The 144,179-nt window shown below is 39.3% G+C and overlaps 2 protein-coding genes across 3 annotated transcripts; one reads left to right on the forward strand and one right to left on the reverse strand.

Annotated features, from left to right (window-relative positions):
* Nucleotides 1–4,783: 4,783 nt before the first annotated feature.
* Vwde (von Willebrand factor D and EGF domains) lies at nucleotides 4,784–67,649 on the reverse strand. 2 transcript variants are annotated; one of them, XM_060373841.1, is made up of 30 exons: nucleotides 67,434–67,649; nucleotides 62,741–62,925; nucleotides 58,579–58,810; nucleotides 53,900–53,965; nucleotides 51,520–51,764; nucleotides 50,426–50,515; nucleotides 48,469–48,613; nucleotides 43,572–43,786; nucleotides 43,084–43,157; nucleotides 41,476–41,749; nucleotides 37,931–38,139; nucleotides 36,836–37,785; nucleotides 35,065–35,201; nucleotides 30,154–30,309; nucleotides 29,820–29,924; nucleotides 28,435–28,549; nucleotides 26,177–26,427; nucleotides 24,905–25,124; nucleotides 21,673–21,810; nucleotides 18,370–18,933; nucleotides 16,512–16,607; nucleotides 16,333–16,428; nucleotides 15,238–15,333; nucleotides 14,044–14,139; nucleotides 12,799–12,894; nucleotides 11,215–11,310; nucleotides 11,030–11,125; nucleotides 9,458–9,553; nucleotides 6,655–6,758; nucleotides 4,784–5,411 (listed from the first exon to the last, which is right to left on the reverse strand). In XM_060373841.1, the coding sequence occupies exons 1-30, from the start codon at nucleotides 67,501–67,503 to the stop codon at nucleotides 5,397–5,399; spliced, it is 5,328 nt and encodes a 1,775-aa protein (XP_060229824.1). In that variant the 5' UTR covers nucleotides 67,504–67,649; the 3' UTR covers nucleotides 4,784–5,396. The 2 variants fall into 2 exon arrangements, with proteins under 2 accessions (XP_060229824.1, XP_060229825.1); XM_060373842.1 differs by lacking the exon at nucleotides 21,673–21,810.
* A 36,739-nt stretch (nucleotides 67,650–104,388) lies between these two features.
* On the forward strand, nucleotides 104,389–105,300 carry LOC110542359 (taste receptor type 2 member 3-like). The gene has a single exon (XM_021628954.1). The coding sequence runs from the start codon at nucleotides 104,389–104,391 to the stop codon at nucleotides 105,298–105,300; it is 912 nt and encodes a 303-aa protein (XP_021484629.1).
* Nucleotides 105,301–144,179: the final 38,879 nt, after the last annotated feature.

Below are 144,179 nucleotides of genomic sequence, written 5' to 3' on the forward strand. Positions count from 1 at the left end.
ATAATTAATTATTTTTCCATTTGATGGTTATTTAAAATCTTTGAATACTTGCTTGTCAATTTTCGTTTTGTATGTATTTATTATTATTTATACTTTTATTTTTTTGTTTTATTTTATATTAAAATGGGCACAACAAATGCTGTTGGCAATAAGATTATCATTATTATAAGAATAATAATTCAGAGAGTATTTAAACAAGCATATGCAAATGTGGATAAAGAGAGTTATATCCCAATGACATTTTAAAAATTTGTGGTAGTGGAGATTGAAGCTGTGGCCTCACAGTTGATTAAAGTTTTTATTTATTCTGTAAGTGGTGATTGTCCTCCTTCACAGCATTGAACCCAAAATGGATGTGAGCATTCTATCTAAATTGGTCTGAAATAAAATATTACAAATCTTGAATTTAAATTTTTAGTTGTTAGTTCAAGTACTGGTAAATATTAGCCAAAGGTTTTATAATGTTACAACAATTTCAACTCAAATTGACAGCTGAATAATGACGTAAAATAGATCTTATAAATAATCCAGCACAGAAATTGTAATATGCAGCTCAAGTGTACACATAATAAAGAATTTACTTGGTTTCCTTTTCAAAGTAATGAGTGGCAATCATTTTAATTAATCGCAATGTGGCTTTTAAGAAGAACTTGGGGCCTAATTAGCTAGAAGTGTACATGTATATTTTCAGCATGAGTGTTCTGTGGGAAGCTACAAACTGGTTATTCATTTTTGCTTCGAGCGTGTTTGTCGTGTTAGCAGTCCCTGAGGGAGGAAACAGAACATCTTCCTAGCACGTCCTCTCCCTGCTGCTTAGTAATACAGACTTCAGAGCTGTGTCTGCAGTCTCAGGTCAGCAAAGCATTTCCACAATGGAGTGGAAATCCAATGCTTTATTCTCTTGGAAAGCAGTGATGACATGGAAAACATTTAGAAGCAACTACAAGACTGGTTCAGTTAAGTAGGACCAAAAGTTGTTGAAGGATTGCTTGGCTTCCCCTTCCGTTCAGCTCTACCCGTGGAAGCTTCTGTAACTATATTGAGCATCAGCATCTAACTGTGATCTGTCTTCTGTCTTCTCGGGTCCTGCATTCTTCTTGATACAACCTTACGGCCTTAGAAAACTCCACTCTCAGTGACCAGAGCCAAGCACATAGCTGATGGACATCCTCAAACGAGCAGCTTAGGCTTTGTGTTTGGATAGTGCAAACTCCCATCTCTTGCAGTGATTTTGTTGTTTACAGTGAGGAGGTGGAAGTGAAACCATTTCAAAATGGTTTTTGAAAATGGTTTTGGCCTATGAGTCAAATTTTTCTCAGTAGGCTCTGAGCACCCTCTTACTTGTCTCCTAACTTCAGCCCCTCACCCTGGAAACCCTGAGCACACTGTTTACTACCATAATAAACTGCTCATTAGGGCAAACTCACCTATAATAGCCATTTCATCTGGAATATGAATATGGGGATCAATATAGGGAGATGAGTCTCAAATGAGATCCAAAAAACAATAATAATAATTGGCTTATCTCAATAAAGGGTTTAAAGATTCCTCCTCTCGAATCCTATAGTCGTCAGAAAATTCCAGTCACCAGAGGATCAGCAGGACCTCTGACAAGGCACAGGGCAATCAGACAATGGAGCAGGGTGTGTGTTAGCCCCTCCACTAACTAAATCAACACAGAGCCAGCCGTATAGATGAATCCACAGTTCTTATTCCCCAGGGACCCAACCTTGGTACATGGAATATGAGGTAACCCGAGAAACTGCTTTTAGCAGTCATCAGAGCTGATGTCTGGGAAAGAACCTGAGGTTGAATAACATGGAGGCAAGCCAGTGAAGGAAAAGCAGGAGCTTGAGTTGCGCCCCCACAAGAACAAAGCAAACGAGACAGCTACAACAGCGTTGGACCACACGAGGCAAGAGATAGCTCACTGATGCTTTGGGGAGGATAATTCAACTTGATACCTATAGTAACTTAAGTTGGAGACTAGCGGCTGGAGATTTGATTCATGAAGGCCTTTCCTGGGAGGCATTAGGCCGTGGTTTGATCTCTAGCACTGATTTAAAAATGGCTATACTTATATTATTCCTTAAACTCATACTGTCTCAAATCAGACTTCCCAGATAGTCACATGCACAGTTTAGCCTTGGGAACTGCACTTACTTTTGACAAAAATGAAGTGACTAAAGCTAGGTACATGTCTTTCATACCAGCACGCAGGAAGCTGAGGCAGGAGGCTCACCTTGAGTTCAAGGCCAGCTTATAGGCTACATTTCAAAGACATTGTCTCAAAAGTAAATGAGTAAACCACAGTGCAGAGAAGGGGCACATCCAGACAAATACTCTGCCTTATGGAGGTTCTTTTCAGGACGTCATGTATGTGGATTGATTATATTCGTATTTCCCAACGGCACAGGAAAATATACTCTCGATACCTGGAACACTCTCTGTTTTAATTGATCGACATTTCCAAGTTCACAGACTAAAGGGAGAAATGCACTCGGTCTAGCCGAATCATACTCAAGACAATGTATAGCTCTGATGAGTTAAATGTATCATTGCATCTTTACATGGATGCAATATCCCTTCCAAGCACAGTGGGCACGGGGTCCTGCCAAGGCAAGTGCCTACAATTACCAGGCAATCACCAATTGTAATGGAGATGTCTAGGCTGATAAATTACGTTCTTATTAAAAAATGTCGTGTTTGCATTAAATGCTTCCTATGCTTTTATCAAAGCGGTTGCCTTGCTCCTAAGGCATGTAATATGAACTGAGGCTCTACCGCCATCTGCAGGTCAAATCTGCTAACTTCACTTCTCTGGGCTACAACAGAGGTTCAATCTGTTTGAAGAACGACAGACATGACTCTCTCCTGCTGGAATGTCACATGGTTTCCTCTTCTTTCTTTCTATCCTCTTGAAATATGCTCGGTAGGTGTTTAAAGAGTATTGCGCGGGGGGGTGGGGGGGCTAGCTTAAGCTGTGACGCCCTTCCCACAAAAACAGCACAACACAATACTGAAACCTACCCCAGTCTTGTAGCCGAACCCTTTCTATTTAGCAGAGAGTTGCAGCGACTGCGGTGTGCAACGCTTTAAAAGGCCACGGAAGATGGAAGAATTGAGTTTCAGTGTGGTCTAATGTACTCCTCTTTATATGAAACATGGCCATAATGCATACTTTTGTTTATTGGTGGTGCTGGGGATTAGAACCACAGCCAGCTGAATATTAAGTATGTCCACCCCCTCCGAGCCCCAAGCACATGACGGCAAATGGGCTTAAGGCCCACTAAAGCCCACAGGTCTAGCTTGCAGTTCTACTTTGCTAATTGCAACATACAGAGACTGGCGGCTCTGTATGCACTCACCTCTCCAGTTTGCCTCTTTACCAGCCCTCCTTAGCTTTTGCCATCTAGCCACGAAGAATTGACTTACAATTTGTGCTCACAAATTTTATCTTGTTTAACTCACACGTTACTGACTTGGTGGTTTTTTTGTCTTGTTTTGTTTTGTTTTTAAAGAGCACATGCTTAAACTTGCCAACAAACTGCACTTGCCAAATTTAGTAATCGCTGAAAAGTATAAACCGAATGTCAACATCTACCTGTCTCTGATGCCCCAGCCTGTTTAACTGATATACTTTAGTAGTGATATTATTAATAACGAGAGTAAGATCCGTATGTCAAGCTCTCTTTTTCTTTCTGAGTGCTGAGGACTGAACCCACAGCTTGATGAATGACAGACCAGTGCTTTCCACTGAGCTATGTACTCTAGCACCGCGTTTCACCTTTGTTCACACACTGTAAGTATTTACAATAACCTCATCTTGACTTTAAACTGACCCAGTGAAATGCATTATTTTGCAAATGAACGGATTTGAGAGTGTTGGAAGGTGAAGTCTTCTGCACAAGTCCACATGCTCGGGAGGGGGTGGAGCCAGGATTTGAGCCTGAACCGCAATGGTGGTGTGCCTGTCACAGGCCTCGGCTGCTTGTGGCTCTCCTGTTCTCAGCTCTGTACCTGTACCGTGCTCATAGTGCTACCTCTCCAGGTGTGAAAACGTGTTCTGCATCTACCCCCGTGTACTCTCCCGAACTCCCAGCATTCCTCCCACCACAGCCCCGTACAACTTTATTATTATGGTTGTTGTTGTTTTAAATAGCCCAGTCTAGTTAGGATTGCCCATGTGAGCTTGTGTCTGGAAGCATACGCTGGAGCATGAGAAGTCTACCAGTGTTCACACCCTTAGAAAGGAGTGGTTCCCTAGCAACTATCTACTGTCAATAGCTAGTCAAGGGCGGGGCCGGGGAGCCAGTTTTGGCTGAGTTGTTCTTGTGGAGCTCTGTACAGTAACTCCAGTGGCTGTGAATTTACGACTGTGATACCAATATCATGTCCAGAAGTCAGCATTTCAAAACAGTCCTCCCATCTACAGCTTCTGTGTTCTTTCTACAGCCTCTTCCTTGGTATTCCCCGAACCAAGCTATTGTTCCCCCCAACGCTGATACCTAAACCTAGGTGCTGCAACAGTTCAAAGACTCACAGCAGCTTTGTGATGCATGCTGCATAGTAACCCACTGTGTCTGAGAATTGGTGCTAGACTTTGAAGATTCTCAAGGACTGCAGCAGCAACAATGAAGCTTCTAGAGCAGTGATTTTTCAACCTTCCTAATGCTGCAACCCTTTAATTCAGCTCCTCATGTTGTGGTGACCCCCAATCATAAAATTATTTTATTGCTACTTCGTGATTGTAATTTAATGACTGACAACTTTAATAGTTCATAATTTTTAATAAATTGTAATGTAAATATCGAATATGCAGGATATCGGATATGCAACTCTGGCGAAAGCATCATTCAACCACTAAAAGGGTTGTGACCCACAGGTTGAGGATCAGTGTTCTAGGATGTACTGGTTTGGCGCTTTAGGCTGAAACACTCAGGATCAAGCTCTCAGGCCTACAGCAGCTGCTTTCCCAGCCTCTAGCTCTTCATCTTCACGTCCAATCCTTATAAAAGCCCTGACAATATCTAATTGTGCACTAAGCATTGTGTGTCTGCAAGACATCAAGTGCCGTGTCATTTTGACTGACCTCTGATACAGACATAGTCACAGCTGGAACTGAGAAAGCCACAAGTTTGTAAATATGGTGTTAGCAGAAACATCAACTTAATATGTAAATATCAAACCACACTTCAAAGTAAAATTCAAATTACTTGGAGTTCTTGCTTTGCTTTTCTCTAATACTGACAGCTTAGATCATTCCATATTTTACTAGTTTCTTTGGTCTTTATAATATTTTAAAGCAATGTTCAAATAAACTTCCAAAGTTATCTTCAACTCTTTCTGAATGAAGTCTCATTTCTAATGATAGAGGCTTGTAAATAGTACGCTTCTCAATGATGTTTCACCTGCGATAGAAAGAGAAAGTCAAGTTCCAATAAGCAGTAGAAACCTATGTACCACCTATGCAATGGATAACTGTGCTTTCTCAGTTTCACACCATGACTATCATGTCCCTGCTATTTTCAGGATGGGGCCATGCCTTCCCAGGGTGAAAAACTGTGTCAGGAGAAAAACATACAGAAAGTGTGTTTTTGCCCACCAGAGACTGATCCTGTTTCAAGCTTCAAGAAGAAAAAATTCTAACGTTTTAAGTGTCATAATGTTTCAGTGTATTTAGCTCTTCATAACCTCTGGGATATTTATTTTGACACAGTGTCTTAATCACCATCCAGCTAAAGATGAACTTGAACCCCAGGTCCTCCTACCCACACATCTCCAGTGTTGACCCCTCAGGCCTTTTGAAGGACTAAGTAGTATGTGATGGCTTTTACATTAAAACTCACAGAAGAAGACATTCTCTGCAGGGCCTGCTGCATGTAAACGGATATGTGTACTTGTGTGTCATCATCACACATCTCCAGTATGCATAGAAATAGGAACCGAACAACATCTGGCTAGTCTGGAATTTGAGTAGCAACTGAGCAGGTATAGAGCAAATTATTTGTTTTTATACAGATGCTTTGAAATAAGCGCATTACAGCAGCTGCTTTATAGGTCACTGAGAAGCCTTGTCTCATACAACAAGAAACCCCGCTCTTCCCTTGGTTCTTTGGTTTCTGAAATACAAAGAGTCCCTAATTCCAGTGATAGGCATATTTATTTTTACTAGAAATGGATTTTAATAGGCTTCAGATAAAGAAAGAATTTTTTTTTTTCAGGGAAAATTACGAGAGCAGACTTGATTTTTATGGCACATGGCCATTAAAAATATAAAGGGCTTGACTTTAACCACTGAGGTAGTGACTCATTATTTTAAAGTGGTGGGGATTTTGAGAGATGTGAGGCTAGCATCTGACCAGCTACTCAAATTCCAGACTAGCATAAATTGTGTCCTTTGTCCTACTGTGGAGAGCTGCCCTCTGCTGTCTTGGAATCCTGCATCCCACTGCACAGTGCGGCTTATACCTTGAACTTCGTTAGGTTCACGTAAGACATTTGTATGAGTGTGAAATGACATTAGGTTTTGGTTTTGGAGACAGATGTTGCATTCATGATGCTCTATTTTGGAAATAAAATATTAAGAACAGTCAGTTACCGACTAGAAGACACACATAGAAGCCCATACCAATTATCTGTGCTTTCAGGTACCTGTATCCTCTTTTCACATTTGACTCCAGAGTATCCAGCGCGGCAAGAACAGACACCAGGAGACACGCATCTTCCTCCATAAAGGCACTTCTGAGCACAGATAGCTACAACATGCAAATTATTATAGTCATCACATCTTGGGACAGGATCCCGTAACTTCCTGCTTTCGAACAGAATCCTGTAACTCCCTGCATTCCACTGGTCTGAACGTATTTTGTGATTGAAGCCTTTACTGTGAGTCTCAGTGGCCATTACTTCACATGATACATACATGGATTGAAACATCACACAGAGATAGGTACAGTTTCTGTGCCCCTCAAAAATAAATGAAGCAAATTATAACTGACCGCAGGAAAGAAGTGCAAATGTTACCAAATGTGTGGCTTAATTATTTTGTTAGTTACATTTGAATAGAAAATAAATGGGTTATATTAAGAATCTCACAGTGATCTGTCTACCGGAAGAGCTAATCCATGTGCTCTCTTGACTCCAGAAGCCATACTCCCAACTCAAGTACTTTATTGGATCAAACTAAAATTGTATTAGTTATGTTTTTAAGTTATTTGAATTTTAACTTTTTTTTTTTTTTTTGTTGTTGTTGTTGTTCATACTAAATCTAGAGCCCCAACAAGACCCATTGTTTATTTAGGTCATGGCCCTCAACAAAAGTACTACTTCTTTTTTTTTTTTTACACTTTCTTTTTTTTCTTTATTAATTACACCTTATTTACTTTGTATCCCCCCTACTTGGTTCTCTCCCTCCTCCCGTCCCAATCCCTCCTTTCCTCCACCCTCTGCATGTATGCCCTTCCCCAAGTCCAGTGATAGGGGAGGACTTCTTTTCCTTCCTTCTGATCCTAGTCAATTAGGTCTCATCAGGAGTGGCTGTGTTGTCTTCTTCTGTGGCTTGGTAATGCTGCTTCTCCCTCAGCAGGAGGTAATTAAAGAGCAGGCCAATCAGTTCAAGAAACAATTTGGTACTGGCATATATATAAAGCAATTTGTATCCTACTTTGGAGAGTAGCTAGAAACTCTCTGACTTCTTTCCTTCCTTTCTGCTTTTTTTCTGGAGACAGAATCTCACTCCGAGCCTTTGTTAGCTATGTACTTCCTATATAGCTTAAATTGCTCAAACTCATTGCAACTTTTTAAGTGCTTAGATTACAGATGTGCACCACCAGGCCCAGCTTAGTCAGCTACTTTTCAAACATGATTTCACTGTCCACACTAGAAATATCTTTATGGAAATCTATCCCAAGGTAATTCTAAAAATATCTATATGTATTCAATACCTATCTGTGCATTATCATCTATAAAAATGCTTGTAATAAAAAAATCATTTGTAAGTAACAAAAGTTGTTACCATAAGGGGAAAGGTCATTGCATGAAATATAATGGCAGTATAGAATTTAATATAATACTTAAAATAATGTTTTAAGGGTAAGCAAAAGGTTTTTAAATAATACTGGGTAAAAATAAGCATAATACAAAATTTATATATGTAGTTATCTTTCAAGGGAGTTACACTGTTACAGTATGCACTTTTGAAAGTTTATGTAATTCAAGAGTTGACAAGCTGTTTTCAGGAAGGCTGCTGATGCGGTTGGGTGGGAATGTCACACCCAAGGGTTTCACACTAAGAAAGTTCCATTACCTGGTTATCAAATATTTGAATGGGCATTACCACATTTTCCCAGAAGATGGCAGTAACATTTATGTTCAGTTAGCATTGTCAACACACTAGACAGTTTCCGGACCATTGGAAAGAAAGCATCTTTGAGGAGGAGGGTTTGTTTTTCGATTCACACAAAAGTCCCGCAGTGTGCAGAAACCGAATTCCGAGCTTTGAGGGGCTTAGAGAATACCAGTGTACAGCTACGGGAGCAACTTCCACATTCGTGGAGGTTCATGAAGAGCAGAGAGGGGACAGGAGAGGGCAGTGGAAGTGCATACGATCAGAAGATGTGATACGAGTGTTTAAAAAGGTCATAACTGAAACCCATTATTTGTATGATTGATATGATATTTTAAAACTTTAAAAGGAAATAAGAAAAATGAGAAGCTATGAAATAAACCCATTTTCTTCAAATGGTACAAAATAGGGTGTGGGGCATTCAGGGGATGGGGAAGACAATGAGGGAAAGAGGATCATTAAGACACACTGTTGGGAAATGCCATAATGATTTTTAATACCCTGCATGTTAATTTTAAAAATAAGTGTTTTTTAAATGCAAAAAATAGGCCACCATTTATTTTTACTTCTAAATTTTTAGTTATATTTCTTTTAATTTTGTATGTGTGACAGGCAGCTTTAAATGTTGATTTGACCTGGGAAGAAAGTCGAAAGGAAGGTTTGCCTAGATCAGAGTGGCCTGTGGACCTTTCTATGGGGCATTATCTGAATTATGTCTTCACTGATGTGGTTATCTCTTAACCAGCCTGACCTAGGGCCCTAGAGTGCACAGGAGTGAAGAAAGCTCTCCAGACACTGCAGTATAGACATCTCTCTTCTCTTCACTCTGGGTGTGATGTGACCTGGTACTGTGACTTGCCTGCAGAGATACAATGTAACCTGTAATTGTAAGACAAAATAAATCATTTCTTTTTAAAGCTGCTACAATAAAATTAGAATCCTATGTTTGTGGTAGTGTAGAGATCTCACCAGGCTTGGTGAGAAGCACCTTTACCACAGAGGGATCAGAAATCTAAAATCTTGCCTCTGCTGTGGCTTTCCTCATAAGCTACAGATTAATTATTCCAATAGGTTCAAACTCAGAACGTGAAGTAGAGAAAGGCTCCTTACGGTTCTCACACTGCAGCCCTTCCCAGGTGGAAGGGCAATGGCACATGCTGGGAGCTATGCATTCACCACCATTTTTGCATTTCTGAAGGCAGATTGCTGCAGAAACAAAGGCAAACAAGTTACAAATTTAAACTACTATTCAAATTTTAACATAAACCACAAAAATCCCCAATTTTTTTTTAAAGAATAATTTACAAGTCAAGAATTAAAAGATTTTTTCCTCAGCCAGGAGTGATAGAACACACCTGTAATCCCACCACTTTGGGGTCAAAAACAGTAGGATCAGTAGTTCAAGACCGGCCTCAGCTACATAGGAAGTTCAAGGCCAGCCTAAATGATATGAGAACCTTTTTCACAAGTAAAATAAAGTAAAAATGAAAGAAACTAAAAAAAAAAAAAAACAAAAAAAAAAACATTTTAGCAAGACTTTTTGTAATATTCTACAGCCTTGAAAAAGTCTCTCCAACATGTCTGCCTAAACAAGAGCTGAACAGGACAAGAACAGACAAGCAGAACGGGGGAAAGACCAAAGGTCTTAACTCTACTGGAGGCAACTAAGAGCAGGACATAGCCTCTTCCAGAGAAGAACACACCAAATAGTTTCCGGTACCAAATGTCAGCCTGAAAATGTGCATAAAATAAACATGATACAGACTGAGTAGGTTATATTTAAAAATATGTCTGTCTGTCTATCTGCACACACACACACACACACCACGCACATACACTCACACACACATTCATGTAAGGATAATCAATGAAAAGAGAGGCCATAAGTGTGAAAGAGAGCAAGGAGGAACATATGGGAGGTTTTGGAGGGAGGGATAGGAAAAAAGAGATGATGCAATTATATTTTAGTCTCAAAAACGGGGGAAAAAAAGAGGAAAAATGTGATTTTGCTGATCTTCAGAGCTCCATGGTGCATTCTACTTCTTCCCAATTGTTGGAGTTTTACATTGATTTCCATTTTAAACAATATTCCATAATTGCTGTTAATTTAAAGCAATTATTTTAGTTTATTTGGAAACAAAGTCTCCTTATTTGGGCCTGGCTGGCCTGGAACTCACTGTGTAGACTAAGTTGGCCTTGAATTCACAGAAATCTGCCTACCTTGGTGCCCAAATTCTGGGATTAAAGGCATGGCCCACACAGGCAGATTAAATAACAAGTTTCTACAAAGAATAAAGGGGACATTTGAGTGAAAGGAGTCATTACCATCTCTGTGGCTAATCTGCTGGAATGGGTAGAATCTCACCCTGGAAAGATCTGACCTGCTGAACTCTGGTGGGGTCAAGAAATCAGTGTGTTTTTTTCAAACTTTCCTCTCAAGCCAACTTCAGATTATAAGTCCAGATCTTTGTTTTACACTAGCCTATGTGGTTGAAAAACTTGAAAAAACTCTACACTGTCTTCAGTAGTTTCACTATTTCAAAATGAAGTCTTCCGGAGAAGGACTCAATGAACAAACATAAAAGCCAACAAGTGAAAACAAAAAGACTCTGCCTTAAATTCTGCGGCACGCCCTCATGACGGTAGGCGTCCACTGTCTGAGAGTCACCTTGCTTGACTTACGTGTGTTGCACTGTTTCCCACTCCAGCCAGAAGCACAGGAGCAAATATTCGGTCCCACGCATTTTCCGCCATTCATGCACAAAGGCTCACAGACGCCTTAAATGCAGGAAATAAAAAAGAAGAAAAGGTGGGTCAAACAAGATTCAGTTTACCTGTCGTATGCAAATATTTTAGTAGTATCTTACTTGTTTGGCATCTCTTTCCAGTGTACCCTCCACGACAGGCGCACACGTTATTTCTCCTGCAGAGGCCACCGTTCTTACAGGGAGGGTGACAGACAGCTAAAAGAACACATGGCAGCAATGTGTGAGCTACATATTCAATTATTATATACGCCACATTGCCTCATGGGCTTCTTATCTATGGGACCATAAGGACGAGGAATGCGCTATGAAAATAAAAGATCACAATTGCAAGCCATCGCAACTGTCCTTTCTAAATAATGAAATGCAGGGCTCAGCCATCGGCCACTAGCAGGGTAACATCACTGAAATGACTTAGCACTGGAATCTCCGTTATTACCCTGCATGCATTGTGAAACTGAACTTACATTTCATCTGCGGACAGCAAATTGTGAAATGATCTGGATAGAACCAAGAAAGTAAATCAAAGCTTTGAGCTCAAAGTTAGAATATATTTCCTCCTATGCAAACGAGAATGACCTTTACCGTCCATTACATTAACTTATAAAATTATCAGGAAACCCTTTAACATAACTTTAATCTAGTCGAGTTGTGATGCAACTTTATATGACTGGTTCCTGTTTTGTTTGCTTGTTTGTTTTTTGTTGTTTTTAATGGGACTTCCGTGTTTGTGAATGAATGTGTGTCTCTCTGCATTTATAATTTCCTTGTGCTTTTGCTTTAGCTCTTTTCCTTCTGTTTCCTTGTTTGTTTTGTCCTGCTCAGGTTTGCTTTTATTTTATTCTAATATAATTATTAGATCTCTGTTTTTTAATGAAAGAGAGAAATGAAGGGTGTAGATTTAGGTGGGAAGGAAGGTGGGGAGAATCATGAATGAGTTAGGGGAGGGAAACTGTCACCAGAATATATTGTATGAAAAACAAACTTTCAATAAAAACTAAATCAAATTATATTACATAAACATGTTAGTTTTAGAAACTTAATTATGAAGATTTTTTTCAAACACTCTAAAACTATATTTGATATAAATATAAGAATAAAGATACAGGAAATATTTTGTGCATTTAATTTACTGGCACTAGTTCTTAGTTCCTCTCAACATGACCATGCTCAGGATCTGAGTAAAAGAAACCTTCATAGTAATTACATGGAGAGGGTATTAGAATATAGCGCAGAAGACTGTTCCCTATGTCTCTGCATCATCTTGTACAGAGGTGTACATAGGTGTTCACAAACTTTTAATGAATCTGAAGTCAGGAGAGGTCACAGCAAAACATTAGACCTTAGACAAAACGTGTCAAAAAATTATTGGACTGAAAGCATTGGAAACACAACCATTCATTCATTTATTCTGAACTTCCCTAGAAGGACATGCATTGCTTTACTTGGCTTGACAAAACTTCACAGACAGTGCCCAGGTTATTAACCCAACGTATGCTCAATAGTGGGCAAATTTGTGTGAGCTCCTTTCATGGCCACAATAACAGAAAACAGAGAGGGGACATAGCCTCTTTCCATCTGACAGTTGACATATGTTTCTGCAAAGCCCACTTTCTCAAATTGTATTTCTAGTATTCTGCTTACCTTTTTTTTTTTTTTTTTTGCTTATGCAGAAGGAATGCTTACCATTCTGGCACTGTGTACCAAAGAAACCATCAGGGCAGAGGCAAGTGTTTGGCTTATAACAGGAACCACCATTGAGACAAACGGGATCACATAGAGCTAATGAACAACAGGAGAAGAAGAGATCACAAAGCGCTGTTACGTTAAAACTGACCATGGCAGAGCTGGACAGAAGGAACCACTATGGTATAGTTTAACTGCAGTCAAAATAGCCTATGTTTTAGACTTTATCAGGTGAGAGGAAGCAATCATAATTGTTTAAAGTATGTTTATTTGGTATATTAATAATGTTAATAATTAAAGCTAAGTCTATAGATTTAAGTGTGACTGAAATTTAGAATGTTTTTGGAAATGATTGTAGGCTAAGTCAACTCAACAGCACTGGCAAAGGAATATGGCCATGCAAACACCTTTATCCCTTTGCAAGTAAAACAGCCTCAGTTCACAAAAGTCTTTCCATGCTCCAATGGCTGATGCTTCTATTCTCAGCTTAGATTTTATCCTGTCTCCAAGCTGTACTGCAGATACAGTTTTCTTCCAAATTCCACTTGCTGGAATTATTAATGTCTTCACTTATAATATGTGGTTTACTTATATTTCTTCTCAGAAATCAACTTGCTTCACAGTAGTATTTTCTTTTTAAATTGCAACTCTTTTCTCTTTCACTAATGATATGAGATTTGAAATAAGGGCAAGAATCAACTTGATCTTTGTTTCTCTTTGCAACAGTGTCTCCAAATAGCTAGCACATTATAAATGGTAGGTTAGATTTTTTGTTGTTGTTGTTGAGAAAAGTCATTAGATGACAGTAAATTAGATTAAACAAACCAGCTTCAAACATTCCTGCTAAAAAAGTACACATGATACTGATAACTAAATGGATTGATATGATACCTGTGCAGAATTGAACAAAGGTTTTACAAAGTAGGATGTCTACATCCTAGTTAGAAAAGGAGAAAGAAACTTAAATAGAGAAGTTGTAACAAATTCAGGTGTTCTGTGTCCATATCAGGTAAGTGAATGATGGGAACACAAAGTTCTGATTAGGTAACATAAGATGTAAGACAGCGTAAGGTTCAAGATAACAGAAGAAAGTAAAGACAAAAGGTAGGAATTTAAAAACTGTATTCTAACAAAACCACCTCATATCTTTCCTGTCAGCTCAGTTTTTTTCTTAGGTGTGACTCTTTGGGGCATCTGAAGTTTCTTTTTGTGGATACCTTTATTGTACACAGTTCTGATCTTTACCTGCACTACAGGTGGGTCCATACCAGCCGGACTTGCACTGGCAAATATCTGGTGCAACACATTCGCCTCCATTTTCACAGTGCCTGTTACAGACCACTAGGATCACAGAACAAAGACGACAGGAAGACAGATTTAACTCATGACTTTCGTATACTTCTAGTATTAAATTTGATCACAGAGAAAGACCAGGATGATTCATCCTCTGGCTTAGATGTACTCCAGATCTTTTTTTTTCTTTTTTAAAAATAATTTTTATATTAATTACAGGTTATTTACTTTGTATCCCAGCTGTAGCCACCTTCCTCATTCCCTCCCAATCCCTCCCTCCCTCCCTCATCTCCTCCCTGCCCCTCTCTAAGTCCACTGATAGGGGAGGACCTCCTCCCCTTCCATCTGACCCTAGTTTATCAGGTCTCATCAGGACTGGCTGCAGTGTCCTCCTCTGTGGCAAAGCAAGATGGCTCCTCCCTCAGGCATGGGGGTGGGGAGGGGAGGTCAAAGAGCCAGCCACTGAGTTCATGTCAGAAACAGTTCCTGTTCCCCTTACTGGGGAACCCACTTGGATGCTGAGCTGCCATGGGCTACGTCTGAGCAGGGGTTCTAGGTTATATCCATGCACCGTCCTTGGTTGGAGAATAAGTGTCAGAAAAGACCACTGTGTCCAGATATATTTGGTCCTTGTGGCACTCCCGTCCTCTCCAGGTCTTACTAACTCCCCCTTCTTTCATATGATTCCCTGCTATCTTATGCTCAGTTATTATCTTGCCGACAGAGATGGAGAAAGTAGAAAATTATTAGCACTGAACAAGAATTAGTTATTTGGGGAAATTGTTAGTAACTGGGAAACATAATCAGAGATAGATTAAATAAAAATGAACTTATAAGGAAATGAATAAGTCTGATTTTCACATATTTATGAGATGTTACAATTCAGGAGAAAACTTCTTTCTTTCTTTCTTTTTTGAGACAGAGTTTCACTACATATAGTTCACACTACTCCTGAACTTGTGACTCTCCTCTCTCAGCCTCCCAATACTCAGATTACAGCCACACCTACCTAAACCTCTTTACCTCAATTCTGGTTTCCTTAGGGCACCAATATTATGTAGGAATGGATTTGTTTACTTAGCATGAAAGCCATCAGCTCACCAAGGAGATGTTTATTATAACAGACTGCAAGAGAGCTTTACTTACGTGTCTCACACCTTGGTCCTATAAAGCCATAAGCACAAGTACAGAGATTGCCAGGCAAGCATGTGCCCCCATGTTGGCAAGGAGGGCTGCAGTGATCTGCAGACACAGATATTATTAAGTCAGGTTTCAACAATCAGTATGCATGCAGGTATAGCGGCAATAAAGCCACACTGTAGGAACAATTTAGGGGAAACTTCCTTTTTACTGTTTTCCCTACTCTTCTGTGATCCGCTACATGAATTCACAGCACCAAAGCACTCAGCAAACAGTGCCATATTTTGGTTTATACATGAAAGCTACAAAACACAATGTAGGTGTGTGAAAGGCTTATAAAAATGTTTTGGTTAACTGGATGAAAGATGGAGACAGAGTTTCTCTGTGTAGCCTTGGCTGTCTTGGACTCACTTTGTAGAGCAGGCTCATCAAGAACTCAAAGAGATCTGCCTGCTTCTGCCTCCCTGAATGCCGGGATTACAGACAAGCACTACTGTGCCCGGCTGCAGATGTACTTTTGAGATCACCTTTTACATTTTTTTTCAACCTCATACCCTTGAGCTTTGCATTTAACACAAAAGTAATTTAAATAATTATCTTCTCCCAAATACCTATATCTTAAAAAAACAAAGAATTTCAAAAACAGTTACTGTTTGGGGCTATGATTTCTGAAGTTTGAGTGTTTAAAATTCCAAAGTTAGGGGCAGGAGAGATGGCCGGAGAGACGGTCAAGAGCCGCTGGCTGCTTTCCGGATAACCAGGACCCAGATCTTGCAGTATATCCTCAGCAGCTTACAATCCTCTGTAAATCTAGTAGAAGGACTATGACACTCTATTCTGGCCTCCACAGGCATTATAAGCATGTGGTGCCCAAACATACATCCAGGAAAAATACCTATACAGCTAATTTCTTTTTAAATTAAAAACAAAATCCCTCTAAGAAAAATTATTATGAATATTTTTAAAACTGTGAGCTTTTACCCCAGCACTGATGAGCACTCAGTCGCACCAACACGGCAAGACAATTATGTCTTACAAATATTTTCAAGGCAATAACACTGTCTTTAGTTCCATATTTGAGATGAGAATTGGAATTTTCACCTTCATCACAGGTTGCTCCACCATGCCCCAGAGGACATTCACAGATGTTAGGCTTAATGCATTTTCCGTGTTTTTTGCAAACAGGTTGGCAGATGGCTACATAAAAATAAAGCCCATGGCTTAGAAATATTGATTATCAAATGAAATTTATTATATAAACTAATGAATCATGTACCTACCAGTTTGGCAGTTGGAACCAGTGTAACCAGGTTTACATTTGCATATGTTTGGGGCAACACATTCCCTATTTCTTCCACATGAGTGTCTACAAAATGCTGCAAAAATCAAGGAAGAGAGCCTTAATTGTAGCTACATTATATATAAACATGTATATATGTATATATATATAATGTATGCACACACACACATATATACACATGTATTGCAGATCTAAAGTTTTCTTTTTGTTTGTTTGGGTTTTAGTGGTAGTGGTGGTGGTGGTAGCCTTTTTTGAGACAGTGTTTCTCTGTGTAGCCATGGCTGTCCTGGAACTTGCTCTGTAGACAATGCTGGCCTCAAACCTACAGAGATCCACCTGAGTCCCAAGTGCTGGGATTAAAGACGTATGCCACTGCCCAACCAAAACTTACGTATTTATTTATTTATCTCTCTATTTATTTATTTGCTTATTAAATTTTACGTATTTCATTTTGTGAGTGCTTGGCTACACGCAGTGCCCACAGAGGCCAGCAGAAAACGCTGAATCTCCTGGAACTGGAATTAGAGATATCTGTGAGTCATCATGTTGGCAGCTGAGCCATCTCTCCACCCCCTTTTCTGAAGTTTCCTGGTGTGAACATTTTAATGAACTACAGCTACTGCATTTACTCATAATTCTTTTCTTTGTACTGGTTTCCTGATTAGAGTGATGGAGAAAAATAATTACTAGACAAAGAAAGAAGTACATTTTGTGTCAGTTATTCCAATAGCCCTAGCTCACAGAGGAGGGAGCGACCAGCCATGCACTCACGTTGTGGTGTGTGACAGCACTTCAGATGCTAGACAGAGAAGTGCTGGTGATCAGACGGTGATGTTCCAAATCCCCAAAAGCAAGGTTCTGGGGAGTCAAAAACTAAAGGGATTAAATTCTCTTGAGCATCTTGAGCCACTCGACATATTCCACTGAGCATCTAATAATTCTCATGTATCCATAATACATGAGTAGCTTTGCTTTTTTGGTTAACCATAAGACATGAAGGTGCTGAGACTTTGTATTCTTGCAGAACAGGAGAGTTTTTACCTTTCTTTCTCTGTCTCTCTCTCTTTCTTTCTTTCTCTCCCTTTCTTTCTTTCTTTCTTTCTTTCTTTCTTTCTTTCTCTCTCTCTCTCTCTCTCTCTTTCTTTCTTTCTTCTTTTAAAGTTTCTCTTTCTCAGCAAAGCAATAACAGAACAATGATAAAACACCTAGGAAACAGTTTCTTCATTTTCAGAGCCAATATTTGTGTTTGTATTAACCAAAAACAGTGGCTATGCAGGGCAAATAGGTAAACAATCCTTGTAAAATTGAAATGACAGAAAAAAAATGTTGGAATGTCAAGTGTGTTGGAGGAACTACAGAAAATCTGAGCTCATGAAAATAAGCAGGTATGCCAGAATTAGAAGTTTGAAGTGTTAAAAAACAACTGTGCACTGAGAAGAACCTCGGACCCAAAACTGTTCAGGTTTGTGTTTACAGGTGTCTCTTTAGCTGCTTGATAACATAACAGATAACCAGACCCACTGAGACCTGCTCTCTCATCTGTACAAATGGAAAACAGCATTCAATATGTGAGGTTGTTATAGATAAATGATGGTTAAACAGAACGTTGCTATAAAACTTAGACTAGAGCAGGTAAAACTGCATTATTAGCACATATTCCGTAATGATACTTTGTAACACTAACAGAATTTTAGAAAGCCATTTCGAAAACCCACTTTTCCCAAAATGTATTAAACTAGACAGAAAGACTAGAAATGATCAGAGGAGGATAGCTTCTTAGTTACTTAAACTTAAGCCAGTTAGTTTTCATTATATGGGTTGAAAAAATTTCACAATACCTCTGCATTTGATACCATCTCCATAATACCCAAAGGGGCAACGTCCACACTTGAAGTGACCACCTGTGGTTGGCACACAGGAAACACCCAGGAAACAAGACGAATCGGTGCAATTTGATCTTTTCGCTGATCCAAGCTTTTCTGGCGATATAGTGATTGCTGTAGTAGCCAATGATATAAGCTCACGCCCAGTAAAATGTTGGAACTGTTTGCTGGTATGAGCATTATTCCCTCCTGTCTTTGTCTGAAGAGCGCTCTGGACAGCTTCTCTTACGTGACCGAAAGAACCGTTACGACTGATCTTTAAGAAACTACCATTGTGCGCAGGAATTTCTAGCTCGTCAACAGTAAAATTTGTACTGAGAACATGATCCACATACTTATAAACTGGACCTTGGTGAGAAACACCTTTCTTTGTATTATCCATTTGAGCTGTAACTGACTTTATTGACAAGGGAGAGGTGCCTCTTGAGGTTAAGAACTCATTGGAAGTTGTTGCCGGACTCTGAGTAAAACTTGGACTCGTTAGTAAATGCTTCTTTGATGATGGTTGAAAACTCAAATCTAAACAACAAAAAGATAAAACACAAACACTCATCAGAATGCTTATCAATGTTATACTCCACCCGTATTTTGATGCTAAGTTATTTATTCCTTTATGTGGGGTTTCTAACAAGTACAACTAAGACTCAGAAAGTAATAAAAAAGCATCATAGTGTTCAAGGACTGTGCAACCTATACAGAAAGTAAGCTAGTTTGAAAGCTATGGAATATTCACTAATACGCTTCCCCAAATTCCCCTTTGCTCATTTTTCTATAACATATACCCGAGGATTCAGGAGATCAGCATGAAAAATAATATATTTCAAGTTGCCTCATATAACTCTTAGGTTATCTTTCTAAAAGTGAAAATAACTGAGGTACAACTTGCTAGTCTTAAGGAAAACAGTTAGGAGGTACTCTGTATTAGACTTGAACCAAAAGTGTGACTTGTTGGGGACATGTTGATGTATTGGCCTAACATGGTTCTTATGTTTTTGGCAGTTTTGCAGTTCTCTTCTTCAACAACACTTTTATCAGACCTCATGACAACCATAGTTTTGTAGTAGAGTCATTTTAAAGCTCTGTTTCAACTGTAAATCAGTACATGGGACATATCAGAGTTAAACTACTGCAAGCCAAACCTCATGAGTTATAATTTAGAAGTGATGAGTCCACTTTGCCTTAATTCTTTGTAAATTAGGTCGATGACACAGTTAAGATGTTCGTTTTCCCACAAATCCTCAGATAGAGAATGAATTGGGTACCTGAAAATTCATCTGTAAAGTGGTGAATTCTAAACTTGGCAGTGTTTGGAGAGACTGCCTTTGTAAAAGGAATTCTGGTTACATGAGGTGAGAAAAGTGGATCTCTGATCTAAGCCCAGGAGGAGGTACCAGGAAACACACACAGAAGAAAGACCTAGTGAAGACACTGCTGTCTAACAGCAAAGAAGACAGTTTCCCTGAAGCCAGCCAAACTACACTCTTGCTCTTGAACTTCCCCAGTCCAGAAGAAAATGTATTTCCAGTGACTGAGTCATTCCATCCTTTGGATTCTGTTGTGGCCTTCTAAGTGGACTATAGATCTTATTCGTGCAATCAAGTTAATTTGGTCCACCAGCGTTTTCTTGCAAAATATTTTTCACACAATTGATTCAGATTTGATTCTTTCCCCTACCAGTTATCAATAATCTCAACAAAGATCACTGTGCATTATGTCATTGTACGTTCTTCAACGTGTTTGCCTATATAAAAATAAATAGCTACTGACAACTGGGAGTTATTTTATGGAAACAAGACTCTTCATTAACAAACACAAAAGGCATACAATCTTCAGAACATTTTATTTAGTCACTCATGGGCAATATGATTTTGTTCAAATTTACTTTCTTCATAAATTTAATTGAGAAACTCAGTGGCCCTCTTCTTTTGGAAAAAAATAAAGGCTATAAGTCATAGAGAGTAAAGTATGTTAGAAACCACAACTAAGATCAAATGCTGAGAGCTGAAGGGCAGTCTCCTTATGCTAGCATAAATGCTAATACTCACCAACAAGACTCAGTGAAGACTGCTTCGCCTATTGGGCTAACTAGCTTTATGTTAACTTGACACAAGCTAGGATCAAGTTGGAGAGGAGAGAACCTCAGTTGAGAAAAAGCTTCCATAAGATCAGGCTATAGGCTAGCCTGTAAAACATTTAAAAAAAATAGTGAATAATGCAAGGGGGCACAGCCCTTCGTAGGTGGTGCCATCCCTGGGCTGGTGGCCCTGGGTTCTATAAGAACGCAGGTTGTGTAAGCCATGAGGAGCAAGCCAGTAAGCAGAACCCCTCCATAACTCTGTGTCAGCTTCTGCACCAAGGTTCCTGCCCTGTTTGGGTTCCTACCCTGAGTTCCTTCTATGATTAACAGGGATGTGGAAGTATAAACCAAATAAACCCTTTCCTCTCTAAGTTTCTATGGTCATGGAGTTTTATCACAGTAAACTAAGACACCTGTTTTTCTGTAATATAAGCCTGACGATTGTAGAGATTGTCAAAGAAAAGAACATATTTTGTGGGGTTTTGTCAAAGAACATATTTTTGTGGTGCTTCATACAACCCTTACCTTTCTACAAAATAAAAATTCCCTGGAGATAATTATTTTAGTCTCATGGAAAACAAATGGGAAGATGGACAGGTTTTCTCACTTGCCTCGACATATAGGCCCACCATGATATAAAGATTGGGTGGTCAATATCCCATCAAAAGAGGGTCGTTATCCACTTACTTGGAATACATATATAGTTCTCTAATGCTATCTCACTTTTAAAATATTGATGGCCCTCAGTCTCTCGTGTGCCCCTTTCTCTAAAATCTCTTTCTCCTTGGATAATAACCATAAGAGTTCATCTCTAACTTAGCCCTTTATCTTGACCTTCAAATAGTCTTCTCATTCTTTCTCTCTCCATGCCTCTATTACGGTCTTCCATTATCCTTCCTGGCATGTGTAGTATCCTGATGCCCTGTGTGGTACTCTTGTGTGCCACTCAGGTACCTCTATAAAAATATGCAGAAGTATTCAAAAATATACATTTTTAGCACCATGGGGCTACTAATCACATTTCTTGCTACCCCATGCTAATCTATTAAGTGGGAGGGCACATGTGATACACTGCTGTATGCTATGCATCTAAATCTACATGTAAGACATGAGTAAAAGAAAATGCAGTTGAGTGACTTGAATTAGAAACATGCAGCACAAAACACAGCAGTAGATTTTACCATGACATGTTTTTCCATCACCATGAAATCCTTTTGGACATGGAGCACAATGATAGGAGCCAAACATATTGAGGCACTCCACACCTGGGAAACAAGGCCATGACTCACACTCATCAACATCTCTCTCACAGTTCTTGCCTATAGAAAACATAGAACAATAGTTCAAATTATTTAATTTGAAATGCATTAAATGCCTAAAATCCCATTGTTTGGTTCCTTATACTCTTGTTTTATACTGTTGAATATTTAGAATGAACTTAGTACATAGACCAGGTTGGCCTGGAACTAGCTGTGTAGCTCGGGTTAAACTAAAATGTGTGATACTCCTGCCTCCAAGTTCTGGGATTGCAAGCATATTCTTCTGCTCTTTATTTAACAATACAAACTTCAAGTAAGGAAATATAATTACTATTTATTTTAAAACTACTATAAAATGAAATATAAAATCATTTAGACTTCTTTTAATAGTAAGCTCAAGTCTTCACACACATAAATTTGCTTTGTTCTATATATGAATAATCTCATCACTATGGAGGGTGAGGTAGGAGGACCTTGAGTTGGTCAGCATAAGTAACATAACCAGATCTGTCTCAAGAAACAGTCTATTAATATTTGAGGTAAGAATTACAGTATAGCTGGAGAGATGGCTCAGAGGTTAGAAGCACTGGCTGTTCTTCCAGAGGTCCTGAGTTCAATTCCCAGCAACCACATGGTGGCTCACAACCACCAGGTAATGGAATATGGTGCCCTTTTCTGGCATGCGGGCTCACATGCAGGGAGAACACTGTACACAGAGTAAATAAATAAATATCTAAAAAAAATTTAAAAAAAAGAAAAAAAAAGAATTACAGTATATAATATAATTATATATAACACAGTTATAAAATTTGTCACTTGCTTACACTAAGGATGACTTGTTCAGTCAAATCACTGAACCCTGAACTTTTTTATCTTACTTGTTAAGAAGTCAAGTTTTTCCTCAATAAGATATTTTGAGATAAGGGAGTGCCCTTTCATATGCTTAACATCTTGTTTGAATGAATAAATTCATATTATGAATAGAAAATAGCCCTTGTTATACACATGTCTTTGAGTCAAGTATATGGTCTGTAACACAACACAAATGAGATATCTGCATTCACATGTCTGAATGATAATTTTAAAATAATAAAAGAAAAATAATTTTTCTAATTTGTTCCTCTATGTTAAAACTGATTTATTTCAGAAAAGTCAACTCAATGACTGTATATTAACCTAATAATTATATCTATATAATGAAGAATTATTCATATAAGATTTTCAAATATTTGATAAATTAAAGGCTTGTTATCGTATGTTTATTTCTGGAATCAGACATTCTAGGACAAGTAACATTGAATGAGTGAATAAATATGCTAGCATGTCATTTGTTTACAACTCTGACTTAAACTATATTTCTAAGCTAGTAAATTATTAGTAAAGCATTTATTTATGATAATATTTTTATTCTCCTGAAATATTTTTATTATTCTACAATATATTTTTTTAAAAATGTTTTTCTCTTTTTTTTAAACAAAATAAAATATAAAAAGATAACACACACATACACACACACACACAAAACATCACATGAAAATTGGACCAACAGAAGCAAATGAGCCTCAAGAGAAGGCACGGGAATCTTAGACCCACTCATTCACGCATTCAGGAGTCCCATAAAAATACGTCACTAGAAGCTGTAATATATACACAGAGGAGCTTGTGCAGACCTGTGTGGCCCTGTGCTTGCTGCTTCAGCCTTTGTAAGTTCATGCAAGCTTTGCTTAGCTGATTTAGAGGGCCTTGGTCTCCGATCTCTTCTATCCTCTCTGGCTTCCACACTTTCTGCCTCCTCTTTCATGGGGTTCCCTGATTTATAATTCAACATCAACACACTGAAATGTATTTTTAGTTACCAAATAAATGTGGAAATGCCTATAAACATGAAGTTGAGTTTTCTTGATTGCTGTCAGAATTATAAAATGGAGAAAATTGCAAGAATATATGAAAGTAAAATTGCAAAAGTATCTTAAAGTAATTCACAATTAAAAATATTCAGAGTATCGGTCTCAGAAAAGACCTTTGTGCTCAGATATTTTGGTTCTGTTGCTCTCCTTGTGGAGCTCCTGTCCTCTCCAGGTCCCACTATCTTTCCCTTCTTTCATAAGATTCCCTGCACTCTGCCCAAAGTTTGGTTAAGAGTCCCAGCACCACATGGCACGCCTGGGTTGGCTACCCAGAGGCTATTTAAGCTGTGGGCTGGCTTTCCCCAGGGTCCGAGGATTGTTCAAGGTTCCTGAATAAACTGCATTGAAAAAAAAATTAACTAAATATCTGGACTCATTGCCAGTCATTGTTATTGCTACTAATCCCTTCTATTAATCAAAACATTTATTAAATTTATTGAATATAAACTTTATTTGTTTATCCTTTTTTAGTCAAAAAAAAAAAAAAAAAAAAAAGAGTCCCAGCATCTGCTTTGATACACAGCTGGGTAGAGTCTTTCAGAGGTCCTCTGTGGTAGGCTCCTGTGTTGTTTTCTGTTCTCTTCTTCCAATGTCCATCCCGTTTGTCTTTCTGAGTGAGGATTGATCATCTTATCCAGGAACCTCCTTCTTGCTTAGCTTCTTTAGGTGTACAGATTTTAGTATGTTTATCCTATTCATGGATATAACCTAATACCCTTGCTCAGATGTAGCCCACGGCAGGTCAGTATCCAAGTAGATTCCCTGGTAAGGGGAACAGGGATTATCTCTGACATGAACTCAGTGGCTGGCTCTTTGATCACCTCCCCTGGAGAGGGGAACAGCCTTGCCAGACCACAGAGGAGGACAATGCATCCAGTCCTGATAAGACCTGATAAGCTAGGGTCAGATGGAAGAGGAGGAGGACCTCCCTTATCAGTGGACTTTGAGAGGGGAATGGGAGGAGAAAAAGGAGGGGGGATTGGGAGGGAATGAGGAAGAAGCTACAGCTGGGATACAAAGTGAATAAACTGTAATTAATATGAAAAATAAAAATGTAAATAAAAATACTAAAACAAAATCAGAGGATATAAGCACTGTTTATGTCTGTGATTTTTTTTGCCAGACTTTTAAAATATGCATTAAAATCTTAACAACATAGATTTGCATGGTTCCACAAAAGAATATTCCAATGAGATTTTTTTTTTTCTAATTCATTCACATTTAGTTCATAAGGAACCCAAACTGACCTGTGAACTCGGGAGGACAGTCACAGGAGTAACTCTGTAATCCTCTAATGCACTTGCCAAGGCCACAAGGGTTTGACTGGCACCCACTGGCATCAGCTTCACAAAGACTGCCATGGAAACCAGGCAAGCAGAGGCACAGGTATGCTCCACTTCCAGGAGGAAATTTTCTATCAGACACACATGATCCACCGTTCAAGCAGTCACAAGACTTCACAGTCACCTACAAAAGAAAAAAAAATGATAAATGCTTTATTTGGATAAAATTATGCTTAATTATTGCTGCATGAAATCATGACAGGCATGAAGGCTTATGTACCTGTCTAATCAAATTATGTATCTTTGCAAAATGCTTGTTTAAAAAATTGTGTCCACTTTCATGAGCAAGGCTAAATTATAGGTACTAGGGGGAATACTTCTAAAAATGTTTTAAGTATTAAAAATATTTTTATTTTTTAATTTTTAAAATAGGGTTTATTTAGCTCAAAGTGGCCTTGGACATATATTCCTCCTTTGTCATCTTCCCAAGGACATGTATTTTTTAGATAACACCATACCCTTGGATAGAATCATCAGTTTTATAATACAAACAGGACACTAGGAAACAAAATCAGTCAGCCACCTCTCTTATCTTCAACTTGAGAGCAAACAAGAGCATCAATTACCAGGCTAATATGACTAAACTCAATCACCTTTCATCACATGTAAAAGTGTGTGAAAATGTGAATACTAAACTTCAAGCACACGTGCATGTCACAAGCAGTTTATAATAATTCAAGCCTCATGAGTAACATACTATGTATAGCAATAAAGGAAAATTGCCAGTTGGTTCTTTTATGTCTTCTTTCTGTATTTGTGGCTCCTAATTCAGCATTCAAGACTCTTTCTTTTTTTTCCTTTTATTTTATTTTATTAATTGTACTTTATTCACTTTGTATCCCCCCATAAGCCCCCTTTCTCTCCTCCCGAGACTCTTTCATTGGAAGAAAAAAGGTACTGTTATCTCTCTTATTTTAATCAGGGAGTGGGAGGGAGTGAGATCCTCACCCGCGTCTGTCAAGTACAGATTTTACTGTCAGCTATCAATTTAGACCCATGCTTCCAGACTTAAGGGTGTCTCTAAGACACTACGGCATGACGAGCAACAGTCAAACATGGAACATTTAATGACTTCATTGCTGTTTGATATTAAGACTATGCCTTCTGCTAGGATTTAAAATAAAGTGGTTGTCTTTGTAAAAGATCCAGCGATATTTTGGTAATTATAACTATGACCTCCATTGTGACTGTAGTTTCAGCCTCACAGTCATCCTTAAGACGGAGAGTGAATTTCTGAGGAGTCTGTGACTCTGTTTTCCATGTCAGAAGTCCTTCAGAAGAAACACCTGCTCCAGCAGGACCAGAATCCAGTGTAAAATGTATCTCAGAGTCTTCCGGATCCCAGGCTGTGAGCTGGTATTCAAAGTCTTCCCCATAAAATGCCTGTAACTTGTCTTGCAGAATTTGGATCACAGGAGGCTGATTATCTGTAACAGAGAAAGCATTTCACCTTGTACTTGTGTAAAAATGGAAAGAAGCATGAAAAGAGTGATTCTGGTAGTTTCTACAGGGTCAAGTGTCTAGTAAGGACTTAATTCTGCTATAAGTTCCATTAGCTGTTTTTTTGTTTTGTTTTGTTTTGTTTTGTTGTGGTTTTTGTTTTGTTTTGGTTTTTGTGTGTTTTTTTGTTTGTTTGGGTTTTTTGGTGTTTTTGTTTGTTTTGTTTCCTACACCTGTATTCCATTCTTTGTAAATGTAAAAGTAACTGTAAGGGTCAGGGCCAGTTTTGCCAGGCAAGTCTGTAAGTCCTTTGGATACTGCATAAACCATGCAGGTAACTTTGCACTCTTCAGGTGGAAGGCACTTCTCTGTTGCCTAAAACTTTTTGTTGACCATATCACTGCTTGAGGATCCTGGGAAGTCCTGGACTTTCTCACTCATCTGTGTGCCCTCTCTCTTTCATTCTCACTTTCTTTCTGTACACCTCCCTTTACTTCCTGTGATTGCACCACTCATCCAAATGCTAAGCCTTCTTCACTCCACCTACTTCCCCAGTCAGACCAATCTCCTGTTCTCTGAGCTCCTTCCAGTGGCCAAGCTCACACATGCCCTAGCGCAGCTGCATCAAGCATAGGGACTGATCTTTATATAAACATTCTAAAATATACGTTATACTGTCTTATGTTTTAACATGTGCACTCCCTTTGCCTGCTAGCTAAACAACTTTCTTATGACATCTGGGTTACAAGCATACACATAAGACGCTGATGCCCAGAGACCCCAGATTCAGCTCCTAATTTGTCCCTGAACATGTCTGAAAGAAGCTTCACTAATGACTTTATTGCCTTCCTCCTCCTCCTCGAGGCTTATTTTATATCATTGAACACGATGGCTTATTCGCAATCAGTCATACTATAGCCATTAAAAGAAAGACTCCAACTCAGAAGGTCATATTCATTTTCTTGATCACTTTCACCACGTTCTCTCAAATATTTATTGGCTTTGGCTAATATTCTGTAAATCTTGTTGCTAAGCAGTGAATATGACAAATTATCTAACAAAGCAATGGAATTTACATATACATTGACATGTGAATATAGTCTTATTACTTACAGATAAAGTTATATAGGCTCTGAAAATTATGTCTTGTTACATATTACTCGTTAATCTGTATAGCTAACCTGATCATCACATAAGGAAAGAACTCAGATACACATATGAAATTATGTAGTGCTTGAGAAAGTTAAGAAGTAATGTCATGTGTCCACAATTTGTGGTACCATTTGCATGGAACAGTGGATCTTGCATTTATCTGTATACAAGATTATATTCATAGAATCATAGAAAAAGACGTATTGAAAAGCACTTATAGAGTATTGAGTCTAAATATCTTTAACAAATGATAAATTCATGTCTGTTGAAATTGAAATAGCTAAATTCCTTACCATAAAACTGAACAAAATAAAAAAAAAATACCAGCTTAAAAAAAAGCGGAACAAAATAAAGTTAGACATAGAAAACAGGGTATACCTGATTTGAGAATTCCCATTTCTTTCTTTCATGAACAATTCAAATATTATTTCATTAGTAAATACTAAAATATATACCTTATAACCTATTACAGTAAGATGACATAAATTATAAATAGTCACATATCACTTAACATGAGAATAAGTTGTAAGAAATGCATCACTAACCAGTTTTATCATTCTATCATTATGAAGTGTTTGGTCACAAATTACGATAGCTATGAAATCACTTGATGATATAAACACATGTTAAGCTTATTATTAGCCAAAATGTTGTTAATTGCTGTTCAGGATAATGTATAAAAACATAGTCTTTTGTTTTCTTGAAAAAGATTATGAAGTAATGAGAAATACTAAATTAAATATATTGTTCATCTATTTGAAGTACATTAATATTAGTTATGCCTAAAAATAACCTTAAAACTTTTTAATAAGAAATAGGAAAAATAAGAAAGAATGACTTACTGTCTAAAACTGACCATGTCGAATTTGAAACTTGGGGTTTACAAATCAAACAAGAACTGATAGGATTTTTATCCCCTTCAGTGTAGCAGAGACCATCAATCACGCAAACATTATCCTATTGGAATTTGAGAAAATAAAATATCAAAAAGACATCCTTTGCTTAATATACAGAAACTAGAACCAGAAAGACATATCTCATATATTTGGATTTGGAGATAGTTTCATACACTCATGAGTACATCTTTAAAAACAAACTATTCATTGTATGTAAAAAGTGATAGAACTCATTAACTTGGAAGAATGAGAAAATGTAGGGAAGCCATGAAATACGATAGCATAGCTTATGAGAAACAGGGAATATGGCCACCATGTTTGTCTGCCAGCTCATCTTGGAAGTGTTTTACCAAGAAAAATGCTATTTTCCTGTACTAGTGTTATGTTCTTTGGTTTTGAAGAGTCGAATGATATTAGGAATATGGTGTCTATGAAGTTATCTGTTCTAAAGGAAGCCCTTTAGATAACCAAACAAAAAATAAAACCAGAAAACAATTAAAAATGATAAAAGCATTAGATTCATATTATAAACTCTTTTTTTTTCTTTCTTCTTCTTCTTCTTTTTTTTTTTTTTTTGTAAATACATGAGGTTCTTTTTATTGTAAATTACAAGCTGCAGCTTGGGCCCACACACACCCACCGCTGAAGCGATGGAGCCTAGCACCCCGTGCCCAGGTTAGTTGGGTGATTTAAAGATTCTGGTCTATCCCAGCATGCCCAAGGCAGGGGCGATTCCTGCCTGTCAAGCATTTATTTGTCAAAATGCTACATTTTGAATCGATTAGCTATAGGAAGGTTCCCAGACCATAAATGACCTGGTGGTGTCCCTCCCTAGGGGGATGGTCCATATAAACTCTTTTCAAATATAAGCCATTTGCTACAAAAGAACAAGTTAACCACAAAGACAAATCTTACTGAACAAAATTATGTATGTAGGAGCACATGAGTGAATGACTTAATATGAAATTTCTTCTCTGAATATTTAGGAGGAGTGCAGTGAAGAGGGGCAGGGTCTCATTTAGCCCAGGCTGTCCTCTAGGATAAACTGCTGATCCTCCTACCTCTATCTTCCAAGTGCTAGAATTACAAATGTTTGATACTTTAACATAGGTCTTCCTTCAAAGTTTCATAGATTGCATGTAAGATGTTAAAAGAAGAAACATTTTCCTTATTATACAACAAGAGTTAAAGGAAGTTCATTTATTTTAATTAGACTAAAAGGAATGTGAATTTTTCATATCATTGTGACATAAGGTTAGGGAGGGTACAGTTATATGGCAAAGACATGTGAATATTTGTATTACATGCTATGAAGAAGGAAAGATATATACCTTCACAGTGCATGAGTCATCTCCATAGGAACCACAAACTTGACAAGTGCCATTATATATGATCATTATCTTGGGATTACTGAATGCATAACCATCATTAGATACCTGTGTAATATAGTTCTAGAATAAGATTATTTCTTCTAAATGTTGCCTCATCAACTCCTTATGAAATTTCATTTATGAGTAAGACAACTTTTAAAAAATTTATTTATTTATTACAATTTATTCACTTTGTATCCCTGCTGTAGCACCCTCCCTAGTCTCTTCCTAGTCCCACCCACTCTCCTCCTTCTCCCCCTATGCCCTTTCCCTAGTGATGTCTCTCATTGGTTACCTTTAGTTGCAACTTTGTCAAGGGTTTCTCCGCCCTCAGATCCATGGCATCAGAATGCTGGCCATCTGTGAGCAGCCGACAGCCAACCACTCTGCTATTTTGAAACACTGTCTCTGTGTAGACACTTGCTCCAAGTACCCACTCATTGCCATTATACTGAATGTGTAATGAAAAGTTAAAAAAAAAGTAAGTTTTATTCAGCATAGTAGAAAAGTTTAACAGTAATTTGGTAATTAAAAAAATAAGAGCAACCTTTCTCTCAAAGCGTGCATTACTGAGAGGTTCAATTAAAAAAAGTTGCCAAGGTGGGCCATGTATAATGATTCACCACAATGGATTTCAGAGCAAGAGGGAAAGCAAGGGAGTGCGTAGTTGAGACATGGTAAATGGATGTTTTTATGTCGAAATTCCCACAGTCATCTCCCTAGAACACTGTTCCACTATGTTGGTGCCCACAAGGCTTTGACCCTTTACTGCTCCAAAGGAATAACTAAGATGGGTAAGTGTTTCAACTATTTGAAAAATTTTACCCCTAGGTCATAGGCTTTGGGGCCAGAATACCCATAATAGTATGAAACTATGGAGTGGTGGCTACGTTTTGTTTTTTTTTTTTAAATAAAGTTAATATAACAATGAAGCCTGAAATAAGTTAAAGACTTTTTCCACAGAGAAATACTATGTTCAGTAAAAATGTTTCATTTGTTTAAGCAAGTTTATGTTATTTGAGTAGAGTTCTAGCCTGTTTGTCATACTTAATGCCAGTGAAATGAAATGTCATGCTTAAGCTACACCTTGGGTGTGATTTTATAGTGTTGTAAAATGTCTTGGTATACAAAGAGCAAAAGGCAGAATGATTTTCTGAGTACTGATAACTCTATTGAAATCTAGAAGGCCATATTTTGCTGGCAACATCTGAATTCATATTTATAAAAATGCATATTGATTGCACAATGGTTTTCATACATGTAGCCTTGGTATTACAAGTTAACAGTGACCCAGCATTATAGGTCAGCAGAAAAGGGCAAAGAGAGAAATCACTCCAGTTTGTGTGGAATGAAGCCTACTTAGTGTGGAAGACTGGGTGATTGACAGCATGCAGTTGAGGAGCTATCTATAGTCATGGAGGAGCGGTCTATTATAGCGAATCTGACAGTGGGTTTCTCTATTGGAAGAATGACAAGAATGTCTCAAGGTTGTCCTGATAGCTGTGCTTAAAACATGCAAGTTCTCTTGTTTTCCTGTGTGAATATAGTTTGCAGCCAACAATTAGTCTTTAAGATATGGGTTCTACCCTTCCATGAAAAGGTTAAACCAAAGTGATGAATATGATACTTTATATTCAGTGTTTTGTGAGGGCTTATTACGGGTATATTCTTCTTAATTTAACTATTTTAATTTTTGAGAATCTCATACATGTGCACTGTATTTAAACCATATCTATCCATTCCCAATTGGTCAGAACTATACACACATTCACCGTAGCTACTGATACTCTGATGAGGGAATACATAACAGAAAAAACATAGAATGTACAATTTTGCTGTGAGCACTGAGATTGAAATCAGGTATAACACAAAAGAATTCCTGAGTCTAATCTAGTCGAGAAAGGCTTCAGAGGACGAGCTCATATTTTTCTTACTCGAGGATAAATGGTGCTTCTGTTAGGATACCCGAAACTGAAACAGGAAGAGGGGAATCCAACATGGCTGAAGAGACCAGTATTTGAAAAGCAAGGAAGCACAAAACATCATGGTCTGTAGTAGAGAATGAAGATGAGAGGGATGTTTAAGCTGCCCACAGAAGGAGACAAAAGCTAGGTCAGAAAGAGACCTCTGTTTACAGGATTACTGCTTGGACTTAATACTATGGAGCAGGAGCTGAAAAGCTGGACTTGGTGTTTAGAGAAAATAGTAAAAGAAATGATGTGGTAGGTAGATTCCTAGATTAATATTTGTTTAAAATTATTACTGTAACAGTAGAAAGGAGCTGTAAGCTGTGATATTCTGTTCTTTACATAACATTGGAGATGTGTATATCTGTGCTTTTGTACAAAAGAAACATAGTGAGAATTAACTAGAAAATGACACGTATGTATGGAGAGAATACTATAAAAATATCAGGGCAATAGAAAGGATAATAAAAATGTGGACAATATAGAAGAGAAAAGGTGAACAATTCTCTATAAATACCTTTCAACAGATCAAAATTCTAGAATTATGATGATATTCAGATACTGTCTAAATAATTTCAGTTCAGCTCAACTAGACTGCGTAAGAAACTCAAAAAGAAATATCAGCATTTAAACTAATTGTACTACAATGAAATGTATAAATGCTATGAACAGGAAGTCAAAGAAAGTAGTGTGCATCCTAATGGGAACATCATTTGCTGTTATATTATATGGTTTTATAAGTTTTCTTTTCCAAGGCAGAGAATAAAATATCTGAAAACATATGTATGCACAAAGAATGACAAAATAGACATGAATCGGGAATGATGAGAACTGTTTTTCATTTGTGAATGAAAGAGAAACAAATAAAAAAAGGAGACTAGAGTGAACCTTGTGCCATTTCATTATCAGAGACATTGCTGTCCGCTCTTGAAGATGGTAGATTAGATAGAGGCTAAGTAAATAGATAAAGATGGTGAATGTAGATGAGAGATACATAGATAGATACATAGATGATAGAGAGATGTATAGATGATAGAGATATAGGTCTTAAAAGCAGTAACTAGCCTGTAATAAATAATGAAACCAGGAGAAGACATTAGCTTAGTGGAAACTTGGTACCATCAACCCAAGTGAAGCCTAACGCTTTTGGCAAATCCTAAAAGACTAGTATTGGATGATTTTAAAATTGTGTCAAATTTTTCTTGATAAAAGTGAATTTAGAAAGCTTTTAAAAGCCACTGTGGACAGATTTTATGTTTAGATTTTAAGATTAGGCATAGCTAAGTCTTTTTTTTCCCAATGCCAAGTTGACAGCCTTATAAATGTATACGTGCAAGTAAATGGATGTTTATTTGATTCTTCATATGTAATAATAACAATTTAAAGATAAGAGACCATGTGCATCGAGAATTTTGATTGCTTTAAGAACACAGAAATGTTATGTGAATATGTTTTCGTTTTAATCCCAGGTGTGGGATACGGGTCTACTTCACATTGTCCACAGCAGCAGACCATGATTTGTCTCATGCTCTGGCAGGGGTTTGATCTTGCCAGCTGAAGATAATTTATGCTTGAAATTCTAGCGACTTTTCAGAGCATATATAAACGCCAGAGCCCTCAGGGAGACAACAGCTGCTGCTGCCCAGCTGCCCATGCTGCTCCTGCTGCTGTTGCTGGTTGCTGACTGGAGATATCCTTATGACGAGGATCAAATTTGCCTTCAGGAACTTGACACCTCCAAATCAGTAAAACGTCATCTAACAATATTGATGTCCCCTTCCCCTCTAGCCTTCTCTCTCTCCTGTCTACTCTCGGGAGGTTGGAAGAGTTGGGGTAGTGTAGGGAAATAGGAAAAAAGAACCCAATAAAGTGGCCAAAAGTCTGGCTAATGGCATGAATTTGAGAAAGAGAGGGTCACATAGGAGAGATTAGACAGAGAAGATGGAGCTAAAGCAGTGTAACTATGTTAATTTTTTTTTAATTAGAAGAGATTGATTCAACTTCAATATAATATAAATATTTGCTACTCAGGCCAATTTTGAATTTGGCAACTCAGTTTCTTTCTTTTCCTCCTACAATTAAGTATAATATTTAGGGAATTCCACAGTTCCCTGTCAGATGTTTGCAAATCACAACACACGAAGTAAGCACTTTCTTGGAAGTCCTTTCCAAGAAAATGCAAATTTGTAAAATTCTCTTTTGTTCAATTACGCACTGATGTCATAATCTCATATGATCAAGCCTGCCACATATCTCCTCTCCACTGATACTGAAATCCTATGCACACCACGATGCGATGAGGATATTTGTGCATAATTACACACAGAAAATATATGCAAAAATTATTTCCTTCAGCAAATTTTTATCACATCCACCCTTCACTTCAGCTTAGAGATAAAGAATGCAAAAATATGATTGACTATTTTAAGTTTTCAACTTGTCCATATGAACATCTAAATTTTAAAACATGTCCTTACCTTAAGTGAAAATTTTACTTAAAGAAAAGGAACATCATACGTTTCACAAAATAACATAAAATTACACGTGCTCACATTCAAACGGAATGACTTCCTGCTTTTGTAATCTTGAGAAACAAATAAACGATGGGGCAGGGGCTGGGTATTTTAAAGTCTGAAAGCCATAGAGAGGGAGGTGTGAACAGTGATCGCAACTGTCCACACTTCAGCTAAGTAAGGGCAAATGTTCAGGGATCTCCATCACCTACACTCCACGCCAGACATCTTGGCTGAAATCCATCGCCACTCATTGTGGTTTGCAGCTCAAGAAAGGCGGGTGCTTCTGCCTAGCAAGCTTGATATCTTTTAGTTTTTATTAATCATGACTGAAAATCAGGACCCAACGTCTTAAAAAAAAAAAAAAAGGTGTAAAATGCTTAGTAATGTTCAATGGGTAGTTTTTCTAGAGGAACAGCTTGGCCGTTTTTCTGTAACTCTCGGTGGGCTGAACCCCCTAAAATCGTGTTGTTGCCTGATAGACAGACATAACCTAAAGAAGTCTGACATTTGCATGCCTTTAATTCCAGAGGCAGAGTCAGGTGGATCTCTGAGTTCAAGGCTAACCTGGACTACAGAGTGGGTTCCAGGACATCCACGGCGACATAGGGAAACCGCGTCTCAAAAACAAACAACAACAAAAACAAAAAACAAAGCAACAACAGAAGCGGTCATAAACCCAGTCATCGTAAACGCTGCACCCGGAGCCTGCACTTCTCATTTTACCTCCAGTTTAGTAACTTCACACTTGATGGATGGCGAATCTTTGAAGCCCTGACCAAAAACTCTCACTGTGTCACAATTCTGCTTCTGGATATCACAGAATCCAGCGTTTTCAAGCTCTGTAATTTCAGGAGCTACGTCTTTAGGAAAAAACAAAAACAAAAAACATGCATTGTGAATTACAGAAAAAAAAACACTGTATAATTATTTTGAAGGTCTAAATTAAAAGCATAGTTCAAATAACATTTCAAACTATACACAAACCTTGTTTATAGTAATTAACCAGTCAAACATCTCATAATCTTGTTTTCAAAATGAGGTATTGTTGGGGAGGAAGGGATTGGGACGGGAGGAGGGATGGAACTAGAGGGGAGATAAAAAGTAAATAAAGTGTAATTAAAAATAAAATAAAAATTAAAAAAAGAGATATTGTTAACTGTCAAAAGAAACGCATTGTCATAACAGATAACACTTAAACATATATTTCACTGATATTTCAGTAATATTTGTTATCATTTAAGGGCAGATGTTAATAAGTCACTACTATCCTAAAATGCATCTTGGTTTTGCCACATCAGTTTGTGCCAAATAGATGGACAGCAGGTAAAATATGCTTCGGTAATAAAATAGCTTAGTTAGCAGTGCAATATTCATGCTTCAAAACTCATTTTAGTGTCATACAAATTTGTCAAAGTATATAAGCACTTCTATTCCAGTATTGTCCATATTTTTGTTGTTCCATGAACATAACAATGAGTTTATTAATTATTGACAGGCAATATCTCTGTTAGAACTCATAATTAACTGACTTTCATATGGCCCTTTTTCTGGCTGTGGTCTTAGTGATCACATCTTACCGGAATTGGTAAGATCTGCTTGTTAAAATGGACGTGAAACAGCAGCCGTTTGTTTTAGGTAAAGCCAAAGTGAACTTATCAGCTAGACTTATGGACAAATCATAAGCTTATGTCCTCAGGCTTCTCAAAATCTTCATGAAAAAAAATTTTATTAGTTTATTCTCTTACATTTGTAACAAGTGTCTATTTACTGATGTATTTGCATTACATGGGGCATAGGAATAAACCAAATGAAGCCTCCATATAGCTTAAATTTTATCATGGAAGGACAAAGATTGTTTACAAAGTGAAAAAACATAAGTGTATTAATATATGTTTTCAGTACAGAAAATTTATATTACCTATTGGAGATTTAAAATGTTTTCAGTATAGAAAAAATTATATTAACTATTGTAGGTTAAAAAAATATGGGGCTGAATATATAAATTAAAAATAAATTTTAAAAAGAATATATAAATTAATAAAAAAATCTAGGGTTGTGTGAGAAAAACTACTAAGAATTTTCTAAGTTAATGCTGAGATATAAGAGCTCCCAAAACTGGCTTAAGGAAAAAAAAATATTTTAAGCAGATTAGTATACTTAGTCAAGCAACGTAAAATAGTGCTGAAAATAGATTAAATATGTAGTCTAGGCAAATGGTTATTGTGTGCAGACAGAAGCACCGATGGTGTGCAAAGGCAGTGTGGCTGGGTAGGCCTGGCATTTTCAAGGAACACCAACAGAGATGAAAGCGGCTGGACAGAGCAACAGCTTCCAGAAAGAGGCCACAAACAGTAGGGTGCCAGACAGGCAGTTACCGGGATGTCAGCTTTGACTTTGAATAAGGTGAGACATTTGGGGAAAATCATTAAAACATTAACTAATATGTTTTCACTGTAGACTTAATAAACACTAAGGACTCAGGGCATTTGCATACCGTTTGAATCACTGCAGTCATAGGAGCGGTAGCCCGGGAAACACGCGCAGCCCCACTCCACACACCGCCCGTGTCCGCTGCACGAATTGGGGCATCTTAACACTTGGAGAATGCCTCCTATTGACTTCCTGTAGTCTTCACTGTAGTGTTTTCCTTCTTCTAAAACCCGCCTCTCACATTCATTTTCTAACAGGGCCACGCCTGCTTCTGCCCAGCTCACGTCGTCCTTCAACAGAATATCCTTCACGCACATGTCCGTAACGTGGTTTAGCATCCTACCAAGAAACGGGAGACAGAGCCTTCCGATGCTGGAGTTGGCGAGAGTCTGCTCGCAGAGGGCCCGGCTGCTGAGCTCAGTGAGGCCCGATGCTGTGGGCCATGAGGGGACGAACTCCTGCTGGCTGACCTCAGTGTGGTCCTCAGGGAAAAAATAAGAAAGCTCTCCCAGGTTGGCTTGTCCAAGACTCTGGAAAGAAAGCTTGGGAGGAAAATCCTTTAAGTTTTGTCGTTTCCATCTGTTTTGTAGATTCCTCCTCATTTCCTGGCCCTGTGTGTGCCTCTCGCTGCTCAAACGGTTTGGTGGATTTTGTGTCTCATTCCCAGGACGCTGTAAATTTAACTCCAGTTTTGTTAGGTTTGTGTGGGCATTTTCTTGTAGTAAGAAATTCAAATTATTTCCTTCCTCGGCTACATGAGTGCTTACTTTTCCAAGAAGAGCTTCTGAACTGATGTATTCAGAGGTGATGTCTAGGTCTGGTATCAAGGAAGAAGATTGGATGTGCTTTATGTCTTTGCAGCTGGAAGCCATCTCTAAGTGAGATCTGCTGTCCAGATGGTTAGCGAGCCCGTGCTGCAGGGCGGTACCCAACCAGCAGCCACAGTAAGATGGTTTCGCCGGAAGCTGCGGGGAAGCTGGGATTTTGTCAAACATGCTTCTCCCTGGTAAAAGCCTTCCAGATGAAAAACAGGATAGTAATTTGAACAAGAACATTTTCCCGACTAATATATTATGAGAGGATAAAATATGGAGTAGCCACTGCTTAAGCTTCATAGTAACAACAACAACAAAAAAATGAAGAATAACGTAATTCTCACCTCCATTCATTGATAAAAGTAATATAACTGTTGACGTTGTGATCAATTTTGTTCCCGTTCTTGTCATGGAAATCGTTTTCTGGGTTTTCATCGAAGGTGCCACAAAGCCCCAACGTGCTTCCGTAGTCTAAACTGGGAGCTCTGAGCGTTATACTCATACCCCACTCACTGAAGTCAGCCCGGATGAACGCTCCAGAGGAAAACCAAATCTGAAAGCAGACAAACCCACATTGAGATAAACGACACTGACTTAATTAAGAAAAGAGTGACATTTAAGATATATAAGAAAGGTCCTTTTCTATACATATGTTATGGGTTTAGGAATAGCCACTCACTGACCACTTAGATACCAGACTGAACTTCAACAGATGCTTACTGAACACTAAACAGGAACTGACTTGCCAGTGCCATAATATGAACTCAGGAGCCAGACTATGACATCTGTCTGCTCCTAAATCAGGTTTTTTATACAAATCCTACAGGTAAAAGTTAGGTAAGGATACTGTAGCCAGGTGTAGGAAATAAACCGCAACTAAGTAACAACCAGGTAATATAAACACAACCAGGTATCCCGGTGTGGGAAGCAACACTACCTCATTTTGGCTAGTTAGACAAAGTGTTTCTAACTGACCTTTAATTTGATTGGTTTCACAGCTGGGGAACTTCACAGAACACCGAGGTAACAAAGTATACAATGTTTGAGTAATGAAACCATAGAGACAGACTTGGAGGCAAAATGGCTTATCACAAGAGCCATAGTTTTGCTAAGAAATAAAGGAGGTCTCAACAGAGGGACTATAGAATTTAACCAGGTTACAGCAATACAAAGAATAAAACACTTTTTTTTTTTACAGGAAAACTTTCATTTACTATTATATTTAAAAGAAATCCATTTTTACATTATGCTGATTTGAAACTTGGTCACAATTTCAATTCTTTTTTTTGCAATTTTTAATTAATTATTATTATTATTTATTACAATTTATTCACTTTGTATCCCAGCTGTGGTCGCTTTCCTCATCTCCTCCCAATCCCATACTCCCTCCCTCTTCTCTCTCTGTGCCCCTCCCCTAGTCCACTGATAGGGGAGGCCCTCCTCCCCTTCCATCTCACCCTAGCCTGTCAGGTCTCATCAGGACTGGCTGCATTGTCCTCCTCTTTATTTGTCTCTTTGTGTGCCTGGCTATTTTGCCAGCATATATACCTGTGCACCGTGTGTGTGTCTGGTCTTTTTTTTTAATTTAATTTCATTTAATTTTTTAATTATTAGTTACATTTTATTAACCCTGTATCCCAGCTGTATCCTGCTCCCTTATTCTCTCCCAATCCCACCCTCCCTCCCTCATCTCCTCCCTGCCCCTTTCCAAGTCCACTGATTGGGGAGGACCTGAGGCCAAGAATACGGTATCAGATCTTCTGAGAATGGAGCTAGAGACAGTTGTAACCTATCATGTGGGTGTTAGGAATTGAATCTGGGTCCTCTGGGAGATAAGTCAATGCTCTTAGCTGTGGAGCCATGAAAAATCGCTGCAGACCCCATCATTTCAACTACTTATCTAAACAAATAGTGTGTGACTTCTTTAATGATTAAAATGTGTTATCTTATACGATTGATGCAGTTAAAACCAGTAAGGGCAGTGTTAACAAAGCCACATTTCTGATAGTAGCAATGTCATACGGTTTTGCACTACACAAATGAACATAATTTGAGAGTACAAGCCCTTGCAGCTAATCAGTATTTTTTTATCGCTCATAGGCGAATAGAATCAATAGCCAAGTTATATAGATCTCCTGGAAAAGTGGCAAACAGAGCGAGCAGGGACTCAGTGATCCTAATAGCTTGTATCATCTACAATGAGCAACTGCTCCTGGTCCCACTGCTATCCCGAGGCCAAGCCTCTGGAAATGTAAGTGATAAGAAAAGCACTAATATAATATAAGTGAAAAGAAAACATCACCAGTGTTTGCTTTTTAGCTTAAACCCAATCCTTCTAGTCTCCTTATTAAAAATACTGCATACTCACAACGAGAGTTTCTTTTCAAGTGTAAAATACCTTACATTCCTACTCATAAGGCAGTTAAAACATCGTCCAAAGTTTGCATTTCACGAGCATTTTTGCCTAGTGGTCAACGAATGCACACCTGCCTATTTTTTGACCCTAATGTCTTCTACTACGTGTCACATTTTATTTAGCTTTTCTTAAACTCTCCTAGGGTGAGCTATAACTTTCCCCCTCACAGGCAGAGATGCAAGGAGCATCACTGGTGTAGCTCACATCCTTAATTATTTCATTAGAACAAATTCCCAGATAAAACTTTTGATGAAGTGACATTAAAGAGTCCCTCAGAAAGACTATTTTTTTTCCATTACCATTATTTCCACTGGCCAGATTATATGAAGAGTAGTGCTATTTATTCATTTGATTACTGATGAGGCATTTCAATATTTTGTTGATTACTTGTACATTTAGACTCATTTTCCAGTGTTATTTCTTCGTGAATTGTCTATTTATTTTTATATTTTTATTTATTACTGACAGAGCCTGTTATGGAACCAGGCTTTTCTTGAGCTCGTCATTCCCTGCCTAGGCTTCAAAGTGTCGGGACAGCAGGTAGGTGTCACAACACCTTTTTGCCTTTTGATGTTATTCATGTCTACGATTGTCTGCTGGTCATATATGTAGAAGAGATGTATGTATACATATATACATATAACCAGATACACAAATGTTTTATATATTTACTGTGTTATACATGTATAAAACATTTTTTCTAATTCCTGACTCAAATTTTGGCTTTGGATGACAGAATTCGAATAAAAAATGCTTTGTTTGTAAATTACAGTTCAGCAAATGTTATAAAAGCACAATTCATTGAAAATTATTATTTAAATTTGAATATATTTACCAAGAATTTACCTTTTTAAAGATGAGAATGTGTGAATATGACATTAAGATATGAATATTTTGCTCATTGACGTGAAATAGTATCTTTGAAAAGGTTAAAGATAAAAATATTTATAAAATGAAATTTGGGGCCTTTTGTCTGAATTTTTAAAAATTTCTTTCTCTTATCTACTGGCTTCTTACTGAAGTAATAACAGAACATATTTATTTAAAAAACTGCTTAGATAGTCCTGAATATAAATTTTCAGTGTCATTTTACGTAATATACATTTATTAGACATTCCCAAATAGTTTTATGAATAATCCACAAAAAAGTTTAATATTAAAATATTTTAAAAGAACAATTTAGATATGTCAAGGATATGTTTCATTTTGAAAAAACAGATTAAAATACAAGCTTTCTTCCAATACCCGAGTGAATATAGAGCTATTTTCTTTCATTTTTTTTTACATTCTCATACACATATGTATAGGATGTATTTTGATCATATTCATCCATTACCTTACAAAGCTATTTTCTTTGGCAAGCTAATATCAAAACATAGTACTGCCTAATTTGTAAGGTTGAATAGAAGTCCATCCAAAATTATAAAAAGGAAAACTATTTCTAATATTAAATTTATACCCCTGTTCACATACCGTGACTTTTCTTCCCAAATAAGCTTCAGTTATTCTGATATTGTTTGATGATGGATCTTGGCTTTTTACATATAACTGCGGTGGGGATTCATGTAATTGGCCACTGCACATGTCAAAGGTAACGATGTCCCCTTCTTCTTTTGCAACAAAGCCACAGTTACATGACACTGGATAGTGAAGGCTCCCACAGTCCCGCTGACGTATGTGGATCTCAAAATCCCGCGACATACTTTTATAAAGCACAAATGTTCCAGTGTGGAAGTTATCATATGCCCTAGTGTGAACAAAGGTCAGCTATATTAAGAATCAGGATAACATGTTATTACACTATAACTGTAATATTAAAAAGTTCTTAAATGTATGTATAAGCAGACGATGTGTTTTGATCTGAGAATAAGAAATTTGTATTTTCAGCACCTTTAATGGTGTGAAGATTGATCTCTGTCTGCGAATGACTCAAAGTGATCACGAATAACTCTTTCCCACAACTCTCTCTGAATCCTAGGCTTAATTCTTCACTGAGAACATGCTTGCTAAATAAGAATACGCGTGGCTATCTTCCTTACCAGAAAGAATTTGTCCAACATGACCACTATTTAATGGCTTTCAATAACCAATCTCCTGTAATAAAATCATAAACTCTACTTCATCCCCTCTATTCTTCCTGTCTTAATTATCTTCCCGGCACGTGTTTGTCTCTAACACTGTTTTATTACACTACTGTTGCTGTTAACTGTGCTACTGTCTCTCTTCTCCTATCCAGAGTTCAGCACAGGACAGGGAGAGTCCCTGTCTTTACTCACTGCCTTACCCTCAGCACACAGAAAAAGGCTTGTCACCTGGTATTTTACAACTAATATCACTGAAATAACACAGATTAAGCATATCACCACCATGTTTTCTTGAGGACTCCTCACCTGGATGTCTAAATCTCCAAATCCGGCCATAAAAGATTTCTGCATAAGTGGTCAGTCCTGACAGCATTTCAATACTCATCAAAGCATGCTGAGTGTGATTTATAAGGGAGGGTTCTACAACTACTCACTCACGAATAGTCTTCCCGACAACTATCATATTGTTTAAAACACCTGTCACGTATCGTAAAGTTAGATTTTACTAGACATCTTCTTAAGGATGTCTTACCATCACGAGGCTCCCAGGAGAGCTTACATCTTCCTACGAGGATATTAAAAGCAGTGTCATTTTGTTCCTTTTTTTCAGTACTTTGAACATTTTACTTAAATTTCAGAAACAATCATAAAGGCTTTTATGGTAGAGAAATAAATTTTCAAAAATAAACATTTTATCCATCAATTAAATGTAATTAGTGTTAAACTAAATTTAATGAATTAGTTTAGTCATTTCACATAAATCTCAAAGGTATCTTCACTTGTAATAATTAAAAAATTTAGGCTCACTGGTTTTATGAATTATTTACAAAAGGCTGGAATTAAGGCAAAAATATCCTTCACAAATACACTAGTATCTGGAAATAAAGCAGTAAAAGTACAAATCATTAATAAAGACAAAGAAATGATAAAAAAAGTGTGACAATTAAAACAAAACAATGGCAAAAGCCACCGAAAAAAGAAAAGCTCAGGACATTACCTGCCATCAAAGGTGATTATGTGTGGGTCAGTGAATGAATAGCAGTAAGCAGATGGGACGTCCTTGACTTTGATCTGCAAAGGAAAGAAATATTTGAACATTAACACGGTTGTTGGCTAGCGATAGGTAATAAGTTATTTAGAAATTGGAGTCAATAGCAATGGATTCTTATTTTTATAGTCACTTAAAATAAAATTATTTTAAAAATAAAAAAAAATTAAGTAATTTTAAAGGTTAATTATTTATATAATTCATTTATATAACTGAATATGTGCCAAGTGTGGCCAGCAATGACAGGCAGGTGTTAGCTGGCCCACGTGGCTCCAGGAACCAATCTTGGGTCCTCTAGAAGTCAAGAGAGTAAACGTAGCCTTTTGGCCACCTCTTAAGCATCATTAAAGAAATTTCAAATTAAAAAAATAATTGTGGCACAAATATATCTTTTGAATTCTTCAGGAGTAAAGATGATTTTTTTTTGATAGGTCAACCTGGACGCTGTCGGGAGTGTATCTGTCCCACAGGTAAACATCGTTAACTATTGGGTCCACAAGGACGTGTGTGACTCTCTCTCCATCCCGGGAAGGGTCTGTCACAGCAGCGTAGTACACTATAGCGTGGCTGCATATGCCATTGGCACAAGAATCCTGGTGAAGGTCCACGTGGCAGGAAGACAATGCCAAATTTAAGCCTAGGTGCTCCTTATCTATTTAGAGGGAAAAAAAAAAAAAACACATTTTAAGTTTTTGCACGTACGTGCAAATCAAATGTAGTTACATGATCACTATGAAACATTAGACTGTCATATTATTCTTAAAATGTTTTTCTTTAAAAATTACTGTAATTTTTGTCTAAGTTAAAATAAAGCTACTGAATCTACTTGATCTTTATAGATTGATATTAACTTTATATATGTATGAACATATATAAATACATACTCGCTGATATTTGCAATAAAGTTAGAAACACATATGCATCTAGATATAATTCAAAAGCAATAAATAACACAGGTGGGATAAAGCTGTGAACATTTTAGTGCCATGATTTCATCAACATATTATACACACACACACACACACACACACACATATATGCTATGAAATATTAACATAAACATTTAGTAAGAAAATGACGTGGTTCTCTTGAAGGTGATCATGGCTAATAATCTTATTTCTCTTCATAAGTGTCTGAATATATTCAGAACCTCAACTTGACCTTCTGCTTATGTAACAAAGAAAAAGGGAAAGAAGTTTGAGAGGAAACAGTAACAGAAAATGAAAATAGATGGATAGCCTTGATTTTTGACAAAGAAGTCAAAACCATACAATGGAAAAGAGACAGCATCTTTAACAAAGGGTGCTGGTCTAACTGGATGTCTACATGCAGAAAAATGCAAATATTTAGCACCCTGCAAAAAACTGAAGTCCAAGTGGATCAAAGACCTCACCATAAAACCAGACACACTAAATCTGTTAGAAGAAAAAGTAGGGAAGAGCCTTGAACTCATTGGCAAAGGAGACAACTTCCTGAACAGAACACCAACAGCACAGGCTCTAAGATCAACAATCAATAAATGGGACCTCATGAAACTGAAAAGCAAAGTACACTTTCGTCAGAACAAAAGACAGCCTACACACTGGGAAAGGATTTTCACCAACCTTATATCAGACAGAGGGCTAATATCCAGAAGATATAAAGAACTCAAGAAGTTAAAAAGCAACAAATCAAGTAATCAAATAAAAAGTGGGGTACAGGGGCTGGAGAGGTGGCTCAGAGGTTAAGAGCACTGACTGCTCTTCCAGAGGTCTGGAGTTCGATTCCCAGCAACCACATGGTGGCTCACAACCATCTATAGTGCCCTCTTCTGGTGCGCAGGTGTTCATGCAGACAGAACATTGTATAGACTATAAATAAATAAATCTTAAAAAGTGGGGTACAGAGCTAAACAGAATTCTCTCTAGAGGAATATAGAATAGCAGAGAAACACTTAAAGAAATGCTCAACGTCCTTAGTCATCAGGGAGATGCAAATCAAAACCACCCTGAGATTTCACCTTACACCCATCAGAATGGCTGAGATCAAAAACTCAAGCGACAATAAATGCTGGAGAGGATGTGGAGAAAAGGGACCCTCCTCCATTGCTGGTGGGAATGTAAACTTGTACAACCACTTTGGAAATCAATCTGGCACTTTCTCAGACAATTAGGAATAGTGCTTCCTCAAGATCCAGCTCTACCATTCCTAGGTATATATCCAAAAGATGCTCAATTACACAACAAGGACATTTATTCAACCATGTTTGTATCAGCTTTATTCGTAATGGCCTGAACCTGGAAACAACTCAGATGTCCCTCAGTGGAGAAATGGATACAGAAATTGTGGTACATTTACACAATGGAATACTACTCAGCAATTAAAAAAAAGGAATTCATGAAATTTGCGGCAAATGGTGGGATCTAGAAAAGATCACCCTAACTGAGGCATCCCAGAAGCAGAAAGACACACACAGTATATACTCACTTATAAGTAGATACTAGACCTAAAAGATAGGATAAACATATTAAAATCTGTATACCTAAAGAAGTTAAGCAAGAAGAAAGACCCTGGGATGATCAATCCTCACTTAGAAAAAAAAAATTGGAAGTAGGAGAAAACAAGAAGCAGGATAGGAGCCTATCATAGAGGGCTTCTGAAACACTCTACCCAGCAGTGTATCAAAGCAGATGCTGAGACTCATAATCAAACTTTGGGCAGAGTGCAGGTAATCATATGACAGAAGGGGGAGATAGAAAGACCTACAGAGGACAAGATCTCCACAAGGAGAGCAAAAGAACCAAAATATCTGGGCCCAGGGGTCTTTTCTGAGACTGATAATCCAACCAAGGACCATTCATGGATATAACCCAGAACCAATGCTCAAATGTAGCCATGGCAGCTCAGTCTCAAAGTGGGTTCCCTAGTAAGGGGAACAAGGACTGTCTCTGACATGAACTCAGTGGCTGGCTCTCTGATCACCTCTCCCTTGGAGTAGGGAGGCACATCCTTGCCAGGCCCCAGAGAACAACAATGCAGCCAGTCCTGATGAATCCTGATAAGCTAGTGTCATATGGAAGGGGAGGTCTTCCTTCCATCTATTAGTGAACTTGGAAAGGGGCATGGTAGGAGATGAGGGAGAGAAAGTGGGATTGGGAGGGAATGAAGGAGGGGGCTACAGCTGGGATACAGAGTGAATAAACTGTAATTAATATAAAAATAAAAAATTTAATTAAAAAAAGAAATTACAGTGGTCACCTTTTAGGTTCAAGATCCTAGGGAAAATTTTTTTCTCCTTTTAAATTTTCTTTCTTTTTCTTTTTTGAAAACAAGTTTTTCTCTGGAACTAGTTAGGACAGACTGTTGTTGAATTCAGAGATTGCCTGTCTGTGCCTCATCAGTTCTGGGATTAAAGGCATGATCCACCACCACTCACCTTATGTTTTCCTAGAAACACATTTTTCTCATACATATAAAACAGAATGGAAACATCCAAATTCATTAGCCAGCTCCCTGAGGGGAATGTGAGTATGTGTGGCTTAGGTCCAGTCTATGGTTTCATTTCCCAAGTTTACAATGCGAGGCCCAAGGTTGTTCTCATGGAGCCTGTGCAAAAGCTGCACAGCCTCTGTAGGAACACATCAACAACATGGACTCTGTCCATGTGGACACTGGGTAGCAGAGAAGGAAAGAGCACCGAGAAAGAAAAGAGAAATTTATCTCTAAAAATAGAGAAACTGTTAATTGACAAAGCAAAGAAACACACAAAATTCTAAGTTACAATAGCATAGTTAGGTTGCATTTATGTCATTATAGCAGTACTTGCCTTAATTAAAGAAATTGAGAGAGTGCAAATATATTTAAAAATATACTTCTAATCAAGATAATTTTTTGCTTAACACAAATTTGGACAGTATCAGTAATTATGTGTCTGTGCTTCCCAGAAGTAGATTGAACTGGTATTGTTTGGTTCTTTTTTCTTTGTATTTATTTATTTATCTATCTATTTATCTATTTATTTATTTCAATTTATTCACTTTGTATCTGCACTGTATCCCCCTCCCTCACCTCCTCTTAGTTCCACTCACCTTCCCTCTTCTACCCTTATTCCCTTTCCTTAGTCCCCTGATAAGGGAGGACCTCCTCCCCTTCTATCTGACCCTAGCCTATCAGGTCTCATCAGGACTGGCTGCATCATCTTCCTCTGGGGGCTTGCAAGGCTGCAGCCCCCAGGAGGAGGCAATCAAAGAGCTAGACACTGAGTTCATGTCAGATACTGTCCCAGTACCCCTTACCAGGGTACCCACTTGGAAACTGAGCAGCCAATGGGCTTCTTCTGAGCAGGGGCTCTAAGTCCCCTCTATTGTATCACAGGGTCTGAACTGTAATAAAAATTCACTATGTCACAAGCCTTCAGAAATCTAAGTGCCGAATTAGGCATCTCCTAAACATGTAACTGATAAGTACCTTAGCATGACATCTTTGAGCTCCTTTTTTTTGCCTTTTGATTTGCTTTTCTATGCATCTGGCAGGAAACTAATCTGGGCCTGTTAATCTTTTCACCTCTCTGATTCAGTTAGATTATAAAGCCATCAGCATCTAGGTACCCCGTGTTTGAGGATCTACTTAAAATGCCATATGAAGAATATATGATATGTAAGCAGGACTATAATCAGCCTTTACAGATTTTGTTTTAATCAGAAAATCTCTTGCTTTGGTCAGAGGTGTAATTGGGAAGGAACTCAACCAGCCCAGCCACAGCTATACATGGTTTGCTCTCTTGTCTGCTCTGTCTTGCTCTAGGGAGCAATTTCCTTCTCTATATTGCCTTGGTAGTAATTTATAAATGGCCGTGCATCATGATACCCATGGGATTAGTCCTTCACATGGAAGAACATTAAGACAAATGTCCCACATGGAGCTTACACTGGGGAGAGAAGTGTGAAGAATGCACTATGAGACACGTGTTCCAGAAGCTTCAACCCTGAGCCCATCGCGCCTCCCTCAGTGAAAGCGATTTGGAAAACTAAAGAGCTGCTTGTCCCTCATCTCTAAAAACAAGGCAAAGAGAATAAAAAGTCAGGAAGAAGTAGTGGAGGGTAAAGGAAAGATGACACATCACAAAAAAAAGAGAAGATAGTTCACTAGCCTGCTTGAGCCCTGGAGTGATGGTGATGGGGTTGGTGCAAGAAGCCCTTTCGACCTTATATCAGATCATTAATACCACAGAGCCATTAGCTGATGTAAGCATGAAACATTTTATTTCCGAGTACAGCTTAGGGACTTACTATAAAAGAGAACCAGGATCAGTTATTCTCTGAAATGTAATAAACCAAAATGAATCTAGTGTGTTACCTTGCTCGACAGTTCTCAGTTTTAGTGAGATTTTGCATCCTTGATCAAGCTCACTAAATTCAGAGCAAACAATAGGGACTGTACTCTCTATCCTCAGCTGGTGTTCCTTTCCATCTTCTAGTATAGTGCTTAGTTCAGGTTTTAACTGGTATGAGAAAACACAGCAAGTTAAGTTCAGACAGAAGGTATTATAAGGGTTAATTTTGAAAATGTTTTTCTCAACAGATTCTCTTTTGCTCAGTGAGCCATTAGTAACACAAGCGTTCAGTTTTATTTAACTAAACTAGGCCAATTAACATCAAACTGGTAAAAACAAATATAAGCCACTTCTGGTGGCATCCAGAGAGTTCCAGTACCAGGTCCCCTCTGAGTTTAGGCTCAATTGTTTCCTCAGCATTGGTCGGACAGGCATGTGACCAAGCTGGCTCCATTAATTCTGGAGGATGGAGGAAGAGAGATGATTGTGATTTCTTCTCATTTGTTTGCTAATGATTATTGATACAACCAAAGAAGAACCTGATTATTTTCAAAGACTTATTGTCACCATTGAAATGTATAGACTACTTACCACATAAATTAAAATTTTGTCATCACATTCATTATTCCACTCCTCAGCTTGCTTCTGACCTTTTCCTTCTAAGTTAGACTTCCTGAGATCTATTGATATACAGCATGAGTCCATTCCAGTCCACCAGACAGTCATACATGGAAGCAGGGATCTTCTGTTATTCCCATAGCCTCAAGTCTTAGCTGTCTCTCCAAAGAATTGCTTCTTAGTGCTATTTCTCTGTTAGTCTAATTGGAAACAGTGGCTGACCCCTGACATTGGTTAGCTGTGCACCTACCAATGCAAATGAAAAGGTTACTGCTCTTCCAGAGTCAGAGCTCTGCTTGCTCTCCCACTGCTATCTCTTCTGACAATGTAATTCCATCTCCTCTACTGGAGCTCTGCCCACATCTACACGGACCTTACCTAGACAAAGGTTTTCATCATATCCCTAAGTCCTACCCTCACATCTGTTTATTTTTCTCTGTTATCTTTGAACGAGAAATGGATCCAGTGGAATCTCCAATTCCATGAGTGAGCTCCCTGCTCTCCAGTTTCTACCTCTTGATGCTGCCCAGTGTCTTCCACTGACATGATTCCCTGACACTTCTTCTTACCTGGTGGAATAACTCGCCATGCTCTAGATCCAGTGAGACCAGCAGTAACCAAAAAAGATGTTGTTTGGTTAGCACAGTCATGGCAATCCGTAAAGCCAGAAGCGTGAGTCATTTCTGCTCAAGTCACAGGTGCCAGCCCTCCACCTGACACTTGTCATCAAGCATTTACAGCAGCCAAGTAGTGGCACTCTGATAATACATAATCAACTATCTAGCAGAATGACTTACAAAAACAGAGCCTTTGGCTTATCCTAGTTTGAGCTATCGCTTTGGTCCCTCCTCCCACAGGTTCATGAATCATGATACTTCACTTTATCAGGGCAGACAATTTTACATTCAGTGAGAGTTGTACTTTGAATTTTTTTTGTCTTTCCTGAGAGCCACAATATTCTGCAACACACTTTCTCAAGATGCTAGGTGGTAGCAGCCATCTACAGCTTCCAGTGAGCCATGGGTAACAAAGAGTCAACATCCAGCCCACCACAGTGTGCTTATGGCTAAGTTATGGCCTGCAACTTGGTGGCAGCAAATGCATTTTTGGCTTGCCCCCCCCTTTTTAAATTTGCGATGAGCTTACTGAGATGCGGTGTCATCAAAAGTCAAGGAGCACCCTGAATCAGCTCATTCCCACGTGTCTTCAGGCTTCCTTGCACATGAGGGTCATTCAGTTTATTCTTCAAAACTGCAGATTATGTAGCTTAAGCTTTCTGATTCAGCCTACCATGAGGCCCAGGACCCATCATGGGCAAATCACAGTAAATAAGCTTTCCAGTTCATACTCACTGCGACACACCTTAATTCCTGCAAAAAATCCCTGGCTTTCGACAGCTATACTTTGCACATCAGGTTTCTCCAAGAAAAAGACGGAGGCACTGCAGAATATCTATGAATACAGTTAAGAAATAATCATTTAGTAGTGACATTATAAAAAACATGCAAATCATTATCTTTAGATCTTTAAGGCAATTGTAAATAAACGATAAAGTTAAGAGCCAGTGGTGAGAGAGATGGTCAGCACTTATGAGCACTTGCTCTTGTAGAGGACTCAGGTTCTATTCTCAGCACCAACACAATGTTTCATAGCTTTACATAACTCCAGAGTCAGGGATCAAATATCCTTTCTGAACTCCCTGGACATCAAACACATATATGCACATATACCCATACACACACTTGCAGGTAAAACACTCACACATAAGATAAAACAAAGAAAACTAAATTTGAAAATAATAAATTACCAAACATTTCACACACTTACCTATATTTTTAAGAAAAATTCAATAAATATTAATTATTTGAACCTCAATGTAAAGTATAGTGTGCTTTTTCTTTAATATATATTTATTTAAAAGTAGAAAGACAATGCAGCCAGTCCTGATAAGACCTGATAGGCTAGGGTCAGATAGAAATGGAGGAGGTCCTCCTCTATAAGTGGACTTGGGGAGGGATATGGGAGGAGAAGAGGGATAGAGGGTAGAAGTGGGAGGAATATGGGAGGGGACTACAGGTGGGATACAAAGTGAATAAATTGTAATTAATAAAAAATAAATCAATAAAAATGAAAGCATTAAAAGAAAGAAAAATTAAAACATTGCTTTCCAGTATATAATAATTTAATCTTAAAACCTGAAAGAAAAATACAGTCTTAAAGACTCAATGAAAATCAGCAGATTGTGAAAAGGAAATCTCTAAACATAGTCACCAAAAATACATTACTAATATTTCTAGCTGTTGTTAAAATTAGCACAATTACCAAGTAGAAAAAAATTAAGCCAATATTGCTTTATATTCTGAGGACAAAAGCAGCTTTCAGTGTTTGGCTTGAAATCCATTTTTGGAAACCAATATAGTCATGGAAAGAAAATATAATATATATTTTTTACATACCCTGTCTCCAAGTCTGAGATTTATGCCATCAAATTCTAAAAGCGAGAATGCCTGAACAGTGCTTTCTTGTCTCAGCTCTTCTTTGATTTCTTGGGAAGAAAGCCTAGACCAGGCTATGAGAAAGCCTACAGAGTTGTTCACAGGGGAAACATCAAAAGCACACCTACAAACTACCTGAGAACCGACCAGCTCTGCGGTGACCTTTGGCCTGCCTGGAGGTGGGGGAGGCAGCATGGAGAGCTGGCCTGGAGGGAGAGAGCACAAAGGGTCAGTCAGGTATCTTGAAGAAAGAAAATAATCTCACGGAAAAAGGACCCAACGACTATCAGTCTGGGACCTACTTTAAGGGAAAATTGATATCCCTACTTTGGGGAAAAATGATTATTCTTTTTCTAACAGACAACAAAGAGAAAAACTCCTGTTTAAACTATGATGAATATTGATTGGCGTCAGAGTAACGGCTCAGCCTTACATTAATCATGGGGAACCTCCGCAAAGCCTGGACTGTGAAAAGAAAAGTGATTCACATTCCTCAGGCAATCATTGTTTCTAAAATACAGAACAAACAAGAATTTAGGAACTAGACTTTTTAATATCTTGTCTTTAACTATTTACCGCAGCATCAAATCAAGTAAATATTCTATAATTTGCTTTTCACTCAACTCCTGACTTTGGGTTAAAAGAGTTGTTAATTGTGCAGTGATTATTTTGTCAGTGAACCACTACAGTGAAGAGCTGGACAATTGCCTTGTTCTTTTCTGTTTTTTTTTTTTTTTTTTTTTGAGGCTAAAGATATGCCTGAAGTTCCTTCTAGGTCCTGTCTAAAGAGTTCAAGGTTTGTTTGTTTTTAATTCTAGGCATTTGTAAAGTTAAATCTAAAAGTCTATAATGATTGTTTTGTTTTGTTTTAAAAATAGAAAAATATCTGACTAATAAAATTAACAAGATGCTTTACTATAGTCTGAAATATACATCTTTCTATCACATACATTATTCTTCGGTGACAATCACAAAGGTAACTTTCTAGATCTGTCATACAGACACTGGAAAACTCTTAGAAATCTTGTCTTGAGGCCTTTTTTATAAAGAAACTTACTTTCAGATTATTTAAAGCATTATTTTGCTAGACAGCATATCCCCAAAACTAATGGCAAATGAGTTGTTTTGAAAGAAACATACTAACAACAAACATGGTGGAGTCTAGGAAGGGTCTTCTTACTTAGCTCATGCTAGCCTCAAGCTCTTGATCCTCCTGCCTCAGTCTCCCAAGTGCTGAGATGAAAGTGTGCCCAGCTACAAATATTTTAGTAATCCTTAAGCCAAGTGACCATAGTCATAGTGAGCTTTTCGCTTAGGTTACTTCGAATTGTGTGCAGTTTTATATAGTCTAAATTCTACGTAATTATACAAATGTTTTAAATAATCACAGTGTGCTGAAGTAAGGGAACAAAGAAGTAAACACATTTTTCTGTTGCTTCCTGTGGTGCTGGTTTTGAACCCAGGGTTTGATACAAGACAGACAAGCTGGGCCCCACTCAGTGTACCCCACTACCAACTGAAATGAGTTATTCATTCAAGAAGAAAAATGGCTTTTTTTCTTTGATACAGATCCCTAGTTAAGAAAATCCATGCCTAGTGTGCATAATAGATCAATAATCATATTATGTGCTTACTGCTACAACGATTAAGGAATATTGCTTTTTCTTTTATATTACAGTCTAAAAATTAGGGAAATAATAACCATTTAAATAACAGGCTCTAATGAAGTTGAGACTTTAAGACAGCATAATGTTTTTATAACAGATAGAAAGGGAAAGAGGCCTGCAAAATCGATGTGCAGATGGAAGAGTGCAGAGAAGTAGCTCAGAAATATTAGTTATAGTAACCAGACGAAAATGAATCCTCCTGCTTTTAGAGAATCCTAGTTGTCTACAGACACAATGAAATGGCTTAATTTTTGTTTGTTTGTTTTGAGAGAGGGTCATCCCATGAGGCTAAAAACTTACAAAAATCCTCCAACTGTGATCACAGATAGTTTTAAAAGATTTTTTTAATATTATAAAAACTGTTACAACGATTGTGCTTTACACATTCTTGAACAGTGCTAGAAGGCAAAGTTTTGGGAGTAAAACAATAAGTACAAATGCATATACATTTTTATAAAAATTAAGTTCAATCACCAAATTTTCTTGTGCATGATTCTGCCAATATTTACAGTTTTTTTTAACTCTGTGCTTCTACCAGCCTCAGGGATATGTTCTACACACAAAAAAGTTATTGATATTTTGATCAGACTGGTGATGTTTGCATAACCAGAGAACAAGGATATTCACAGACATCACTATCATATATGTCACGGAAAAAATAATGTCATACACACCTCCACAGCCACCTCCAGTTTCCGTTTCTCCAGGGCCACAGGTGTGAAACTTCACATCAGAAATAGCTGCAAAAGGTTAACATTTATGTTTTTACTTAAATGACTCTGAATATGCATATCTAAAAACAGGTCTTGAGGAATCACATTTTAACATGAACTTGGGATTTCTTAGCTGTTCTTACAGGGGTTTTTCATAAGAAGTTTCCCTCTTTGAGGATAAGATCAAACGTCGATGATGGATGATCAGGGACTGTATTTTGAAGTACTTGTAAGCTTTCATACCTCCTCTGGGGTATGAACTAGCAGGACACACTAATAATTTCAAGCGTTTGGGCTGCAGGGGTCCTTATTTCTTGTAGAAATGCAAAGCGGTGCAGCCACTTGGAAGGGCAATTTGGCATTTTTACATGACGCTAAATGCACACACACACACAATCATTCTGCCTCTTTCCTTCTGGTGTTTACCCAGAGAACTTTCAGACAGACTTCTTTAAGAAAGATGAACACAGACATTTAGAAGAGTTTTATTCATAATTGTCCATTTTGCAGGGATTTTGTGCAGACAATAACTTTGGTTTATTGCCTAGAAGATTTGTGTGTGTGTGTGTGTGTGTGAGAGAGAGAGAGAGAGAGAGAGAGAGAGAGAGAGAGAGAGAGAGAGAGAGAGAGAGAGACCTGGTGATAATATTTTCATTCTCAAGATGGGGTTTCCCTTATTAGCCCAGGCTGGCTGGGAAGTTACCATGTAACCCAAAACGACCTCAACTTCATAAATTTCTCGTCACCTCAGCTCCCACATGCTGGGAAGATCATTGAGTATTTTCATCCTAAAGCTTCCAAAATACTCTTCTTTTGTGTTTGCTCTTTTGAGCAGCACTGCCTTCACGGGAGGTTGGCTCTAGTCTCTCGGGACTAGACTTTCCTTTTCATATATCTACAAGATTTTGTATAAAATTGTAATCATTTCAACTTAGTATGTTCAGAAAGTTCCCACTCAAATTAGTATAGTTCCTGGGTCCTCCTTCTAAAATGGTATTGAACTAGAAATATACCTTCTTGAATTGGAATAGAGCCACTGCTTTTAAGTAACTTGACAAGTCAATCTAGGATGTCAAAGTATTAACAGAATTGTTCATAATTATAACATTGTTCTTGTTATATTATCTGTAGATTTTTTCTGGAGTTCTTTCCCTTTATTTTTATTTCCCTTTTTTCCCCTTTATTGAAAATAGATTTTTTCTTTTTATTTATTTATTTTCTTTAATAAATTTTATTTATTTATTTTTTTCTTATCAGTTACATTTTATTAACTTTGTATCCCAGCCTTGTCCCACTCCCTCATTCCCTCCCAATCCCACCCTCCCTCCCTCATCTCCACCATGCCCCTTTCCAAGTCCACTGATGGGGGGACCTCCTCCCCATTCATCTGATCCTGTTTTATCAGGTATCTTCAGGACTGGTTGCAAAGCCCTCCTCTGTGGCCTAACAGGACTGTTCCTCCCTTGGGGGGTGAGGAGACCAAAGAGCCAGTCATTGAGTTCCTGTTAGAAATAGTCCTTGTTACCCTCACTATGGGAAACCAATTGGTTACTGAGCGACTACGGGCTACATCTGAGCGGAGGTTCTAGGTTATATCCATACATGGTCCTTGGTTGAATGTCAGTCTCAGAAAAGACCCTGTGCCCAGATATATTTGGTCCTTGTGGAGCTCCTATCCTTTCCCCATCATACTAACTCCCCTTCTTTCATATGATTCCCTGTACTCTGCCGAAGGTTTGGTCATGAGTCTTTGTATCTGCTTTGAAAACACTGCTAGTTAGAGACTTTCAGATGCGCTCAGAAGACTCCTGTCATACATTCAATGCACATCCCATCTGTCTTTCTAAACAAGGATTGATCATCTTACCCCATGTCCGCTCTCTTGATTATCTTTTTTAGGTGTATAGATTTCATTATGTTTATCATATCTTATAGGTCTATATAAGTGAGTATATACTGTGTTTGTCTTTCTTCTTCTGGGATATTTCACTCAGAAGGATCTTTTCTAGATCCCACCATTCGCCTGCAAATTTTATGATTTCCTCCTTTTTGATTGCTGAGTAGTATTTCATTGTGTAAAAATACCACAATTTCTGTACCCATTCCTTCGTTGATGGACATCTGGGTTGTTTCCAGGTTCTGGCCATTACAATATATTATATTAAATTATTTATATAATTATATTATATATCATATCCTATTATATTATATTATATTATATTATATTATATTATATTATATTATATTATATATATTATAGCTTTCAGTTGAGTATTTTTATGAGACTCCTGGCTGTGAGAATAAGTGGATCCCTGACTCTGGTTCTTGCTCTTGGGACCCCTTTTTTTTCTGTTGAGTTGCTGTGCCTAACTTCTATATGATTGCTTTTGCGTCATCTTCCTATTATATTTTATTTTGTGATGTTTGATTGTTATCTCTTAGAAGACTGTCCTTTTCTAGTGAGAGACAGAAAGGGAGTGGAACTGGAGGGGAGGGAATTGTGATAGGACTAGGAGAAGTAAAGAGAAAGGAAACTATAAGCAGAATCCAAAGAGGGTTTCTCTATGGTCTCCTGATTGTGAACTACATGCTTCCCTTGCTTGCAGCATTCCCTCCTACAGCAACTTTTAATCTTTCCATTAAGATGATTAATTGCAATTAGTAAATGCATGACTACCCTGTGGCATGACGGAAGACTTTAAATTTATCCTCTAAACTATACTAAGCACATGCTTTATCGGTTAGGAGATAAATATTACTCCAACAACATAAACAGGTGGTGTAATTTATGCATATTTTTGTCTGAAAATTGCATCTAAGCTCAATACTCTCTTTGCTTTGTCACTAGTACAAGTCATTTCATTCCCTTTGATGTAAGCCAATCATGCTTCTCTATGGAACTAATGCAACAGAAACTGTTCTACAGAAACCTTTCTCCAATCTGTGCATACAGTCCACAGATTGCATTAGCCATCTACTGAAAAATCTCCTAAGACTTTATAACATGGTTTTGATCTGACCTAAGTTCTTAAACCAACGGAACATCCCACAGTTCCATCACTTCTGGTTCTCATCTTCTGTGACATCTCTTTACTTTGTTCCTATCACATTTTTTCATGACTGACTAATTTTTCTCATTCAAATGTCAGTTTGGACTCATCAGCTGTTCAGAGAGCATTTCCAGAGCTAATTATCCAGAGCAAAAGGATGCTGTCTTTAAACAGTCTGTGTCTGTTGTACTGCTTGGCTTTCTTTAATTAAAAAGGCATTTGATTAAAAAATAATTTGGTTTGGTTTTGTTATAAACATTTTAGTTTAAAATAATTTTAGATTCACACACATAAAGAAACTTAATACAAAACATCCCCATATAAAAAACTCTGAACATCTTCTGCAAACGTTAGCACATTATAAGGCAAGAATGTATTGGTCAAAATTGGGAAGCTGATCTTGGGACTACATTAGACAAAAACAAACAAACAAACAAACAAACAAAAAACAAAACACAGTTTCCCCTGTGATGGCTTCTTCTGTTCCAATATTCATTCCAGGAAATCACTGTGCATCACTCAGAATGTTTTCCTTCAGTCTATGACAGCTCTCATTCTTTTCTGAAATTTCCTTGCCCTTGTCACTTCTGAGACATATTACGCTCATGTGTTCTCTGGAATATTTCTTAGTCTGCATTTATACCAGTTCTTTATGATTGAGCTGAGAAACTGGCCTCTGTGGAAGAGTAACACATCTAGAGTCCTTACTGCAAGTTCACAGACAATGTGGGTACCCTCCGGCTCTGTCCTCAGGGATGCTTGCACTGATCAAATCTAGCATGTACCAGTCTTCTTTCCTGTGGAAACATTGTTCTTTTCTTTTTTCTTTTCTATACACTATCATTTGAAAGATCGTTGTGAAGTCCAGACCACCATCGAAATAAAGGAAATTATCTAGGTGGTACAGAATCTACAAATTATTGTTTTGCTTGTTTCTTCTGGTTTTATAGTTTTTTTTAAGCACTGTAGATTAAAGCTATGTAGCTGCTAGGCAATCACTCCAACATACAAGTACACGACAAACAGAATGGCAAACTCCTCTTTAGGGAAACATTGCTTGTGGAATGCACAGACATTTATTCTCATCTTTGTGAGCTATATCTGGCTTATTTTTATGAACTGTTTGAGGTATTCCACTAGAGGAGAGGTCATACTTATCTTGATTCTGACAATAACCAACACTAGAGCCTAACATAACTCTTTGCTCTGTATAAACACTCAACAAACTGCTAATGAAAAATAAAATACTGCAGAAGTCCAAATGTTCACACATTTGCTTGCTATCCGTCATATCATAATTAGAAAAGGGAAGGATAAAAAGAACCCTAGTTTCTTAAGCAGCTCAGGCATTATGTGCACTTAAGTCTGCTTTGATACTTTTGTAAGAACAAGGATTTTTTTTTTAGCACTTCAAGAGATTAGCAAGTATCCTAAACAAATTGGTCAGTTTAACCCAGAAAGTCAGCTTCAATTTAGCAATAATGACAGAGGAAGTCTCCTACTGACATCAGCCCAGTACAATCTATTCAGAATACAAACGCACATACATTTCTACAATTAGCCATTCAAAGCATTACTATGCTTTCTTACCTTCAGCACAGTAGCCCATACATCCCTGTGTGGGTTGTAGGAAGTACACAAAGAAATCGCCACAGTTTCTTACAGACACGGGGATTTGAAAGAGGCAGCAGTCTTTTTTAGTGCTAAACAAAAACTGCCAAGTGGCACAAGCTGTCAGTTTCTTGATCTCCCCAGGAAGAGGCAGTGTTTCTGAGCCATTCAGAGACAGCCAGATGGGAACCTGGGTTCCACAGCGGTTCATCTTTTATTGCAGAGAAAGTAAGAGTTGAAAACCCAATTAATTTCATACAAATAAAAACTTTACATTTTTCTTTAAATGATCTTCAAAACAGTGAATTATCAATTAGTTTATGGATGATCAATTATCAATTAGGGCTGGAGGTGTGCCTTGGCGGTTAAGTGCCCTTGCTGTTCTCCCAGAAGACCTGGATTTGAATCCCTACATTCTTATAGTGGTTCATAACCATTTCTACACTCCAGGTCCAGGGGGATCCGACACCCTCTTTGATGTCTATGGGAACCAGGCATGCATGTGGCATAAATACACACGTGAAGGCAAAACACTCCTACACACAAATAAATAATATTAAAAAACAACTTATATATATATATATGCATGAGAAACTAAATTTAAAAACACCAAGTTAATACACTATTAATTAATACTAACATAACCCATTCAATGGAAATATCATAATTTTACATACGTGTTGTAAATGAGAAATTCAACTTCAGATAGTTTACTAAAATAGTGACACATTATTAAAAAAAGTCATTAAACTGAAAGTGTATCAATACATAGCACAATTGTCAACTGATCTTGGGAAGTTTTGCACAATTGCTGGAGATAATGTATATTTAATATTCATTCAGAGACAAAACAAAATAAAAGCCAAGTGAAAAGAAAGGTGCTATTTATAATCTGATATAGAAAAATTATTTAGCAACTTAGAAAAATGGAGTTAAAACATGGTTTCAAGCCTACTATCAACATTCTTTTAAGATAGAAAAATGTAATTCAATGACAAATTAAGCTACAAGAAAGACAAAACTTTGAGAAGAGCCAAAGGACTTTGGACCTGACTTTGGACAAGGTGACCACCATCTTCCTCTAATATTTTAAGTAGACAGTGGTACATGCTTAAAGAGCTCAGCTAAAGTGTAAATGAAAACACAGTATCTAAGCGGGAATAACCAATAATCACTAACCTGGTTTCTGTCATTAATTTTACTGTCTTCATATTTTAAAACAAAGGAAAATCATAAAGGAAAGGTTGATAGATACCATTAATTGATAACCATAAAATATAAAACAAATAATTAAATGAAAAATAACTTGTAAGTAGTATTTTTTAGTATGCTACTATTAATTGCTATATTATTGCATTTGTTTTATTTTATTTAGGTCATTTTATTTAATTACAAACTCTAAGATCACTAATTCATAATTCTCAAATGAAATAAATACAAATGTCTAATGAACATGTGAGAATGTACAATATCAAGAAATGTATTTTAATCTATTGCAATGGGAAGTAAAAATTATCACTATGTTTTAAATAGTTTATATATTCTAATACTTTAAAAGATATGTCTATTAATTTCTTATAAAATTTTTATTTGCCATACTAAAATTATAATGATTACACATATTATTTCCAAAAAAATCACATGATATATTTATAATATAGGAAAACGCTAATGATGTACTTACCATGTTGCAAAAATTAAATAAAAAAGAAATGGAACATTAATGTGATAGCTAAAATTGAGGTGGATTATGAAAAATCACTGCTATGTTTCCTCTTTTCTTTGTTCTTTTTTATGATTCATGTATATTATTTAAATTAAACAAATAGAAACAAATATTTCAACAGGCTTGTATCATCCTATAGAGAAAAGAAATACCGCTTTCTTTTAACTTTTGAGAAAGGAAACACCTGTGTCTAAATAACTTTCAAAAGATGAGTGACAGTAAGATAAAAAGGGCTCTGATAAGGCACAGTTTTATATGGTAGATTCTCACCATATAATTAGTAGTTAGTAGTTCTGTGTCTTCTAGGTAAAAAAAAACAGAATAGCACAATACACAAGGTGCGATGCCAGTTCATTAGTGATGATTATCAACTTGGATTATTTCTTGAATATTACAATTTTGGTACAAAGGTTCGGATTTCAAACAAACAAACAAACAAACAAACAAACAAAAACGTTCCTGGTTACTCCTCAAGGCTTGCTATGTGGCAAACGACTCATGCTGTGGCAACATTGTATGTTATTCTGCCTCCAATGGTAATGACTTTGGTTACAGGATTCAAACTCTGTCTGCATCCACGTTTTTATAAGGAGCTTCATTTGCTAACACAAAGTCTCACTGTGAAATCAAGTGAGGCTATATACCCACAATAGCGACAGTACAAGAAACATATTTGCTGCAAAATAAACATCATCATTCAAATACTTTGTTACCATTTTGATACCACAAACACAGAGTCTGAAGGAATGAAAGTTTACAATATGTAAACTTAGTCTTATTCCTTAGATTATGTGGACAAGATTATAGTGGCAATAACAGGGACAGAATGAATCACCACCTTGTCACACTAACATAGGTAGAGGAGATGTCTATATCATGCCAGTATGAGTAGCTGAGTTACTGGTGGCTTTTCATTTGAAAGTTTTGGTTCAGATAACTAGAGTTCTCAGTCCAATTCACAGTAGCCGAGGAATACTCAAGAAATAGTGTTTTGCATTTATTTCTCTTATGCTTATGCTTTGAGGCAATTTGGAAGAAAAGGCTCATCTCAGAGCTCCTTGTGTGAACAAAGCCATTAGTGGTAACTGGGTAGGCAAGGCTCTGCCGGGATAAAGAGCATCACCAACTGTGTGGAAGAAGTGAGCGCAGGGAAAGGTTTACTTGCAGAAAACCATAGGGTGGGATTTTAAGCATAGCTCTTAAACATGGTTAAAGATGTAGCTTGCCTAGGCTGTGTAATACCCTGGCTTCAACCTCTAGGACAGTAAAAGGAAAAGGAAAAGCAGAAGAATTAAATGGGGGGCATACCTGAAAGACTCATGCTTGTCTGTTTACAAGTATGTATGCATACATGCAGTATACATGTATACATGTTGCATACAGAGTGGGTTTGAAGACTAGAACTCCACATCCTGAGACCATAGGCCTCCAGATTATTGATTTATAGCAGTAATACTGTCTGTAAGGTGGAACCAAGAAATACTTGCTTGCTGGGGAGATAGCTAAGTTAATAAGGTGCTTGACGTACAAACATGGAGTTTAGCCTCGGTGTAGACATAAAATATCCAGGCATGTCACATGCCTATGGATCCTGGCACTGGGGAGAGAGAGACAGAATATTTCGCCGGGGCTTTCTGAACTAGGCATTCTAGCCTCATTGTGTGGGAAGGATCCTGATTCTGTTTCAAAAACCAAGTATAAAAAAATTGAAGAAGATACCCAATATTAACTTCTGGCATGAATGACGCACACACACACACACACACACACACACACTCGCACACACATATCACATATATTGCATTAGAAAAAAGCTTTGAGCCAACAAGCATGGTAGCACATACCTCATAATCCAAGCACTTGGGAGGCAGAGGTAGTAGGATCTTTGTGAGTTCAAGGCCAGCCTTACCTACAAAGCCAGTTCAGGACAGCCAGGGCTCTGTTACACAGAGAAACCTCATCTCAGGAAAAGCTTGGAAATTTCACTGACAGTCTGAGTTTTCTTCAGTTATGAAATACAAGGTAATGGATTATAGGTTTTGAGCTATCACAGTTAAGAAAGGAAATGTCAGAGGAGTATTGAAGGAAAAAAATTCAAAAGCATTCCTTAGTGGCAGTTTTCCTGTGGTTATATGCCTGGACCTATGTTTAAAATTTGGTCTGCTAATGGGGTAACCAGGAGACTTATGCATAAGAATATGTGTGTCTTGCATATTTTGATGGAGAATGCTTTCTATTCCACTGTGTTCCAAAGCTGTGGAAATTATCTAAGATTGTGGTTCAAACATTTGTGAACAAAATGGGGCATAACATTATTATCATAGCGATTAGCGTTAAAGTAGGTATTATAGATACATTTCAAATTAAGTTAATCTACTAAACATGAAGATAACACGTCAGTAAGAGAAAAAGTACCTCAACACATTTGGTTGGCATCTCTGCAGGTCTGTCAAAGATGAGAAATCGGTACCATCCAGGGGTGAGAGAATGGTCACAGATCAGGTCTTGAGCAGCTGATTGCTGGCGGTATACTGAGTCAAAGTGCACGCTTCTGTAGGGACTCTGAAGAAGATGGTGGCCCCCAGGAGAGCACTCCTGAGCTAGACAGAGAGGTGAGGTTTCTTATGCCACGTGCTTTGTTCATTAGCCTAGTTAAGTCTATGCTGAACAATTGATTTTCCCTCCTAAAGAAATCTGTACTCACTATTGCACACACACACACACACACACACACACACACACACACACACACAAAGGCCATCAAAATATCAGGGACTCCGAAGCAAGTCAAAGATGACTTATCTTTCACTTTCTAGAGATGCAATAAGCAACTCGGATCTTAAGATACGAAAGCGCTGAAGTTTTTCTTCTCATTTGGCTTGAGCCAAGAGAGCCACGGAGATGAGTGCTCTTGAGTTAAAGTGTATTTATTGTGACTACACGTCACCAGTCTTGAAAGGGTTGGCTCCTCTTGGGTCTAGTCCTCCTGACTGAAACATCATTAGTGGGCTTCCTTGAGCAGATTTTCTCTAAGGTAGGCACTAAAATCCCATCTCTGCCAGACAGCAAGATGCAATATGCTCGTTGAACTTTTTAAATGTCACTCTTATTTTTGTAACTGTGCGGTGCCTTCACCCTAAGTTTCCTGTGTTTACTGCAAGATTTTAGAGTCAACAGGAGGGCTTGTTCCTCCATAGATGTATGTTTTCTAGGAAGAACTTCACTTTATAATTCCAGTAACTTTGATGATTCCAAACTGCAAGCATCAGACAAATATCTTACTAAATATGCATACCACCATTTCATTTAACTTTGAAAAGAATTCTAATGTCCTTCAATGCAAGAGCACTGCACATGGTTCAGAATTGAAGATGTTATGTTAAAGGGTATTAGTAATGGAATTTACATAAATTGCTAAAATATTTTCTGTGATCTATTCTCTCCAATCTAACTTTCATTAGGGAAGAGTCCGTAAATTAGTTTTCTTCCTCAGGTGTACATGGGGTATGCATGTTAGCATGTGACACAGGCATGCTTATAGAATATTTACAACACAGGTCTTCACACTGGCATAGCAAGTGTTCTAACCACTGACCAATTTCAGCAGCCCGTAAGTCTGTTTTAATTCTATGTATTATTTCTCCATTTCAGCAGCCCGTAAGTCTGTTTTAATTCTATGTATTATTTCTCCTTCGCCTTTATAGTCCTCACATTTCTTCTTAATATGCTGCTTTAAAAAAAAAAATCCTAATCCAAAGCATCATAAGAAGTAATTGTAGGGGACATTACTGTCTGACAGCATCAATATTAGAGGAGCATATAATATTTAAATGAGAATTTTACTTCACTTATTTTTTATTTTATTGAGAAAAATTCTTAGTAGAGAAAAGTAATATAGTTTATATTTTTATGTTACTTCATAGTTTCTTTCCTAAAAATATGCTTGTCACTTACAGAATGTTAAGAGCAGAAAGTTTAAAAAATATTAGTAAGAAAGAAAGCACTCTTCTAAAAGTTGTTTTTGTTTATTCTTCTCTCATATATTAGTTACATCCCCTCTCTCCACCTCTCCCAGTCTCTCCCTTCTACCTCTCCTCAGTCCCACTCTCATCCAGTCCTCCTCCTTTCCCTTCAGAAGAGGGCAGGCCCCTCAGGAGGATCATCAAATAATAGCATAGAAAGCTGCAATAAGACTAGGCCCCTCCCTTTATATGAAGGCCGGATGAGGCAACCCAGTAGGAGGAAAAGAGTCCTCAAATTAGGCAAAAGATGAGCCTCAACTCTAAAATATAATGTAGAGTTAAATAAAGCACTGTGATGATGTTTAGGCTGATGGTGATCGAAGGACAAGCTTATCTTTGTCAAGTTCTGAATGAATAGCTCTGCAATCCTTTATAGTCATCACTGTCATGATTTGACAAGCTTTCTAGGAAAACCTCAGCATGTTGGAAATCCCCCCAAACAAAAATTCATATAAATTTATACAGCTGTTTGTTCATCTACTTTCTGGTATGATTTAGGTCAACCAAGTAGCATATAATAAGATTTAGAATACTTGGATATCAAATACTGTGAGAGAATGTGTCATGTTATAAATGACAGATAAAGTGTTAGAATATGCAAATGGGCTTTCACCGTTACTCATAATACATTGCTCTTTGGTTTCCTGTAATAGGCAAGATCATAATTCTCTAGAGCTGAGAATTAGTTGAGAAATATGCTAAGACACTAATTAAAAAGAAATCCAACTTCATTGAAAATGAAAGATTTAAACTCAGCATGGTGGTAACTTCAGCATGCTGAAGAAGAGGAGGAATAAATGTTTCAGGCAAGCCTGGGATATATAGTAAAACTGGTTTCTCAAAAACAAAACAAAAAACCCCAAAATTTTGTACTGCAAAGGATATGGGGTAAAAATAAAGATAATCCACTGAACAAAATGATAGAAATAATTGCATATTATCTAGGTGGTAAAATTTAAGTCTAGCATAAGCAAACAACTCATATAAATAAACAACGACAACAATAACAACAACAACAACAAAACCCAAGATCTAAGTAGGGCTTTTTCCAAAGACTATATGGACATGTCAATATACAAATGAATAAGACATGCTTAAAACCATTAATCTTCAGGGAAATGCAAATCAAGCCACAGTGAAATATGCCAGCTGACATCCACTAGGCTGGCTAAAATAAAAATGTCAGGTAACTCCAAATGTTAGCAGGTATGTGAATAAATTGAAACCTCCATGTGCTATAGGACTATAAAACAGAGCAGCCACTCTGGAAAGACACTAGCTATTCTGCAAATGGTTAATCATAGCCAACTTCTGACTCAGTAAATCTCTTCCCGGGTGAAAATACAAATGTGTTCATACGAACCCTGATACAGAAATGCTTGTGGTAACATTATTTATAAAAGCAGAAAGACCGAAGCAAACAAATCCACCCGACAGAAAAATGCATGCACAAAATGTGCTGTCCCCTTACAGGAGAATACTTATCAACCTTACAAGTAAACGAGGTTGTGATCCATACTGTATCATGGTAGAGCTTCAAAACATTACATTATATGAAAAGTTATTCCTTTAATATGATCTCGTTTACATAAAATACAAATACCTAAAACAAAAAGCAGAATAGTAATTTCCTATAGGCGAGGAGACAGGGGGATGGGAAAATTAGCTTTAACATCAACAGGCACAAATTTTTGGTTTGGACTGTAAACTTGACTATGAAATGGCTGTATATATATATATATATATATATGATAGATAGATAGATAGATACTAAAATGATAGTACACTTCAGGTGAGTGCTGTGGGTGGTCTACATTCCATCCGAATAGTTTTCAATGTGATTTACAGTAAACTTAGAAGCATCTTTCTAAATATTTGAATATATTAATAATTACGTTTAGAAGCATTTTCTAAAAACATAACAGCAGCATATTCAGTACTTACTGTGCATGAGTTTTGAAAGTTCTTAACGACATTCCTTACTTTCAAGGAATAAGTTTTAATGTTCTACAGCAGTGTGCTAACTAGAGTTGACTGAAATGTATTCTGTACTGTGTAAAGAACGAGAAAGAGAAGAACTCAGAGATTCTCAGTAACCTTGATAGAAAACGGGTTTAAGGAGACAGCTCTGCTCTGTAGACACTGGATACCTAGATCCAATCCCACTCTCCTGTGCCTACGAATATACGCAGCTACCATGTTAGTTTAAGAAAAGCTTTTTTTCTGAATACCTGGTATATCTAAACAAACCCAAGTCACAGAAGAATAACAGTTAAGGAAATGCATTTCTAGAAATAGACTGAGCGTTGATGATCTTAAAAAAAAAAAAAAATCCACGTGGGAAATGCTTGCTTCTCTCTCGAACCCTGCTTTTTCAGGCCAAACTTACGTTGATAAAACTGTTCAAAACTGACAGGACGGTACAAAGACAATTACATCTTCAACCTTTAGTAATGATTCATGTGGCTTTTTTCAAGCTACAGACGGCTGAACCTGTCAGTTACTTCTCAAAAGAGAGGTAATTTACAAGACTAAGCCACCTTCTGTTTAATATTCCCATCGGTTGGAGTACAAAGACGCCCAGAAAGGCTTTGGTTGTGACTTTGGTAGTCTGTGTCATTAACGTCACTCTGTTGTACATTTCTCTGCCGTGTTTTGAAGAAGCGGGAGAGGGTGTTTGTCCCAGCAAGTTCGCTTTCGCAGCAGAAAACTGACTGTACCAAATGCTGGGGAAGCTATAATACAGGAAACTAGCCCAGTGGTGTACTTGGAGAAGCAGCTTTCAGAGTTTGTTCGCAGAGGTGGCCTGGGAGGGGAGACCATTAGTGTCTAACTAATTCGGGTCCTCTTGCCTGTCCTGGTGCTCGGCAGATTCGGCTAAGGCTTCTGCAGCAAATTAAAGGAGTTTTAGGATCAGGAGATCTGCAGCGAACAAAAGAGATCAAAAGAGGACCAAGAGGTTCCAAGAAGAGGAGGTTCCCACAGCCGGGGCACAAAGTTAATTCCAGGTCGGGGTCAAGCCGCTTGGCAAAACCTCACTCCTGGCTCCAGGCAGCGCCTCTATGCTGCGCTCACCAGCCACCTACCTTGCTGGCCTTCTCCCAGGACCAGGAGCATTAACCCGGTCACCAGCCGCACCCAGGCTCCGCCCCGCATCACTAGGGCGGCGCGTGCCTCCCAGCACTGTCTCACAGATGGTGGGAACCTGGCCCCGGCCCTCCAGCGCTCCCTGCACTTCCTCAAAGTCTGTTCCTGCTCAGCCTTCAGCGGAGCTGCGGGTACTCTGTCTGCAGCAAGCCAGTCCTTCGAAGAAAGACTTCTAGTTCCTAGGGCCAGGACCAGACTCCTCCCAACCCTAGCTACCCACGTCTCTGAAAGCCACGCCCAAATTGTCCCTTGGGACGGGCACACCCAGTAGGTCTTGATATCCTCACCTAGGCTGTCACCTGCATTAGCATAGCCTGCCAGGAGCTCTGGGGTATACCTCTAGCATATGCGGTTTTGTTGTCATAAGAAATATTTAAAAAACTGCTCCAACACATGCTCTCCAAGACTACACTGTTCTTCTGGGGTTTGGAAGGGATTTTTTTGTTGTTCTTTGACTGCAGGAAAGAACGCACAATCCTTAGCTCAGGCTAAGTTCTCGAAGGACTGAAATCAAATTCTTACCATTGCATGGAAAGGAGTTTGCTACCTGAACCAGCTCCTTTGCCAGGTTAGACGCGTCCTTTATCTTCCAGATGTGTCTGCTGCTTTGCTTTGCTCCTTCCGGTGAGCCCGTTACTCAGAAGATGCCCTTTTCATCTTGGGACTCTCGGATGAGTCGTGGGGGCAGAGAGGGAAGAGTAAGGAGGTGACAGCTTGGTGCTACCTCTTTGTGAGCGGAGGGACTGAGGGTACTTGTACGTGAATCCTAAAGTTGACTCAATTGTCTAGTGCTGACCCAGGATTCTTCAGCAGATGACCACAAGAAAGTCCTGGTTGCTGGTGAACCTGAGAGTGGTTTACTAAATAATCCAATTAAAAATGGGATACAAATCTAAACAGATAATTACTGACAGAGAAATCCCAATTGGCTGAGAAAACCTGAAAAAAAAATGTTCAACATCCTAGTCATTAGGGAAATGCAAATCAAAATGGTTTTGAGATTCCATCTTACACCTGTCAGACTGGCTAAGATCAAAACCACAAGTGCCAGCTCATGCTGGTGAGGATGTGGAGCAAGGGAAACACAAACACTAATACACTTCTGGTGGGAGTACAAATTTATACAGCACTTAGGAAGTCAATATGGCTGCCTCTCAGATAATTGGAAATCAAATCTACCTCAAGACCCAGCTAGTAAGGGGGAGCAGGGACTATTTCTGACATGAACTCAATGGCTGGCTCTTTGACCCACTCACCCCCAACCCGAGGGAGGAGCAGCCTTGCCAGGCCACAGAGGAGGGCTTTGCAGCCAGGCCTGAAGATACCTGATAAGCTAGGGTCAGATGAAAGGGGAGGAGGTCCTCCCCATCAGTGGACTTGGAAAGAGGTAGGGAGAAGATGAGGGAAGGAGGGTGGGATTGGGAGGGAATGAGGGAGTGGGCTACAGCTGGGATACAAAGTCAATAAACTGTAACTAATATTAAAAAATAAAAAATTAATTAGAAAAAAAGACCCAGCTATACTGTTTCTGGATATATGCCCAAAGGACACCCCATCTTGTGACAAGGACACTTGCTCAAATATGTTAATATCAGCTTTTTTCATAATAGTCAAAAATTGGAAATGACCTAGATGTCCCTTACCCAAAAAATGAATGAATAAAATGTGGTACATTTATACAATGGAGCATTACTCAGCGGTTAAATAAAATGACATCATGAAATTTGCAGGCAAATGGAACTAGAAAAAAAAATCTGAGTGAAGTAAAACCCAGACCCAGAAAGGTAAACATGGTATGTACTCACTTATAAGTAGTTATTAGCTTTGAAAAAAAAAAGAAAGAAAAATCCACAGTCCACAGACCCAGAGTGGCTAAGTAACAAGGAGTACTTAAGGGGAGAACACCGGGATCTCACGGGGAAGGAGAAAAAGAATAGATTTCGTGGGTGGGCTGTGGGTGCCTAGGGTTAGGGACTGGAGGGATCAGGTGTTGTGGGGGGACAAGAAACAACTGGATTTGGGGGGCACTCAGAGGCGATGTGGAAACCTAGTCCAATAGAAACTCCATGGAATCTACGAGAGTAATCCAAGCAGAGACTCCTAACGGGGGACATGGAGCCTGAACCAGCGGTCTAAGGGAGGAAAGACTGCTGTCAGGATGTCATACATGAGAGAAGAAATAAAGGAAAGAAAAAGAAAGTATAAACCTGTCTCAAAATTGAAAGCATTGACCCATTTGGGAAGTAAGCTCTCTTTGGCACTTGTTTGTAGTTTCTTCTTCTATGCCAAAAGGGCACCCAATATTACAAAGTAGACAATAAAATAAAAACGAGCTTCTTAATTAGGCTATTATGTTTTGCCTGGTAATTAATAGCTAAATATAGGTAGAAAAAACACAGCTTTCTTAATTTATTAATAATTTCTTGATTTTTGTTGTTTCTATTTATAAACAAAGTTGAAAAAGAAAAATAAACAGCAATCATCTTTTTTTTTTTTTTCTTTTTAACCTCAGGGATAATAGTATAAATACAATGAGGATCAACCTTAGCCAGCCTTTTGTGAATTGAATTAGCAATATCTGTAAAATCAATTTTGATACTTTGTTGGAGAAAAATACCACTTACATGATTTCCAGCAAACATACAGTTTAGAGTACAATAGGTCTTTATTTTCCTCTCACTGTAGAATTTACGACTGTCAGTCTGTGAGTTTACAATAAGCTTGTTCCTAAGCCCAATTACCCTCCAGTTAAATGTGTTAACACGCAAAACAATAAACATTACTTAGGGATGTTTCTCATCCCTCTGTGAAAATTCATCTTGGAACTTCAAGCGTGTGTATAAGGGTATACTGAAAGAAACCAAAGGGCTTTAAAATGTTTTATCATGTGTAATGTATTAATGACACAATATAAAATTTGATTTCTTGTAGTTTTATTGTTGAAAAGAGGAAAGAATAATGTAAGTGTGATGCCCTCATCAATGCTCACGCAACCTGTAAAATGTATTAACCATCCTGAGGGATAAAGAGAAAGAGGCAGATTGGCATGATGACTGTGGGAGAAGGTGTGATACCCACTTCTTGTTTGTGTAACATCGAACATCATGCTCACGCCCACTCAAGTTGGTCTTTTTCAGTACAACAGGAATGAAAATAATACTACAAAGAGTTTAAGGATCAAAATATGTGTTTGTGGGTGGGTGTGGCAGTGGGAGGAAGGGCTGCACCTGGGTCAGAGTAGCTATTATGAATAAACATAATAATGTACTGTTACTAAAACAATGGATAAACCCGTGTAATTATGTCTTCCTTTATCTCTACTTACACAAAAATACATAGTTTCACATTATTACTCTATTATACTATACTGCATCATTAGGAAAACAGTGAAGAAAATCACGTGTTTATATAATAAGAATTCCATGTTGTACTAAGTAAGGGCAATCTTACTCTTTCCCAAAGTCATGTTAGCCACAGTACTGACAACGAAGATGAAAGGTTCTCTTGCCCAAACATGAAAATGTGATAGGGCGGCTTGTGTGGTTCATTGCAGCTGAACAGAAGGGCACTCAAAAGGAGACATGAATTCACATTTACTCTAGGAGTTGTCAAACAGTTAAGGCTGTGGAGAGAAGGAAGAGCGCGCTGAGTGCTCAGAGAGAATGCACACTGAGGAAGGGTCTGCAGGAGCTATAAAGGGCACATCCCATTCCCTCACCAAGGTCAGAAAGGTGCTTAGTCAGAGAAAGAGGAAAACCAAGATAAACAGGGCAACACAGACAGGGAACGCTCTCATGGTCCCTGGTAGTGAGCCTCTCTGTTCCCTAATATCCCCATATACTGCCCTTGAACGTGGTTGCAAGTTTGAACATTTTGTTTCTGTTGCTATCAATTACCTCTAAAAATGTTGTCTGAAGTCAGGAGGAAACATAAATGATACAATCATTAAACACTTTGTTGGTCTTACCCATTTTGCTAGTGGAAGAATGGGAAAATACTATCATGTTTCTAATTAAATAGTAATTTATAGAGGGGCAGATAGACCACAGGCTACAAAGAAAAAAGCCCCCAAATATTTCAGAGATAAGAAAAGTCTAGGTCCTCTTTTGGTCTTCCTTGCTTAGGAAAATGGCAGTACTTACACTGTTCTTAACTGTTCTTCTCGACAAACTAAGAATGACTCAGTTGCCAGATCTTCCACACTGTGTTCAGACATTGACAGGTTTTGGCAAGAAACTCCAAGATAGCTATTGCTTTGTTGACCCACTAGTCCAGGACACCACACAAGCCATCCACGGGCATTATCTAGCCTTGGGCCAATTATGCCATTTTTAAGATTTAAAGTAAACTCATTATTAATCAATATCCTAGATTTTTTCCCCCCAGGGAGTAAGGTCCACATATAGGGAGCAGGGGCCTTCATGTCTGCATCTGTGGTGAGAATAAGTCTAACATCAGGATATTTTATAAAAGATATTTTACTTTGTGAGTGTGTATGTGCAAAGGACAGAAAGAGAGAGAGAGAGAGAGAAAGAGTGAGAGAGAGAGAGAAGAGAGAGAGAATATGCAGACAGACAGACAGAGGACCACATCTATGTGTGCCAGGTCTCTCAGACCTAACATTATTGGCATTTCTGCTAAGCCTGGCTTGTTAGTGCATATGGGGATCCGAACTCAGGTCCTCATGTTTATTCAACAAGCTCTCTTAACTGCTGAACAATTTCATAGTCCCTATAAAGATCTTAGAAACCCTAGACCGCTTGCTCAGATGTAGCCCATGGCAGCCCAGTCTCCAAGTGGGTTAATGGGAACAAGGACTGTCTCTGACATGAACTCAGTGGCCTGCTCTTTGATCACCTCCCCTGAGGGGGGGAGCAGCCTTACCAGGCCACAGAGGAAGACAATGCAGCCAGTCCTGATGAGACCTGATAAGCTAGGGTCATAGGGAAGAGGTGGGGGACCTCCCCTATCAGTGGACTTGGAGAGGGGAATGGGAGGAGAGGAAGAAGGGGGTATTGGAAGGGAATGAAGGAGGGACTACAGCTGGGGTACAAAGTGAATAAACTGTAATAATCAAAAAATAAATTAAAAAATCTAAAAAATAAATAAAAAAGAAAAAAGATGACAGACACTCAAAAAGAAAGAAAGAGCAGGTGGATAGCGTTCACTTAGGGTGGAGTGATGCTGACTATAGTTTTGTTTCTTTAAATTAAGTATGAACTATTGGAGGTACCCTGCTGTTTGAGGTTGCACTTCTTGCCTAGACCAGGTGGCCATTATGAGTTCCACACTAATGGCTTCACTCCCTCCCCTCGGCAGGATCCCCTGCCCTCTGCCTGACTTCATCTGGAGAATGTCTTTAGTTAGATTCCCTAGCCACACTTGATCTATGGCCCCTGACACAGCTCCCTGCCAGCTCTCCCTTCCTGCACTTATCTCTCTGTTATCCAAGCACTGACGTTCTACTCTTATGATTGGAGTATTCTGTATAATGCAAATCAAGCATCCTTGAAGTGGCTAGTTTCAGCCAATTATGTTCACTTATTCTTGGAGCTCCCTACCCACTCCCCTAGGGAGTTAATTCTTTGTTCTCTGGAAGTAAAGTTGAACTAGCCATCAGCTGTTTCTGGGGTGTGTGATCCCTGTGGCCAGCCATTCCATCATCTCCATCCCCTCCTGACTCTATGGGCTACTGTGAGGCAGCCCCCAGGCAGAAGGAGAACTGCAATGAACTCATCTAAATACCACTAAATGACTTGAATTATTTTGCTTTTCAAAATAAGACCAATAATTCTTATATTATTAAATTTTAATTTTTTATATTAATTACAGTTTATTTATTTTGTATCCCAGCTATAGCCCCCTTCCTCATTCCCTCCCAACCCCACCCTTTCTCCCTCATCTCCTCCCGTGCCCCTCTCTAAGTCCACTGATGGGGTTGTCCTCCTCCCTTTCTATCTGACCCTAGCCTATCAGGTCTCATCAGGAGTAGCTGCATTGTCCTCCTCTGTTGACTGGCAAGACTGCTTCCCCCTCTGGGGCCGGGAGGTGATCAAAGAGACAGCCACTGAGTTCATGTCAGAGACAGTCGCTGTTCCCCTTACTAAGATACCCACTTGGATATTGAGCTGCCATGGGCTACATCTGTGCATGGGATCTAGGTTATATCCATGAATGGTCCTTGGTTGGAGTATCAGTCTCAGAAAAGACCCCTGTGCCCAGATATTTTGGTTCTGTTGTTCTCCTTATCTCATTCTTGTCCTCTCCAGGTCTTACTATTTCCCCTTTCTTTCATATGATTACCTGCACTCTGCCCAAAGTTTGAGTCTCAGCATCTGCTTTGATACACTGCTGGGTAGAGTCTTTCAGAAGCCCTCTGTGGTAGGCTCTTGTCCTCTTTCCTATTTTATCCTTCTTCCAATGTCCATCCTGTTTGTCTTTCTGAGTGCGGATTGATCATCTTACACAGGGGCCTCCTTGCTTAGCTTCTTTAGGTGTACAGATTTTAGTATGTTTATCCTACATTATATGTCTAATATCCACTTATAAGTGAGTATACACTGTGTGTGTCTTTCTGTTTCTGGGATACCTTACTCAGGATGATCTTTTCTAGATCCCATTTGCCTGCAAATTTCATGATTTCCTTGTTTTTAATTGATGAGTAGTATTCCACTGTGCAAATGTACCACAATTTCTGTATCCATTTCTCCGTTGAGGGACATCTGGGTTGTTTCCAGATTCTGGCTATTACAAATAAAGCTGCTATGAACATGGTTGAGCAAATGTCTTTGTCACATACTTGAACATATTTTAGATATATGCCTAGGAGTGGTATAGCTGGATCTTAAGAATGCACTATCCCTAATTAAGACCAATAAGTCTTAGTGTTTCAAATATTGTTGGGTTCCAGCTGATTCACAAATTACAGATTTAGTGACTTCAATGAGACAAAGTTTTAATACAATTATTTCATTGTATTCTTTTACATTTTAAAAATGGAAATATGAAATCAATTGCTTTGTACTTGACATTATTGACTTTCATTCTTTATGAACTAATTCTTCCCCCCAACTTTAATGATGCATAATCAGCAAATTAAAATATTTAGTTAATAAATATAGTATAATGGTTTTTTATTATATTTATTTATTTAGGGGAGGTATGCATGTGGTATGGCACAGGTATGAATGCCAAATGACAATTTTCATGGAAAAATTTTCTCTTTTTTCTGGAGTCTCTAACTCAGGTGGTCCAGCAAAGCTGTCTGCTGCCATCTTCCTGGCCCAACATAATGTTTGTTTTAATAAACATAAGCCCTACGAAGCCACTGCATTATTATCATGGCTAATATACCTATAATTTTCCATAGTTGACTTCTTTCTTATAAGAGAATGCTGAAGATGTACTCATAGCAAGTTCTAATTAAATGGTAACTTGTAATTAACAGACATTAGACCTTCTGAACTCTCCCATCCCACCTACCTGAGGCTTTATGGCCTTTGACCAACATCTTCTGGTTTACCCAGAGCCTGGTTGATAGCCACCATTCTGCTTCCTGATTGTATTCGTTAGACTCGTTTTCAGATTTTTCTAGGGAAGTAGGATCGTGAAGTCTCCTTTCTGTGTTTGACTTAAATGATGCCATCTAACTTCATTGACATAAATGGCATTGTTTCCTTCGTTTATAGCTGTATAATACATACAGATACAATATTTTTTATCTATTCATCCCTCAGTAGACACTTGGATTAATTCCCTGCATTAGCTTTTGTGAAGATAGTGCCAATTACCGTGGGAGCACAGACTTCTCCTTTAGCTTTTGATTTTAGTTTGTTTTGATACACCCTGCACTGGAGCTGCTGGGTTATATGATGCTTCTGTAATAAATTTTTATTTTTAGAAACTTCTATAATGTTTTTTACAATGGCTGTATCAGTATTGTAAAAGAGTTCCATTTTTTTCCATATCCATGCCAAAATGTGTCAACTCTTTGTCTTTTTGATGACAGCCATCCTAATGGGTGTGAGATGATAGCTAGTTCATTGTGATTTAGATTTGCATGAATTGGAATTTTTCTATATGCTTTCATACATATATTTCCATGCCCTATTTTAAGACTATATATATATATATATATATATTTAATATTATCAAACTTAAATAACTAATTCTTTTAAGTGTTACTATTTTCTTCTGTGATTACCTTGGATTCTAAGAATGGCAGGACTGATCAACTAACATCATTATTACAAGTGTTTTGAAACTACATAAAAGCAATGGTACACCTCACAGAACAAATTATCCCATGATGGAAGCAATATCCCCAAAGAATTAGAACTACACTGCTCTTCACCAAGAATGAAGACTAACACCTTTAGAGAACTTGTGGAGACAGAGCTGAAGTAATGATGATTCAGACCACTGGTCTGACCAAAACTATCTGCTCTTAACTTTTTCTTTTTCTATGAAACTCTCCTTTGTTTTCTTTTTCTGTGAAATCTTTTAAGTTCCTGCCAGTCCCTTCAAAACAGAGTTGAGGCTAGTAGACATTGATACCACTGATTAAGGCCCTTCTCAATACACCTACTACAACTCATTTCTTTGACTGGTATATTTAGACTTCCAGAGCTCAGGCCCTTATCCTCAGAGTCCGGAGACAGCCCCACTATTCAGAATGCCGAGGAAAATGATTATGGCTTCAAGAACAGATTAGGCCTTGGAGAGAAACCTTGTTCATAAAAAAGGAAACGAGAAAAGGAAGATCAGAAAAGGAAAAAAAATCTATTTTAAAATCAATTTACATCTAAATTCCATTTGGAGACTCAAGGGGAAGTAAAAACAACAACAACAACAAACTGTGAGCCTTGTCCATCTGGAAGAGCTCTATCTCCTGTACTCTTTGGCTTTCTTGTCCTGCAGTTACCCCAAGAGCCCATGGGCAGCAGCTTCTTTTGGGTCACACCTCAGCTTCACTCCTTAAATCTCCGATCATCGTCCCGACTCCCCGCTAAAGAAGAGTTAGGATTACAAAGGTCGTGTAGGACAATCTTCCACAGTAATTTAATCCCTTTTACAAAGTTCTTTTGCATGTTAAATAACTCACGTGTGAAATAACATGCAAATTTCTGGATTAAGATCTTGACCTATGGGGTGGGTACGTGTAGGAGTCATTATCCCTTCTCCTACAGCTCTGATTTCAAACATACTAATGTGTGACTAAAAGCTAGTCCCAGAAGAAACATAATTTCTACATTGTTAAAAAAAATCGATAGCAATTAGCATTGTCTTCTCACCAACTGGATCAGAAAAGTGTCCTATGTCATTGCTGTGAATTCTTCTGCTACCAGTTTTGAACACTTGAATGTAGGAAAACAACTTAATAAATTCTAGAAGACTGATTCAAAAGTGCAATTTCAGCATATTAATAAATTAAAGCTAATTTTAGAATGGTTAATGCAGAATTTAAATGTGCTTCAACAATATGATTTTAAAACAATAGTGCTGCTGCTCTTTTAAATGAATTTGAAAGTGTGGGTAGCTTTCTCTTTCAGCAAGTACCCATACACACAAAATAACACTGGAACACTTCAAACACACACTACAAAGTACCTTTGAGATCACAGTGTCTGGCTAGTAACGGTGATGGCTCTGTTAGAATGTATTTAAATTCTTTCAGAAGCCGTAAATGAAATGCTCTGGCAGGTGGTGATGCTATGTGATGCTTCTGGTTTTGTTTATGTGATTTCTCCAAATCACAAAGCATTTAAGCCCCAAGATTATAACTTGTAACATAATGCATGGGATTCATATGGAAGTAGGTTAGGTTTACAAAACAGTCTAAAACATGTTAGTAAATTTGGGTTTTGTTCTGCTACTCTTTTTTTTTTTGTTCAAGTTACTCTCCTGCCTCTACATGCACATACACAGTTGTGCATACATATAGATAAATAATTTTTCTTTAAAAGCAGTGGCCAGTAGTGGTGGTGCACGCCTTTAATCCCAGCACTCAGGAGGCAGAGGCAGGTTCTCTGAATTCCAGGCCAGCCAGAGCTACATAGTGACAAAAACAAAAAACAAACAAACAAAAGCTTAAAAGATCAGTGACTTCCTTAAAAAAAAAAAAAAAGCCTAGAGTAGGACAATCTATTATATGCAAAATACAGTTGAGAAGCCACAAGACTATATGAGAAAATTTTCATAAAATCATCAGCAAGATTGGGAAAAATTTTATGGTGATTTTATTAGAAGGAGAAAATAATTTTAACACACACAAAAGTTACAGTAATTAAGATTGTGACAAGTAGAATAATTTGAATAGCTAACCTATCAGTTGTCAATAGGAATGGAAAATAATAATTAAAGACAAACCAAAAGAAGATTAAGTTATATCTATAAAATGGTCATTTTTAAAAATTTCAAAATGACAAATATCAATATTATTTTCAGAAGCATATACTTGTACAGTATTTCAAAAGTCACTTGATCACATTTTTCAATATTTGGACAGCATGGCTTCTTTGACCAAACAATTCATTGCAAGCAATTTTATTTTTGCCCCCATTTGCAAAGCCTCACCATGATACAGGTATAGAGTATTCACTGTAGCTAAAAATGGAAATTCCAAACTGGCTGTGGCATCATATTTCTTATTCCATCTAATAGGACATATCCTGATTATAGAATACTCTGCATCCCATGATGGCAGGAGGGACATTGGGATCAACTGTAAAATGCCTGACTCATGCTACTGAGTTACAAATTTAAGTGCAGATAATATTTAGTCTGTGCACCTTGATCAATGTCTTTATAGGCTGATGTATTTTCTGTCAAAGGGAAGTGCAGACATTACTTTTGGTACATGTACCTGGACAAGGGATCAGGAGCCAGTCCAAACTTTTTTTTCCCACTACATAAAGTCTAAAGAAATGGAGACTTTTGTGCCTGACTGATTTTTGTGCCTGACTTTACTTATTAACTTTAATTTTTATACAATTTATTCATTATATATCCCAGTGGAAGCCCCCTCCCTCAACTCCCCCCTGTCCCATGCCCCATTCCCTACCCCTAGTCCAATGAAAGGCAGAGTTCTCCACCATTGCCATCTTCCCATAAACCTTAAACCTTGTTAAGTCTCATCAGGACTGCCTGGTCCTCTTCTTCTGTGGCCTGGCAAGGCCGCATCACCAGGGGTGAGTGTTCAAAGAGCAGTCAACCGGATTCATGATAGAGGCAGCCCCTGCTCCCCTCACTTGGAGATCCACATGGAGACTGAGCTGCCAATTGGTCACATCTGGGTAGGGGTCTAGGTGTAGCTATTCTTAACTCTCAGTACTTCAGTATGACATATACTAGGTACAGTATACACAAACTCATTTAAGAATATCTTGACTGAAATCTAGTTCACATATAATAAAGTTCAACTGTTTTATTTATTTTTTTAGAATTTTATAGCTCTGTATACATGTACACAGTATATACATAGGTCCACTTAATTTTAACACATAGCTTCATGCATATTAACATACTTACAGTTCTATCCAATCACCAACATCTAATATGAAGACATTTCTGTCACTCTAAAGTAATGGTTCTAAGCCTTCCTAATGCTGCGACCCTTTAATTCAATTTCTCATGTGGAGACTCCAGGCATAGAATCATTTTCATTGCTGCTTTATAGCTGTAACTTTATTAAGTTATGAATCATAATGTAAATATCTGATATAAAGCATATCATACATGCGACTCCTGTGAAAGGGACATTTGACCCTCAAAAGGATCATGACCCCACAATTTGAGAACCACTGGTCTAAAGAGAAATACCATGCCAATTCAAAATAAGTCTCAGCTTCAGCCTCCATGCCTGATAACCGGGACTTAGTGCCCTTCCAAGGTACCTGTGTTAAAAGCTTGATTACCAAACCTACAGTACTAGTGGGAGATTATCAAGTTTATTGAGTAGGTGGGACCATTGGAAAGAGGTTGGATTACAGGAAGGGTGTCCTTTCAAAGACTCTGGGACTCTGCTCCTTTACTCATTCTCTATCCCTTTGCTTCTGGGCTGCTATGAAGAGAACAGGCCATCTGCTAGCTGCGTGCATCATATTGATTGAGTCACCATCAGCCCAATAAGAGTGAGTGACCATAGACTGAAACCCCTAAAGCCAGGATGCAAATTAAGCCTTTCTTCTTTTAAATACCACTCTCGTTTTCATAGTGGTAGGCAGCCGTATATAGTGATATAGCCGTATATAGCTGCCTACCACTATATATGTGGAAAGTAACCTGTCAGTTAACATTTAAATGTTATATAAAAGTATATATAGTATATTATAATATTTTTAAATATTTATACTAGCACATTGATAGACAATAACATTTTCATTTTCCAGATAGCTTAGGTAGCATACATAATGTCAATTAAACCAGATGTGATGTAACAAGGTAGTAAAAACTCATGGAAGCATGTCCTAGGAAGAGACACTTACCAAGATTTTAAAAGTTCAGGGATGTTTACGGGAGGTGATGCATTAGCTAAATTATAAGGAATGTGGTAGAAAAAGACAGACACAGAGAGAGAGAGAGACCTTGGGAAGTCTAAATATTCTGACAATTTCTTGAGATTTAGTGTTCCTCATCTTGTGCAGCAATTTCTTCCTCATTAAAACTCTCTCTCCAGGAGGGATGTGTAGGCTCACTAGACCCCAGAGGTAAACGAACACATCATGTCTGGAATAATTGAAATTTCCAAGATCCTCTAAGTCCCTTCCCTACCTAAGTAGAAACAGCTAGGGGAGGACATACTCCGACTAGCCACGCTGCAGAGAAGAGAGGTATTCACCAACCAGTGAGCTGTCTGCAAACTGTGCAAAGCTATCTCTCTCTTTCTTTCTCTTTCTCTCTCTCTCAGTGTGTGTGTGTGTGTGTGTGTGTGTGTGTGTGTGTTTGTTTATACTGCATCTTCCTGGGGGGAAAATCTCTCATGCAATAAATATACATCAAATTGATAAGGACACATTTATAAGACAGTGAAAAATAACCATCAATAATAAAAACAAGTTCTGTATGCTGTGTTTGGTAAGACCTCACATGTATTGTTTGGCCCTAATCCCCTAAGCAGTCGTATTAGGCAAATGCTGGTATTAACTCTATCTTAAAAAGAAAGGCAATTTCAGCTTAATTGCCCAGAGTTGCCTACATAAGAAGGGGCAGACAGTCACTGCATGTTAAAAGCCTGTCAATCTGCGAGCAGTGTGACACCTCTACCTGTTAAGGGGTCTGCACCCAAACCTGACAACTTGAGTTGAATTCCAAGAGTCCACCTGGTGGAAGGAGAGAACCAGGACCAGCAAGCTGTGCTCTGATTCTCATAAACAAGCCACGGTGTTAACACGTGCACACACACAGGCACTCATGTAAAAGTGTAATGATAAGAATGTGAAAGCGAATCAGCCCACTTCCAAGACTGTCTCAAGTCGAGTCAGTGTTTTTCTTTTCTTTTTATTTATCATGTATTTATTTATTTTATAAAAAATTGAATTTTTATAATATATTTTCTAATTATATTTTTCTCTCGCCGGACTCTACCCATTTTCACCCCATAGCCCCTCCCATATAGATCCACTTCCAGAAATCTGGTTCTTCTTAGAAAACAAACTGGTATCCAAGGGATAATAATAAAAAAAATATATTAAGATAAAACAAAATCAAATTCAATAGAAAAGGACAAAACAAAAAACAGAAGGAAATGGAAAAAAATGCACAAGAAACATATATAGATGCAGAGACACAGGTTTACAGCCATAGGAATCACGTAACAACACAAATCCTAAGACAACATTGTAAAACAAAGCTTTTCGATCCTCCATGTCATCCTTTACTTGTCTTCTGTGTAATGAATTTCCATATCTAATTTTCAAGCTGAAATTTGCTTCGGAACTACCCCTAAATATCAACCATGCTTCACAGAGGGCAGCCAATCAGAAAGACACTGTTTTGCTTTCATACTGCTGTGATACTTAATTTGAAAGGGGAAGAGACAATGTTGTAAAATAAGCAAAGAGAGGAATATAATTTACTTCAAAAGGCTGCCAAAAATTGTCATGTTGAGGAAATAAGCAGCCTTTGTAATGGCCATGTTTAATGCATCCTTAATCATAGACTGCAGGCAGATGGAGCCTTCGAAAGGAAGATTCTTCACGTACAACAGCCAAAACAAAAAGCAATACCTCTAGTCCTCAGGAATCTGGGTTTCCTGCCTTTTATTTCTTAGACTTACAACTTAAGTCTATTCAGAGGCAGTTATGACAAAAGACATATACCGGTAAACAACTGTAATAGAGGAATTTTAGAGATAACAGTGATATGATAGGAGTGAAATAAAGACTGCAGGAACCACTATGTTCAAGTTTCTTTTTTTTTTCAAGTATATTGTTCACTCCATACTAGCTGGGTATGACACAGCTTCTAAAAGGACTTGGAAGAAGCATCTCTTTTCACAGGGTTCTCTTGAAATCCCTTTAACAGATCAACACAGACATAATTTTCCTAACAATCTCTAAAAACACTAGAGTAACAAGCAGACTGCAAACAGCTAACCCTCATAACAGAATTAAGAACGTCTATGAAACTGAAAATAAACATTTGTGTTAGGAATAGGCATACTTTGTTGAGTGTAAAGCTAAAACAGAGACAACATGTATGTGGCATTAAGATAGTGGAAATCCTGCATTAGTCGGTGTGGAGAAAGGGATTTAAGAGAGGAACTGTGAGCAAATGATTTTATTGCAAGGTTTGGACCCAGACATTTCAGAGCACAAACGTGTGGGCAGAAAAGGGAGGAAGCTGAGGAAGGGTCCGTCCTCCCAGGGCCACTAACTGCTCTCAATGGCTGCGACGTTTCTGAACGGAGCCGAAGGTAGCCCATATCCCATTAAAATGCTCCTGGACACAGAAAACGAAGGAGGGAACATTGCCATGAAGTGCTGCTACTAGAAACCTGCCTCACACTTTCCTCCTGGAAAGCAGCAGAAAGGCGGCAGAAACCTGCATTTGCATTGCTTGTGTTTTTAAAGCTCCACACGGAGTGTTTTCATACCCAGGAAGCTGCTTAGCATGGACTGTGGAAACATTGTTTGATTTTTTTTTACCTATGTATTAGATTAAGTGAAGGTGTTGAGAGGTCTAATAATTCTAAGGCCCCCGAGAGACCCCCAAAAGGCCCCAATCTGTTTGGCTAATCTGACTCCATGATAGGCTTCATTTTCAACTTTGCCTAACTATGCCTGAGTTTCAGTTTTTGGAAACACGCAGCTTGCAGGCAGCCAATCAGCTTAAAGGTTGACACACGGGCTTGAGCTAAGCATAATGAGTCAGCAAATCTGAGGGAAAGCCCTTAGCAACTCTGGAAAGTTCCTACATGTTTAGCCAATCCTGACCTCCCTCGCCACCTCCCAGAGTTACTACTAACCAATAAAATGAAAGGTTACCTCACTCCTGGAAATCTCCCAAACTGCCTTTAAAATGAGTGCTCACTATGCGGTCCCGTTGTAAGAAATGCTGTTTTGATACCCTGCTGGGCGGAGTCTTTCAGAGGCCCAAGCTGTGGTAGGTTCCTGTCCTGTTCCCTGTTTTCTCCCTCTTCCAATGTCCATCCTGTTTGCCTTTCTGAATGAAGAGTGAGCATCTTACTCAGGGTCCTCCTTCTTGATTAGCTTTCTTAGTACAGATTTTAGCATGATTGTCCTATTTTATATGCCTAATATACACTTATAAGTGAGTATATACCATGTGTGTCTTTCTGCTTTTGGGATACTCAGGATGATCTTTTCTAGATCCAAACATTTGCCTGCAAATTTCATTAGTTTTTAATTGCTGAGTAGTATTCCATTGTGTAAATGTGCCACAATTTCTGTATCCATTCCTCAACTGAGGGACATCTGGGTTGTTTCCAGCTTCTGGCTATTACAAATAAAGCTGCTTTGAACATGGTTGAGTAAATGTCCTTTTTGTATATTTGAGTATCTTTTGGGTGTATGCCTAGTAGTGGTATGGCTGGATCTTGAGGAAGCACTATTCCTAATTGTCTGAGAAAGCTCCAGATTGATTTCCAAAGTGGTTGTACAAGTTTACATTCCCACCAGCAATGGAGGAGGGTTCTTCTCCAGCATGTGTTGTCACTTGAGTTTTTTATTTTAGCCATTCTGATGGGTGTAAGGTGAAATCTCAGGGTCATTTTGATTTGCAGTTTCCTGATGACTAAGGACACTGAGCATTTCTTAAGTGTTTCTCTGCCACTTGATGTGCCTCTATTGAGAATTCTCTCTTTAGCTCTATACCCAATTTTTTAATCGGATTGCTTGATTTGTTGCTGTTTAACTTCTTGAGTTCTTTATCTATTCTGGATGTTAGCCCTCTGTCAGAGGGTTCCCTAGTAATAGGAACAGGAACTGTCCCTGACATGAACTCAGTGGCTGGTTCTTTGATCACTTTCACCTGAGGGCAGCCTTATCAGTCCCCAGAGGGAGACAATACAGCCAGTCATGATGAAGCCTGATAGACGAGGGTCAGATGAAAGGGGAAGGGGACCTCCCCTATCATTGGACTGAAAGAGGGGCATAGGAGAAAAAGAGGGAAGGAGGGTGGGATTGGGAGGAGATGGGGGAAGGAGCTACAGCTGGTATACAAAGTGAATGAACTGCAATTAATAAAAAATTAAAAATAAAAAAAGAAATGGTAGTGCCGGCATGCTAGTAAATTTTGTCAGAACAAATGCTTCTTGCCTTTGCATACTGCTCAAGTCTGGGGTCTTTCTTCAGAGATTCTTGGGCCCTAACAGTATATACTCAAGGAGGTGGAAATGAATCTGATGACAACAAACTGTGCCCAAGATGAAGTTAAGAAGTCAGTTAATTCTATGAGGACAATATTAAACACATAATGGCCCAGCTGTGCACACTCTTGTTTGGACTGACTTTCTGTTCCTTCCCAATCATCATTCCCCGGAGCTATGTCCTGTGAAACAGCATGTTGTAATTGATCACATTTGATTTTCAGCTCTGTTAAATCCTTCCTCTACTCGTTCTCCATTCCTTTTCTCCTGATGATCATTCTCCATTAGAATATCATTCTATGTCATAGTTGTGAGAAAATCATTCAGTAGATCAAGTTGGAAATGTCAATATAGTAATTTTCTTTCAATTTTTTTTTCTCAAAATACTGTTAAGTCACAAGTCTGCTGAGTACAAGGTTGAACAACCCTTATTAGTGTTTCACAAGTGACCTCAGGTTGACCTGGCGGAGATGTGCTGCAGGTGACGTGCTGTCTCTGTCTGTGGTCCTGAAACCTCTCTGGTTTCATCTACAGGATTTTCATATTTCTCACTTTTCTAAATTCATCGTCTTCTTCTTCACTTTCTTCAGTGTCCATCACCACCTTTCATTTCTACACGATGCAATATCTCACTTTTTCCTGATGATCCGGTATTTTAACCAATACACAATGCCTCTCTTTGATCTGCTTCATTTTTATTGCTATCTTTAAAAGTGTTTTATTTGATATCTTTATTGTCACTCCTGATCGTTCTTGTTCACTATTTGCATGGAAGTGTTCTTACAAAGTTTTAGTTCGAGCACATCTGTGACACTGGTTATAAACAAGAATCTGTTTTAGATTTCAGAGAATTATGCAAATTTTCAAGTTTATGCTGTCAATATCTCTTCTTCCTCAGAATATTGAATTTCTTATATTAAAAGTAGTTACTGGTTAGACACTTAGTTCTGCTATTTTTGTATTCACTTTCTGTATATTGTTGATTTCTCCATTACTGCTTACTTTTGTATTGAACTGATTTTTTATTCTTTTTAAATTTTTTTATTTATTACAATCTATTCACTTTGTATCCCAGCTGTAGTCCCCACCCAATCCTGCCCTCTCTCCCTTTGAACTAATTTTTGTAGTGTTTTGAGTCTTCTATATTTCTTTATTATTTTCTGAGTGAATGCTTTAGAGGTTAGAATTAACCAACTTATAAAAATATCATTTTAAATAATATCAGCTAGTTTCAGCAGTACTTAGAACTCTATTACCCCCTCTCCCTTATATGTCCTCATCCTACATCCATGGTTCTGTTTTATTTTAAGGCCCTGAGAGTTTAAATGGCTTTATTTGTGAAACGGGTTTAGACCTATCCACCAGAGCTTAGCAGGCTAATTATTTGGGACATAATTGAAAACAATGACTATTTCTTTTGAAAAACACACCAGGAGCCATTAGTTGACCCCAGTGCTCCTCCTCTATCCATGATTGACTGCTGATAGGCCTGGTCTTGAACATACACTTTGCAGTCAGGTGATGATTTCGTTGGCTATACCATGTCCAGAAGACACTTCATACTCTTCCCCCCAATACACACACATCTTCAGCTTTAAATTCATTCCAACCCTACGTCTGCAATGCTCTTTGATCCTTAGAGGAAGTGGTATAAATGTTTAGTTCTGAGCTCTCAGGAGCCACTTATTCCCAGCACTTTGAGCAGGCATGCATCTTAGAGTCAATGCTATCCATCACACAGGAGGCTTCTCGTATTAAGACTGATGCCAACATCTGTCTATCAGTATGAATCTGCGTATTTAGAAATCAGCAAGGCACCATGAAAACTTAGGTAAACAGCAATAATAAGTTAGTCTATAAGGCCTAAGATCTCTATGGCCACGGGTCTTTGACTGGGTTCACATTACCACATAAGAATCCTTTTACCACATAAGAATCCTTTTTATGGAGCAAGCAGTTGCTTATCACCACAACAGCCATGTCAGTTTTGTAGCAGGGGCAAGGCTTGCATAGTAGATTGATGTTGTTGATTTTAGAGTTCACAGCTATGTAAGAGCACTCGTGTCATGTCCTGTCTTCCCCTGAAGCTTCTGGAGCACCATCCAGCACTAGGGAAGCTAGTCAGCAGGGGGGGGGAAGCTTCCAGCTCAGCTCCAGCTCCAAAGCTCTACAACTTGAAACCAAGGTATATGATGTCTTCAGCAATGGGGTCTTATTAGTTTGTCCCAGTGGAGAATCAAGAGGAGTAGCCCCAAGAGTCACCACGAACAACTCATAAACAGGTATGAACGGTTGACACCTGGAATGGGTTTTGGGTTTTTTGTTTTGTTGTTTGTTCTGTTTGGCTTTTGGTAACTCTTAGCTTTCAGAAGGCAGCATTACCAGGACACGGAGAGCAACTTCCCACCTGACTCTCCATCTTCTCCCCTCACCTCTCTAATTTTATTTTTAAAACTTTCATGCAATAGATTTTGATTTATTCTTCCCCACTCCACAAGTCCTACCAGATCTTCCCCGCCTCCCTACCTCCCATTCATGTTTACCCTCCTTTATCAAAAAGAAAAAAGGTAAATAAACAAACAAACAAAAAAACCCTCTAAACTACAACAAAAGAAAGCACACAAAATTCGGCTGCATTTTGTGTTAATCAAGTGCTCCTGAGCAGGAGGCCTGTCCTAAGTGCATTTGGAGAAAGCTAATTTTCTCCCTTCCAGGAGGTATCAATCAAAATTAGACTCTTGGTTAGAGATGGGACTTTAAACATATTTCCCCATCTTCATGATGAGGGTTTTGTCTGGTTTGAATTCGTTCAGGTCATGTGCGTGCTATCATAGTCTTTGCCATTTAACATACACATTCATACAAAATGCCTGGGAAATGATGATGGCAAACAATAGGATGATGAGAATATGAGCATATTCTCATCCACACGTATTTGTGTGGCTTTGTGATTTTATAATTTTGTTGAAAAAATGAAGCCATGTTGTATGCATATGTTGTACTTTTTCTCAAAGATACTGTTCATTCTCCCAGTCTTACACCTTTAGCTTTTATTTCATAACTACAAAGTATTGTAAGCTTGTGACTATCAATCTTTCATCACAACATTTTTAGCCACCTTCTTGTCATAGATTAAAGGAGCAAAATGGCTGACCTATTCTTTTGATAGTGGTTTATTTTACAATGCAAAAAAAAAATTACCAATTCTAACCTAGCTTTGAAAAATTTCATGGATAAAAATTTTTGAGGTTATAATGATAAAATAGTGAACAATTTATCATGGTGAAATACTGACTTGAGAACGAAATTAATAATCTCAGTAATTAAGAGCCACTGATCTGTAGAATATTTGGTGGCAGAATGTAGCCTGTGTTTCTTATTAGGAAATTAAAAGAACCTTATGAAGCAGAATACCAGCAGAAAAAGAAGCACGCAAAAATCCATCAAATTTCCCAGTTCACAACAAAACAGAATGACTTGTAAGAAGTGGTCAGTGTAAGAATAAACTGAAGAACAGAGCTTGTAACATGGTCATATCAAAGACAAGAGCTCCTCATGACAAATAGAGATCCAGGTCAGAAACCAAGTGCTGTCTTCAGGATGCTCCCTTCCCAGCTTATCAGGAGCTTCAACTCCTGAACAACACTTGGGACTGTTTTCCACCCCTATACTTCACCTCCTTCCCTGTGGGCCAAGACCATCATTAATGCCCAGGAACTGTCTGTCATAGCTATAACCATGGAGCCCCCACAAGCACAGAGCACCACATCTCTTCCATTTTCCCCTTCTCCCCTCTCCCTCCCTCTCCTCCTTCTTCTCCCTTCCCCTCCTTTCCCACTTTCTCCTCCAGTGCAATTATGCAAGTCTCAAAAAGCCCCCATTACTTATCCTGTTATAAAATAAGTTCCCCCGATTATGTTTACAAATGAACCCCTAACCTGGGTTATATAAGTGCTTCCAAAGACAGCTGCATGAGATCATACCTCACTGGGGAAAGACTGTAAGAGGGAGTAGACATTAACATTTTAGTGGTAAACTCAATCTCTGTTCCTCTGCTTCTGGACGAGAAGATAAGGAACTAACGCGTCATTAAATCTACAGGGATAAATGATGAACCTAACATGGTTCTTCGGGCTTCAGAATTGATCTGCAGAAGGAATGTGGGAATGTTTAGAACTTTAAGGTAAAACAACCCTAAAGAAGTGGGCCATTTTGGTGGGAGTCTGGAAGACCAGAGTGAAGAGAAGCTCAGGCAGTGATGGCCCTAATTATTATGCTTTAGAAGGGAACAGAAACTCTGTCTTTCTCAGAGCCTCTAGCCATTTGTGTGACATTTTAACAAAGCAAACAACTTTATTCTACCTATGTCCTGAGATCGGGAGTGAAGCTACATACAGGAGTGACGGTCAATTTGACGGGTGGAAGAAACTCCAGGACATGGGAGCATACAGACTGTAGCTCACCTCTCTCTGTCATTCAAGTCACAGTGAAAGAACAAAAGGCTGAGTTTAAAAATATGAGCAGCGGGCAGTCTAAAGTTGTCAAAGAGATTGGCACCTTTAGAAAGAACCCCGACACTCTGCATTGGTTCACCTAAAATAGTGCCCTAATGACAAATTCCCACCTGTCCAGGTTTGCATCTTGCAAATTCGAAAAAGACGTCCTAGGCTGACAGTGTTTCTGGAGTGCCTCCCTGCCCAAAAGAAACTGCCTAGGGAACTGTTACTACAGGTTCAGCATGAAAGTGACACAATAGTGATCCAAAGGAGGCCAGGTTGACCCCAAGCTGGAAGTAGACCTTTGCAGCATTGTCCATGGGGCACTGTTTTGGCAGACATAAGAATCTCAAGATTTTATCTGGGTGCAGTGGCACTCTGGAGGCAGACACAAACAGATGTTTATGAGTTCAAGGTCATCCTGGTCTACAAATCAAGTCCAGCAGAGCCAGGGCTACACAGAAAAACCCTGTCTCAAAAACAAACAAAAACAAACAAAAAAATTCAAGACTTAGACAATCATAGATTATTGGGCAATAGCAATTGTAAGGTCAGACAATGTGTGCCATGGCCATGATTCTTTCAAGGTGACCTTAGAGGCCACTGAATGAAGCTATGAGGGTATAGACTAAGTAAGTTATAATGAAGGGCAAGATATTGGAGACAGAATAAACTGCACAGAGCAGAGATGGAGTTTCTACCCAAGTTTTGTGGATCCCAGACAATCCTATAAAGACTTCCAGACTCCAGACAAGGCTCTCCAAGTTTTGATGTTTCCTTTGCTGAGGTCTCGTCCTGCTTTAGTCAGCATTGCCTTGCTGTGTCTCTATTCCCCGTCTTTGGAACACAGTATGCACTCTGAACCTTTGCATGTTGGAAATATGAAAGTGGTTTCTGTTTTTATAGGACACCCCTATCAAAGAATGGGCCTGAGTCTCAGAAGAGATTTTACACTTGTCCTTTGGAAGAGTGCTGGGAATGGTAAATCCTATGGAGACCTTTGTAGTTGGTCTGAAATGAACTTTTGTACTATAAATTGGCCATGGCCATATGGAGGCAAGAGATGAAAGGGGACAGAGGAACAGTTTGAGTGTTCTGATGGTTTTTGTTGGTTGTCTCCTTGACCCAAGCCTTTAGTCAGGATGTTGAGGTAAGAGTCCAGCCCTCACCTTCTGCTGGAAGTCTATATATGGACTTGAAAGAAGGAAGTTTTTCCCTTTTGCCTGCTTGCTGTTGCCTTGCTAGCAAGAAATGTTTCACTGGCAGTAAGGCCCTCAGTGTATACTGAAAACCAGCAAAGACATCCAGCCTTGTGGAATGAGCAACTGGATTCTTGGACTTTCTATTCACAGCTAGCCATTGTTATATCAGCTGGACTACAGCCTGTAAGTCATTCTGAGAAATGCCCTTTATATATGATTTATTCTGTGAGTTCTGTCACTCTCGAGAGCCCTGACTGCTACAGGTGACAAGATGACTAGAGGCTCCTCCAGTTTCTGTTTCCTGATGTGCTGCAATTTCAGTAAAAACAGTAGGAAGTGGTACCTTCAAGGCTCAGTGGTGGTAGCCCACAGTCTCAGTTGCTGGTTTTATAACCTGCTGATTATGAAGAAAAAGGCCCATCCTTAACAAATGTCAATGCTGCTCGTATTTGACTAGACAGCTAACTTTTATTTAGAGTTCATCCTGTCTCCGTCTCCTGAACGCTAGGATTGTAACTGTATGCCTTCATGCTTGGCAATATTTTATTGCTACTACTACTCTCACAAACTACTCTCTCGTGATTTATCTGTTATTTTTGCTTGCTGAATTAGAAATGTGTATCCTCATGCCTGATCTTTGCTGAAATTCAGATTCATGTTATTAGATTCTAAATCCCACACATTCAGGTCTTTATTTCATTGTATCCAACTTACCACACGCCAAGATTTTTTTTGGTTTGGGATGTGTAATTACAAGCCTCAACTCACACTCAAAATTTTGAAAATATTTTTTATTTTTGTAGTTATGTGTTTGTGTGTGAGAGTGGATATGTGCACACACATGCAGAAGCCCAGAGACACTAGATACCTCAGGAACTGGAGTAACAGACAGATGTGAGACACTCAAAATTGGATGCTGGCAACTAAACTCTGGTCCTCTGCATGAGGGTGTTCTTAACTCCGAAACTGTCTTTCCAGGCCCCAAATTTCATGTTTTTTCTTTGCGTATCCTTAAGTGTGAGTTTTGTGCTTGTTTATGCCCACACATTGTTTTAGTTTCATGGTATTAGCTGCTTTCAAGTTTATTTTACTAAGTGACTTGTGAAGTCTTAAAATTCGAAACCTTCCCTATATAATTTAATATTGATGAAAATAGTCTCTGAATTGTGTTCAACTCAACTAACATTTTACAAATGCAGCCTTCACCAAACATCCATAGCTCTCTTGGGTTTGGGGGCATCATATACAAGTGGTAATACTGTGCTCTTATCAGTAGGTGGCAGCAAAGCTACTAAAATTAGCGAATTGCTTTACAAGTAGCTACAACTGACCGAAGGGGTTAAAATGACATTTTGAAGGGTGCTGTTGTTCATTGAGTGAATATCAACTTTATCTAAGCAAAAAGATAACCTAATCAATAAACCAGGAGCACCCAGTTTTAAGCACCTGTCTTAAATTCTCAAACTTCTCAGGGTCCCCACCACGCAGCCCTCCTTCCTGCTGCTGTGTGGCCATGTCTTTGTTTGGGGGTCATTCAGAAAAACTGAACTGACTGAGTACGGTTTGGGGAAGCATCCTTTTCTTCCGGCAGATGTTGTCTTCCCTCTGGCTGTTCCTCAAATATTTGTTACTCATTCTACGTGACTTCCCTTGAAGGACTTGCCAAGTAATTTCTAATAAATACTAATTACATTTGATACAGTATTCTAGAAAAAATTAAACAAACAAACAACAACAAAACCATTCGTAGCCAGTTGCTCAAGCCAATGGCTTTTCTTACATAGGAGCAAATTTTCCAACGTAGGAGCAAATTTGTTTTCAATCTGCACAGTAAACAGCACTGAGCTTCCTATTAGGCATTTGGGCTTGATCTCAGTTCTGCGCATTCTTTCTCTTGTCAGAAATTCCACTCGGAAGACACGCTCGCTCCCCTTCCCATTGCAAACTGTGTTTCTAAAGGTGGAGGCCTTTGAAGCTACCTTGAATCCGGTAAAATCTTGCTAACCCATCCTTTATAAAGGGCAGGGCCTTCCCATCAGTTCTAAGAGAATCTGTCCTTCCCGCTAGTCAAGGAGAATCCTCACTTAGTGAGAAAAACATTACGCATCTGAAGAGAGGAACTAAACTAAGAAAGTGGGAGGTGAGGAAACTTCCTTCAGTGTGCTGGGGTGTTGTCTTGGACACAGAGTTGGCGTGATGTGGTCTCTGAAGCCTCTAAAACCACCTTTCTCTCGCTAATTTCCATAGGACCGTGAAATTCAGGAAAGATGGAATAAGAAGTAGGGAGGGGGCAATGGCCGGGATACAAAGAGAATAAATTGTAATAAAGGATAGTAATTAATTAAAAATACAAAAAAACTATAACTAAATTTAAAAAAAGAAAAAAGGGTCAGATTTGGAAAAGAAACAAAAAGAATACTAAGGACAAGATGTACAGGTCAGTTTAGAAGAAAAGGCATGTGTTTCCTTTACTTGTGTTCCTCCTTTTGTCATTATTTGTATATTAAAATATTTGTATATAAAAAATTTAAGAAGATAAAATGTATTTGAGTAGTAAAACAAATAATAATTATTTCGGTATTTCAGTGCCTTGGCTTGCAGAAATATGTAGCATAATAATTAGGTTATATATAGTTATATAGTTATGCATCATTATTTTATGTTATGTATAAACATATACAACATTCTGTGTTTGAATCAAATTTTTAACTAACTTTATTTTTTAGGACAACTGCAATACCTTTCAATGTATAACATGAGTGCATTGATTAGATCATCAATAATCCTGCCTCAGAAAGGTGACTGGCTGTAAGAATCTTGGTGTGCATTTGCGTCCCTCTTTTGTTTTGGTGAGCAGGGGTTGAGTAAAGAAAAAGACACCAAGAAGTCTCTATTCTGAAGGCCAGTCTGAGTGAGGACATCAGACATTTGGCAAGCAATTCTGAAGAGAAAGGTCACTGGACAGTGCTCCTTCCTGAGAACACAGCAGTGTGCCTGCTCCTTTGTAACATTCCTAAGGGGCAGAGTCACATCACAGGAGAGCTTATAGCTCCAGGACGCTTTATTTAAAAATGTATAAGATGATTGTACTTAGTAAGATACAAAAGTAAACACAACAATGAGAAAAACAGTAACACAACATACATGTAGGAAAGCTACCAAATATCCAAAGTTTAAAATGTATATTTTAAATAACTCTTTCAAGCACCTTTAGAATCTTTTGTTTCTAGTTTTGACTGGGTACTTTTTGAGGAGCTCCTCTCATGACAGTTAGAATTGATACAACATTTTGTATAAAGTGAATAGGAAGAGAACCAAACTTCTAGCATAATTGATAGAAACTTTCATTGTCGGTAATAATGTAGGAACATCTCTTTCTCCTTGTTTGGTTTCAGGCATCCCTGAGTCCCTACCAGCTGCAGGGTGTGCAGGCGTACCCTGCTCTCTACCCTGAATTCCTGAGTGCAGGGATTGTGTTTCCCCTTTCCCAGAAGCCTTTCAATATATAATCCTGACATTTTGATTCCTCTGTCCTTCCCCCCTTCCTTTCTCGACTCCCCTCCCCTCTGCTCTCCTTTGCTCTCTTACATCTCTCTTTTTGTCTCTCTTTCTCTTCTCTATCTCTCTCTTCTCCCTTCTCTCTCTTCCTTCCCTCTCCCCCACTCTGCCCAATAAACCTGCATTTATATACTATAACTTCATCTTGTCATTACCTCATTCCATTTTATTTCTATCAGGCGTTACAGAGCACCATTAGCTATGTGAACGAGAACTACTGGAAAGGAGCTGTGTCTGCAGAAACAGATTGATTAGAACTTTTGTACTGTGGTGAGAGTGAAATATTACAGGTCCACAGCTAATACCTTCTCTTGGGCTAGCTTTAGCACCTCCCCTGTCTCCCAACAGGGATTCCTTCCCTGCCTCTATCAGAACTAACATCCTGTAACTAATAGAAAAAATCCGTTTGAAATCTATTAACCTAGCAGACCACTAGCTCTTGCTTACCCAGAAGCTAAGAATTTTATCTGATAGTATCTAAAGCTGATAAAGAAGCTTCCTCCATTTTCCTGACTACCTATTAATGTATACCTATTAATGTATTTTAATCTTGCTTTGATTTGTGACTTCATTTGTTCTGTGAACTATAAAGCTTCATGAAACTGCTTCCATGTTGGAATGTGAAATTTGGAGTAATTTAAATCCACGGCCCCAGGACATGATCATTCAAAACAGAATAAACTCTCCTGTTTCCTTTAAGGTGACAGTTGTTTTTTTGTGTCAGTAATTCTATCACATCACCGTTGGGGCTGTTGCACCTTTCAATTGTAAGCAATATGACTTTGGCATGAGGGATGAGGGGTTAGGCAGATTCCTTGATAGGCAGGCAAACAGGAAGAAGGACTAGATAAAAAAAAGATGCTCAACTTACAAAAATGGCTGACTTTATTCTTCCTCTCTGATCTGAGACAAAAGAATAGCAGCTTAGGACAAAAGCCTTGTGGGCCTTTTCTCCAGCAGGGCTGGCTCTTTGCTTATGGACCAGTCTGACAAGTTCAAGGACAGACCATCACGTATTTATTCTAAATGTTTGGACCTGCTGCATCCCTGTCTCTGTTCAAACTGACACCTAGAAATTAGAATGAGGGCTCCCTCAAAGACCTGAAAACCTACAGCTCTCAAAGAGACAAGCCTCAGCTTCCCAAGGCCCCATCTTCGTGTGTGTGTGTGTGTGTGTGTGTGTGTGTGAAATGCCTCACACTTAATAAAAGCCTTTCTTTACTGGCTGATTGTGACTTCTCCTGTTTGCTATGTTTGAAATTTTCCCTGCTGGTACTTTTTGCTTTAATATTTTTTTCTTCCTTTAGTTCTCTAACCAGCAGAGAACATAAACCTGATCAAGACCTCTAGAGGGCAGCAGAATAGTTTACAGAGACCAGTATGCCTGTTTCATGATCATTTCTCCCCCATTATATGTGCACTGTAGAGTTTGATGCTGATGGACACGTTTCTAGAATTGATAAACCCCTGGCTCCAGTGCTGATGCTCATCCATGAACCCTCCCTACCTGAAATGATGGGTGGCAGAAAACTATTCCTGCACAAATACCTTGGTATAACAGAAGTACCTCCAGCCAAGGATCACTCATGGAGGTAACCTAGAACCCCTGCACAGAGGTAACCCATGGCACTTCAGTATCCAAGTGGGTTCCATAGTAATGGGGACAGGGAATGTCTCTGACAGGAACTGATTGGCCTACTCTTTGATCACCTCCCCCTGAGGGGGAAGCAGCCTTACCAGGCCACAGAAGAAGACAATGCAGCCACTCCTGAGGAGACCTGATAGACTAGGATCAGAGGGAAAGGGAGGAGGACCTCTCCTATCAGTAGACTGGGAGAGGGAATCAAGTGGGGAAGAGGGAGGGTGGATTGGGAGGGGAGGAGGGAGGGAGGAACAGGGGGATACAAAGTGAATAGGATGTAATTAATAAAAATAAAAATAATTCAAAAGAGAAAACAAACAAACAAACAAACAGTACCCGTGAAGGAAACTGAAGCCCATGTACACATAGGACCTGACATCTCAGAATCTCCTAACTCATCTTCCTTCTAGTGAAATAAAAATTCTGGAAAATGCCTTTCAAAACTGTAGGGCCTACACAAATGTTCTCACAGCAAAGTGCAGGAGGAGAGAAGTGAAGAGACATGTCTTCATTTATTTCACACAAACACTTGAAGAGAAACGATTGAAGACAAACCAGTATTCCGCTGGCAAACGTTGTAAAGGCACATAGGACATTTCCAGAGCTCCTTGCAGGGCCTAGGAAGAATCTCCTTAGTGGTAACAGAAGGCATCAGACTCTCAGCATCCTCAGCCTTGTGGTAGACCCATCTTTGCTTTGAGAATTGTGCTTTGAGTTGCTAAATGCTACACATTCTCTCATCAAGGCTGCCAGCTCTTCTTGGACGTAGGTAAGGTCCCATCACTTGAAGAATCTCCACAATTTGAGGAACCTATCTCTCTCTGAACGAGAGATTACTTCAGTATTCTATCAGACTACCATTTTCTGTTACAATTATGTCATCATAAAGATAAAGGATAGCAATGAGTAATTCACCTGTGGGAATGTTTCTTTATGGTCTGATAGCATGTTTAATGTTTTAATGTACATCTCCACAAAAGACTATGAGTATTAACTAGGTTTGCTGTTACCAGTAATAATTCAGAAAATATATGCAAATATGGATTAGTAAGAAGAACCATCGTCTCACTTATTTACATAGAGCAAAACCTGCATTTCCCTACAGACTATGAGTCGGTATGTAAGTCGGCCTGGCAGGAACTGCAACTCACCCCCATGGAAATATTCACCCCTGCGCATACACAAACTACCTCTATAATGAAATGAAGATTAGGTGCGTGAGCCTGAAAACCACAGTACTACTTAGGCTCTCTAAAAATATCATTTAATTCATCTTGAGATTTAAGATTTAGTGATTATTTTTTATTGCCCTACTGATTTAGATTGTACTGTGTCCCAGTTACTAGTAATATCCTTGGATTAATTATAAAAGAACAAGAAAATAAGTGATTTAAAAGGTGTATCTTAACGATGGAATGCCATTTAAAGATGCCCTTAAGTGTTGAAAATAGTATGTGTGTCTGTCCACTGACATTCAAAATGTATTATAAAGCTTTATATAAAATTTCAAACGAGGAAAATAGCAGAGAACATTTATGAATAAATACACATTAAGTATTCTGATTTTCATCTTATAGAAAGTAATCCAACAGTTAAACTCTTATATAGAACAGTTAAAGGGTTATATTATCTGGGTCTGCCTTATAATATAGTGTCAGAAGAGATCACTCATTGAGGCTTAGAGCACTTCCCGCTCTGGCAGAGAACTCAAGTTTGGCTCACAGTCTCCACATCAGGTGGCTCTCAGCCTCCGCAGTTTCAGTTCCGAAGACTCCAGCTCTCTTTGGATGCTACCGGCATCCACATGTTTGTGGTGCACATAGATCACACAGGCACATATAAATACATATAAATTAAAAATTAATAACTTATCTTAAGTAAAATCATGCACTCAAAATCATATAAATTGCGAGCTGTAGAACAATAAAATAATATATTCTGAAAGATAGAAAATATAGATATCAAAAGGCAGATCAATTATGTATTCGATAAATCAGCAAAAGTCTGAATTCCCATTAAGCTCTAACAGAGGCAATGAAAGGTTGCCTGTCACAATACTTTATGAAGATAGAATAGATTAATGTTCTGAGCCTACATTATCTGACACCAGAACTTTGTTTTTACTCACGTTATTATTCTAGGTTTAGGAATGTACCTTTACGCTCTTGTGGTTAGCCTTGTTGGGTTTCTTTGTCAACTCAACCAGGGTCATCTGAGAAGAGGGAACTTCAGTTGAAAAAGTTCCTCTATTGGATGCCCACAGGCAAATCTGTAGGTATTTTCTTGAGTAACAACTGGTATGAGAGGTTCAGGCCACGGGGAGAAGTGCTGGCCAGGATCAGGTGGTCCTGGATTTCATAAGAGAGCAGGCTGGGGAAGCCACGGGGGCAGGCAAGTGAGCAGCATGACTCCATGACCTCCGTTTCCGTTCCTGCAACCAGGCTTCTGCCTTGAGTTCTGCCCTGACTTTCGTCCATTGATAAACTATCACGCGGGAGTGGAGGATGAGATAAATCCTGTCCTTGTCAAGGTGCTTTTGCTCAATACTTCATTACCACAATAGAAAGCAAACTACGATAAACACGCTACCAAATGTTCTGCATGCAACTTATTTTCCTGAATCCATGCATGCTGCCATAGGTTGTCTTGCCTGTGGAGATGAGCCACAGTCCATTTCAGGATGGGGGTGTAATAGGATACAGGCACAACATTCTGAATAGCAACTATCATATCACAAAATCTTACTCTTGATTTCTTCTAGATGAGACACAGCTTGTGCCAGGCAGCTTGAAGGCGTTGGCTGAATATCAGTCTCTCTAGTGACAAAATCTAAAATGTAGATTTTTCTTCTTTTTTCCAAATACACTTGTTTTACCTGGGAGGATGTGGAACCCCAGGAAGGGGGACTTTAAAAGTTTTGTCAGTATTTACCTATGTAACCTGGAATAACTCATGTACCCTGTAATAATTTGCTCTATAAAAGAAGCAAACAGTGACTGAATGTGAATCCTTTCCCTTAGGAGCATTCTATGGCTTCCATATAAATTTCCGTGTGTGTTGCTCTTCACAGATGTGTTAAATGAACAATATTTGTTAAATCATGCCTGGGCTTTACTTGTTATTCACTGTGTTAGTCCCACAGCACTGATGGGTAGTCTTGTGTGCTTACAACCCAATGCCAAAATCCCGGTTTGAACACTTCACAGACCTATTCTCCTGGGAAATGTTAACTTCTCCCTGTGTGTGCATAAAAGGGGAGATGGGTTACAGTAAACGTACTGTGATTCTCAACCGATTTTATGTGGTTTTTTTTTCCTCCTAAGAAAGTATTCCGTTAAGAATGTACTGTGTCATTTTAGTGAACAGCATAGCAATCTACTGGGAAAATACTGTTCGTAACTATTTTCTTGGTCCTTCCAAACATATTTTCTTAGAAGAGAAAACTTCATCAGCTACAAATCACCACCTACATTCACATCCTTCCTTATCCCGTCCTCAAACCTCACTCTCTTCACTACTTTCCCAAGTACAGGCCAACGACACAATTTTCGAGAAACGGTGGCGTGACGATGCCTGTGTAGAAAAGTGGAAATACATCTGTGGGCCACAAAAGCCGTTTGCTGCTAATGTGTGCCTAAAGTGATAAGCTGTTATAAAATCCAAATAGACTCATCGGATGTCTGATTTTATGTCTAATTTTCCTTGGGACGATTTATATGTACAGTGTGACACATACACGAAGAAAGGCTTAGGTGGAACTAGGAGGGATCGCCTTGCTTGGATTCTCTGTCACACATCCAGCACTTGTTGCTGTTCCACAAACTCCAGGAGGAAATTCAGAGACTACACAGGAAAAGGATACTCACATCATCTCTCAGCTCAAAATCTATACTGACAGCGTATTGGGATTTTTTTCAGTAGAAACATAATAAAAAAGTGCACAAATCGTGAAGGAGACATGCAGATCTACCAAAAGAAACTGGAGCCGTTTCTCCACACAGTCGCAACAAAGGAGACAGTAGGTGAAGTAGGACCAATATGTGGGTAGGTTACCTCTCTTAAGGCTGGGTACTCCTCCTATCACTTCCTGTAACTATGAGATAGCACAAAATAATACAGAATTGAGAATAAAAGTTTATTTACATAGAATTAAATTACTCTAATGGATTGAATTTGATCCCAAAAGGCCAATTTTTGTGCAAAGCCTCAATGGGTAGATGAATTATTAAGAAAAATATTTTCCACTTTAATAACGGACACAGTCTTCTTCCATTGCCTGTAGGGTGCCTAGCCTGATCCCTGTGCTTTATTTGGAAAAAAAAATGCAGACACTTGAGCAATTATAATAAGTAACAACCGATGCAGACTACTTGGTACCTGGGAAATTCCTGGGAACAATATCAATAATTAAAGATCATCTTAATTTTCTTTTTTTTTTTTTTGCTATGGTTAATGTTTCTTACATGTATTCAAGCATATATCCGTCTATCATTCGCCTATCATTTATCTAACTATCATCTGTCTATCTATATGTAAGTGGCTGTGTGCTTGGGTGGAAATTGGTGAGCAACACTTTGGATTCAGTGCTCTTCTTTACCCATGTGGCATCTGGGAATTGAATTCAGGTCATCAGACTTGGTGGCAAACGCCTTTAGTCACTGAGCCATGTTGCTAGACCCAATTCTAGTCTCCCAGCTAATTTATGTCCCTCACTTTAGAATCAGAATATTCTGCTCAAACAATTTCACTAGAGGTATACCAATTCTCAAGAACTAGGTATTTATGATAATTTGTATTTATTGAGACTGGATATGTAAATTTAGCTATAAATATCAAGTGGCCTCATAAAAGAAGTCTCCCACAATACATTTGCTATCACCTCTTAACTTGAGAATCACTTTTCTTCATTTGATCACCGCCTTTCTCTAAATTCAGAAAATGCCAGTGAGTTGTACATGGTAAGACTGTCTCTGTCACCATGAACCTTCTCTCTGATTAAGCAAGCTCTTCATTAAAGCCATTTTCAAGATGGGTCGGACTGGGTAAATGCAAACCAGTAGACATATGACAGGAAAATCACAAATGCAAATATAAACTAATTGTAGCTTAATGCCAATTATACTTTTAGAACGGCCCTTACAAAAGTCGACCATTCCCTTTAACTAAATGGTGTGCTTAACGAGGCAAATGAGAGCCAGAATCCAGGATTTCACAATGAAATAAATTCTAGAAATTCAAATTTCAGAGCAGAATCACCAGCCCCACACCCTGGGAGCGGCAGTACCAGAGTCAAGATGACAAAGGCAAGGTGAGTTGACGCTAACTCAGCCGAGATATTGTAAAACACTTCATGGAGATAAACTCTAGCTGATTGATTATGTATTTATATACGAAGTGACATTTAAAGAAGCTAAGTAAAAATTATGTTTATAGAATATTTGCAGTCTGAGGCATGTGTAAAATGCAGTTTCATAACAATCAGCAAAATTATATTTATTTCAATATGAATGTTTTTGTTAAATAAGAAAGTCTGTGTATTGCTCCATCCTTTTTAAATCTTAATGTTCCATAAAAATTGAGAGAAGAGTCTAGAACAGGACACCAAAAGAACATGGAAGAAATTATGCAGATTTCTCTATATGTAAACACTGGTTATAATGATAAAGATATTTGACATATAAAAGGACCTCCATTGTTGCACTAAAATATACAGGCATATTGGTATATTTTTCATTACAAGTATATGGTCAGACAGTATAGTTAAACCACATTGAATATGCCAGGATTTAACATAAAATGCCATAGAGTTGGTATATAGTCTAAGATTTTAGTCTAGCATAACATAATTAATAATTGACATGTGCCTATCATCCAAATGATTACTTATATATAAACGCTACCTCTCGTTGGCTCAAGAACTTTTAGCTCAGCAAGATCTTTTATTGAGATGAAGTTACTAGAAAACCAAAACAGAAGTTTGGAAAAACTGACGACTGAGACCAAATTTTTATTTTAAGTAAGAATTCTATGTAGGTCAGTAGCATTTAAAAACTAAACATAATGTTTATGCTTTAGTCTTACCCCTTAACTTAGGCTACGCTATAAACTGTGGAGATTTTCTTTATCCTCCCTTCATCTCAGGATTATGACACCAGCAGTTTGAAATTCTGCTGAAGTTTCACAACATGCCCTCTAAGGGACAATGTTTTCAGAAGGCAAATATGAAAACTGTGGTTTCTAAACAAAATGCCCGAAGCCAGGCAGAATGAAATCCTAGCTTACAATACGCTTCATAAAAGCAGAATTTTAAAAGAGAAAGAGATGGACTCAGTCTTCCAACATCTTGGTGAGCTGTGGAGTGTAGAACATTGATGGGGTCCCAGTGTTTGCAGAGGAACGTTGCACAAAGTAATGACATTTGCTTTCAAGATAGAGTAGGTGATACTTCACAGAGGACACGGTGGCTTTCTGAAGTCATAATCAGTGTGGACAATGGAAGCCAAATCCAGTTGTTTGCCTTTTGTTATTTCAGTGTTCTTACATTTTTCTCTTTTTGACTACCTGTATAAATTATTTCTTCATTGGATGTGTATATATACTATTAATGTGTCATGTTATACATTAATGTTATATTATGTCAATAGATAACACATAGTAATATATAATTACATGTTATATATTATATGTTGGCATATGATATATATTATTCATTTTATAGGATGGAAATACTTTACAGTATATGTATACATACATGTATACACATATGGTAAAGCACATCACAAAGACAGGTATTTAGGGTTTGTAGCAGCTAACATTTGTCAAGTGTCTGCTGTGACTTTTCTAAGATTCATGCCATCTCACGTAGTGACAGTCTCTTGCATTTTGCATGTGGTGTGAGTTGAGCAGGGTTAGGCATGCACCTCTTCTTAATCCAGAGAGCCAGCTCGTTTTAACAGTGATTGTGGCCCCTGCTGGTTGTTAATATTCCTGAGCCTTCTATTGTGAGCGGCAGGATCACCCGTTACCACGATTATACCTCTAGTTTGCTAATCCTAAAGTCAATATTCCACCCACACAAAGACAATGAAAATACAGTAAGTTTTAGGGGGAAGTGCGGCTTTTGTTTTTAAACCACTAGTTCCCAGAAATTGCTGTTGAAGTTTAACGAGTCAATTCCCTTGGGTGAACACACAGCTCAAGTTCAAGGGAGGGGAATTTTTGTTTCATTTTGTTCTAATACATCATTTTAAACTTATTTTTGAGAACTTCATCCATGTATGTGATTTATTCCTGTCACATCCGCCTTCCATTCCCTGAGCTCCTCTGGGAATCTTCCCCATTTACCCTTCCCTGCCTCATGCCTTCCTTCATAGCCCACTGAGTCCACTTAGAGCTACCTACACATGCACAGGTGTGGGGCCATCTACTGGACTCTGATCAACCTATCAGGGACTATAGACCTGAGGAAACCTGATTCTCCCTCTTAGTAGCCATCAGCTCTCAAGAGCTCCTCATCCAGAAGTGGGGGGCATGTGTTCCCCTACTTCCATGCTGGAATGTTGACTGGCTTAATACCATGCAGCTCTTGTACTGGTGCTCAGAAGTGTCAACGCTTTCACAGAGGCCAAGCTGCTGTGAGTTCACGAGTACAACAGTATTATTGCGTCCAGAAGTCACCGGCACTCTCTTACTCTGGCTTTCATAAACATTCTACCCCATTTTTCTATGAGTTAAACCTTGCGGTGGGAAAGGGATGCTATATGTCCAAGTGGGAATGCCCAATTTGTGGATGGGCACTCCACAAATCGTTCCCAGCACTCTGACCAGTTGTGTGTCTCTGTTTTAACTTCTGTTCATTACACGCACACACACACACTTCTCTGATAAAGACTGAAAAAGCTGCACAAATCTATGGGTACGGAAGTAAAGTACAAAAACTAAAAGCCTTTTTTGATACTGTGACTATTTAGCAAAATAACGGGAGTAGGCTCACTGCTAAGTTCCCTCCCGTGGAGTGTGCCTTCCATCCCATCAGAAAGTGACGGATCACTCCTACGACTTTCAAGTCATAACTGCAGGCAGGTCTTGCCCGGCCAGTCTTTATTTTGGTTCACATGGTTCACGGCTGGGACAAACTGATGGTGACTTTTCTCCCCCAACTGGCTGCATTGCGGCTTCCAATACTATAAAAGTTAGGCAGCATAGAGGAAGCTTCCAGATCACTCTATGCCTGATCTCTCAAAACCCTTTGACCAAAGTGTGTGGTGCTTTTAGCAACAGGGTCTTAGCACCACGTTCTGGTGAGCAACCGAAGGCAACACACTAACCCATACTATTTGGTGGGTTTCTGTGACCTCTCTGGCAAACAATACAAAGGAAGTTATCCCACACCTGGAGCCGGGATTTTTATTTGACAACCTATGGATTCTAAGAAAACCACTATTCCCTGTATTAGGTTAATGCTATTTAAACTCCTCTATCCATATGCACACTCACATATACATTTTACACAATATATAATATATTCCATGTGTATGTGTGTATCTATATTTGAAAGCTTATAAAATAGTAGGTCTCCATATGTTTTTTTTTTTTCAAACATCTTCAGTGTTGTTTACCCTTCTGGGATTTCCTCCTCTGCTTCATCCTTGAATCAAGAGAAGAAATTTTATTAAGGTTTTCCAGCAGTATTATAAGTCAATTGGTGTGTTGAATAAAGAGCCATCCATGATGGGACAAGCGGTATCTGAGATTGGACATTTGCTACAATAAAGAGAAACAAGCATGTGCCCTGGGGCTGTTGTTTTTGGCACTAGAAAAAAAAATCAAACACAAAACCTTAATAGCAGTAGTCAAAATGAAACATCCTCACAATCAGATTTTTTTTTTTAACAAGACCAAATTAGAAAACAGGAATTAGTTCAACACGGCAGTTCTTTTCTGAGGATATAACTGGAAGAGGTAGTAATCATTCAAACGTTTGGATTTGCACTCTCAGTTTCACGTGATGAGCACTGGAGTGAAAAGGTCGTCTGTTTTTCTTTCCTATAGGAAGGCATGCATAACGCTCCACTACAATCCAGAGACTGGCAGCCAGCCAAGTTTCTCAGGACTCTGTGATCCTGTACGCAGGACCTGAGATCATCCAGAGAAACGCTGCAGTTCATCATGACCTTCTCTTTCCCAGCTATTTCTCACATAATCATCATGACAGCAGAGTTCCTCATAGGGACTGCCGGGAACGGATTCCTTATCACCGTGAACGGCTATGACTTGGTCAAGAGCAGAAAGCTCCTGGTACTACAGAGCCTCTTGGTGTGCACAGGCCTGTCCAGACTTGGGCTGCTGCTGATGCTCATGACTCAGAGTTTCTTCTCTGTGTTCTTTCCATATGCTTATGAGAAAAACATTTATGGTGCAAAGGTAATGTTTGTCTGGATGTTCTTCAGTTCAATTGGCCTCTGGTTTGCTACCTGTCTTTCTGTTTTTTACTGCCTGAAGATTTCAGGCTTCACTCAGGCCTGGTTTCTTTGGCTGAAATTCAGGATTTCAAAGCTTATATTTTGGCTGCTTCTGGGCAGCTTCCTGGCCTCTTTGGGTACTGCAACAGTTTGTATGGAGGTAGGCTTCCCTTTAACTGAGGATGGGTATGTCCTGGAAGAAACAAAGCTAAATATTAGTGACGGCGACTTAGTGAAAGACAATGACTTGCTCCTTGTAAACCTGGTCTTACTACTTCCCCTCTCTGTGTTTGTGATGTGTGCATCTATGTTATCCATCTCTCTTTACAAGCATATGCACCGGCTAAAAAGCAGAACCCAGAAGCTGTCAAATTTCCAAGCAGAAGCCCACATAAATGCGTTAAAAACAGTGACCACGTTCTTCTGTTTCTTTGTTTCTTACTTTGCTGCCTTCATGGCAAACATGACATTTAGAATTCCCTACAGAAGTCATCAATTCTTTGTCGTGAAGGAAGTCATGGCGGCATATCCTGCCGGCCATTCAGTCATAATCATCTTAAGTAATTCTAAGTTCAAAGACCTATTCAGAAGAATGATCTGCCTGAAGAAGAAAGAGTGAGGAGGAGACTGTCTATTTTCCTGATATGGATCCAGTGAACTCTCTTGTTTTCTGTGCCCTCTCTCCTGGCCATTTCCTCCCAGGCTGTATCTAGGACATGTGAGACAATCATTGAATCTTGGATGGATAAGATATCAGTCTTCCATGAACTGTGTACTTAAAATATTGTGATATACATTAAGAAGTATTAATTTTCATGAACTACCAACTTTGTTTTAGAAATTAGAGCAAGGCTTAAGACGTCTTTGGGTAAATCAATATTTGAATTCTATTGTCTGTCTTTCCAGGTAATTGGGAATCTTTCTGATGAAATAAGGTAACACAGCTGCATTAAGTTCAAGACTTGACAGATCATTAAAAAAATGGTCTTTTGGTACACTTAACAGTTTTAAAATAGATTCATTAGAAAAATGAAAATGGCATGATAATATTATCATAACTCTGACACTATCACAGAGATGCCATGACTGTCCTGGATAATAGGGTAACATCTCATCCACTTTTGACCTCAGGTAGATGACAGCAAGAGAGGGTCAGGTGACACTTGAGCCAGCCAACAAATAAAATAAAACAAAACAAAAACAAGAACAGACAAGGTTCTCTGTTTTTGTTTTCTCTTTAACAAAACGAAGATGTATTTTTCAACCTCCTGGAATATCAAATATCAAACTCATTTCCAGAGAGAGAGTATGGGGGAGATTGCTGAATGGAACATCTCAGAAGAAAGCACCCCGTCTAGGGACCTCACCTGATCCCTGACTGAGCTTCTGACTGGGTACAGTAGCAGGAAACGGATCAGAGACTGAAGGGACAAAGTTGGGATTTGAGGAGGAAAAATAATTTTTGAAACAACTCCCATTGCTTGGAATACCAGTTCAAATCTGAAAAATCCTCTTTGACTCCTAAACGGAAATAAGATGTCTTACTTTACTTATAACAAATTATAATTACAAGTGATTGAAAGTTGCTGGGACAAAGAAAAACTCAGGTAGATATGTATATGCACAATGGTTTACTACCAGATAATAGGTTCAAAATATGCTAACAATGTTTTTGCTGTTCTCTGAAGAAAAGTTTCTCATATTTGAACAAACACTGCTCTCACTAGGGACATTTGTGTATAGTCACATTGCTGCTCCCAGCATGACATTGGATTCACTGGAGACATTTGTATGAGGTCATGTTGCTGGTCCCAACATGAGAGCCTCTGATTCAGTGATCAGGAAGTACCTCATATTAGCAGTGCTGACAAATCCCTGCCTGTGGCTTGGGGACACTTTGAGAACAGTGGTTTACAGCCACAGTGATTAAGAACCTAATTTCTGAGGTCCAGCTGGACAGGTTTGCACTTAGTCAGTTGCTAACTAGTTATATTAACTTGGTGTGATTTTAAAGGTGACAGAATGAATGAAGTTATGAAAGGTGGGAAACGCCAGAGGATTTCAAAAGAATAGAGTGTGTATGGAGTGAGCAGAGGGAGAAGAAAGGTGGTGAGACAATGTTTGGCATTTGTCTTGGTCTTTAGGAGAGGCCACCAGGCTGACGCCCACATTGCCATCAGCTGTAGCACACTGTTGGGCATTGTGGTTGTTTGATCTGATAAGTGAAGGACAAGGTGAGGCTTTCTTTGAGGAGAGTTGGTCAAGGCACGATGGGTGCAGTTGGAACATTCTCAGCAGGAGGATTGCTGCACTTGTGACATGCCTTGTTATTCAGGTTTGAACATCACCTACACGGAGAGCCAGCCTCAAGCTCAGTGGAGCATAACCAACTAAATTCGATACAGCTTGATAGTGTCACATACTATCAGAGTTACCTATGTCGTTCACAGATATGCTCTGTAGACATTTTTACCCTGAAATGCTCAGAGTAATTTCTGAGAGCAAATCAGAGGGTTCCTCTTCTTTACAGCAATCAGTGATTGTGTGTTTGAAGAAAATTGGCTTTAGTGCTCTTTAGTGTGTAGCAGGCTTGACTTCCTCAAACTTACCCTCGTCTATCCAGACACACAGACAGTTAAAACTGGAGTCTCCTCTGTCCTTGTGCTAGAAATTACTTTGACTCTGAGCTCCAACTGGATCTTCTGCTTTTCCCCTTGAGAAGAGAAACACAACTATTCCCAAGTCCCCAAAGTCACTACACGTTGGCCAAACAAACTTCCTAAATGACTCCTGAGAATAGTTCCCATGTACAGGCGGTACTCTTCCTGCGTGGATAGTTTCTCCTGCTCACCAGCCCTTGCTTTCAAGCATGTATTATGATGAGGGACAGGAAGGAGAACACCCACTACCAATGTGTCCAGCAGATAGGCCAGGTGCCTGTCTGTGAGCACCCAGAAGGGACAGGGGCTCATCCACACTCCTTCACTGGTTTGTGGCCATCCTTGCCTGCTCTGTGGTGATGAGTCAATGATGGCCATGCAGAGACTCCCTACCTTGCACAGCTGTCTCAGAGATACACTGACACAAATATGACCTTCAATATCTAGTCCTTGTGTTCCAAAGAAGTTTCCAGAAGTTACCATCTCATTTCCCACTACCAGCTCTCTCACTGTTCTGACAGGTAATTCTTACATTTTCTGGCCTGAATCTATGTACCTAGTTCTCCTCTGCCATTTTCTTTTCACCTGTGTTAAGCTTTGATTTTTGTCTGCTCCACCTCTTAACTCCAACATAAAACCATGCACTTGATACAGAGGAATGAGCCTAGGCATCAAACACAAGAGGGTAGCAGTTACATACCCCACAAATAAACTCATTCTTATTTTTTGTTCTGAAAAAAGTCTTATTTTATGCTCATTACATTATAGAAAAGTTCATTCCGTTACCTGTCATGTGATAAAAATTGCTGCTACATAGAATTTTCAGTTAATTCATTGGTTTAAGCATGTTGTTTAAGCAGTACTCAGAGGAATCACATTGCTTTAAAGCAAAGAGATACAAAAAAATCAGTGCACTGAAGTTTCCATTTATTACATGTTACCTTCCCAACTTTGTTCGCAACTGAAAATAACTTGTACATCCCATGTATTTCATGGGGATTAAAAGTTCATTATATGCAGAATTATCTATCTCAAAGGAGAGAGTCTTTAATGACCTAACAATATTTCTGTCTCAGAGAATGAATTCTTAATGGTGCTGTAAGGGTCTCGGCAGTGGTGGTGCACACCTTTAATCCCAGCATTCAGCTGGCAGAGGCAGGCAGAACTCTCTGAGTTCAAGGCCAGCCTGGTCTACAGAACCAAGGCTGTTAGACAGAAAAAAACAACAACCCGTCTCTAGACAAACAAACAAACAAACGAAGAGTCCTGAAAGGGATCCTAAGAAGTTGCCTGCACCTTTTATTCACGTTTATGTCCTTCGTCCCTGCTTCTGTGTTTTGAAACAGCACATCGTCAGCTTCAGCGTTGCTCTTCCTTGTTTTAGAAGACCTTCAGGAAACTGCCAAACTCTAGGCACCTTTCGTTTGTTCATTTCTCATACTGAACCTAAGAGCATCATCACATGGCATTCTGTACATTGTCTTGTGTTATGTGCTTACAGTTTCATCTTTGGTAAACAAGAATTTCTAATATCGCTGAAATACGGAGCCACGCTGCAATGTACTCTTAGCCCCAAGTACATAATAGCAATCAATTAATCACAAACAGGCACTTGAATGTACACTTTGGATAGAGAAACTCATGCCTCTCAGTAAAATAAAAACAGAGAAATAATCAGAGAGTGTGTTAATTCCATTTCCGAAAGTAGTAATAAGTTTAGTTGATTCAATTCTACTGACATTTTAAAAGGAAAAAAAAACCACCTCATTAAATCTAACTTCATGAAACAGCACAGACAGGAAAATTTACATCCCTGCTTTAGTTGTCAACTACGATGAAATTACAATTACAAGTACTGCCATCTAGTAGCGAGCAGCCTCGTTACAGGACACACTAGCAGAAATGGGAAGACTCCAAGCAAAGAGAGCTCTGTCAGAGTGATTCTGTACTCCAACAAACGTATGAAAAGAGGAATGAATGTTCAGGTAACAAAAAAAAATTGGGATAAATATGAGTAAGATGTTGATGTCCTTCAAATACAAAACAAATTTAAGTACCGTTAACAAAAATGTGGCAATTGTAAAATAGGACTATCTTCAAATATAAATTAGGTCATGTTATCAAAAAAATTCCTGGTCCCTTATTTAAGATGCTGTGTTGGATTTATGATCGTATTTTAAATAAAACATCTCTTGGGAAACATTTTAAAATTATATGATACATTAAATAATAATAATAAGCTGGAAAATAATAAGCTGAAAGTGAAAAAGAAGATATGCATGAAACAATTTTGTAAGACAAGACTGATCATAAGCCTGTATATTGTAAAATACATGATGGTTTCCTGGGGATTCATTATGTAATTTTACTCCTGTTGGTTTTGAACATTTTTAATCTCACCAAGATGTGTTTTAGTTAAGTTTTCTAATATGAACACATGCATACACACATACACACACACACACACTCACACACACTCAGGCACACACACACATATATATGATGAACATATAATAATAACAATGTCAAATCACACCTCAGATCTAAGAGCAGGTACTTGGGTAGTTTCAGAAAATCTGTCCCTCACTGTGTGGCTATAGCAGTTACTCAGTCCACTGTGCGGGTTACCTCAGTGGGCCCAGCTCAGGAAGAGAAGTTCAGGAGAGTCACTGGATGGTCCCTATTCCTGCATGAATGCTTGGAAACACTGGTTCTACTCTCAGGAAAATAAAATCAGCTGTTACAGCAACAATCGGGCAAATCAGCTGGGTCGCATTTTGCTCAGGCCATCGTTTCCGTGGCTATGTAGCAAGGTTTGTTTGGTTTTGATTTGTGTTTGATTTTTAATTTGATGCCCTGTTTGTCATTGGCTCTGCTAATATCTTGAAGTCTTTCTTCTACCGTGTCCTCCAGAAGGTTCAGGGCTTCATGTTGAATGTGAAGGTCCTTGAAGCCAATTGCAGCTGAGTTTTGTGCAGGGTGAGAGACAGAGGCCTCATTTCCTTCTTCTGCATGTGGCTCTCTAGTCTCCCTTACACTATTTTTAAAAGAGGCTGCTGTCTTGGCTCCTGTGGATGCTTTGTCATCTCTGTCAAGAATCAGTCAAGAATCAGGAGATTCAGGGACATTTTCCTGTTCTCTGCTCTGTTCCACCCATCTATGTGCCTATTTATCTTACTCTGTCTGGAAATTAGATGTTGAGATGTCCCTGCCCACCTCCCCTCTCTGAAGTTTGCTTTGGTTTATTGAGATTTGTCATAGCTTATGCATTTTAAGATTCTAATTCTGGGATGAATGTCATTAATATTTTAATGTTCTTTTGGATGGTAATGAAAATTTAACAATTTTATTCTTCTAATCCATTCTTTAGTCTCCTTCAGTTTATTCTACCACTGTTTTGTAATCTTCATTCTGTCAGTCTTTCACTTTCATACTTAAGCATGTATCTAGATATTTTATTTTCTTTTTTGCATCTATTGTAAATAACAATAGGCTCCTGACCCAGATAGATCCATTTCCAGAGTCAGGCTATTGTGTGGATTTCACATTTCTTATCTAATTAGGCTGCAAGATTATATGGGCTGCGAATCTTTCCCACGATTAGGCTTGGCAGTATCTGCACTGACTGAGCATTGCCTAGCATGCCAGTTCATCCTTATTCAGAGTAAGTGGGGATTGTCCCCTGGTTGTGGAGTGAGGGTAATGGGGCAGTTTAATGGAATGTTGGGTTTACGTTGCTATTCTTTTATGCCAGGACCTTATAGAATTTCCATTTCTATTTACTCCAATTATTTTACAAGACAAACCAAGTGTCTTAGTAACTTTCTGAGTGTTGTGATAAATACTAGTACCAAAGGCAATCAATAAATAAAAGCAATTAATTTGGCTTATGGTTTCATAGACTTGTGGTCCTTGACGGCAGAGCAAAGGCACAATGACAGGAACTACGGAGAGCTTGCACCCTGATCCTTTGTCAGGAGGCAGAGAGGACACACTGAGGATGGTGAAGGCTTTTGAACCTCAAAACCTGGCCCCAAGAAACAGCTCTCCCAAGAAGGCCACATATCCTAATTCTTCCCAAGCAGTTCCGCTAACTGGGGACAAAAATGGGCCTATGGAGGCCATTCTCATTCACATCACTGAAGATGCCAAGTGCATCTTCAGTCACTTCGCATGAATAGTGCAGCAGCATTAGCAGCCTTGAGCTGAACTGACATCCTGAGAGCAGAGATTGTGCCCATTTCTATCTATCCTAGAATGCTCTGGCAGAGAGGATTTTTTGATTATATATGTAATATATGATATTAATTATATATCTTATATTTATAACATGTATATATATTCCTGCTCTGAAACATGCTGTTTGTTAACATTACTTGGGAAAAATAGGCAATTCCCTCAAGCCTTGACACAAGTCATCCTGCACTAAATTCAGATTGTAAAGAACTTCTCATAATTCCTACTCTGGTAAAAAGTCTGTTTTTTGCATCTAATAAATACCAGAGAGAGAGAGAGAGAGAAGGCAGCAGGGAGGAAAGAATGGAGGGAGGGAAGGGAAGGGAGGAGAGAAGGGAGGGAGAGAAAGACAGCGCCAGTACAATCTATTTACTCCTCTCTTTCTCTCCATGACCTGCTCCATGTTTGCCTGCTGGCTACATTTCTGCTATCCAAGCTGTCCCTGGACAGCAGCTACAAGGGTGAGGAGCATATGCCCGACAGCACAAGCTGCGCTGAGTGCACAAGCCATGCTTGGCTCAGCAATGCTTGTCCGTGCATGCTAGTGACACCTATCTTTGGTCATCTCTCCTTTTCCTAGTGTCAGCCTATTAGATAACCCATGAAGCCAAGTCAGTTCTTTTCTTAGTAAATCATGGAGAGTTTCAGATGCCAAGAGTGGATCGTCCAGGCACAAGGTCTGTCCTCAAACCTCCTGCATCAGAGACTAACAGTACGGCACACTAGAAAGCTTGCAGGCTGCCGGCACATTCTGCAGCCCTCAGCTCTGTCTCTGACTCTGGGGGTTTAGAAAATAAGAACTTCCCAGCTGGCAGGCTTTCTGTCCTTCATTAACCAGGTGCGTTCTATGGAACTCACACCACTGTGGGTCTTTTTTTTTTCTTTGTTTTGTCTTTTTGCCTGTGACCTAGAACGTCCTTGCACCAGAATGCCTCATGATTTAACTCATTTTGTCTTTTAAGTTTTTATCTTTAATGTCAGGAACTTGAAAGCGCAAAATAGTTATGGCTAAATTTCATCCGTGCAGTATTCTGTCTTCATCTTTTCTGTCTCTTCACTAAATTTTCCATTTTTTGGTTACTTAGTTAATCCTTTAAAAATGCTGTCCTCTCATGTTTCTTTTAGTTGTTTTTGGATGACTTCCAACTTACATTTGTCCCTCAGCAAATAAAGTACTTGAGACAAAGGGTGTTGTTCCAGAAGCCGTAGCTGTGTGGGCAGCAGGCTTGCATGGTGGAAAGCGTAGGCATGGCTGCCTTGATCCCTGGAGGCGCCTGTCAAGAGCACGTGATCAGCACAGCCAATGACTGACGCTCTGCAGATGAACTCCCTTTTCATCTTCTCATACAGCATCCTTGCCATTTCCTTTGTTCAACCCCCCCTTTTTTCCTAATTTTTAACATATTTGTTCTGTATGTGTGTGTTTGTGTGTGTGTGTGTGTACGCGTGCGCGTACATGTATAACTGAAAGAACAACTTACAGGAATTGCTGATAGCCTTCTGCCTTATGGGGAATTTCCAGGAATTTAATTCAGATCTTCGGGTTTGGTGACCAGCACCCTCTCCCGTTGAGCCATCTTGCCTGCCTCTTTCAAGCTCCTTTCTACATCTATTCAGTGTTAGTTTTCTATGTTTAGTTTAACATTAAACTATTGCAGCACTCACCTTAAGACAGACTTTTTGGGGTGTGTTGGTTGAGCAAAGGTTTGAGACAGGGATTCTCTGTGTAGCTTTGGCCGTCCTGGACTTGTTTTGTAGACCAGGCTGGCCTCGAACTCACAGTGATCTGCATGCCTCTGCCTCCCTGAGTGCTGGGATTAAAGACATGCACCACTATGCCTGGCTAAGAGATATCTTTACTGACTTTCATCTTCTATTTTAATCTGCTTTGGCTATAGAAGAACTTACACTTTGGACTTAATTTTTATCCACACGTAGAAAAGTGTACTTATATAGGGTCACATCAGGCATTTATTTGGCCAAAGATCCTGCCTGTTTACTCAAGGTCATTTTATAGGTGGAATGTGGTGTTTGTCACAGTGTATTTGGGGAAGTATACATTAAGAGCATTATAGCCCATAATTGTATTTAAGCTCTTCTTTGTAGCTCCGTATCAGTTTATTTCATAATTTGAGTTTATGACTTCTTTTTTTTTCTCCTCTTCTTTGAGGTATTAGTGTGATATTTAGTCAATATTTAGTCAAATTGGACAACCCACATTCCAAGAGCTGGGTAAATGGCTGCTTAGGTGCCTGAAGCCTGAGCAAGAGGCCCTGATTCTGGCACCTGCATGATGAAGCAGGGTGCTTTCTCAAGCTTCTGTAACCTGTATGGGGCTGAGGTAAGGGGCAGAGACAGGCAGGTCCTTGTACTTGCTCAGCAGCCATCCTAGCCAAAGCCATTAGATCTTTGCTCAATGAGAGACCCTGTCTCAAGCTAGTAAAGTAGAGAGAGGTGGAGGAAGTCACCCTATACTTGTCACTGGCTCCACAGGTGCATATAGAGTGCCCTCCGTCATGTGTATGCATGCACATTCTCATAACACACACACACACACACACACACACACACGCATACACACACACTAAAAAATAGAACCCTAAACACTAAAAATACAACTGCAGAAGTCTCCGGAAAGAATGGGACCCTGTTTGAAAGACTTGAGGCGAGAGAAAAACAAAAAACAAAACAAAACACCAAAACCTTGATTTTTCTCCTTTGAAAGACACCCACAGACAGACGTGGCTGAGAAGTTATTGTGCTGCTAGATTCAGGAGATTAACTATATCTCATATCATCTGCCTGTTACTATATTTTGACGTTTATTAATAATCATGAGAACAGAACAAAGTTCTAATGATGAAAGTAGACCTCCAAAGTACAGAGTAGCTACCATCTCTCCTAAGGTGCTAATATTTCTCTAGCTTTGGGTCCAAAACTGTCAGACTTTTTAAGGGGTGTTTTAAGGGCTTGCTCTGTTAGAGATGGTTTAGCCGTGTTCAAAGTGCTAACCAAGGTGCAGAGGTATGCAAAATAAAGAATAAAATATTTTGCCACTAGGTGGCAGGATTTTGCCGTGGTCTTGCGTCTCAGACATGTTGGGGAGCAGAGAAAGGGATTTAATTAAAAAGAATTGAGTTTGCTTTAGAAAATGACTGGACACTGTACCACATATCGGTTCAACATAGTTTGAGTTTTGTGACAAAAATATGAGATTACGTTTGATAAGACACTTAAAACAAGTTCAAGTAACAGTTCAGAGGCTTTCAAATTTCAGAAAAATAATCTCCAGACATTTAAAAAATACTATTTAAAATGAGTATGTACTTTATACCGCGAATATATTATTTTCCATATGTTTCATGCTTTTCAAACATTTCACCCTTATTAAATTTTACATTGCCATTGTTTGCCATTGCCAAAGCAAAATTTTAGTGAATCTTTAGAGTCTGTAAGACATCTTTCCTCTAACCATGAAATTCCTTTCCACAGGGATGTCACTCCTTCACTTGTTGGGATTTGGCATTTTGTTAACAACTGTCTTCACATACTCGTATTTCAAGAAAGAAAACTCAGTCCAGGGCAAAGGAACATCTCAAAAGTATTCTTTTCTGACAAAACAGTTGTTATATAACTCTACTTTCTGTTTGAGGAAATCTTAATTTGAATCCTCAGTCTCCTGTGTCTGGTCTATTTAAATGTTGTGTTGAGAGAGATCCTTGTTATTCATCTAATGAAACCCAATTCTAACCAATTTTCTGTAGTTCTACTTGGAGATAAAATTAAATAATATTTTTTTAGGCTTTCATCTGACCACAGCATTATAGTACTTCAATTTCTGTCTAGTTTCTTTGAAGAAAGCTTCGACTTCACCTAAAGAACCCCCATCTTTCCTTATCCATTGATCTTGTGGTCATTCTCTGGATGATTCCCTTGCCCTTTTTTCTAGATCTTTTGAGTGTCGTACAGGCCTCTGCTGAAGTAAGAATTCAACTCTAGTCTCAGCAGGTTTGGGTCAGGCTCTGTGGTTAATAATTAATCCCATGCCTTAGACAAAGGCCAGCCAGATACCGTTTCTCTTCCCCAGTCCCTCTGTAGTCTGAATTCCCCAGTATCATTTGCTACCTAGAGCGTATCCTAGGCCTCTTAACCTCCTGGCTATCTGGGTATTTCTTCCAGTGCAGACCTTGTCTTCCTTTCATGAAATATTCACCGACTGAAAACACATGTTGCAATGTGTTAACTCTTGTATCACCCAGCAACCCTTTCCTATGTGAAGAGTAAATTGGATGAGAATGCTCATCCTGTGCTGATGCTTTTAGCAAGTCCATGAGGCAGGCTGCAGACATTTGGACAGTTACTGTTGTGCCTGGCTTTCTACCAAGTACCTGAGATCAGTATATATGTGCCTTCACGGAGTTCACAGCGGGTGGGAGGTAGAGGCGAGTTAGCTGTGATGGCAGCTCAGAATGGAGAGTTCAGTTAGGAGATGGGAAGCCAGAGAATGGGAGGCCAGTCAGCACCTGGGCACTCAAGGCAGGTATATAAATTACTGGAGTTGTGTAGCAAGAAGCCGGGGGAGTGATTTCACCACCTAGCTATGCTCAAACGTCTTGTGCATCAGGGATTTGCAAGGGCCCATTGAGGTCAGTTCTCTGAGGCAGCTGCTCGGCTCTCTGCCGGAAACACTCAGATGGCTAGAAAATGGGATTGTGGGAGGTGTCCGACTCACATGTCTGGCACCAGGACAGAGTCTGTCCGCTGTAGCCTCTACACGGTGGCCTCTCCATGCAACCTGAGTTTCATCCCAACATGAAAACCCAATGCACTGGCAGCTGAGCATGTTCCAAAGAACATGTGGAGTGAGAGACGTCGCAGCCATCTTTGGAAAACTTGATACGTTGCATAATATTTTCTGAATTATTTGGACCTGAAGGACGCATGAAAGTTAGCTGTGTTAATATGTTGTGGAGTATGTGGCGTTAGAGGATGTAAAGAATTTAACTGCGTGAAATGGAAGTGTTCCGGGCAGAAGGAGTAAGACGGTCCCAGGCCTTAAGGGATGAACTGCAGTGAGCAACTAGACGGAGCCCAGAATGGCTGAGGCTTCAAGTATGAGGAAGAACTGGTAGGTGATGAGCCTGGACAGGAAGGTGATCATGGTGTCTAGGAAGCAGCTCCTTTAGGGCAGGAGGAATCATCACACGTCTTTAAGAAAGGTATACAAGCTAAGGCCTGTGCTACACTAAAAATAATCATTTTGGATGGACTGTGAAGATGGATTAAAGTGTCAAGAGCAGAGCAGACAGAAGAGAGCAGAAGAGCGAAAGCCTGTTGAGAGGCTTCTTATGATTAATTTCAAGTTCCAAAGTTGGGGAAGGGTTACCCTGAGGTTTGATAATTAGCAAGAAGGACTCACAGAATTCATTTATTACATTCAATCAACTCTTAAGGTTTATGGCAACGAAAACCTACAGATTACTGGTTCTCAACCTGTGAGTCATGACCTCCCCTTTCACAGACATCCTGCATGTCAGATATTTTTATTATGACTCATAACTGTAGCAAAATTACAGTTACAAAGTAGCAGCAAAACAGTTTTATGGCTGGGGGTCACTGCAACATGAGGAACTGTATTAAAGGGTCGCAGTATTAGGAAGGCTGAGAACCACTGTTGTAGATGAAAACAAGTGGGCAGAAGAAAGTTAGGAATCAGAGTCCACGAGAACTCCAAGCAATACCTTCCCACTGCACTTTTACAAAGTGGTCGCTGACAGTACTAAGTGGCTAAGGCATGTGACAATGCCTATAAATGCTGCCAAACAGGGAAGCTCACAGAACCCTTGGTGTCCAGGGTTTTCACTGAGGCCTGATCCTGTAGATGGCAGTTGATTATCTTCACAGCCCTCTTTGTCAATAGCCCCTCTGGAGACCGAACTGTCACACATGACCAGTAGCTCTACTATATATTACACTGGTTATCTTTTGTGGCCCAGGTCCTCAGGGAGGCAGAGGCAGATGGATCTCTGCAAGTTTAAGGCCAGTCTGGTGTACAAAGCAAGTCCAGGACAGCTACACAGAAAAACTCTGTCTTGAAAAGAAAAGAAATGAAATGAAGCTAAGGAAAGTACTTGGATTGTGAGATGATGGACTATGGGGAAGAAATGAGGTTGTTAACTCAGGTTTAGAATTACAGATGTAAAGTGTACATCCTACAATGTTAATTGACCTCAAAGTGGTTACAGCGGTGGATGAGGAAACTCACCTGCATCAGTGGAAGGAAGTGAACCAGTGGCAGAGGAAGGAGAGGTGGCTGATATGCAGACCCTAGAGGGGTGGGGGGAGGTGGAGTTTCCGGGAACAGCTGCCCTACTTTGGGATTAGAAAATTCCCTTGAGAAGGCCCCCTCCCACTACCAGGCATTTTTGAGGAGGTACTATACATAGAATCTCTAATAGCATGCCACCTTATTGGAGGTACTCTATCACCCTGCAGGATAGGTTTTATTTACCATATAAACGTGAGTTGTTTTCTAGTCAATGAAACAAATTAACATGGCTGAGATTTATTTCACAGAGAATGGTACTTTTGCTCAGTTTTAGCACATGATCTTTTCCATCTGAACAGTATCTGCCCCACAATTCCTTCTTTATCTGTATCTATGGTAAACAGATCTCAGTTCAGTTTCCTGCAGCAACTGGCTGATGTTCAGTGCCTTAGAACCATGACACTTGGCTTAGTAATAACCATTCCTTAACTTTAGCCTCAGTATTTGGCTTTTACTTTTTCCTTGTTTTGGGGAATTAACAGAGCTAAGGTGCCTTCCTTAGGTATGTTTCTGCACTTTATGCTGCTCTCCACAGGCAAAATTTCTCAAGACCCTGACTCTGCCTCTCCACAGTGATTGGGTTGCCATTGTTAGGCTGGTCTCCTGACAAGGCGGCATAACCATAAGGTAAGCAAAAGCCAGGGACAGAAAGGGGATGTCACAGTACTACAGGCAGATATTGCTGGAGCTGGGAAAACAAGTGCCCCAAACGTTCAGGGTTATAACATAATGGCACCCCCATAATGGTGGCCCCCAGCCTGATGCATCCTTTTCCCAGAACTGGAGGTCTCCATGTTATACTAGTCTGTCTCCCACAAACCTATCAGCAACTAGGCACTTTTAGCAGTCATTCTGAGCTCTCTGCACGGTGCTGCTATCTCCTTTTCACGCTTTCCCAGCTACCTAAATAGACATTCTATTACTGGGCCTTCTTAATGCGTGTTAACTGTGTACATGTGCCAAGATACACACCCAAGTGTATCTTGCCTGAAGATTGCAGTGAAGTCTCCAATTACGTATCAATTTGCTTCCACCTGTATAACAATGTCCCTGACAGTATTCCTTAAGATGGCTTTTGTTGTTGTTTTGAGACTCTTAGCGGGCAGAGTCTCAGGGGATCAGATCTGTAATTTGGACCAGAGGCAGACCTCCTCAAAGCATGTATCATAGAATTCGAACTGCCTCTGCTTTGCCCAAAGGAGTCGAGAAACTAATTGTCTAACTTGAAAGAACCACCCTACCTTTCGGTGTATAAAATCTGGGGAAAGGCAGAATGCGGAAATCAGAAACCATTGAGTGACACCCACCCATTCTGCAGATCTGACTTTTTTTTTCTAAGCAATATTCCAGGTTTAAGTCCTGCAATACTTTGGAGCTTGAGAGGTTCAGTCACTGAGTATAAACCAGAGAGAGGCTACTCTTTGGCTCTGTTTCCCCTTTAATTTATTTATTTATATTTTTTCGCACAATGTATTTTGACTCTTGTTTTCCCCCCTAGCTCCTCTCAGTTTCTCCCCACCTACCTCCTCACTCAACTTCATGTTATTTCTAATTCACTTTCTAAAAAAAAAAAAGAAAAGAAAAAACCCTACAAAATCCAAACAAACAAAAAGACAAAACAAAACATGGAGGCAACTTCTCTTGGGCATTGGATTTGCCCTGGAGTATGGTTGATATAGTCAGTGTAGATGCTCCATTGGAGAAAATTGTTTTTCCCTTTTCTAAAAGGTCTTGTGGTGGTTTGAATAGGTATGGTCCCCATAGACTCCTGTATTCGAATGTATAGCTGTGAGAAGTGACACTATTAGGAAGTACAGCCTTGTTGGATTAAGGGAGTCACTGTCCAGGTGGGTTTTGAAGTAATATCTGCCCAGGCTATACCCAGTGGGACACAGTTTCTCCTTGCTGCCTGAAGATCAAAATGCAGAGCTCTCAGCTCCGTCCCCAGCACTGTGACAGCCTCTGTGCTTCCATGCCTCCCACCATGATGAAAATGAACTAAACATCTGAAACTGTAAGCCAGCCCCAATTTAAATGTTTTCCTTTGTAAGAGTTGCCTTGGTGTCTCCCCACAGCAATGAAAATCTTGGTTAGGAATGGGACTCTGTGTCCACTATTACTTCTCAGTACTTGAATTTTTTCTGGCTTAAACTTGTACAGGTCTTGCGCATGCTTTCACAGTCTCTTTAAGGTCATTTGTTTATCTATCCTCTGGTCTGTTTCCTTGACAGTGTTGTTCATCACCTTGACAGACATTCATCATTTCTGGCTTGTATAATCTTTCTACCTCTTGTTCTGCGTAGATCCTTGAGCTTTGGAGGTAGGGGGAGTGGTCTGAGGAAGACATTCCATTTTGGGTTGAGTGATCCACAGACTCTCGTTCTCTGCATGCTGTCCAGTTAAGTATCTCTTAGTTAATTACTCTATGTCCCTTCAGGAGAATGACAATGGTAGACTTTCCCTCAGAGTCTATGACCTATCTAGTCCCAGGTTCGTGGCCTCTTCAGCAGTATCAGACATAGGTTCTGTCTCATGCAGAGGACCTTAAGTCCAATAATAATCCTTTTTATAAGTAGTTGGTTATTCCTATAACATCTGTGCCACGATTGCAACACTATAACTTGAACGCAGTCTATCTTTTATATAAGTAGCTTCTTAGCAACTTGGGAAACCTCTAGAAATAAAGTCAGCTGATGGTGAAAAGGACATACAGTGCAGTATAAGTGTCCCTCTTATCAGGAGGGACAATTCCACAGATTTCCTTGGACTCAAGTATCCAAAGAGCATCCTTTATAGATAGAAACTTCTGGGTAATGTGGAGTCACTCAGAACAATTCTTTGTGGACTTTTGCTCTTAACTGCAGGTCTAAAGAGCTAAGATAAATTCAGTCATTGCCTTCTCAAGGTTTTCAATTTACTCCATTGCTTCAGAATCAAATTTCTGATTTCAAAAATTCTACTCAGCCCTAGTTGACTAAGCAAAATACAATAGACTGTATATTTTAAGCAACAGAAATTAATTTTCTCACAGTTACAAACCCAAGAATGATAAAATTAAGATGCCATGGACCTGTGCCTGGTACAGGGTAAGAGCCCTTTCCCAGCCTTGAAGACAGCAACCTCAGTATATATTTACAGGAAGTGGGGCTCCCAGCAGGGTAGATTTTTCCTATGTCTCTTCTTAAAATGACATAGATCTCATTATGGAGGCCCAGCCTCATAGCTTTACCTAACCCAAATTTCTACCAACAGCATATAATTTAAATAGTATCACGTTGTGGGTAGATTTTCAATATATGAGTTTGACTTGGCATTTCTGAGTTATTTATGCTTTTCTTGTAACACATGTCTATGAGATTTTATTATCTTCTTTTTGAAGAGCTTTTATCTGAACAAGTAAAGAGCTTACTTCAGCCCCTGCAGTTCTCCTTTCACATTTTAGAGGAGAGAGAGAGTGTTCAGGCCTCTGCAGTCCCTCTGTTGAGGTGGAAGCAGCAGAGGCAGCGGTTCTGAAGAGGCCAACAGAGCACACAGAGACGAGAGGCTGCGCCCACAGCCTGTTCGGTACTGCCAGCCACCCACTCTGATGGGTCAAGACTCCTCTGCCGAGCAGTGGCGCTGAACAAAATATTAAACAAGCAGTAACACAGAACAGATGTGGACCATTAACCGTCAATACATCCACGCAGGTGCAAATGAGCCTTGTGGATGCAAGAGCCAGACCGCCCACTCGGATTTTAAACAAGAAACCTCCTGAAATGCAGGCGCTGAGAGTCCGCAGAGGGCTATGGCCCGAAACCTGGCTTCAAGTAAAGTAAAATGTTGCCACAGCTTTACGCATCTGTTACATGTCCCTTCCTTCCAGTGTCGTTCCTCACTTCCAGCACGGAGATCTCTTGAGGTGGTGAGGAACACAGTGAATGAAAACAACCCTCCAGTTTACCTAGCCCAAGGAGAAAATGCCTACCACTGAAGTGTGTCTAAATGTCAACAGGGTTAGGGATAGGGCTAAGGTTAGAATTCGGGTTGGTACACTTTAGGTCATGTGCCTATTTTTAGCTCAATCAGAACTGACATGGGGCTGGGATAATGTGGTGCAATGTTTGTGATTTATTTTTTTTGGTTACTTTGTGTGTGTGTGTATGTGTGTGTGTGTGTGTGTGTGTGTGAGATTTCATTAGATTGCACGATGTAACTCCTATAGACGACATAAGAAATAGATCCAAGAAATCAAAATGAAACAAAAATCCAGAAGCACTAGCAGGCAACAAAACTACCAACTGTCTTCGTGTTGGTCAATCCTGAGAACTTCTCTCTCCACAGACTTGTGTAATACTGTTTATTCAACCCTGTCCGGCAGGCTGCTTCTGAAACAGGTTCTGGAAAATTCCAAAAGGTTAACTCATGGTGATTCCTATGGTGGAGGGAAGAAGGGATTTCTGGGTAATTTGAGTTTCCTTCTGTGGGAGGGCAGGTGAATGGTTCGGGTGCTCTACTTCCGTCCAGGAGGTGTGCAATAGATAACTTTTGCAGGGCCGGGAACGTAATGGGGCTCAGACCGCTGGCTGCCCCAGCAGCTCTCCTTCCTGCTTTGACATGCAGATTCAGGCAGGGATGGAAACGAAACTCCTCATGATGCCATGAGGAGTGGCTGGATTAACATGCCTCGCTCTGTTTGAAAGGCTTATTTTTGTCAGCTGTGGGTGGGTTAGGGTTAGAAGGTAATTGATGATATTTAGGTATGAGTGGGGAAGCCTGCCTCCAGGTTTCATTCACTGTCTTTAGATGTGGATGGCTGTTTGAGAAGTTAGGGTTGAGAGGGGGCTTTTAAAAGGGAAGGGAGGCTGCAGTGGGAGGTTATTCTAGGCAGAACAGCTAGAGAGCAAGAACATTTACAACTGGAGGTGGACTAAGCCATAGGAAAAGACACTTTTTTTTTTCTGGGGAATGAGGAGGCGGGTGCAAATGGATAAGGGTGCAGGGGGAGCATGGTGCATAGAGAAGAGCCGCTGGGGTTTGGAAGCCAGGTGTGGTTTAGAGAAGCAATGTTAAGAGGAGGAGGATGTGAGGAGAGATACAATATTGGTGACTCAGCCATGCATATGAATAACTTGAACCACCATTCTGGAAATGTCTATTACAATTCACTGAGTATGGGAGGTAAACCATGGCAGGGAAAGGATTGCAGATAGATAAAGATCGTTTCCCTTCCTTTGCTAATTTTATCCTGCATCCTTTTAGTAGATAATTCATTTATTCTGAATGCTTACTATTTGCCAGGCATGAGGCTAACCACATCCTTAGCATAATCTCATTTGCCTCAGGGCAAACCTACTCAGCAAGAGGTGCTATGCAAGCATTCACATGAATATATGGGTGGATAAATAGGCCTGAAGAATTAGTAGACTATCTAAAGCCTAACAGTTGGGCTTTGAACCATCGCAGCTGGATTCTAGTGCCTGGGGTCAAGCCTCGGCTACCCACTCAAGCTTTTTCTTTGGCCCAGTGCATCAGTTTGGTAGGAGTACCAGGGCAAAGCACCAGAAACAAGGGGCTCAGGCCAACCTCTATTTGTTGTCTCATGGTTCAAGAGGCTAGAGTCTGAAATCAGGATGTCCCCCAAGCCACACAGCTTGAGATGGTACTAGGGGAAGATCTGTTCTAGGCCTCATTCCTAGTGGACACTGGCTTCCTGGCAAGCAGCAGAGGCTCCCGTTACCGCCTCACACTTTCCCAGGGAGTATGCCTTTTTTCATTTTGTGATATTCTTTTTATAGAGACGTGCTGAGGATCCCCTTAACTTCAGCATGACTTCTCCTTAACTAATTATATTTGCAGTGACCTTATTTCCAAATAAGGTCCTATTTTGAGACACTAGGAACATACGCGTGAGGGAAGGCAGCAGAGCATTTCATAGCACCCGGGAGCCCCGGATGGGATCTGGGTTGGCAATGCTCCTGGGCTCTGGCACGGTCTCCTGTATAGTGGGTGTCCTCCGACTTTGCCGCAGTGTCTGGGGCTCAGCTGTGACCACACACTGCACTGAAACCCTTGGCTAGATGGGCCAGAGCAGCTGCCAGGGGGCAGGTGATGCATCATGCCAGCATGGCCAGCTGCATCTCTGTTGTCACCACTGACAGACTGGAAAAGCTCCTATCATCCACCTTGAAGCAAACCCACATCTTTCAGCTATGTGTGTCTCCATATACAGCACTGGTGTGTTTCATAAATGAGTTTGAAAAATAACTTTGTTTTCATTGCAAATCCATCATGATTCATCACCCTTTCCTATCTGTGGACCAAAAAATGCGAGGTATAAACTGTATATGCACCTAGGGTTCCCCACTGTTTTGAGGATAAGATGATTCGCATTCTTTCTCTCTTTTCGACTTCCTTCAGAAGCTAAGGCCTGTTATACTACTTTCTTGGCAGGTTTCTATGCAGTGGTTTATTTGGTGAGGAATCTGTGACTTGAACGATTCTATCGACTCCCCCTTTTTCAGCGGCTTACTTTTGTAATCCTTTTTTTTTTTTTTTTGTTCTTCCTCTTCTTTCTGTTTTGGAAGTCTACAGAGGACACACACAGTCACATTCACCTTTACTGTATAATGTTCCAATCAACAGCCAGCATGATGAAATCCAATTAATGTGTTAGTCTGTTGTGATTCTAAAAATATTTCCTGTCCCCTGGAGGTGCTGAGGAAAATTGAAGGAATCAAGGTATTATAGTCAACTCATAATTTGCAGGAAGATTCTTCAATCATGTCGGGGGTGGTAGGTTTGTTCTCGAGAAAACAAAAATAGATCATCTCTGCAGAATGAGGCTGTGAGAGTGTTCTGATGACCCTTGATTCGGATGCCAGGTCTTGCATGCAAATCCAATGATCCTTTAGTGGCATATATATATGAATTATTAAGGTCAGTTAATTAACACATTTTTCTTCTGCAGAAGTAATTAGATGAATAGAGCCCTTGCTCTCTCTTTTTAGTTTTCCTGGCAGGGGCTTCAGGCTGCATAGAAGTGGTAAACATATTGCTTCACAGATGCTAACCCAGAGAAGTGATTTTCTGGTCTCTGTTTGATTTTTGAAGTGTCATCCTGCAACTGAAAACCACCTTCACTTGAGGCAGGGAGGAGAAGGCAATGGGGAAACAGAAGGGATGGAGGGGGCGAGGAGAACAGCAAGCCTGTGTGTGGAGCTTGTGGAAGCATCTTCCGGCATGTTCATTCACCATTCCACCTGGCTTCAGGCTTTTCAGTTCACAATTCTACACTCCCCCCTCCCTGCAAGTTCCCGATGTCATCCAGGCAAAGGTGAATAGTAGGTAGATATTATAGCTATTGGCACTGTCATTCCAAGGGCATTTTCTTTCTGTCCCCAGCGAGGCCACAAAATTTTAAATTGCCAGAAATTAAAGGGACTGGTCCATCATTTGCGTTTTCTGATTTTCTGGGTTAGTGGTTTCCATGACCACCTTTGTGCTAGCATCATCTGAGCTGCATAATCAAGCACAGAGTTCTAGCCTTTGCTGCCATCCACAGACTCAGCGTCTTTGGGGATGGAGCCCAGAACTGTGTGTTTTAAGACTCTCCCAAGTAAGTCAATCGGGATGAGAAAACTGCTGGTCTCGGTAAGAAAGGAAGGTTGTTTGCCTGTCACTGCTGACAGAGAACACATTGTCACTCTGCATGTGGATCTGATGTCCACCTCAGGAGCCAAACAACTGAAGCAGATTGGTGCTTGCCTGGGGGAGGTGATAGCAAATCCTGTGCCTTGCCAAGTGGTTTTGTTTCTAGGTTCTCCACTAAAAAGAATTTTTGCAGAAATTGTTTGCTGTGCAATTCTTGCCTTACAAAGCAATGTGCAATTGTAAAGAAGTTAAAAAAAACAACCCAGGTTCTATGAGTCTCAGCATCTGCTTCCACACTCTGCTGGGTAGAGCCTTTCAGAGGCCCTCTGTGGTAGGCCCTTGTCCTGTTCCCTGTTTTCTCCTTCTTCCAATGTTCACCCTGTTTGCTTTCTGAGTGAGGATTGAGCATCTTACCCAGGGTCCCCCTTCTTGCTTAGCTTCTTTAGGTGTACAGATTTTAGTATGTTTATAATATCTTATGTGTCTAATATCCAGTAATGAGTGAGCATATACCATGTTTGTCTTTCTGCTTCTGGGATACCTCACTCAGGATGATCTTTTCTAGTTCCCACCATTTGCCTGCAAATTTCATGATTTCCTTGTTTTTAATTGCTCAGTAGTATTCCATTGTGTAAATGTACCACAACTTCTGTATCCATTTCTTCATTCCTCTGTTCCTCCACTGAGGAATGGATACTATGGTGAGACTCATAGCCAAACTTTGGGCACAGTGCAGGGAATATTTTGAAAGAAGGGGAAGATGAAAAATCTGGAAGGGAGATGAGTTCTACAAGGAGACCAATAGAACCAAAAACTGTGAGCCTAGAGGACTTTGCAAAGACTGATACTCCAACCAAGGACCATGCATGGAGATAACCTAGACCCCTTGCTCAGATGTAGCTTATGGCAGCTCAGTCTCTAACTGAGTTCCCTAGTAAGGGGAACAGGTGTTGTCTTAACATGAACTCAGTGGCTAGCTCTTCAATCACCTCCCTCTCGGGGAAGTGCAGCCTTACCAGGCCATATAGGAAGACAATGTAGCCAGTCCTGATGAGACCTGATAGCTAGGGTCAGATGGAAGGGGAGAAGGACCTCCCCTATCAGTGACTGAGGGAGAGGCATGGGAGGAGAAGAAGAGAGGGTTGGATTGGGAGGGGATGAAGAAGGGGGCTACAGCTGGGATACAAAATGAATAAATTGTAATAATCAAAACAATGAATAAAAAAATTTAAAAACCCAGGTTCTAATCACTACTCCCCAGAGCTCATTGCATCACTTGTGAGATAGAAGCAAGGTGTCATCCAAAATTCAATAAATTCTATTTCCTCACATTGCTTGGCAAGGTTCTTCCTCTCTCTCCCCCCCTCTGTTTCTCTCTCTCTCAACGCACCCCTGTACGTTGGTGCTGGGGGTGGGTACATGATAGCTGTGGACCCCTGGAACCTAGCTAACCAGTAAGCTGATGTTTGGTGAGAGAATCTTTCCTTCAAAAGGATAAGTCATTGAGGAAAGACATCCTAATGCCAACACACCTGTGCACACACACAACTGCACACAAAAAACCCTCTCAGAATACTGGGAGTGTAAGGAAAATTCCCCTAACGTAGGACAGACTCCAATTCCACACCTCCCTGAAATGGCCTGTAGAGGCAAGTCCAGGTAGCAAGCTGGATAGGGTAGCGTGGGCACAGTACGTCACGCCTACCCTAGGAAAAAGGGACTTTAAGGGGAGTCTGTTTGCAAGATGAGCTGCTCGGGCTGCCAAGAAAACAATAAAGGAAGCATTATGAAAGGGTCACACACAGCAAAGGTGAGAAATCAGGTGAAAAGAGGAAGGAAGAAGAGTCCAACTATAGGAACTCTTTGAGGCAACACCACTGGGAGTCTTAGGCTCGGTAACTGGGTCTTTCTGAGATTCAGCAGGTTTTGCGTGCTTTATATGCATTTTCACACTTGAAGCCCACAATCCCCACACAAGCAGTATTGTAAAGAGAATGCAGTCTTTCACGCACAGTTTGGAAAGGCGGGTTTTTCTCTTTCGTTGTTGGTTGGTTGGTCACCCTCCTGCATCTTGTACATGTTAAACAAGTGCTTCATTACCTGGATTCTCAGCTTTCCCAAACAAAATATTTGCTTTGAGAAATGGTCTTAAGTTGCCAAGGCTGCACTTTAGCTCATCCTGGAGCCTAAGTTGGTCTTGAACTCACTTCAGCCTCCCACAAAGCTAGGATTACAGATTTGTGCAGTTTGACCCAGCCTGACCTCTAACAAGAAAATTATAAGGAGGGTTATCATGAGAGTTTAGATGAGATTATACTTTTCTGCTTGTTTGTTTTGAGACAGAGTCTTGTGTAACATACAGTTTGAAATGTAGTGGATGCTGGCGTTGAACTCCCAACCCTCTTGCCTCAAAATCACAAGTATCGGCATTACTAGCATGTGATGCCGCATGCAAGTGCAGTTTTGATTTATCCTTAATGCAAATGTCCCCATGTTTTACTGAAGAAATCAATGGATGATTATAAAGGACTGCCCTAGACCTTTCGAGAAGATCACTTGGACATGGATCCAAGCCAACAGAAAGTCTTCGTTAGCCAACCAGTGACTCCACCGGTGTCTGGCACTCAAGTGCAGTCTCAAGGCTTTCTCAGGGTGAGCTTGTAAGTGTGCTAACCATATCTTGGGGTGTGTCAACTGAAGATGTGGTTAGCAAGAAGAGTTAGCCAAAATCAGAGACACATAAGCCAAAAATAAATAAACAAATAAATAAACAACCAAAGTTAGTGCATTTAAGGACTTTTCTAGCGCTATGGACTTTGATAGATTAGGTCTTTTTCTTGTTCAGGCAGGTGGTGCTGCCTATGTGCTGGGTCCCAAGCCAAAATGGTACTTCCATCATGGTGTCAGTTGTGCTAAGGTCTGGGGCCCTGTTATGCTTTGTGTGTAAAAAATATTCAAAACATGCTGCTGCCATTTAATTATACCGTATAAAAGTCTGATTCTTGAAAACATATGTGATCTATTCTCAGAGTGTAGAAATAACAATTTTGCTTCTGTTTCTTTGCTTGTATGGAACTGAAGTTTAAAAGGCATAACAATTTGTTCAGGGTCACAAAGATGTTAAATTGAGAGCCATGGTTCTGACCCACATCCATTTTTGATTTCCTATCTCTTTCTTGGCTTTGAATAATTTCTCTTAAAGCATCCATGTTTGTTATCCTGTCCTAGCTTATGTGATAGGCTGCAGTGTGTGTGCGTGTGTGTGTGTGTGTGTGTGTGTGTGTGTGTGTGTGTGTGTGTGTGTTGTGGAAAGTAGACTCATTGCTTCCAGCTTCACTTCCCACTTTTAATCTACCCTCCACTCTGTTAATGATTCATATTAATCCTAAAACAGAAATATGACCACTGCTGCCAGAGGGCCAGGCACAGCCTCTTAGAAAACAATATGACCTCCTGTCAGCATCAGTACCTATGCAGTAGGTGATGTCATCAGGGGCATGGGATCTACACGTGTACACATGGTTGAAGTGTCACCTTGTGACCACAAGTTGAAGATATTTAATCCTATATGCCAGCGGTTTTAAACACGTGGAATATGGAGCTAGATTAAATGCTGCAAACTCTTTTCTGCTGACCCTCCATAGATACATGACTTGAACAAATCACTTCTCGATATCTGAAACCAAGACTGGTAGAACTACCAATTATCTACCAACAGATAAAGCAGCTGTGGTGAGGTAGGACACTTAGGCCAGTGTGTGCAGTTGGCACTCATATATGCTGGCCACTATTATTCATTTATTTGGATTCGCTGCTTGCTGCCCACTCTCTTCCACTTACCTACCATGCTCTGATTGCTTCTCCTGAGCACTGAAGAGTGCTCCTGCTCATGGTCACATGATTTTTCTCTGTTTTACTAATTGTCAAATTAACAAAGAGCCGTTTTTAGCAGCTTAGTGGAGGCAGCATCTTCTCCTTGGAAGCTTTTGCAATGCACTGTTCTTCTCCCTGGCCATTCGGTCTCCATGATGACAGAACAGTTTACCTTTCATGGCTGTGTATAGTATTCTTACTGGCCTACTGGCTCTTTCCTTAAATTTTAAGCCCCTTGAGAATGAGTCCCTCAAGGGGTTATATCTCCAGTCCAGAATCTAACACAAGATGCAGATTTGATGTGTGTGGGCAACTGCTACAGAGTGAACTCTTTCCAACGTGGGTAGAGTTTTCTACTATGAATACTATTTATAAGCAACTGAACCCACAATTGTTAATTTGAGCTAAAATAGGATTTCTTGACAAGTAACTCACAGTCCAAGAAGTTCTTCCATATTTGGCCAGGAGATGGATATTCATTGGTGAAGCGAGACATGAGGTGCTACTTCCAGATCAGTGCCTCTGGAAGGAGAACTCTCTCGCCACTCTCTCCACCATCCTAGCCAGAAGACTCAGATGTAAGCATGGGGTGTTGCCTTCTAGGGATGAGTGTATCTGACTTTGGTAGTGGGTACCTCTGTGTTCAGTACACAGAGAACAAGGAAGGCAGCAAAGAAAAAGCGTACTTTGAGAACATGGTAAATAAAGTGGGAGCAGCCTATACACACAGAGGTCCCAGAGGTGTTGCATGGACAGAATACAGCACTGGGGGGAATTGATGCCTGTTGCAGGGCTAGTAGACATGGGACAAGGTCATTCATCATGTGTTGAAGAAGAGGAGGTTTCCTGTGCAGCAAGAGAACTTTAAAGTGTGTGTGGAGGAGGGCAGACGCCACAGTACATATGTTTAGGTTTGAGCACAGCCTTGGCCATCAGTCCTCACCTTTCACCTTGTCTGAGACAGGATCTGTCTTTCCACTGTGAATGCCAGGTTAGCTGGGTCACAAGCTGCCACAGATTCTCTAGACTCTGCCTCCTACCTCATTGTACAAGGACTGGCATTACAAAGGCTCACAAACATGCCTGTCTTTTGTGTATTCTTTGTATTCAAACGTGGGTCCTCACACTTCCACAGTGAGTGGTTTTACACATGTGGACAGTGGCTATCTGTATCATATTACAAGTCAGGATACCTTGACCTGTGGGAAAACAAAAGGATCGCTAAATTTTTAAATTTTGAAAATATATCATATAGCTGGGTGTCATAGTACCTGCCTTTAATCCTAGAACTTGGGAGGAAGAGTCAGGCGGCATGCTTGCATAGTCTACGTAGAAAGTTCTAGGCCAGCTAGGGCTACATAGTGAGACCCTGCCTTAACCAAGAAAGAAAGGGGAAAAAAGAGAAAGGAAGGAAGGAAGGAAGGAAGGAAGGAAGGAAGGAAGGAAGGAAGGAAGGAAGGAAGGGAAGGTATCATGGGCTGCCAAATAACCAATCAAGTATTACACACTCCCATTACCTTTCCTTCCCTAATTCCATGGTTTCTCTTTTCCACCTATCATATCTTTGTAGGAGAACTTACCTGTCCCCTCTTCCTGAAAGGCTGGTCATGCCCAGGCTGCAGTCTCCCTCCACTGTGGAGCTGGACGCTTCCCCAAGCAGGAAGCATAACTGGCCTGTCCCCCAGGTGGTGTTAAGCAAGCTGGGGCTGCCATTTTAGTTTTATAGTCTGTGTTTCAATGGGAATGTGGTGAGATCAACAAGTTTTATCATGTTAGGATTCTCACTTCTTATCCTTCAGACTCTACCTGCAGCTTAACTGCTTCAAAATCTTCTTTTCCTTATGCTGACAGTGTTCTCAGAGAAATTTTATTTGACTTGAACTCCAGGAAAGAGTTTTTCAAAGTTCTTCAGGCAAAGAGAACTGTATGAGGTCTGCCCGCTCTGGCCCTCCTTTGTATACACTCTTTCACAGTGAAACAGATATTTAGGTCTTGTGCGTGCGTGCGTGTGTGTGTGTGTGTGTGTGCATGCGTGTGTGTGTGTGTGTGTGTGTGTGTGTGTGGTGTTTACTTGGCATTGCATCATTAAATACCCATGATTGCTTTAAGGGCTCCTCTTTTGCCCCCTGCTTTCTAGAATATCCTGAGCTGTTCTTCAAAAAACATTGCACAGAGTCAAAGATGTAGACTTGTTCTCTCAGAGACAGAAAGCTAAAGATCCTTGGCTTGCTAGATATGTGTTTGTTTGTTTGTTTGTTTGTTTGTTTTTGAAGACAGGTTTTCCCTGTGGCCCTAGCTGTCTTGGAACTTACTCTGTAGACTAGGCTGGCCTTGAACTCACAAAGATCCGCCTGTCTCTGCCTCCTGAGCGCTGGGATTAAAGGCATGTGCCTCTACCCCCGAGATACGTGTTTCTTTAGACACTGGTGATTTAGGGGAAAGAGCTGTATCTCAAACTGAGCTTTAAAGAAAAGCAGCTTTGAAGGTAGGCCCTTCCACTGGATCCTCCTGTCTACCCCTCAGTGATCTTATTTCTGTCAACAGTAGCTTCCTCACTGCAGAGAACATGGGGCCAGAGCAAACTGTCAGAAGTTCTGGTGCTTGAAGCTTTACATGAGTCCTGCCTTGATTACTCATCACAAAACGGTGTGGGCAGATGGAGGCAATATTTAGTTTGTCACTTATTATTAGTTTGTTGTGTGGCATAACCAGCTATGTGTTTCTAAAGATCAATAAAAAAAGAAAAAAATATGAATATTAAGTACAGTGTGTACTTTTTCAAATGGGAAATGGCATGAACACAATCAAAAAACACACATTTACTGAAAAACCCTGTCTGCAGTAGTTTCTTTTTACTACATAGGTCAAATAAATAAATAAAATAATTAATAATTTAGACTTTCATTTCATCAGATTCTCTGCCAGTAGTATCACAGTGCAGTCATTCCATTGGATGATCTGATTTTCACCTATCACATCTCAAACAGTTTTAAAATGTTGCATACTAGAGAGGTAGTGATGCCTTTTCTTTCCAGCATGATTAAAGAAGGCCGGTTCTTAACCTCTGAGGGGAAAAGGAGAGGTTTGCAAGCGCAGAGCCCAGAGGAGAGCTAGCTCAGGATTCCTAGAATTTTGGGTGGCTATGGGGTGGCACCAGGCAGGCTTAATGTGTCATCCCTAGGTTTTATTCTTTTCTCCAAGCTCCTACCGCACAAGAGAATCATCCAGAAGTCCGTTAAAAAAACATATTCTTGGTGCATTTAGGGACATGGGGTTCAGTACATCTAGAGCAGAGCAGAGGACTTAACTTTCCTGCAGAGAATTAACTTACCTCAGGAGGTTTCCTAGGAGCAAACACAAGACGAAGACTCATTTTTTCATTAAACTCACTAAATAACCTCTGCCACCATGCAACGTAAGTTTCTTTGGAGGGACATGGAATGGCTTTCCATCTTGTCTTACATTGTTCTGCATAGCCTAGTTAAAATTTGGTGTTCACATTTATTGTTTGCTCAGAAAACCCTCAATAGCCCCTTTCAGTTTCCCTACCGTCCTCATAATTACTAGCAACTATTAAAATTATTAATTGCTTCGACTTTCAGTCAGCTTGGTGTTTGATAAGGATTGTATATTGTTGTCAGAATTATACCAGTTTTTTTTTTTTTTTTTACAGATGGTCCTTTAGCTCTGGTTTACAATATTTGCTATTTATTCCACATAAATTTTAGCACTTGATGTGGATAATGAGCATAATATCTCAAATATTGTAGACATGGGTATCTCCACATATTTTTATAAGTGGATAAAATAATGAATTAATTTTTATTTCCAGAAATGACACACAAAGTTAAAATACAATCTAATTTTGGTATTTTTAGAAATGGCTTGGCAATCAGTGATTTTTAGATATTAGGTGCAAATAAAATTATGTGCATTATTATAAATATTTCTTCACTTGAAATCTACAAATTTTCATTTTATGTGTTAAACAGTGCTTAGAGGAGACAGAACCACCTGTGTTTAAGGCAAAAACAGCTAGGGATTTTACCGATTTGTTTTCTTGCTGCCATGAAGCAAATTTAAATAATCCATTTTCTGCTGTGTAATAACATTCTCATTTTAAATTCAGCATTCAAGTCTAGAACTAACATTGCCTGTGTACTCCTTAAACTTAATATGGCTATGATTGTATCTCAACTTCACTTTTCTCCCTGATCCTCTTTCTCTATTGAGAAACTCCTCTCTGTGTTCTTCGCTGAGCTCAGAGCCCCATCTGATAGCCAATGCCTGGAGTGACTGGCAGCCCATGCTCACAGACTCACAAACTGTGTGCTGAGGGCCAAGGGCAGGAATTACTTACTACTCTTCTATTTCACACTTGATTTCCTGGCAAGCCATTGATCACATTATACCCAGAGCTTCTGATATAAAGCATTTAAGTATCTCCACTTGCCTTCTATCATCATCATCTTCTTCTCCTTCTCTTCCTCCTCCTCCTCCTTCTTCTAAATAACAGAGCCATTTTTTAAATTTCCTTCAAAGTTTAGTTGTCTATGGATTTCAGAGCTTTCTTGCAAGAGACAGTTTTTGTCATACACATACACACACACACACAACAATTTTTTCCTTAAGTGACTATTTTCTCTGTCCTACTTTGTACATGAAGTAGAACAAACAGATGCTCAGTCTTAGCTGCTCACAATATCTACTCTATCCCCCTGGGATCTTTCTCCTGATCCACAGAGATGAACCAGCAGTCATTCTTATATTTATAATATTAACTGCCTCTTCTATATACTGAAGTTCACAAATGATAATACAGGAACCTTAGAAAGTGTAGTTTATGTCTATCCCATTTGCCTTTCTGAATGAAGATTGAACCTCTTTTCTAGGGCCCTCCTTGTTGTTTAGCTTCTTTAGGTGTACAAATTTTAGTATGTTTATCCTATATAATATGTCTGATACCCACTTATAAGTAAGTATATACCATGTGTTACTTTCTGCTTCTGGGTTACTTCACTCAGGATGATCTTTTCTAGTTCCCACCATTTGTCTGCAAATGTCATGATTTCCCTGTTTTTAATTGCTCACTAGTATTCCATTGTGTAAATGTACCACAATTTTTGCATCCATTCCTCGGTTGGGGGACATCTAGGTTGTTTCCAGGTTCTGGCTATTATGGAAAAGCTGCTAAGAACATATTTGAGCAAATGTCTTTGTATAGCTGAGCATATTTCAGATATATGCCTGAACAGGACAGAAGCCTACCACAGAGGGCCTCTGAAAGACTCTACTGATCAGGGTATTGAAGCAGATGCTGAGACTCATAGCCAAACTTTGGGCAGAGTGCAGAGAATCTTGTGAAAGAAGAGGGAGATAGTAAGATCTGGAGGGGACAGGAGTTTCACAAGGAGAGCAACAGAACCAAAAACCTGAGCCCAGGGGGGTCTGCAGAGACTTATGCTCCAAACGAGGACCATGCATGGGGAAGACCTAGTAACCCTGCTCAGATATAGCCTATAGACAGTCCAGTCTCCAAATGTGTTCCCTAGTAAGGGGAGCAGGAGTTGTCTCTGACATGAACTCAGTGACTGGCTCTTTGATCACCTCCCACTGGTGGGTGCAGCCTTGCCATGCCACAGAGGAAGACAATGCAGCCAGTCCTAATGAGACCTGATAGGCTAGGGCCAGGTAGAAGGGGAGGAGGACCTCCCCTATCATTGGACTAGGAGAGGGACTCAGGGGGAGAAAGAGGAGTGGGGGGGCTAGGAAGAGACAAGGGCTACAGCTGGGATACAAAGTTAATAAATTATAATAAATAATAATAATAAAATAAAAGAGAAATGAAGTTGAGATTATAAAGCCTCAAGACCGCAGTGACTGCAGCTGTTACACGTATCTGGAAACAATATTCTGCAGAACAGCCCAAACCAGCAGCAGTTAGGATTTATTCACGTGCGTGACCCTTAGCTCGCTAGGACTTCGTTGAACTCTTCCAGATCTGTTGCACATACCTCTTGTCTTCATCCTAGTCCCAGTAGCTTAGGCAGGGCATGTCCTCAAGGCAATGGCAAAAGAGTGTTAACTGAAATGAATAAATGAGCTTTATAGGATTTAGGCTTGGAATTGGCTCATTTTCACTTCTATCCTGTTCTATTAACCACAATAGTCAATGGTCAACACGCCATTAATATACATGTAGGTACAGGGGTCTGGAGAGAAAGTTCAGTGAATAATAATAGCACTTGGTGCTTTCACAGAGATGAAACAGACTAGGTTCCCATTGCCCACATCAGGGGACTCTCATTTACATATAACTTAGTTTCAGGAGGATCAAATGCCCACTTGTAGCCTCCTCAGGGGCCTGCATCTACATGCACCCAGTGCCTGTAAGCTCACGCAGGAACATACCTATACACACGAAGTAGAAACAAGTGAATCTTTTTAAATAAGATGTAGATTAACGCAGCTTCCTTCTTGGTGAAAGCTGCAGTCATGGCGCCTGGCATAAGTACAGGCTGGACGCACTTGAGGATATACAGCAGAATCAGGATATCCGCTGATGTAGACTATTTTCACGTGCAAAATCAAAAGTACTTATGTGGATCAGAAAATACGGTATTTCTTCCTTAAGATGGAAGATTGCACAGATACTCAGACGTGCAAGGATATACAGAGTTTTCATGCTATCCTTTTTTCCCGTCCCAGGTGACAGTGAGACATGAATGCGTTTCAGTGCTTGCATCCATGAATTTTGTTGCACCGAAGAATATCTCGCATTACATGCATGTAAGACGCTCAAGTAGGTTTCTGCTGTGTTAGTCATTTTTGCATCACTGTGACAAAGTAGACAACACAAACAACTTGTGGGACAAGAGACGTAATTTGGCTCATGGCTTCTGGGTATTGTAGTTCCCTATAACAGAAAAACATCTCACTCTGTGGTGCCAGGAGCACACGGTAGTGGTCCAAAATGCATAGAACCCACCGGAAGGAGCAGCCAGGCTACGGCCTCCAGAGGTCTGCTCCAGTCCCACTTCTGCATGCGAGGGTCCTCTTCCTAGAAGTTTCTCCCTTCCCTGTATAACCCTGTCAGCTGAAGAGTAAGAGTTCACAATATAAGCCTGTGGAAGAACATTTCAGCTTACACAGTTTTTTCTTGTTGGAGAGGTCAGGTTGGAACAAACTCTGGGTGTTTCCCAGAAGAGAGCTTTGGCTAGTCTTCAACCATTAGCCAGCAATACTCTCCATGCAAAGCCTTCTATGGATACTTTTTTTTCTCTAGTGGAAAAGCACTGTAAAGATAATAAGGCCGATATTGGTCAAGCAGAAAGGGAGAGACCTTTATTTTAACGTGCAATATCTGACGTTAGACTGCTGACCTCCATTCCAGTATCGATCAGTTCTGACCCCGCTTTCAGCTCCATATTTGAATATTCAACTCTCCTTTGATGTCTCTACTTAGCTAATGAGCACATCAACTGAAAATGTGCTAAACAAAACTCCCGACTACACACTCCTGAGCTTGCCCCTTCTTAGCCTTCCCTGTTGCAGTACGGGGTAATTTCCTTCATCTAATTGCTTAGGTTGAGAAGTAAAAGACACCCTCTATTCTCTTTCCGTCTATCTAATCCATAGATAGATGGATCGATAGATGGATCCTTCATCAGCTGGATCCTTTATTTTCAAGGTATTTACTCTAGTCTCGCTTCATCTTGGGTACCTAGTCACAACAGTCTTAGATATCATTATCTCTCACTTGTTTCTTCCTAAATGAATTCCCCCCCTTATAGCAAATTAAATGGTTTTGCGGAAAGCATCATCTCACTCCCCCACTAAAGCCCTACAACATGGTCCCATCAAATTTCCAATGAACATGTGGTTTTGCTCGCTATTTATCAACATTCAGCGTTCTCCATATTTTATCATAGGGAAAGGCTCCAACCGATTGTGTTGTCTCTAAAGCAGTGATTCTCAACCTGTATGCCTTGACTCCTTTGTGGATCCAGAGACATTTTCACAGGGGTCACTTAAGACCACCAGAAAATACAGGTATTTGCATCATGATTCCCAGCAGTAGCAAAATTACAGTTATGAAGTGGCAACGAAAATAATTTTTATGGTTAGGTGTCACTACAACATAAGGAGTTGTATTAAAGGGTCACAGCATTAGGAAAGTTGAGAACCACTGCTCTAAAGCGATACAACAGCTCCTTCTCTTCCCATCAACTTTATTAACTTTTGTTTTTCTTCATAGCACTTAGCACAACATTGAGTTATATATTTATTATTTACTTATTTGCAACCTCTATAGCATGAGAAAATAATGAGTACAGATATGACATCATTGTTATTATATTCTCAGCTCCTGGAAAAACATATCTTTGGGCTCAAAGAATTCAGGGTTACTATATTAGACAAATCCCTTAGGCTCTAATAATTACAAAGTCACACACAGAACTTCCGAAATTTAAAACACATAGCGTACACATGCAGGATATTTTACAAAATGAATACTTAAAAAAAAAAAAAAACAGAAAAAACATCCATATCCATCTTCATACATACCTCCTAGAAGGTAAGAAATCAGATTTGGAGGCTCTGAATAGGTTGGTAGCAAAATGTATAGTCAGATCTCTTGGTTTGTATGAGGCAGAATAAAGCTAATCCCTATGAACTTTCCTTCCATCCCAACCTTCCATTTTTCATTCATCCCATGTCAAGTTGGTGTTGCTTATAACCACTTCTATTAATTAATTGATCACAAAGGATAGGAGCAAGACTTTGCATTTCAGAGACTAGTTCTATTCAGCATTTCATCTCTCTTAATTGGAAGGAAGTAGATCCCCAAATCAGCCTTTGATAAGGGAAGATGTGTGACTTTGGGATAGGACCAGAAATCTGCATTCTATGATGCAGAACAGGGATGAACATGGATTGGCCACATTCACACAAGCAAGGTGTGTGTGTGTGTGTGTGTGTGTGTGTGTGTGTGTGTGTGGTGCATGCACACCAGAGCCTGCTGCGTGTGCTTGTCCTTTACTTCAGGATGTATGGGAATTCTCCCAGGATTGCTCTTGTGATAACTGCAGATATAGGTCTTACCCTTTAACCTTGATGCTACTCTCACTGAGATCCAGAGACAGCCATTCTCTAGAAAGCTCTACACCATGCACACACACTCTTCATTCCCGGTCTCTGTGTCTGACCAATATCTCACTGGTCTTGGTCAATATCTGCTAGAAAGTAACACAGCAAAAATAACCAACATCCTGTGTGTGAAATTTCTCTTCTAGTCTCATCCTCCTTCAGGAAGCCCTTTGTCAGCTCTCTGTATTACTTTCTTCTGCTTCTGTCTGTGTTTACATTCTATATGAAATGTCAAAGTCAGGCGGTCCCAGAGGCTGTCTGCTAATAACTCCTTACTTGGAACAACCTTTAACACTTCTTTTATTGTGCTGTGACGTACATATAGTTGACCAAGAACATGCCTTCCTCCCTCAAGGTTTGGGTAGAGATTTTTGGTTTTGAGGTTAAGCAGAAGCAGCAATTGTTGTTTCATTTGAGAAGTCCTGGGCAGATTTTATAGCCTCGAAATCAATATCCACTGAATTTAAACCTTTTGAAGTAAATGTTATAATTTATTTTATTTTATTTCACGTTCTTGTTTCCCTTTGACAGAAGTCCTAGTAATGGCATATGCAGAAGGATGCCCTCATTAAAAAGTGCCTATTTTCTCCTTCCTGAAAGGAAGCAAAACTGGTACCTAACACAGCAGTGTACTCAATGTATTCAAGACAATCAAATGGATTATTAAAATGTCTGAAGCTCTTCATAGCATGCAATTTTGTGTTCATTAAAATACAATATTTTTTTAATTTGAAATGTGTGATACCAGGTCAGAGCAGGTGGTCGATTTCCAGCACTTCTCAGGTTTGTGGGACATAGAGAAAACTCTTTAAGACACTGCCATGGCTTCAGGAAAGTCATTCGAATTGTTGTTTGGAGAACATGTATTAAAAGAGAATAATGACATTTCTTTTAGTCTTCTTTAAAGACCAGAGATGAACTGGAGATTATGGTATTCTATTTTAAGTTTATATTTTATTCAAGAGATTTAGCAACAGCATTTTCAGACAGGATTTCATTTTTATAAAGCATTTTTTCTTTGTAATTTTGCAACATCTCCCCACAGGGCTGTTAACATTGTTAGACATATTCTCTTGTAAGGTTTTGCTATTATTCTCATTTAGATTGGCTGTCTAGTCTGCCCCAAATTTGGAAGATAGAGTTTTCTAATATTTTCCTCCGGAGATACGCCTTAACAAAATAAATGCAGGAATGATAGAAGGTACCTGACATTTTGAGGTGGCCTGATGTGCATATCATTAAACATTGTTTTAAGACCAAGCAATACTTGTCGTAAATATTCCTCACACATTACTTTTTATTTTTCCTCATGTTCTGGCTTATTTTGTTGTTGTTTAAAGTATAGATGCTGTTTACATTTAGCAAAGATGCATAAAAATGATCCCATCAAAACACTCCTATATGCATATCTGGTATGCTAGACATGATCAAAAGACCATGACTATGAAGATCATAAGCTCTCCGTGGGATCTACTGTTGATATTGTTTTCTTTTTATTAATTACAGTTTATTCACTTTGTAGCCCCCCTCCCATTCCCTCCCAAACCCACCCTCCTATGCCCCTCCTCCAGTCCAATGATAGGGGAGGTCCTCCTCCTCACCTTCCATCTGATCCTAGTCTATCAGGTCTCATCAGGACTGGCTTCTTTGTCTTCCTCTGTGGACTGGAAGGAATCATTCAGTTCAACTGCCTTCTAAACAGTGGCAGTTAGGTTTTTGTTTTGTTTTGTTGCTGTTGTTTTTAATGTCAACTTGACACAGGCTGTTGTTATTTAGAAATAGAGAACTTCAACTGAGAAAACGCACCCACAGACTGGCTTGTAGTCCCAGATGTTATAAGAAAGCAGGCTGAACAAGACAGCAAGCCAGTGAGCAACGCTTCTCCGTGGCCTCATCAGTTCTTGCCTCCAGGTTCCTGCCTGGAGTCACTGCACTGATTTCAACTGAATGATAGACTATAAGGCAAAAGATAAAATAATTTTTTTTCTTCCCAGGTTGCTTTTGGTCATGATGTTTTATCACAGCAACAGGAACCCCAACTATGACATAAACATTTATATTTATACCTATAGACTGTCTCTCAGCCTTGGTCAAAGAAGCCTTGTTTGGCATAGGACGATGATCAAAGCAGGGACTCAACGCTGGTAAATACAAGTGGCCTTTGAGTCCTTGAACCCTAAACAAGACATCAATGTTACCTCCTCCCCCTGGAAGAATAGTACAAACAAAGGACAGGAAGGGGTGCTGCGAAATGCTATTAGATGGATTTGATATGCTATCGTAATATTATCATGCAGCAGCTATGAGCATCTATACAGGGAAGAGAAAAAGAAGGAATGAAGAAAAAGAGGTGGGAAGGAAGGAAGAAAGGGATGGGGAGGAAGGAAAAGAGGAATGTGATGGTAGGAGCAGGGGAAAATTGGGAAGAAGACAGGCAGAATGGGTAGCGATATGAAGGGGTAGGTTAGAGTGACTGTGCTCACTGTACATTGTAGAGAAGTATGAAAATGTAAATTAAAATGTAAATTAAATATCTTTCTAAATGAAAGCAAGAGGAGTTGCACCCCATTTAACATACGGCTTTAGAAATCACTTAATTGAGAAACCTATATTTAAAAATTATAAAACATGGAATTATGAAGACAGAAAAAATGTAAATCATACCAATTTTGAAAAGGGGAGATCGAAGAAGTGGCCATTAGCAGATGGGGTATGGAAGGGGTGAAATAAAGGGTAGGTTGGTGATATTGATACCCTTATCTTACAGATTCTAGGGTCAAAAGATGAAGGTCAGTTAATTATAACAGCTTAGTTGATTGGTTAGAATTATGAAATGGGGAGGAGAGAGGAAGAGATGGTGGTGATGGCATGGGCTGGGTTCTTAGATACGGCAGCAGCAAGCCAGAGGCTTAACTTGGTCAAAGTCTGATGGCTTTGAAGAGAAGTATGAGTACATCACTTCTGTTTTTAATTTAATCTTTTGCAGTGGCAAAATATTTTAGAATTCTACCTAAATATTCCTGAATGATTTGGGATCTGCATGATCTTCCATAATCATGCGTAGTGGATGAGTTTTTAATGGGAGACAGCTGGCTCCTGAGTCATTGTTCCCTTCCTAGAAGGGTAATGCTTAAGCCGCTTCATTTAAGATCCCTGCCCAGACCGTCGTCACTCTTTAAATTCACTTTGCTTGCCTCTTGGGCCTTAGCTTCTTTCATTTCTACATTTTAAGACCTATTCTCCAGTCTTGTTGAGTGAGCATGCTTCACAGTATAGTCCTACACCTCATTCAAACTTTATGCTTACAATTTTCTAAGCTTATGAGTATGCACAAGCTCTTCACTTAATAGTATGTTTCACATCATTCATCATCTCAAGTTTACATCATCTCCTACTGAACCCTTAAGCCTGCTCCTTTGGAACCAGTAAATGAGCAATGAACTGTGATCTTTTACAGATCAAAGGAGCCAGATCCAATGGAGAATTTTTTAGGCAAAATTCAATTTGTTAGGTTGTGTTGCCTGCATCTTATACAAAACTGTGACTTATTAAAACTTCAACACCACTCCCCCACAAATCGTATTCTAAGTTCACCCGTTTCTCTGTGCTCTTTCACTGTTTCCCTACAGGGAGACTGTGTGTGTATGTGTGTGTGTGTGAAGAAACATAGGAATAAGAAAAATAAGTGGTCTTTGCATACATCTCTTAGGAAGGCAAGACTTTGTTGGGTGAAAAGGTGAAAACAACTCTGAATTCAGACAGAGCAATGAAATTATTTTCATGTGAAGACTTAGATGGGGGACTAAGAGAGCGAAATGACAGTGAAAGGCTGTTTTACTTCTTTAGTGATACAGAAAGAACTGAAAGGTTTCAGACTCTCTGAGTGAGACATCCAGGCTCTATGGGCATAAAAAGTCTGCGGTGTAAGACTGCACATCCTTAGAAAAGCTCCACAATCAGATAGAGGATCTGGGGACTAGAGGTAAGGTTTCCATGGTGAAGCTGAGGAAAGAGTGAAGAGAATCACTGTTGGAACCAGTTTCCTTCCATTGGGTGAAGTACCAGCACAGTCACTGAGAATCAGGCTCCTCATCTTTCTATTATCAGTGGTTCTCAACCTTCCTGGTGCTGCGACCCTTAGATACAGTTCCCCACGTTACGGTGTCCTCCAACCACTCAATTATTTCATTCCTACTTCATAGCTGTAACTTTGCTACTGTTGTAAACCGTAATACAAATATCTGACATTCATGATTGTCAAGGGTGTTGTGACCCACACGTTGATAACTTCCGTTCTAGATCCTTTAAAGACTGGGATTTGTTTGTTTGTTTATCCCAACTCGAGATTGTTTTCTTAAAATTAGCAAATAACTTATTTTCAGTTTTGCTTAGTGACAGAAAAAGTCACACTCTGATTCATCTTTTGGGGAATGGCACTGCCAGAGAAGTAGCAGGTAAATGATCTGCTTCGTGGTGACATCAGAAGATTGCTGTGTCTTGTTTCCAGATTAGCTCTGAGAATACATGCCTTGTCACCAAAAGTAGTGGGGATTCAATGATGAAAATGTAAACTGACTTTTATGAAATTGCTCTACAAATCACATTAGTGACTCTCTGAAAGAACATATTAAACTGTGTTCATCAAATGCAATGATTTTCTTCTGAATATTTGTCTTTAGCAGTTTGGCTAGGAAGAAAAAAATACACAAAATGTTGTTACCTTCTTTTGACACAGTTTGGGAAAATGTATTATAAAGACATTTAAGGCATATAATAAATAGGTAAGAAATATAAATATTGATAGATTATGCCATAGCACAACAGTAGAGGTCTTAGAAACATGGGAAATGGGTAGGAAAGAGAAACACAGGAAGAAGCAAACGAATAAATGCAAAAGACGACTTGAAGATCCCTGCAATGATGTTCGTGGACAAAGGGAGCAAATGATCCAGGGTAGACTTTAAAAACTTCATTTGCTTTTTTCCCCATCTATTTGTTAATTTAATCTCTTTACAGCCTAATCACAGACCCCTCCCTTCTCCACCCAAGTCAAGGTTTTTAAACACACTGGAAAACTTGTAATTCTTATAGCAAGTCACCAAGAAATCTAGCTAACCAACACTAGCTCATAAAATTGGTAGATCAAGATTCTTTATGTTTCTTTATGCTGTGGGCTGGCTTTCCCCAGGGTCCGAGGATTGTTCAAGGTTCCTGAATAAACTGCATTGAAAAAAAAATATATAAATGATTTAAACTTTGAAATTTTTCTAAATTTATCAAGCCATTATATATCAAATAAAATATGTCTAGTAAGGGGAAAAAAAAAAGATTCTTTATGTGTTAACATTTCAAGGTTATTTTAGACTCACAATACCAGGATCTGAGCCAATAGCCCATGTTATCTTCATAGTTAACCGTGTCAGAATCTGGAGTGGTTAAATTCCCCAGTAGTCAAACCCTCATTTACTTATGTTACATCTAATTTTGATTTCTAAAAAATTAGAATGGGAAGGTAGAGACTGAGCAGAGATTAACAGCAGGGCCGAGGCAGTACTCAGCAGTAAAGCACAACACACATAGCTGATCACAGACCCCAGTCCTTATTTCTTTTCAAAATAT

The sequence above is a fragment of the Meriones unguiculatus genome, chromosome 21 (assembly GCF_030254825.1).
Source record: "Meriones unguiculatus strain TT.TT164.6M chromosome 21, Bangor_MerUng_6.1, whole genome shotgun sequence".
Lineage (NCBI taxonomy): Eukaryota > Metazoa > Chordata > Mammalia > Rodentia > Muridae > Meriones > Meriones unguiculatus.

Bases quoted from the DNA above. Each gene is read 5' to 3' on its own strand.
- LOC110542359 (XM_021628954.1), top strand. From the start codon at position 104,389: ATGACCTTCTCTTTCCCAGCTATTTCTCACATAATCATCATGACAGCA.
- Vwde (XM_060373841.1), bottom strand. From the start codon at position 67,503: ATGCGGGGCGGAGCCTGGGTGCGGCTGGTGACCGGGTTAATGCTCCTG. The intron at 41,750-43,083 runs GTAATGTCCTGA...TGTTCACACTAG, and splicing joins ATAATCACCTTTGATGGCAG to GGCATATGATAACTTCCACA. The intron at 26,428-28,434 runs GTAAGTCATTCT...TCTCTGTTACAG, and splicing joins GACATGGTCAGTTTTAGACA to ATAATCAGCCTCCTGTGATC.